The sequence below is a fragment of the Camelus ferus genome, chromosome 6 (genome assembly GCF_009834535.1).
Source record: "Camelus ferus isolate YT-003-E chromosome 6, BCGSAC_Cfer_1.0, whole genome shotgun sequence".
Lineage (NCBI taxonomy): Eukaryota > Metazoa > Chordata > Mammalia > Artiodactyla > Camelidae > Camelus > Camelus ferus.
This window is the reverse complement of record NC_045701.1, coordinates 85,394,502-85,516,397: the sequence shown is the minus strand read 5'-3', so window position 1 is coordinate 85,516,397 and position 121,896 is coordinate 85,394,502. Positions and strand designations below refer to the sequence as shown.

At 42.8% G+C, this 121,896-nt stretch overlaps 1 protein-coding gene, 1 long non-coding RNA gene and 1 other non-coding gene across 9 annotated transcripts; 1 reads left to right on the top strand and 2 right to left on the bottom strand.

The window, feature by feature from the left end:
- Positions 1-3,919: 3,919 nt before the first annotated feature.
- On the bottom strand, positions 3,920-4,035 carry LOC116664613. Its single transcript, XR_004321131.1, has one exon. It is a non-coding gene; the product is annotated as a U5 spliceosomal RNA (small nuclear RNA).
- Positions 4,036-7,682: 3,647 nt separating this feature from the next.
- On the top strand, positions 7,683-76,572 carry DICER1 (dicer 1, ribonuclease III). Of its 7 annotated transcripts, XM_032482566.1 has the most exons (30): positions 7,683-7,985; positions 25,051-25,265; positions 27,438-27,502; positions 28,752-28,852; positions 32,490-32,678; positions 33,307-33,469; positions 34,425-34,555; positions 35,527-35,661; positions 36,110-36,270; positions 38,182-38,350; positions 39,670-40,142; positions 46,211-46,343; positions 47,597-47,839; positions 48,401-48,555; positions 51,103-51,235; positions 51,870-51,945; positions 52,621-52,760; positions 54,492-54,671; positions 55,103-55,316; positions 55,521-55,674; positions 56,813-56,995; positions 57,267-57,372; positions 57,836-58,011; positions 59,001-59,784; positions 62,913-63,068; positions 66,066-66,954; positions 68,608-68,876; positions 71,425-71,587; positions 71,679-71,754; positions 72,105-76,572. In XM_032482566.1, exons 5-30 carry the CDS (start codon positions 32,535-32,537, stop codon positions 72,268-72,270), a joined length of 5,772 nt encoding a protein of 1,923 aa, XP_032338457.1. In that variant the 5' UTR covers positions 7,683-7,985; positions 25,051-25,265; positions 27,438-27,502; positions 28,752-28,852; positions 32,490-32,534; the 3' UTR covers positions 72,271-76,572. The 7 variants fall into 7 exon arrangements, with proteins under 7 accessions (XP_032338457.1, XP_032338459.1, XP_032338460.1 ...); XM_032482568.1 differs by lacking the exon at positions 28,752-28,852; XM_032482569.1 differs by lacking the exons at positions 25,051-25,265; positions 28,752-28,852.
- LOC116664396 lies at positions 26,882-38,083 on the bottom strand. The gene is made up of 3 exons (XR_004320915.1): positions 38,074-38,083; positions 32,695-32,699; positions 26,882-27,051 (listed from the first exon to the last, which is right to left on the bottom strand). It is a non-coding gene; the product is annotated as an uncharacterized LOC116664396 (long non-coding RNA).
- Positions 76,573-121,896: the final 45,324 nt, after the last annotated feature.

Here is a 121,896-nt window from a genome sequence, read left to right as displayed (position 1 = left end):
CAATACACACGTTCCTTTGTGTTCTGGGGCCTTTTTCCTTTCTCTCATCTCGAGCTCTCTGTTTGGGTCAATACTGGACTTCTCTCAGTTCCTTGAATGAGCCACATGGTTTTGCCTCTAGGTTTTGGGCGTCCTGTTCCTTCTACCTGGAACGCTCCCTAGCCTCCACCTGGCTACCAGTCCTTCAGTTCCCTGGTGCCCTTTTGTAGCCCCTCCCCACCCCTTTAGCCCCTGACAACCGCAGATTTCTTTCCCTGCAGTTTTGCCTTTTCCCGAATGTCATATAAATGCAACCCTACAGGATGTAACCTTTTGTGTCTGGCTTCTTTCACTTGGTATACTTTTGAGATTCAACAGCGTTTTTGCATAGAACAGTAGTTCATTTCTTTTTTATTGTTGCGTAAGATTTCATTCTCTGGATGAATCACGGTTTGTTTCCCTGTTCACCAACTGACAGACATTTGGGTCGTTTCCAGTGTTCAGCTAAATGAATAAAGTTGCTATAAAGTCACATACAGGTCTTTACACAGACATTTGTTTTCATTTCTTTAAGGTAAATATCTAGGAATGAGACTGCTAGGTTATATGGAAAGTATATATTTAACTTTATAAAAAAATTGCCAAACTGTTTTCCAAAGTGGTTATTTGCATTCTTGTCAGCAATGTATGAGAATTCTCATTGTGCTATAGTCTAGTCAGTCTTTTTAGCCATAAGGTCGGTTTTTCAGCCATTCTACTAGGTAGGCAATGTAGTATTAATTTTCTAGTGACTAAGGATGTTGAGGAACTTTTTATATGTTTTTGCTATCTGTATACTTTCACAGGTAATGCTTCTGTTCAAATCTTTTGCCCATTTTTTTAGTTGGGTTTTCTTTTTTAGTATTGAGTTGTAAGAGTTCTTTCTATATTCTGGATACAAGTAATTTATCTTATGTATATTTCAGAAATACCTTTCCCAGTGCATGCTTGTCATTCACTTTCTCAGCAGTGTCTTCCAAAGAGCAGAAGTTTAAAATTTTGAGAAGTCCAATTTATCAATTTAAAACATTTCCTGGTTCATAGGTTTTTTTTTTTTTTCCTATCAAAGAAACCTTTGTCTAACCCAAGGTTACAGAGATTTTTCTCCCATGGTTTCTTCTAGAAGTCTCATACTTTTAGGTTTTACATCTAAGACAATGATCCGTTTGAGTTCCCCCTCCCTCCTCCTCCTCTCCCCTCCCCTCTCCGCCTCCTTTTTCTTCACCTTTCAATGTCTAATTGTCCAGCATTATTTGCTAAAAAGACTGTTCTTTTTCCATTGACCTGCCTTGCTATCTTTGGCAAAAATCAATTGACCATATATGCATGGATTTTTTTCATTGTTCTGTTATTTTCCATTGATCTGGATGCTTGTCCTTACCTCAGCACCATACTGTCTTGATTCCTGTAGCTTCATAGTAAGCCCTGAAGTTGGGTAGTCACATCCTCCAACTTGTCAACTTGTAAATGTATACCAAAAAAAAAAAAAAGGCCTTATCGGATTTTGATTGAAATCTATAGATCAATTTGGGTGGAACTGACATTTTTATAATCCTGAGTCTTTGTTCCATGAATGTGGTATCTCTATTTATTTAGGTCTTCATTACTTTCTCTCATTAATGTTTTATACTTCTCAATGTAAAACTCTTGTGCATATTTTGTTAGATTTATCCCCAAATACCTTATGTGTTTGATGCCGTCGTGATATTTTAAAATATGAATTTCCAATTATTTATTGTTGTCATATAGAAATATAAATGATTTTTGCTTATTAACCTGGTATCTAGTGATGTTGGTGAACTCATATATTAGTTCTAGAAGATCTTTTGCAAATTCGTACAGTTTTACTTCTTTTTCTAGCTTTTATTTTTCATTTTTTATTTTAAATAATGCCAAACTTAAAAGATAAAATAAAATTGAGATGGTTAATTTTGTGTGTTAACTAGACTGGCCCAGGGATGCCCAGATAGCTGGTAAAACATTATTTTTGGGTGTGTCTGTGAGGTTGTTTGTGGAAAAGTTTAGCATTTAATTCAGTAGACTGAGTAAGGCGATCCACTGCCCTCACCAATGTGGACAGACATTATCCAAACTGTTGGGGGCCCAAATGGAACAAAAAAGGCAAAGGGCAAATTCTCTCCCTTTTCTTGAGGTGGAACATCCATCTTCTCCTGCCCTTGGACATTGGGCCTTCAGACTCTGTGACAAACAGCCCCTTGGTTCTCAGGTCTTTGGACTCAGACTGAATTATACCCCTAGCTTTCCTGGTTCTCCAGCTTCAGGCAGCAGACTGTGGGAGTTTTCCACCTCTATAACTGCATTATGGAGCCAGTTCCTATAACAAATCTCCTTTTTTGTCTGGCTGGCTATCTATCTATCTATCCATCCATCCATCCATCCATCCATCCTTCTCTGTCCTATTGGTTCTGTTTCGCTGAACCCTGCCTAACATATAAGTACAAAGAGCTCTCACATGCCCTTCACAGAGACTTCATTCTCTTTTCACCAGCTGTGCCAATATATTTCAGGGCAAAAGGAGCCAAACCAGGATTACAAGTACTTACTTGTCATGTATCTTCAGTTTCCTTCATTCTAAACCTGTTTTTTAGTCCTTCTTTGAGCTTCATAATCTAAAATTTTTGAAGATTATAGGTCAGTCATTTTGTAAACTCTCTCTCAATTTGGGTTTGTCTGATGTTTCCTATTAAGATTCAAGTAAGCATTTTTGGCAGAAATATTAGAGAAGTGATGCTAAAGCACCAGGTGTTGCTTTGTCCCATCCCTTGTGACATTAATGATCAGAGGCAAATCTGGGTGGCCTTGGAGGCTCACTTCCTTCCCTTTTTTTATAGCAGAGGTGAGAGCTGGCTGAGCTGCACTGAGCGGGCCTGTGGAGAGACAGGAGCTTGGGCAAAGCTGTTCCCAGGACCCTCTGAGCAGGCCTTTGCCCTTGGTATGCTTATTTCCTAGCACTGTACATGGCGCTTCCCTTGATGTATTTCTTACTATCTAGAGACACTAGGAACTCCCTCACCCTGGTTAACATATACATAAATAGTAGTGCAGTGTCGGGGTGGGACACACGTTCTGTCTGGGGCTCTGGTTCTGTTTGTGTATTGGATGCTGGCTCAAGCCTGCTTCATCTTGCTGGAGCTGTGGCCTGGAAACTTGACTATGGTGCACACACAATAGCTACACCTGGCCCATGCTGTGTAATAAGGAAAAGTTCAGGGGACGGTGTGCACTCTGCCACTTGTCTGCATGTAAGTTTCCTCCAACAAACCCCATGTTATATCTGTACCATGTGGCACTAGTGGTGTGTGTCTGTGACCCTTTGCACAGTTAACTTTGAATACTTGAGTAAGGTGGTGTCTGCTAGATTCTCTTTCATAAAGTTCTCATTTATTTTTTATTTATTTTAAAAAAATTTATTATTTTTTTACTGAAGTACCATCAGTTACAATGTGTCAATTTCTGGTGTCCAGCACAATGTCCCAGTCATGCATATACATACATATATTTGTTTTCACATTTTTTTCATTAAAGGTAATTACAAGACATTGAATATAGTTCCTTGTACTATACAGCAGAAACTTAAAAAAAAAATCTATTTTCATATATAGTGGCTAACACCCGTAAATCTCAAACTCCCATATTTATCCGTTCCCACCCCCTCTCCCCAGTAATTACTTATAAGATTGTTTACTACGTCTGTAAGTCTGTTTATGTTTTGTAGATGAGTTCATAGTGTCCTCTTTTTTTCTTTACTTTTTTTGGAGGGGGGACTTTATTTATCTTATTTATTTTTAGAGGAGGTGCCCAGGATTGAACCCAGGGCTTTGTGCGTGCGGAGCACGTGCAATACCCTCCCCCAACTTTCTTTTTTAAAACATTCATAAGTAGCCTTGCCAAAACAAGGCCTCAAAAAATTGGTTTAAGACTCAGAGTTGTTTCTCTCAATGGAGATCTTCAGTAAAAGGCAAAAGATTTATATGACCTGAAGAGAAATCAGAGTATCAAGTTCTCATTTTTTAAATAAGAATTTTGTGGGGAGATGCTTTGAACCTATGTAAACATCTCATTCTTTGTCCCACTTTTACCCACTAGATTTAGCAAACACTGATATTTCTTATCTGATGATTGCCAAATGGTGATTTTCCTTTTAAAATTTTTAATTTTTTTGTTTTTTGCGGGGGAGGTAATGAGGTTTATTTATTTACTTATTTTAATAGAGGTACCAGGGATTGAACCCAGGACCTCATGCGTACTAAGCAGGTACTCTGCCACTGGGCAATGCCCTCCTCTGCAAACGGTGATTTTTCTAAGTCCATTATTTCTTCTAAGTTTATTAGTTGCATTCTACTCTAAGCAGGAGTTGTCTTTTCCTCCATTTACTTATTCATCTAAAAACTATCAGTGTGGACTCATGGATTCTATTTCATTCCATGGGATAGAATCTCTCACTATCCTAATTTATTTTGATGCTCAAATTGTCCCATGTTTGACCCATGGGAGCTCCTTCAAGCTGGTTGCTTTGTTCTTTTCAAATGTCTCCATCATTCCTTGAACATTTTCATACTTTGTAGCACAGTAGGGTATTCCAGGCTTATCTATATAATACTTTCCCATTTACATTTATTTTTAGATCTATATATATTGAAAAACTTGGAATTCACATCAATACTTCCAGTTCCAATCCAATCACTCAAGCCTTCTTGCTATTCCCCTTTCTGTATTTTAACCCCCTTTTCCAATAGTGAGAAATCTGGTGCCCATTATCCTTAACACAGTTTTTCTTTGTGTAGTCCCCTGTACGTGATTAGTCACCTGACTTTGCAGGACTGCCTCTCCACCTTCCTTGTTTGGGCTCTGACCTTCACATTGAGCTGACTTCCTAGCTGAATATGGGGGTGGCTATAGTCCCTTGTGTAGATGGAAAAGCAGAGAGAACCAGTCAGCAGAGGAAGATGCACAGCCGGAGCAGACACACAGAGAATAATCACAGAAGGACAGAGAGAGATAACTTTTGGGCTCCTGGAAGCTTTCCAACACCTGGTTCTAGTCTTTTGCTGAGATGTAGTCTTTCCTAAGATTTTCTAAGATGTAGTGTTTTTCTAGTCTTTTGTTAAGATGCTCTGGGCTTTTGTGAGACATTCCTACATTGTTATGAAGAATTCATCCCTTTTGGTTAAGCTACTTCTGGTTGGTTTCCGTTACTTGCAAACAGAGAGTCTTAAACAAAGGTATATTTATATCCTGGCTTCTTCTACAAAAAAAATAAAACAAATTGTGGAAATAATCAGGGCAAAGGGAAAATAAAAATTAGCCCATAGAAAATGCATACCACATGGTTACTGCTGCTTAACATGGGCTGAAATATTAGCTCTAAGATTTCTAGTGATCCAAACAAAGTGTGAAACACTATCCCTTACAAGATTTTACATCTCCAGATTTAAAACAAACCAGCAACTGGAGCATGAATAGATAGACCACCGGAACAAAATACAGAGTCTAGAAGTGAACTCTCCAACAAATGACCAACAAATGGCAAACTGTGTAGTTATGTGGAGAAAAAAATATTTGGATTCGTATCTCACCCCATATACTGAATCAATTCCAAGTGGATCAATGTTTAACTGTAAAAGATTGGATATCTACATTTCCATCGATAGGGAACTGATTAAATAAATTATGAGCACATCTCTGCAATAAAATATTATAAGGATTGAAAAAAGTGAAGAGCTCTGTATATATTGCTATTGACATATATTCTTGATATGTTAATTTAAAAAAACAAGGTATAGTAAATGTGTAAGCACACTGCCATTTTTTTTTTCAAATGAGGAATGTCTTGGCGTGTATTGCATAAAAAAATTCTCTAAGAGAATGAGCAAGAAACAGTGGTTCCCAATTTGGAACATGGAGACAGAGGTAGGGGAGAGATTCTTTTTACTCTATACCTTTTTATGCTTTCTGGTGAATGAACCATATGCATGTACTATTTATTCTAAAAATTCCAAAAAATTGATAAAAATCAGACAAACCTGCTGATGGCGAAGCTCAGCTAGTCTTGAGTAGATTGAGAGGACAGCAGGAGGGGATGAAAATTTTACCTGCTCACAAATTTCCACTGCTAGTGAACCCCAGGGCCCATTCCCACCCTGAGAGGCCATCCTTCTCATAAAGGATTATCTCCAAAAAGCCTCCGCTTATATTACTGGGGAGGTCTGTTGCCCGCAGTGCAGTGTAAGTGTTCGATATATAAAAAATGTTCTTTTTGTAGAGGTCTGCTAAGAGCATTCTTACTACTTCCTAATTTTGCCCATGATCATTCTACGTTTATGTGAAACTTCTAGCCAATTCACAGTAAATACATGATCAAAATTTGACCACTGTAGTGACTGAATACACCAGCCCCGGAGCCAGAACGCCTGGGTTCAAATGTCAGTTATTCACTTATTAGCAGCTTACTTGCTGGAGGTTACGAATTTTCTTCATCGGTTCAAGTGGGGGGCAGTTACAGCATGTGCCTCACAGGGTACACATAAAAATCACAGCTCACAACAGCCTGGTCCAATAGCAACAGAATGCTGGCCACGTAAGACATTAAACACTTTCTAGTACTTACATTAAAAAAATAAAAACAAATGAAACCACTGTTTATCCCGATACGTCAAAAATATTATCACTTCAACACATAATCAACATAATAAACATGAGAGAGCCGCTTTACATCTTTTTTTGGTAAAAAAAACACACACATCTGAGCTCCAGCCATCACAGCTCAATTAGGACTAGCCATATTTTAAGTGCGCAGTAGCCACACGGGGCTGGCGGCTGCTGGATGGAACAGCGTGGCCCTAGACAAAGTCTAGCACCTAGTAGGTGCTAAGTGCTAACTCTTCGGGGCAGAAGCGTGGTTGCTGTTACCCTACCTCGTCTGGAGTAAATCAGTCTATCAGGTAGTCTTCTGGAAAATATGCCTACATTGTAGGACAAATTAATAGGATTTTCTTTCAGCCAATCACTTATTCGACCCCCATATTTTAATTCACAGCTACTAGACACACAGTTCCAACCTTATGCAAATGAACAATTTACATAAATAGGGCCGGTATCCCCATCTTATTTTGTGATTATCCCAATTTCCGGGGTGGGGGGGGGAGGAGAGGGGTTGTCTCCCCAAATGCGGAGGGCCTTACACCACTAATGCGGGGGGCAAGCAGACGAGTGGGAAGGTCCTTTAAAAAGGGCAGGGGGTTGGTAAAAGCAGCGCCGAGCCGTCCGGAGAACAATTACGGCCGTGGGGAAGGGCCACGTTTAAAGGCCGAAATTCCAGAAGGGGCAACAATGGAGGCGGGCGAATCCCGGGAGCCAGCAGATTTGGCCAAGCCGAGCGAGCGTCCGCAAGCCCGGCGCGCGGGCCCCGAAGGGCGGCGAAGGAGCCTGGCCGCAGGCGGAGGAACGTCCGGGTCCCGTCCGGGCTCTGGGCCGCAAACGCCGCCAGGGCCTCCGACGCCCGCGTCCACTGTCTCCCGGCTCCTGAGTGGCTGGGGGGCCGGGATTAACCTTTCACCGCCGCGCTCTGTCCAATCACAGGCTCGCTCTCATGCCGGCGCGGGGCGAGCCGAGCGTGGGGGCGCGGAGGGGCGGTGCGGGCACCGGTGGGATTCTCCAAGCGGCTGTGCGCTGTTGCCGCGGGCCGTGCGCGGGCTGCGGGCGAGCCGGGCGCTGCGCAGTCTCCGCAGGCGCCGGCGGGAGGGGTCGAGGCAGAGGCGCGGCGCGGCGCGGCGCAGGCTGCTCCAGGCCCAGGTGAATGGAGTAACCTGACAGCGGGGACGAGGCGACGGCAGGCGGGAGGAAATGGCGGCGGCGGCGCCGGGCAGCACCGAGAGGCCTGGGCTGTGACGCGCGCGCCGGAGCGGGGTCCGATGGTTCTCGAAGGCCCGCGGCGCCCCGTGCTGCAGGTGAGGCGGGCTCCCGCGGAGCCGCTTTGTGTCCGGGGCGGGGAGCGGCCCCGCCCGGCCCCGCGCCCGCCTCTGCGCGGAGGCCCGCGTGGGCGCCCGGGCCCAGGGCCCGCAGGTGGGGAGACCCGCGCGGGGCGATGGCGCGGCCTCGCCGGGTCCCAAGCGGCGCGGCCTGCGGGGCCGGCGTCCGCCTCGCCGTGCTCTGCGCCTCCCCGACCCTGGCGCGCCTCCCAAGTCAGCGCTTCGGAGGGACTTTGTGCGGTCGCCCTGGCACCGGATGGGGACGCGGGCGCCTCCGCACCCGGAGTGGAGCGGGTCCTCGCCGCTTGCTCCGGCCCCTGAAGAGCAGGGATTTGACAGGTCCGGTTACGCACACGACGGTGGTGCAGAATTAGCGGCGGCGTCTCGGGAGCATCCTCGGGACCCCGCGTGGTGGCGGTGGCTGCGCTGGGCCTCGTCTGTGGACACTTTCGAGAGGGGCGGGAGGGGAGGAAGCCGGGCCGCCCGTGTTGGCAGGAAAGCGAGAGCCTTCGGGGCGCGCCCGGCGAGGATTGTTCGTGTTTATTGGCAGGTGACCAGATCTGGGTCCCCAGGGATGGGTGGCCGAGGCCATCTTTTCGCCCCTCCTCTCCAATGTTTTTGTGCCACAACGCCTGGAGCCTGCAAAGGAGGCTTCTTAAGGGGTTTTAATCTTTGGAAAATCAGTGTACGTTTCAGGTTAGCACATGAGATTTTTTTTTTTTTTGTAGCTTTTCCAGAAAAGCTGAGCTGCCCCAGGGCTATGCCTGCAGCACAGAGCAAACAGACCACTTAATGTATCTTTAATAGCCCGAAGATTTGCAAAAACAGAGACGAGTCCTTGCTTATGCAGTGTTCAGTTAGTGCTTTTGTGAAGAAAGTCGTGCTTAAAGGGACACGGTACCGACCCATATGATCAGTCTAAGTATTGTGATTGTCACAGTTTAAAAACATTCATCTAATTTAAAAGTATTACTTTGAAGTCTCCGCTTCTTGAGGTGCTTCGGTCTTTGACTTTTCTGAGTCTTCACAGTCCTGATTTCCAGTTGTCTTCGGGTTGCTTGTTTTCAAGTGCAGCACACTCTGTGAGTGGAAAAGGGCACAAATTAGGAGTTAAGGAAATTGGAAAAAAAATTTTTTTAATGTGCTTTAATACAAGATTAACTGGATTGAAAATGTATTGGCATAAACTTTAAATTTACTAAATAAAAATACCCATCTTAACCAAGAACTCCAATAATTTAGTAGGGGATGAAGGATGATACGGATTCTGAATGAGGTTGTTAGTGAATAGTAATTTTAGTATTAATATCTTTGGGAAATAGGTTCTGGAATAATCAGTTTATTTTGCAAAGTGTCTTTAAAGCTGGCTAGCACCTACCTGTGGCATATATTGTATATAATATATGCTACATATACATAGACACATATATAATTATTTCACAACTTAATTTAGGACATATTTTATAAAATGTTACAGATTAGAAACACTACAAAGATTGCTTTTAATATGGTCACTATGAACATTTAATGGCAGTGTTGGTTAATGGATTTATTCAAGGCATCAAAATTCTGTTTTAAGGAAAGATGTACACATTTAATTTGGGAAGAAAAGACTTTCTTTTCCTGAAATTACTTCTTACACTGAAAGGTTAAGTTTTGGCTCCTGGATTATCTCTGTGGCTCTGTGTCTGAGTTATACAGTGAGGTGGTTTTCCCATTGCTGAATTTGATTGTCTTGGTTTTAGACGACATTTTATTTTGATGTGGCTCATGATTCTTATCTAATAGTAATTTTGTGGTGTTACATAGTGGGTAGTACTTTTACTGTAGTCCTGCTTTCGAGAAAGGATGGCTTCTATGGCATTGAGATATTTGTTCCCTGCCACTGTCTGACATACGAGATGCTTGTTTTGTTTGAGAAAGTAGTTATTTCATAGACATTCTCTCACTTGTGACCTTAACATCCTGTGGTCATAACTTGTGGGAAAGGAGCAAAGGGAAACATTTACTAGTAAGAAGTGCCCTGAGACAGACTTAGTATTGTCTTACTTTACATGCAAGGAAGCTAAGACTCAGAGAGTGATGGATGAATATAGAAGTGGCAGAGCCAGGCTTGAATCTTGGTTTGATTTCAAAGTCTTCCCATGTGTGCTCTTTTCGTTGTGCTGCATTGCTGTTCCAGATGGATTTTAGGGGAGACACCTGCATGCCTTGCAGGTAATTCCTTAGTTAATACTTGTTGAATGAATGAAACTCCGTCTGACCTTAATGTTCAGGTGACTTTTGATTATCTGAATAATTAAGATTCCCCCCCCCCTTTTTTGTGGTAAACAAATATACCAGTGTAGTCTTTTTTTAAGTGTACAATTTTATGGCATCAAATATATTCACATTGTTTTGCTACCATCACCACCATCCATCTCCAGAACTTTTTCATCTTCCTCAACTGAAACTCTTTACCCATTAAACACTAACTCCCCTTCCACCCTCCTCCCAGACCCAGGGAACCAGCATTCTATTTTCTGTCTCTGAATCTGCTACTCTTGGACCCTTACTTAAGTAGAATCATACAACGTTTGTCCTATTATGACTGGCTTATTTAATTGAGCATAGCATCTTCCAGATTCATTCATACTGTGGCATGTATCAGAATTTCCTTCCTTTTTAAGGCTGAATGATATTTCACTGTATATGTATGCACCACATTTTGCTTATCCATTGATCCCTCGTTGGACACTTGGGTTTCTCGTACCTTTTGTGAATAATGTTGCTATGAACATAGGTGTACAAATATCTGTTTGAGTCCCAGCTGTCACTTATTTTGGGTATATACTCGGAAGTGGTCAGATTGTTCCTTGATTGTGAGAACACTAGACTCAGAATTTATTGCAATATGGGTTTTTCTCAGGGTTGCTCCAATTATACTTTCCTACCAATAGGAACTATTTGTTAATAGAAGACTTTAATCTTCTTGAGGCCCAAGATTTACTTGTTTTTATGATCTCGGTTCCTACCAGTGTTTGGCAGGTGACCGAATTCATTCATTTGATCCATCATGGGGCCATGTTGTGCTCTGTTGGATGCCAGACGATGGTACTGGCCAGGTCCGTGTTTAGTTTGGAGCCAGGCGATTCCTCCTAGTGGTCTGTATTTTGGAGTTCAAGAATTCAGCTCATTCTCAAAGCTCAATAGATGTTCATGTTTTACCATTTGTCTACTTTGAGAAAAGATTTGAGATGGTCTTATAGTAATAGACAGGTGTTTGAGAGGACTGTGAAAATAATGGTGGGGGCTGAGGGGTAGAATGTGCTGGAGCTGGAGGGAATTCGATCAGATGCTTGGGCAAGGATAATTAGCATCTTCAGGAAACTAAAGTTTTTTTTTTTTTTTTTTAATATTAGAGCAAAAGAGGAAGCAGGACGAATTATAGTTGGCATTGATTAATGAAAGGAAGTATACCAATTAATCAGGAGAAGCAGACTTTTCTCCTGTATGAAGAATAAGCGTTTGAATTCTTATGTAAAATGACATTAACAATGTATGGAGAAAACGTTTTACATCTTACAAATGTTAGAGAAGTATTTTTCACCTGCCATTTTAAAGAAGCTGGAGAAGGCCTCAGGCATAATGGAAAAGCTTTAGCAGTGTAGGCGTACATCGTTCTGGTGCTGTGATTCATTAGAGCTTAGTTGATTTATCTTTCAGATGATGTCCCTCGTATATCAGTTGTCTCATTCAGGCCTTTGGCAGATGCTGAATAACAGTCCATTCACAGATGTACTCTTTTCAGCGTAGGATAGGCAGCCAGGAGTTTCCAAGTGTTCTCTGCTGGTCTTCAGGATTGTGTGCTGGTCTAAAAAGTGGGGCTGCTCGTAGGGTGGTCTACGCACAGTGAATGAATACAGAGGGAAAAGCATTGGTTTTGAGGTCTAGCCGATGAAATTGAAATTTTCAGTTGTGTAGGAAGGCCTTTGTTAAAAGAAATTTTGAGTACAAAATGAGTTTCCTGTTTATCTAAAATAGTCGATGAATTGATGGTTCTCTTGTAAAATGCAAAGTTGCTGTCCATTTCAAATAGGTAACCAAGCAGATGCCACAGGAAAACATTGTCTGAGGATGTCACTAAGACTTACTAGAAATAAGACATGAAAGACTTAAATTCTGGCCTTACTGTTCTGATTTTTTGAAGCTCATAGTGACACTAAATGTCCTGCTGTGTTAAGGTTTACAGAATGATAAGGATAGTAAGGATGAATAGGACATACGGAGGGTGCTCAGATTTGTTGAGTGAATAAATTAATTTATATTACATATTGAAGGACTTAGAAGCTAACACAATTTTATGGAAAACAATGTTGCTTGTATATTAAGGCTTTTAAAAAGATCATTACTGTTCTGATTTTGGACAAATCATGCTGCCTGGTTCATTAGTGAGATACATATGATTAGGGGCATAGAAATATTGTGGACAGAGAGAAGTGTTAGAATTTCATAGAAGAAAATTGCTATAAAAGGGGGAGTTTTACTGGTATTGCAGGCTTTCTCATTGCTAAGACTGGCTAACCCTGATAGTTGTGGTGGTTCTTTTTTAGGTGACAGCTCGATGTATGCAATAAAGTAGGAATTTAGAAAACACACTTGGAAATTCTTTTGGGGATTAGATCATGTCAGCAGACTAGTTCAGAATTTTAAAAATAATATACTTAAAGCACTCAGATAACGAGAGAAGGAGCTCAGTTTTTAAGAACTGAGCTTTGAAATGTTGCAGAAAGGTTCTTAGATTAAAGAGTTAGATCAGTAACCCTATTTGAAGGGAGAAGAGAAAGACAGGAGACTTATCTAATACTTTGAGCTATTTTGAAATTCCGGAATTTCTGTTTCCTTCTATCGGTGACAGCCTTGGAGGCAGATTTAACGTGATGAATCCAAAGCCTTGAATGGCCTCTCTTACACATCCTGCTGCACCACCGTCACTCATGGGGATTTCTGATTAGTGGTGCTTTAAGCTTTTTCCATTTTGCAAAATTAATTATTAATATTTTATCAAAGCATTGTAGGGATGTTTAAGAGCAAGTCTTTGGTGTCAGAGAGATCAGGGTTCAAATTCTGATTCCTCCAGCTTATAACTGAGGAACACAGGGTGTCTGGTAACCTTTCTGAGTCAGCTTCCTCCTCTGAAAACTGGTCCTAGGTTCTACTTCTTGAGGTTATGAAGAAAAATATGAGTTTCTTAAACTCTTTGCCCAGTTCTGGCACATAACTACCATTTGATAAAAGTTAGGTGATGTTATTTTGCTTCTAATATGTATGTTAGAGGAAATTTGGTGTATTCTTAATGTGATTTGATTATATTGTGATTCCCCCTGAAATTATGAATTTTGAGATGCTTGTTCAGCTTTATAATGGAAGATGAAAAAGAAAAGGGCTGAAAGCAAGCAGTGTTTCACAGACAAGTATCCTGTATTGAGGGTCGTCTGTACCAGATCATGTGGTTCAGCTGTCTTAGTTGGATTTCTGTAATAGTGATACCAAGCATAATAGTTCCTTAAATATTGCTAACTTTCCCTAAGTAACCATCATTCTTCTGTATGGATGAATAAATGCATCATCCTTGAATCTGTATTTTGAACCGGCATAAACTTCTTATATATGTGTCATACGTACTGATGTAGCCCAGTGGTTCTTATTCTTTGGAGACTCCTGATTTGATGAAAGATATGAATCTTATCCCCAGAAAAATGTGCATGTACATATTCATAATTTTATATACAACTGTGGGAGGTACAGGGACCCTTGCTGAATGCCATCGATAGATGCTGACTTAGGCTATATCGACATAAAGGCAAGTAATAGGTTAAGGAACAGCAGAATATCAGATAGTTGAAGCAGACATGATTGGGGGAACCGAATGAACGGTGCACAATAATGAGTGGTTAAGACACCTGTGTTCTAGTTGGCATTACTTCTGAATAACTAGCTGGGTGTTAAGAGCAGGTCATTCTCACCTTTCTAGACTTAGTTTTATTTTTCTCACTTTTAAAATGAGAACATTTATAATTTCCAAGATTCCTTAGAGTCTGTAATCTTTGAAACACCCAAATTATTCATGGATTTCCCCATTTCAAGCTGAGGATCTAAACTAATGAGACCTGGAAAAGAGAGAGTGCATTTGTTGAGCGTTAAGATCTGTATGTAGTGATTATAAGGAAGTGAGTGATGGATTCGGGAGCTGTTCTGAGCAGGAAATGTAAGACGAAAACCATGGGAAGTAAAGCTCGGAAAGTGGGTGAAGTCAGATTGTGCCCTGAAGGGATGGCGACGTCTTTCAGAGAAGGTTGAGGCTTTTCATCATCTATCTCTGCAACTAGTACAACTTGTAAGTGATTGTTAATGAATGAGAGAGTCTGGTAGGAGCTGTTTAAAGTTTTTGGTTTGATCAATGTGATGAAGAGCAAGTAACCCATCAAGAGGCATCTGGGACTATTAAAGAGGAAAAAGGTGTCTAATAGGCACCCTCGTATTTTAATTTTTAAAACTTGTTATATTTTGCATATAATACTGTACTAGGATTATCTGTCTTTTTTCAGGGTCTTGTATATTGTATAGCTGAACATTAGAAAGAAAAAAAACCCCTGATTTTTAAATCTTTATATGTGCTTGTTACATATAATAAACACAGGGAATTTATTTACCTAAGAGCAAACATAATTTTGGTGTTTTGAGAAAAATGCAGAATTTTGTTGATTAGAAATATATGAACAAATAATAGAACAACCTAAATTAGGCATTTAAATGCAATATGTAAATTACACTGGAGTTAAGGCAAGCTGTAATTTCCAAACACTGTTAGTACTTAAAAAGAGTAATTCTTTATTGCTTATGTAATATGTGGATTTTAGTTTCCAACCCTTCTTCAATAAAACATGTGAAATGAAACATTGTCAAAGGTCCTTTTTTGGGGGATAATTTATAAAAAAAGGTTTTCATTGACATATGATAGAATTCTGAAGGAGAATATTATTATTATTTTATAATCAGTCTTTGTAAACCTCTAGCTTTTTTGTTGCTGAACATTAGGAGAATTCTGGGAAGTTTTTATTGACATATGAGTTGGGTCCATATTTTGGCCAAGAGTTGGGAACTAAATACTTCTCTTGAGGCCTCTTTAGCATGCACATGCTAACACACGTGCGCGTGGGTGCACATGCATACGTACGCACACACGTGCAGTGCGTACACTCATATGTACATATATACATGTGTGAAATCTGTGTCTTGTCTCAGCAGAGCTCTGGCAGGATGCTTACCTGTGCTATCTACCAAGTGAAGAAGAGGTTACATGGTACATTGTGGTTTCTATAATATTAATTTATCTAGTTTATTTCACTATGTCTGAACCCTCTTTATAATAATAATCTCTCTTAAGGTAGCACTTATTCATTTCACTAGAGAAATAAGTTATTATGTAGTGTTTGTGTCAAGCAGTAAAATGCTCCTAGTCTTCAGCTAAATGTAATAAAGATATGGGAAAAAATGGTGAATATATAGTCTGTTATTGTATATTTATTGAGCACCTATGTTCCTAGACTAGAAAGGCCCAGAGAACTATCCATGGACAGGGCTGATTTCAGTTGCTAAGACTTTACAGCTAAAGCAATTGTAAAGTGTTTATGCAGATTCAGTTAAGAATAAAATATTCATTGTGCATCTGTTAATCTTAAAAAGGGTCCATTCTTTTTCAGCATAAATCAGTGGAAGTAGACACCGTCTTTGAGACCATAGTGTATGGTGTATTGTGGAAATAAAAGTTTGGATTCAGACAAAATTTTAAGTAGAATTTCACCTCTCCCATTTATTAGTCAAATGGCCTTGGGCAAGATATTTCAAATCCATGTAGAATGGAGATGATACTTAGTGTTGTTTTGAGGATTAAGCCAGATGATAGACTAAAAGTACTCACTAAAGGTAAATTTTTTCCCTTTCCTTCTTTCTCTGGGAGCTTTTTATATTTTGTACTTACCATGGTAAATGAAGAATTTTTACACATTGTATTAAGGATTGTTTACTTCTCTTTAAAATAAAATAAACTTTAAATGAAATCGATTTCCACTGATATGCAGGAAAGTGCATAAATTACAAGGGTTCGCAAAGTTAACATGCCTGCAACCAGTGCCCAGGTCAAGGAATATGTATAACCAGTATTTTATAACCTTTTCTCAATGTCCTCTCCCGGGCACACCCACCCCTGCAACCAGCACCCCCTAACCAAAAGAGTAAATGCCATACTGACTTAATTAGTTTTCCTGATTTTTAATTTTATATAATGGAAATCACAAGTATGGTTTTGTGTTCTTTCACTTAACATTTTAAGTTTGTAAGATTCATTCTATGTTGCATCATCTAGTTACGGTGTTTTATTATGTGAATATGTCGGTATTTACTGGCCTGTTATATCGTGGATGGACGTTTGGCTTGTTTTCAGTTTTGGCTGTTAGGCGAAGTGCAGTTCTGAGCATTCTTGTGCATGTCTGTTGGAGAATATATGTCCGTATTTCAGGTGTGCGCACACTGAGGGATGGAGTTAACTTGGGTTATTGAGTATGTGTGTATTCAGCTGTAGCAGATACTTCAGTGTACAATTCTACCAGCAGTGTGTGAAAGTTCACTAAGCTCTGCCTTTTCCCCCTCACTTGACGTTGTCTTTCTTCTTCATTTTAACTATTCTGTTGTGTGTGGTAGTAGCTCCTGGTGGTTTAGTTTGCATTAGTCTAATTGCTGATGAAGTTCATCGACCATTTTGATACCTGGTTCTGTGAAGGCCTTTGCCTGCTCTGTGTTTGCTTGTCTGCCTTTTTCTTATAGCTTTGTAGGAGATGATTATATATCTCCTATTCTGGTTTACCTTTCATTCTCTTAATCAGTTCATTTAATAATAATAAGTTCTTAATTTTAATGTAATCCAGTGTATTAATTTTTTCCCTTTATGATTAGTGCTTTTTACATCTTGTCTAAGAAATGTTTGCTCACCCCAAGGACATGAAACTTTTCTGTTTTTTCCTAATAACTTTATTGTTTTACTTTGTACATTTAGATCTATATCCAGCAGGCATTAATTTTTGTATATGATGTGAGGCAGAATTCAAGATTCATTTTCCTACCTGGATATATAATTAACCTAGCTTTTATTTGAAAAGACCATCATTTTTCCCTGTTGTGCTACAGTATAATTTTTGACATTAGTTAAGTAACTTTATATGTGGTTCTGTTTTTATATTCTGTTCTGTTGCAGTCTAGTCTTGTGCCAGTATCCACACTGTCTTAATTATTGTAGCTTAAGTCTATCTTAATAAACTGATTGATTTTTAAATATTAAGCCATCCTTGCATTCCCATGATAAACCACAACTGATCATGATGCATTATCCTTTTTATGTATTTCTGGATTCAGTTTGCTAATACTGTATTTTTACTTTTTTTTTTCTCTGAGAGATAGTTCTATAATTTTGCTTTCCTATGATGTCCTTCTCAGGTTTTGATGTCCTGGAAAGAGTTAGGAAGTGTTTCCTCTTATTTCTGTACTGAAGAGTTTGTTTTTAAGATTGGGATTATTTAAATGTTTAGAAGAATTTTCTGGTGGAGACATCTGGGCTTGGAGTAAATAAATAATCAGTTTTTAATAACCCAGTTTCTCTAAAAGCTATAGGCTTTCTCACATTTTCTGTTTCTTTATATGTTAATTTTGGTAAATTGTGTTTTTCAAGGAGTTTGTCCATTTCATCTGAAATATTATTAGAGTGGCCCCAAGAAATAATCGATATTAGAAGTAAAAATAACCAGGTAACTGTGCTCTACTTGGAAAAATTATAACTTTTTAAAAGAGTCATTAAATAATTTAATATAAAAATACTCTTTGTTATGGTGTATGGAAGACGTGGACAGATTTTAATGTACCACCTAAGTTAGGTTTTTTATACCATTAGAATTTAGGCACAAGTATGATTTATATGGGCAAAGTTCACTGAAAACTAATGATACTCAAAAGTTGTTGGTTGGTATGTGAAATCTGTAATTAGATTGGAAGCTAAATGTTTCATCTTTGACCAAAAGATTTATCACTCTGGATAAATTTGACTAATGAATTATAATTGGACATATTCTTTGTTCTTTGAAAGTTTTTTTTCTTTTAATTGAAGTACAGTCAGTTACATGTATCAGTTTCTGGTGTGCAGCACAATGTCCCAGTCCCAAATATACACACATATACCCATTTTCACATTTTTTTCCGTTAAAGTTTATTATAAGATATTGAGCATAGGAAAGATTGATTCTAAGTGATAGTAAAAATAAAAATAGGTAGTTAAGGTATGAAATAGTAGTGTCTTAAAAACATTCTGAAAAAAAAAAAAAAACATTCTGGGAGGGGGACAATCAGTATTCACATGGCCTCTCCCTAAGGGCTGCCTATTAGTGGTGAGAATTGTCAGCCTTTCTTCATTTACCCAAATAGATCCTGTGCGTGCCTGGTACCTGGATTGGCTCTGGATATATGGATTTACTGTCTTTTAATGGAAACTATTGACTTTATGAAAAAGTGACTCTGGAGCTGAGACCTGAAGATTGAGGAGCAGATGGCCAGGGGATGGTGTGTGCAAAGGCTCTGAGGTAGGAAAGAGCCAGGTGGAGGTACTCAGGTCCTTGTGACTAGCGGGAGGTGGTGGAGTTACACAGCCACAGTTAGGGAGAGGGACTAACTAGGGTCATACATAGTGAGTGTTTTAGAATTTATCCTAAGTGCAAAGGGAATCCGTTGGAGGTTTTGAGCTCTCTTGCTGTATTTTTTGATTCGTCACATTTTTCATACCCTGAGTCACCTGGAGCTTTGCGCTTCATTAGTACTCTTCTTTTGTTTTTAATCACTTTGTTTTTTTTTCTGGGACTGATGCTTGTTGGTCGTCCTTGGCAAGAGATTGAGTTTGGCAAATGACGGATACTTCTTATGTTCTTACTGTTGTATGCTGTGTGTCAGTCACACTGTCCATTTGCCATGCAATCAATAGGACCCTTAGAGATGTCAGACTTTATCTCTACAATAATGGGTAAGCAGATATTGAGAATTCTGAAATACGTATTCCGTGTCCTGGTGGCTTTGTTCACGTTCAGACAGTACAGGATTAAAAACACACTAGCTTGCAGGATAACAGTAGCTGCCAATTTTGTCCTTTGGTCCAGTATGGGTACCTCCCTGTTTTTTAAGGAGGGCTATAAATATTCTGAAAGATGAGAGCAGTTGTAGTTTGCTGTAGTTGTACTTGCTTCTCTTCCCCTTCGTTGTAGTCCCAAGATCTGTTAACCAGGGAGCGTAGTCTAACTGCCTTCTAGGAGAAGCTCTCCGAGAGTCTTCAGCGTGACTCCTGCAGTCTCTCACCTCCTGTCTCCAATACGTGCATTCTTTTCTCCACACCGAACATCTTAGCTATTTGTTAGTGATTTGCATATCTGACTTAGCTAATGAATTAAATTTACATGTTGTGGATTATGTAGGGGAGGAAGAGAAGCCAAGGGACTGGCCTCCATGTAGGGCTCAGTATAGAAATGAGGTTGAGGCTGAGGGGTGAGGTAGTTTGCCCAAGGTCTTGAGCTAACAAAGGGGTGAGTTTGGAGCCTGTTTTCTCTCCTCTTTTGTCTGGATTCTTTCTATAATATATGTAGTTCGAGTTTAATTGTAACATAATTGAGCAAAATAAGAGTTGTTACCTGTGGAGACTGCCTTTGTTCTGATGATGTTTCCCTTTCTTGGAATATTTCCCGAATTCCTGTAATGGAGGTTGTGTGTGGGGTGTTGGGTTTTTTGGGTTTTTTTTCCAATTGTGTTTTAGCAGTAGCAGATCTTCATTTTTCTTTTTAAATTAATTGAATTTTGGAAAAGCCGAAGGTTCCCTTGATAGCAAAGTGTGGATCTCCAAGTGGAAACGTGCTGCAGGCAGCAAGGATGGCAAACTGGAGCCAGAGAGAGGGTGACCTTGACTCTTGTGCTTCCGTGGCTGGAGCAGGTGGTGGATGGTTCCTGGGAAAAGGGGTTGCAGTGCAGCAACAGGCACAGTCCCAGGCAGAGCAGCATGGGTAGAGGCAGTGACTGCAACCAGGAAGAGGAGTGCGCCCTCTCGAGGAAAGAATAAAGTTCAGGAGTCTCTTTGTTGCATTTAGAAGTTCTTGTCTAGGGGCCTTGGATAGAGTTGTTCTTCCGCTGAGATTAAAATACGTGAGAACCCTTGGTGTATGCTGAGAATGAAAAGGCCCACAGGACCAGACTGTAATCCCTTTAAAGCTGTATGTAAGGTCCTTTATGATCTCACTCCTGCTTATCTTACCAGTTTCATTGTCTGGGGTTCTCCTGTGGGACAGGTGCTGCCGCACACTGCTTGTAATTCCCTCAACTTGACTTGCCAGGTTTCCGTTTGAAATGCTCCTTGGCATGCTGTCTCCTCACCCCATGGTGTCCTGTGGTATCTACTCCCTAACTAGTGCTGTTACTACACGCTCTTCAGAACTGAACTCAAGTTATCATGCTCTCCAGAATCCAGGTTTGCAGTAGGGATGTCATGCTTAATACTTGTTGAATGAATGAACAAATAATTTAAGGAGCAAGAGGTAAAACAAGAGTTTTTTAAGTGGGGAAAATCACTTTAAATATTACTTCTTATACTACTCTGAAATAAACTTGGGTGTGTTCCATTTTTCTGTGTTCTGCTGGTAGCCAAACATGTATCAGTATTTGGCAGAGCTTTGTTTTTAACTTTTATGTTTTAAAATACTTTTCAAACTAATGAGTTGTAGGACTACTATAAAGAATTCCCTTATTGTTAACTACATTTACCAGTAGTTATTTTGCCACATTTGCATTCTCTGTCTTTCTGCATTTTGTTTTTCCTGAACCTTTTGAGAATAAGTTGCAGGCATTATGCCCTTTACCACTAAGTATTCGAGGCATATTTTCTAAGAACAAGAACATTCTCTTACATAAATACAGCATAGTTATCAAATTCAGGGGATTTAATATTGATAATGATGTTTAAGTTTCACCGCTGTCCCTCAGGGGAGGGGAAAAAACCCTCAACCTTTCCATCTGTGCTCTTAGGTTCAGTTGATGGGGCCTGTGAGTTAAAGGACAGATTAACAGGAGAAAAGGTTTATTTTTCAGGTACACAGGTGATGCACAGGAAGAAGTGGAAACTCAAAGTGGTTAGATTTGAGAGCTTATAAATTGTGGAGGAGTGACAAGACAAAGGAAAAGGAGCTTGGGCTTCTAGGGGTGATACATTGTAGGAAGGTTCATACATGAGGGCAGCTAATGGAAGATAAGTGTTATCTTAGTAAGGTTTGTTTATGCATATACCGATGGGGTCTCCAGAGATAGGAATCATCTCCTCTTTGTGGTCCTGGAGTGGGGCGGGGAAATCCTTCACAAAGGGGAATTCGTGCCCTGCTTTTATGCAGACCTGGGGGGCAGAGAATTCCTCTTGTGTCTACTGTTTCTCTGTTGCCTTCAGTTCAAAAACAATCTTTATGCCAAAATGGCATGTTTTGAGGTGGCATATTCTGATCCTCCTTCATCCCAGTAATGTTTGTTAATAGCAGTTTTCCTTCGTCAACCAGGAATGTGTGTTGCATTTAGCTGTCATGTCTCTTTGCTCTTCCAGTCTGGAATAGTTTCTCAGCTTTTTGTGATAATGCCACTTTTGAAGAGCACAAGCCAGATATGTAAAATGCATCTCAGATTTGGTTTTCCTCATGATTATCTTCAGGTTTTGCACTTCTGACATGAATGTACTTCCTTTGTCAGTTCATCACATTCGGAGGTGCATGTTGTCAGTTTGTCCCAATATTGGTAATGTTAACTTTGTCTCTTGAGTTAAGGTGGTATTTGTCAGATTTTTCCAGTGTAAAAATACCAGTTTTCATTTGAATTAGTAGGTAATCTGTGGCAGAATGACTGAGACCTTCACCCAACAGTTTCAGCATCCATTAATGATTCTTGTCTTCATTACTGATGTGATGGTTAAAAATGGTGATTTTTCTGTCATTTTTTTCTACATTTGTAGGTTGACATTGAATAGTTTTATCTAGATTTTAAAACTAATAAAGTACAATTTCCAAAATGAAAAATTAATGAGAAGTATTATTTGAATCTTTGGGTTTTCCCAGTTAAACTTGTAACTTTAGAACTTTAAATTGTTGCTGAAACATTTTCTGGGTTAGTATCAGATCAGACTGCATTAAAGTGGAAGAGAATTTTGTAGGTTGGGAGTTACCCAAAAAGGACTAGGGTGGGAGGATGGGTATATTTGGATGATGTCAGAATCATTGTCTGACTTGATGCCTCTCCAGCTTTATTAATAGTTTCAGGTCAGCCCTGAGGGGACAAGGATAGAGGTTTTAAACTTGTTAAAATAATTTGGATTGTTCAAAGTCTTTTAAAAGTAGGAAGTATCTAAATCGAATTTATGTGCCCTACAAAAAGATACATGTTCATTTAAGGTTAGATCAATAAGGTTTATTCTCAGTGTAGAATTAATTAATGAAAATGTATTATGGATGTTTCCAGCTTTCCTTGAATTCTCTGTAAGTCAGGATATGAGGCTATCTTTCTTTTCAAAGATCTTAAAATTTTGTTGGGGAGAGGGGGGAGGTGGGAATAGCAATAGCAATAGCAATACCATGTCACACGGAGCAGAAGATGTGATTAAGCCCTGATTGGAGTGGTGTGGAAAGCACCCCTGTGCTGGATGAGAGGAGAGTCACATGGTAGAGGTTCTGTAGGGAAGCTTGGGGGCGGGGAGAGGGCCTGGGGGCTCCAGGAGCAGAAGCTCACCTGGGGAGGCTGTGAGTTTACAGGGAGAGCAGAGAGCTGGGGTGGTCACAGAGCTGTGATGGGGGCTTTGCCTCTTGCCTGGAACTTTTAATTTGTTTGCTTCCTGACCCAACATTGATTAAGCATCCCTCATACTCAGCAGTTTCTGAGGCTCATTTTGTCTCAGCACTGACTTTTCTTTACTATTACGTTGTTCACGTTACAGTGTCGTAAAGCAGCTTGACATAGAAAATTGTGGCCTCTTTCTCCTCATGGATGTTCTTAGGTGGTGTAAGAGTTAAATAAAATTCTAGCACTTGTTGAACAATATGTCTGTTGAGTAAACTACAGAAACTTGGAATCAAACATAAACCTGAAAATCTCACCTTGAAAGCTAGTGATGTATTAAATATTTACCTCTCTTAAAACTGCAAAGTAAAGGTCATAATAGGTAACTTGAAGGGAAGGGGTGAGTATCTTTGCCATCTTGATGTGTTGGAATGTTGTCTTTTTAAGAAATACACCAAGTAAGTGGGCCATTGGCTGGCAGCCTAGAGATACTTTCTATATGGAGATTTTGGTGGATGGAATTTGTTAAAATGGTATTTGACCTGTATTCAACTTCAATTTTGGACAAATCTAATTTCAGGCATAATTATGTTGAAATGTAAACAATATGTTTATGTTACAGATTTTAGAGAAACCCAGAAATTTGCTTCATAGAGTAGTGCAAGAATAGGCAGCTAGTGAATTTGTGGTTTAAGTTATAGAAACGGAGGTGAATATTACCACATTTAATAGCTTAAGAAGGGAATTTTTTCCCCAATACTTAACAGAATCGTATATCTTTATTGTCTTCATCCTCAGCTTGAGAGTTTAATTCTGAAAGTAATAATGTGTTCAAATTGTGGGGAATTTTAACATGCAGAAAAATTTTAAGGAAAGAGAAATGACTAATGGTGGTAATGTCATCCTCAGTTTTGAGGTGAATTATCTTTCCCTCCATTCCTCCTTTTCTCCCTTCTTTTTTTCCTTTAACCTGAGGACACAGTCCAGTCTTCTGTAAATAAAAATGTTCTCTTTTTTTCATTGAATCCCATAACACAAGCATTTTTTTTAGTTATAAACTGTCATCATTTTTAATGGCTCAGTTGAAGGGCATCATGTGATGTGAACCATCCATGGGTCACCAAACCATTCCCTCATTCATTGTTAGACATTTAGAGGTTTTCTGGGAGCCGGGAGGGGTATTTTTTGCTGTTATAAATGGTAATGCTGAAGGGAACATTTCTGAATGTAGTTTGTGTTAATGTTGTAGGCTAGATTAAGATGCAAGGATTTCTAATTAATAATGACAGGTATGACAATTAAAAGTAAAAATGGAAAATTTTCTCTTCTGTTGTGTATTTAACTTTCTAAAGACTAAAAATTCCAGTGTTTAAATTCTTGAAATTATTATCCCTTTTCTCTTTGATCTGTCAGTCTTTGGTTTGACCTTAGTCTTTTGTAATCTGTAGTTACAAAATAATAGTTGATAAATCCTTGAAATATTTATTTTATGTACCATGGATGTTTTGGATATTTCCTATCTTCTTGCTTTCTCTTGAATTTTATATTTTCAAAATTTGTCTATTTGTTGATGACAATGATTACTTGCCCAGCTGTGTACCATTTCATTGCCTAAGAAACACTTAAGTGATGTTTTCAGTAATGTCTAGGAAGCCAAATAGAAGTAGCATGTAGTATTTTTTGGTTTTGCTTTTAAAAAGAACTAGTAGACAAAAAGCTATTTTATTTTATTTTATTTTATATTATGTACCATGTTTTGTGATTTAAATTTGTTTGATTTTCATTCCACTGTAAATTCATAATGACTAGGTAGTTTGGAATTTGTGGTTTTTTTAGGTTCATCTAGTTAAAAATACTGTATAAAATTTTGTATAATACTTTAACTTTGTATGAGAATACGTTTTTCATACTGAATTTGGGAATTAATAAAACATTTTAGGTTCTTTAAGAAGTTCCTTAAAGTCTTTAAGAATTACTCAAGAATAGTGGTTCTAGATAGAGATGGTAGTGTGGTTTCTTAAAAATTACCATTTATTGAACATTTTCTGTGCAGGCACTTTTTCTCTACCAAGGTTAATGTGCATAATCTTATTTAATCCCCATAATAGTCAGGTGTTCTATTTTACAGGCAAGGAAACAACCTTAGAGAGAGGTAGTGGAGTCTGATAAACCTTGGTCTTCCTGACACTGGACTCTGCTGGCATTCAGATGATTTTAGATGAAAGATAAAAGAAAGAAAGAAAAGACTGCTTTCTGCATCCCCAGTGGCCTTACCCAGTGTCCCTCCCACACCAGAGGGCCTCCGTGAGGAGGGAGTGACTGTGTATGCCAGAGTGCTCAGAGGTGAGAACGCGGACTTGACTGTGAATTAGCTTAAAAGAGCTGACACTTTCTCCTCTAACTTTCATTTAGAAAAAGGAGGGTGGGAGTTACTGTAGACAACTTGGATCCTTCCTGTGTGCAGATTCCTTTTTATATATGGAGGTGTTTCCCACGTAGGCTCTATCTTTATTTTAAAAACTGCTCTCTTGAGCATAGTTGGGCAGCATATTTTAGAATTTCTCTAGTGTTTAAGTTTCAAGAAACGGAATTTTGTTATTTGGCATGAAAACTATTTGAGAATTGGACTTTTTTTTTAAGTTAATGTTGGGGAAATATAATTAAAAACAAAATTTCCTGCTAACCCAGAAAAACTCTCCAAAAAAGTGGAAGGGGAGAAAGCAGTTTCATTGAGGAAACATTAATCCAGAATGTGATGTGCACCTCAGGCTATCCCACTAAAGAGATTGCAAAGACAGACAGAAATCTTACTATTTTGTATAGCTGAGTGGTTGCAAGATTTGACATCAGTGTTTTCAAGATAAAATTGCTAATTTTCTCATGTCTTTATGACTAGGGGTAGGTTTTGCGATTTGGAGCCAGCTGACAAATTAGACCATCCTAGGAAACTGGGAGATTCTCGGTGATTCTTGGTGATTACATATCTTAAGAAACCATTCCTGAGAAGTGAGACTGGCTGGAGGCTTCTTTAGCTTTTAGAAAGATTCAACTACATTTGACAAGGAGCGAAAAAGAAGTTCTGAAAAAAGGGAGGGGGAAGGAGTCTCCTCCCTTTATTTTCAAATGGGAGAATTAAGCCACTTATTTTTAATTTACCTTTACATCAACAACCACTTGTAAGCCTGTTACAGTGTATCCTTGGCCAAGGATGCTCTTAGCATTTAGGCTTGGTCGGAGTTTAAGTGAATGTCTTGGATCTCAATAGCATTTTTGTTAGGGACTAAAAGCTCTTCAAACATTTTTTAGTTTTTATCTGTTAGCTTACAGAAGTACTTTTGACAGTGTTTTAATGTCACAATGTGAATACTGTGTGTGTGTGTGTTTCTTTTGTTTACTATGGGACTTCATGGTGGTTATGCATTTGGGGCTCCATAAGAGTAGAAATGAAATCTAGATAGTAATGTTTGTAAAGTTAATAATGTCAGAATTTGTGACACATAATGAGTTGAGTTGGAAGTTTTCTGTTACTGGTTTTGAAAGTACGCACCACGAAGCTCTAGGTGCCTTTAGATCTCAGCCTAGAGGAGTTAGCTGTCAGTTGTTACAAGCCTTTGTCTGAAAGGGTTCAACCATATACTGGATTTAGATGCTAATTAGGTTAAGTTTGTTGGTTTATACTAAAACTTGACTGAGCGTCTGGTATGTGGCATGTCTTTTTCAGAGTTATCTTAAAGGGGCCTATCAAACATAAGTTTGCATGTCTGTTATTTAAATCGTGGTCATCAGTTAAAATTAGAAAACTTGACCCATTGGCTCTAGTATGAACATAAAATAAGTTGGCATTGTACTTGGCATGTTAACTTTCTAATGTATCTCTGTACAGAATTGTCTAGGGAACTAATTTGGATAACTCAGCCATAAGTTTGTAATAATGGAGTTGCATTGAATTTTAAAGGATTATCAGTTTATTATTTTGGCTCCTGTGTTTCTCGAAAAGAGGTGAATGTGAATTGGAAAGACGTGTGACACTCGGGCCATGTTGCTGTATTGAATTTGCATTATGCTAGGGGGCTGTATAGAATGGAATTAAAAGTCAAAGCATGAGATAGTTTCAGAAAACACAAACTGACTCATTAGGAGAGGGGATTATTTGTTCGTGTAAAGCATGATACTGACCTTCTGTAGTCTTTTAAGTATTTTTATAGCCAGATTTTACTAGGGGAAAATGTAATTTTCCAAGAATATTCCAAGAATTCTCCCTTATGTCTAATTGGATTGTACTAACAACTTTGAAAATCTTTCAGTGGTACAGCACATAATTAATACTTAGTTTAATCGGCAGCCCTTTCATACATACACTGTTTTCTTGACTCCCGATAGATAAATATACATTATTTTATCAGAGATCTTATTCTGTAAGTTAAATATGAAAATTTTGTCAAGTAGGAAATTTCTTAAAGTTGTTTTTTAAAAATGAGTTGTATGTTCTAAAATATTCTCTCTGATTGCTTTTAGGTTACCTAGGGTATGAATTAATACAGACTTGGAAACTGAAAGAACTTAGAATCAGCATTTTTGAGGTAAATATGTACATACTGAAGAAGTGTTAAGGTTTCCCCATTCTGCTTTGTTAACTTATTAGCAAAATCAATTTGTGTGTGAAATGAGGAAGTTTAACCTCCACACGAATGTGCTTTTTAAAAAACCACTGCAGACTAGGCTAGACTAGACTGGGCAGAAACAAGCGAAAAGAAAAGGTTGCCAGTTTGGTTTTCCTGCGCTTGCGGTAAAAGAGGCGTTGCAGTTAATCTGCATGAATGAGATCTGATGTCTAAGAAAATCAACCTTTACTGATTAAACTGAACTTTTCATCTTAGTATTTTTCATCTCAATACTTAATGATTCATTAGTTTTTTTTTTTTTTTAAGTAATGGTAGATTTATTTAGAGAGAGACATTCTTAGACAGAGAACAGGCCGTTTTAGAAGGCAAGAGAAAGGCCACGAGGCGTGGGGGTTGGGTGCTTAGTGTAAAGTAAAAGTAGTTACGTGCTCCTTAGAGTGCGGGCCGTCTCACTCAGAAGGGAGAGCAGCCTTCCTTAGTTTTTTTTTTTAAATTGAGGTATAGTCAGTGTACAATGTTGTGTCAATTTCCCTTCCTTAGTTTTTGATTTATAATCTCTTTTAGGATTATTTAAGACCACCCCTAAAAATAAATTTCTCCCAAACATTAACATTGTTGAACTGTGTTCCTGAATTCTTTTATTCACAAATGAATTTTATAAAAGTTTATAGTTAGATTTCATTGTTCTTTGCATTTGTGTTTTTAATTTCATTTGAGAAATTGAAGTTGCTGATAGATTTCATACGTGTAGTGAAGACTTACTGCCATCTGATTTGGATTTCTCAGCCAAGTACCTCTTCTGGTGTCCTCCTCTAGTCCTTTTGCATATGTGAATTTAGGAAATAACACGTATCTATCCTTGTACTTATTTATATCATTTCCTAGTCATTGTCTTTAGAATTTTTGTGCTTCGTTTGATTTCCTTGTATTCCTTTTGAAATCTTTCCTTGAACTTACCTCTAACATTTTCTTCCCCCCAGACTTCTGAGAATTAGGCATGCTATTGTTACAGCTCATTCTCTTGTTCTTTGTTTTAGAATAAGACTTAGTATCCTAAAATAACCCAAATGTCTTTTGTTTAAATTTTAATACAAAATAATGGCCTTTTATTCAACTTTTCATATCAATAGGGCTTTCTTGTAGATGTGTTTACATTCGGTTTAAGTACAGGAATCTTAAACTTGGCTGTTTTTGCATTTATTTTTAGAGCAGAAGCTTGAGTATGCTGTGATTTTCCAATAAACTGCTATCACAATGTCAAAATGCAATTCAGACAACAGCAACACAGAGATCTCAAACATTAAGACGGTAAATCTGTGGTTTGTCCTGTGTGGAAAGAGGAAGAGAGTTTATTCATGTGTTTCACTAAGTTACTTCTAAATGACTCACATGTGGAAGCTCTGAAACCACCTCACTGACTTCATGAGTGTAAATTATTTGACCAGAAATTTAAAATCTGTGATTGAAGAATAGTCACGTGTATTACTCTCTCCGCTCTGAGCCATTAACCGTAGTCAGTTAATCTGTGAAACTAGAAACTTACTTACCAGCAGGGATTCAGAACTTTCCATTAAGGCTAAGTTAAGGGGACAAGATCTGTTTAACATGCCAAAGAAGGTAAAAATTGGCGTAATTAGAGATTTTTCTGTTTTCACACTATTGGATTGCCTGTTCAGTTTTTTAGTGTTGCATTTGCTTTCCCTAAATATAGAAAGTATATTACTGAGGCCAGCAACTGTGTACTAAATGAGTGAAAATTAATTTTAAATATTGTGACCTCGTGGAAATATAATGGGGAGGGTTTGGTTGCCATCCTCCATTTCCTCGCAGATTCTCTCTCCTGCATCCGCCCTTTAGGGTGAGTAGGAGTGGGGTGGGTGTGGACTTCCAAACCAAATAGAATTATCTTTTGAACTGTCTGTGATTCTCTTCTGTATGTTACTGGGTAGACATTCATGAATCTGATTCAGTTCGTCAGATGTTTATTTAAATGTATATGTGGTACATCGTACCTGGAAATTTAGGTGCCCCAGAGGATGAGACACACAGCCTGTTCTCAGGGAGCATCTGTGCCAGGGAAGGAGTAAGTTGTGTGTACGTGTCTCTGTGAATATATGCAGTGTGATATAAATTATGAAAGGCAAATAGAAGCTGTTTGAAGGTTTTCATGTCACTCACATGGACACTTTTCATCCTGCAAACCTACATTGTTTGTTTGCCACATCCGGGGTGTGAATGGCTCAGTAAAAGAAACTGCACGTAGATAACGCAGAGAGCGCGGGTGCAGCTGATAAAGCCGGTGGGGCGAAAGAGGGACGCGCGTATTCTTTGACCTCCTCTTACTCTTGCATCTTTTCTGTAAGTTTGAAATTATTTCCAAATAAAGAATTTTAAAAAGTAAATGAATACGTATGACCAGATAGACTAGGGTTTCCTTGAGCATAGGAGCTGTATGTCTCACACGTGTTTCTGTCACCTATGAGATAAGTGACTGCATTGAGTTGTCACATCTTTATAGTCTTTAATCTGGAACATTTTCATAGGTGTTCTTTGTGCTTTATAATTCTGCTATTTTTGAAGAATGTATCCCCCCCTTAAAAAAGTAGAACATTCTTTTATTTTTTAGACTATTCTAAAAATAGACTCTATTTTTTAAACTTTCTATATAAATAGCTTAATTATAATGAATTTAAAATATTTAAATATTTATAAATAAATAGACTATTTTTTAGACTATTCTAAAAAAAGAACTTTTTTTAAGGCTATATTACTAATATTATCTATATGAGAAGAAATGGTGACATGGGGACAGTGCTCAGGAGGAAGGTTCCTAGCTGTACGTGGTTTCTGGAGTTGGAGGAAGTGTGTTTGCAGATTTACATTGCTGCTCACCTTTTTTCCTTAAAATTTCCATCCACCACCAGAATTTAGGCTTATTTCCTGATCTCTTCCACCATGTCTTTATTTGGTCTTGGATTAGCATTTGGATTGGGTAAATAAAAAGTGAGGGGGTCAGGTTTGAGGATAATAATCCTTCCAGTGAGCATCCTGTAGTCGTGAAGAAGTACAGTTGTCTCTTAGCACCTGCCAGGATTGGTTCCAGGACTTTTGCGGATACCAAAATCAAGGATGCTCAAGTCCCTTGTATAAAACCACATAGTGCAGTTGACCCTCCATATCTGTGGATTTGTCCAACCGAGGACAGATTCGATCTGCCGATGTGGAACCTGTGGATATGGAGGGACTGTGGCGAGGCATCCCAGGAATGGTAGCCAGGTGGAAAGTGCCTGTAGAGCTCTGCCTTGGGCCTTCAACACGCCCTCCTGGGTTCTCAGGAAAGTAGGTGAAATAAACTTCCCACGTTGAGTTCTCTGCAGCTGTGTTGAGTAAAAAGCTTGAGGGATCAACCTGAGGGGTGTTTTTCCTGTGGGCCTGCGAAATTGAGAGACGTGAACGCTAACTGTAAAAAGGGTAAAAGGAATGGCTGTTGGGACTTTGGTTCAGTAGAGAACGAGCGCATTATTTCTCATGAAAAACATAGTTCCGTTTGATGCAGGGAAAAGAGTGACTTGGAAGATTTTCATAATGTACTCTGCACTGCTTTGTGTGCCATCTTCCTCCGAGAAGGGTAATGAGAGTGGTTGTGCTGTCTGGTCCACGGACACGCCTGCCTTGCTCAGCTCCTCGGCCCTGTACCACTTACTTGAGATCCTACTTGTTGAATTAGCTGGATATTGAATTCTTGCCAACTAAATTAATCTCTGAAATCAGAATTTGGTATTATGCCTGTACATAAAGGAGACTGTTCTTGCAACTTCTTGTTGGATTAGATGCAACAATTTAAGTCACTGTTGTACCATGGTTATAAATTTAACATGTCAGGAGATTCAGAGTTTTTGTTGTCAAGGAACAAAGAGCGAGGAGTCTTTCTTTCCAGTTTCAGAGAGTAATAACAATGAACACTCCAAAGCTGTACAAGGGAGAAAATTCCCTTCTACAGGCCAGGTCAGTTCTGCTGACAGTCAGGAAAGCTGATGGTGAACTTTTACATTGAGATTTGAAAGCATAACCCTCTAGCTGCAGGTTAGGAATTTTAAGAAGATTGAATTTTTATTTTCTGATTCTACAGAATCAAATTTTGGGGGAAGGAGTATGTGAAATATAGACGAGTGCTTGGATACCATGAAATAACTTTTATTTCACAGAATGGTGTTGCTTTGTTTTACTTTATCTAAACTATGCATAATTTTAAAGATACATATTTCAGTAGTTGATCAGCTGTGCAATTGTGTTGTCGATTGAGAAATGACCATCTGTGTTTACTGTCCTTTGATAAAATGACCAAATGTTGGCAGACATTTGACTCTTTCTTGTATGCAGGCACAATGTGAAGTGCCTTCCATACAGTGTTCTCATTTTTTTGTAAATAAAAGCATCATAGAATTTACAATGTTTGAAATGCATTTATGTTTGTACATATATACGTATATGTTTTAAGAGGCGTCATGCATATCTTCTTTTAAAGATACATTATGGACATAGTTCTATGTCAGTTAATACAGATATGTATTTTCTTAATGGATTCAAAGTATTCCATTTTAAGGCTCGATCATAATTTACTTAGCTAATTGTTTTATTGATACACTTTAAGGTTATTTCTTGTTCTTAAGTAATAATGCAGCAGTAAGTACTCATGTATTTATATCTTTGTGTAGCTGCCTAACTCTTTTAGACAAGTTTCTAGGTGTAGTATTGCTGGGTTGGAGAGCATAGAATGCTTGACTTTTAAAATGATCCTCTTAGATCAAGAAAAAGCTAAAACAATTATAGGAAGAGTTTGAAAAGGCCCAAAGGAATGATATTCTGATGTTTCTCTTGTTTCTGTGCTTTCTTTTGTTTTTAACCCTGCATGGTTGTGTAATGGTATTCTTTTTCCCTTTTGTAGTAAGCTGTGCTAGGACAAAAATGCAATGAAAGAAACACTGGATGAATGAAAAGCCCTGCTTTGCAACCCCTCAGCATGGCAGGCCTGCAGCTCATGACCCCTGCTTCCTCACCAATGGGTCCTTTCTTTGGACTGCCATGGCAACAAGAAGCAATTCATGATAACATTTATACGCCAAGAAAATATCAGGTACTAATGAGAACACTAATACTGGAGCATTTTCACTAAAATGGAATAAATTAGCATATAGTTGACACAACTTATATAAAATTCCTTTACCTTTTTAAGCTTTCCTCTTCTGATTAATTTTCTCATTCCAAATACTTTTGTTCTTAATAGTCCTTTTCTAACATCTGCTGGGTAATTGATTTGATAGTTTTATTAGTGAAGTTTCTTATTTTTTTCCCTGTGAAAACCTCACTTGTCCTTAATACCTATTTGGGTGTGTCTGTCCTCGTGATCTGGGTAGGAATTGAGATTGGTTTGAACAACCATGGACTGACAGAACCACAACTATAGTCATTTTAGTTGGTCATATTATTCTAGAGAAGTGTTCTGTCCTTGTGAAAATCATTCTTAAAGAAATTGTAAATGCCATTTCAGCATGTTTACACAGCCCAGCTGTGTGTAACTGTCATTTTAACATCTCTGATTATTATTATATAAAGATTGAGAAAGTATATTTTTGAAAGGGCAGATTTATTGGAGGAAGATTTTAGAAAACAGTGAAACTTCCTGAATTAAAACAAAATCCAGTTTTCTAAATTTTGTACATAGGTAAGAAGTGTGTAATCTTTTTTTCCCACTGTATCTCTAGGTTGAACTGCTTGAAGCAGCTCTGGACCATAATACCATAGTCTGCTTAAACACTGGCTCAGGGAAGACGTTCATCGCAGTGCTGCTCACTAAAGAGCTGTCCTATCAGATCAGGGGAGACTTCAACAGAAATGGCAAAAGGACGGTGTTCTTGGTCAACTCTGGTAATAAAAAATTATTTTATCAAATTGTGTGGAGGAAATTGGATGAGATTTATGGTTAAGCAGATTTTCTCCATGGGTATTAAGTTAAATTCTTGAAAGTGTAGAGAGTTGGACGAATAATGTGCTTGATGAAGCTCTGATAGCAGAAATATCATTATGTCTTATTTCTTTATAGTATATCTTAATGTTAGTTATTTTATTTCACAGGTGTTAAACTTCAGCTTTTTTCCTTAAATGTAATTGCATTTAATTCTGATTCTGCATTTCTTTTGAATGGATTGCTTTTGAGATATAATCTAAGTTACTAGTTATTTTTGTTTTTGATATTTTAGCTTCACAAAGTGTATCAAAAGGTGCTTGATTATGAAAGAGTTGACTGACTTATAATTTTGCTATGCCAGTTGTAGAAAGAAAGATGCTTCTTAAAAGTTAGATATTCAATAAGAGTTTAAAATACTGGTTTTTATGTGTTTGGGGTTATATATTAAAATAAAAAGTATAAAATGTCAACATAAACTACTAGGGTACTATTATAATCATGTCGCTCCTTTTTTTTTTAGATTGTCTCAGCATGTGATGTTCTTCATGTGCTTTGAATACAAGTTGTCTAACTTATTTCTTGATGATATAATCTGATTTTATTGAAGAAAACAGGAGGGTGGATCTGGAGTAGTTGCCATTACAGCCTAGAAATTATATTCTTAGGTTGGGGAAAGTTAATTTTAAAGAAGGAAGGTGGTGTCAGGCTCTGAGTGAATAGCAGAAGGCAGGGGAATGAGTCTAATATAGATGCTTTGGAGGATAAATATGATTTTAAATTGGCTGTCTAAAAAGTTGGTGGTTAGGTGTAATATCTAATAATAAGAATTTCCTTAACTGTTTAATCATTAATAGTCCAGAGAGCCATTTAGGGAAGATTTCTCATATTTACATGGAGTATTATATTTGTGACCAGCAAACCAGGTTGCTCAACAAGTGTCAGCTGTCAGAACTCACTCAGATCTCAAGGTTGGGGAATACTCAAACCTAGAAGTAAATGCATCTTGGACAAAAGAGAAATGGAACCAAGAGTTTACTAAGCACCAGGTAAGACTTGGAGAGAAATCTCACTTAATAAACCCCTACAAGCCCGTGGCTTCTAAGATAACCTGTAGGCTTAGTTGTCTCAATTAGGTTTGAAAACTCTGCTTTCCTGTATTTTGTCAGCCGGCAAACCAGCCCTGACACATTTTCTCACTATAAGTCTCATCCTAAAGGCAAATAAATGACTAACTTGCGTTGCTCTTACTCCGTAGAAAAGAAACAACCTTGCAATATGATTTATTTGCTTAAAAAACACAAATTCTAATACCTATTTCCATCGTAGAAATACTTTGCTTTCAGAAAACTTACTGAGTTAAATGTCTTGAAACTGGAGACATTTGTTGGTTGAGATCTTAGTGTCTTTGATGGATACTTCTAACTTAGACATTCCATGCAGCCAGCTTGTGTTGAGGGCCTTTTGTGTGTTGGTGTTGGTAGATTTGAAGTGGTTAAGAGATGAGTGCTAATCAACCTTAAGTAGTCCACAGTCTGCTAGTGTGTCTTACATACTGGGTTAAGTCCTTATGAGCAAAGTACTTAAAATCCACAGAATGATAAGCTGTAAAAAGAACTAAGTAGTCTGTGTCTTATTCCAGAAAACCTTGTCCGTTCGATGGGGGAAAAAAAAGGAAAAAACAGTGTGAATTATTTTGTGATCTGATAAAGCTGACAGGTCTCTTCAAATTATGACTGTAGGAACCTGAAAACCTGAAGTAGATTTAATAGATTTATCATGAAAACATGGTCTCCATTATCAAGATTTTTTTTTTTATTGTCTCTTTCCATGTTTTCCTAATTTTACGTTTTGGTTCCCAAGTATGAGCTTCCATACATTGAGAAGTTTTGTTTTAACTTTTACTGATGAATTTCTTAATCTTCACGAAAAATACAGTGGTTCCATAATCTGATTTCATAGAAGTTTGTCTAGGCAGGTGGATGCCATGTGTTGTTTACTGATACTAATCTTATTTTAGGTTCTTGTTATGACTTGCTTTGTCGCCTTGAATGTTTTGAAAAATGGTTACTTATCACTGTCAGACATTAACCTTTTGGTATTTGATGAGTGTCATCTTGCAATCCTCGACCACCCCTACCGAGAAATTATGAAGGTAAGTTTTTAGATTTCTTATCACTTTTAATAATACAGGTCAAATTACTGAGTATAAACAGTGTTTTTAATATATCAGAAGCAATATCAGTTACTAGTTTTGGGAACTTGGTTCCAGTGTATGAATGAATGAATATTAAATCAATGTTCAGTTAAATCTATAATCTATAATATCAAACTAATTAATTTATAACAAATCTTAATCTATAATAAAAATTTAACATAATATAAATCAATATATGATCTATCATAAATGAACTGCGTAATCTGTCATAGCATATTTCAGTGTTCCTTTTTGATAAGTAGATCATTTAAACAAGCTACAGTAATTCTATAAATAATCTTTTTAGTATTCATTAGGTTTTTTGGACGCATCTCATTATGATACTGTCTCTTTTGCTGGAGCCTTGCAAAATGAATTTACTGTCAGTATCTTTTGTTAACATTAGCTCTGTGAAAATTGTCCATCATGTCCACGTATTTTGGGACTAACTGCTTCCATTTTAAATGGGAAATGTGATCCAGAGGAATTGGAAGAAAAGATTCAGAAACTGGAGAAAATTCTTAAGAGTAATGCTGAAACTGCAACTGACTTGGTGGTCTTAGACAGGTATGCATTTAGGATTGACTTGGCTTTTGTGAGACTAGCTGTAACAGTTTTAAGCCTTCAGTATCATAGTGCCTTGCAGATAGTATCTGTTTAAGTGAACAATGGCTGTTAGAAGGAAACGAGGAAGAATAAGCATTCTTTGTCAGGACAGTCGCCTTCGAATGCAAGAATCTAACATTATTTCCACAGAGAGTAGCAGACGGAGGTGTTTCTGCCCTAAGAGGGAATATTGTGTGAGTGTGGGTCCATCCTGTTTGCTTGATCTTGCCAGAGACTGGGAACTCAGACAGGAAATCAGTGTCCTCTTCTGTCAGTGTGTGCAAGTTGTTGCTCTCACCTAAATGTCCTACCTGTTGCTTTGAAAAACCATTAATTTATTTACCGAATTGTGTGTTTTATAGTATGCTTTAAAATAATGGGAAGCATCCTCTGGTTTTGAAAATTGGTGTGAATTTCTGAGATGTTTATGATTTCTAGGTTTGTCTCTTTTTGAGGAGACAGCAGTTCTGAGTTTCATTAAAATGTGCATACACAATCTTTTTGATCTAAGTTGGTGGAAGGGAGTCTATGTAAATTAGATTTTTAAATAAGTATAATTAATTCAATTAATATTAAAATATCCTTATATCCTTATGAGATATAGGCTTTAACAAGGTTAAAGATTACCAAGTAGTGGTTCTTGGAACAGTTACAATAGAGAAGACTTATTTTTCAGATTGTGAAGTTAAATCACACATGGGTTTTGAATACTGGCTTTACTCACTGTAAGGCATGCAACTTCAAGTGAGTCATTTATGGTCCCCAAACCTGAGAAATGGCATTAGCAGTGGTTTCAGGGGATTCTTTGATCACTTACATTGACACATGTAAATGCACCTGTCATTTAGTGGGAATTTGGAGAGTTCTCTGTAGAATAAGAAGAAAAGGTAACTTAAATTCATGGAACTTAGGAATCCAAATGTGATACAAATAGAAATCTTATGGCCTTTAAGACATGTTGTTTGTAATCTCCCTGAGCTAGAACGATCTATGATGTGGAATTAAAAGGCTATACTTTTGCTTTTATCTGACCTGACTTAGATTGATAGCCCTGTCATACTTAAAGTCTTCAGAAGTAGGGGTGTTAGAACATGTAGGTAAAACTGGTAAGTGATCCATTGAGTTTGGCATTACCTAGTTCTGTAATGTGACTCTTATAAATTCTGCTTGAAAATAATGAAAACTATGGTACTTAAATACCTTTATTGTATTTCTTCTCATTAACTATTATATGTGCTTTTAGAATTTTATGTGTTGTTCTGGTTGTCATTTTATGAAAGGCATGAAAAAGCCAAGGAACGATATTGAAATTGAAATTTGGGGAGCTTTCCTTATGAGGACATGTTAAAAATACATTAAAAATAAAATTGACATTTGTAAATGATAGAAGTTTCAAATAATAAAGAAATGGATAAATTTAATAATACTTTGTATTTTCTCCCTATGATTCCCACCCCCCCCCCACCCCGTCCCCTCGTTTCTGCTTCTGAGACGTAATTATTGTTGAATTTCTTAAGTATTGTGACTAACATTGTTTCTCATTCTGGCTGATGCCTAAGGGGACAAAAGATGAAAGGCTAAACTAAACTTAAAAACAAAACAAAAAACCTGGGATAATAATGATATCACATAATTCTTTGATGACTAGCCTTAACATATTTATTCCTCAAAACCTAACAGGCAAACATAGTACAGATAACAGTGAGCAAGTACCACATTAGGAAGGCTTGTTGTGAGCCTGCCTGTTATTCCAAGTAGTTATACAACTGATAATAGAAAGTTTCTTTTTTTTTTGGTTCAGTTATATAGATGGATTGTAATACTATGGTGCATTTATTGTGGTATTGACAACTTTTATTTCTGGTGTTAAAGATATACTTCTCAGCCATGTGAGATTGTGGTGGACTGTGGACCATTTACTGACAGAAGTGGGCTTTACGAAAGACTGCTGATGGAATTAGAAGAAGCACTTAATTTTATCAATGACTGTAACATATCTGTACATTCAAAAGAAAGAGATTCTACTTTAATTTCTAAGCAGGTAAGTATATGCAAAGTAATGATAAGGAATATGATAAAAGGTTTCTATTTTTAATATTGAAATGAAAATATACTTCTATTGAGGCTGTTTTCTGTACATTTAAAGTTTAAGGCCTTACATTCTTATCTCTGAACATTTTTCATTGAATATATCATATTGGGTTGAGGTTACTTTTACCTGACAAACATTTATATTAAGTATAGCCCTCCCTGGTTTAAGTAGGTGTCATCATTATTTAAGTATAAGAAGTTGAGTCCAGTTTTTTTTTCTTAGTTAGATGAATTAGTTCCTGCTTAAACCCTTGGGCTAAATGAATCTCTTGCTGTTTCTTTGTATGCAACTGGATATGAGCCCAGCATCCCTGAGTAGTGCAGCTTTGAGAAGTGATTCCTCAGGACAGTAGTCCTCAAAGTGTGGAGCCCAGACGAGCAGTATCGGCATCCCTCTCGAACTTCTTAGGCAGACAGATGACGGGCCCCACCCTTGACCTGCTGAATCCAAAGCTCAGGGGGTGGGAGCGCAGTGTTTGAGATTTGACAAGCCCTCCGTTATCCTGATGCCATTAATACTTGAGAATCATCGTCCAAGTTCTTTGCAACCAGTTGTGAATGTTAACACTGTCTTGAATCTAAGTCTTAATTTCTTTTCTGCTGATTTTTTCTGGAACAGCAGTGCCCAGACTCTTCATAGCCCTTGAATTCTCATTAAGTTCATGTTCAACCTAGTATGTTTTTTACTTGCCTGTGAAACTGACAGTTCCTCAGTTGTAGCCTCACTATGGATTTACATTCTGCTCTGAGCTGGGCTTCTAAGATGTGGCACTCTGGGTATAGATACAGTTCAAGGAAAATTGTCTTGCTCTTCTTTGATACCTAAAATAAAATTCCATACTCTGCTACATACGCGTATACACACACACACACACACACACACACACACACACACATACATGTACTATGCTACATAATTCCTTGCGTATTTAGCTGGAAGTAAATGACTCAGTTGTACTTCTAACTACTTAGAGATCTAAAATTAAGTTTTATTAGCCTTATACAGTTTCATCTTTTAATTTCTGTTATTTGATTATTTTTGCTGGAGAAAACAAAAGGATGGTGCTGGGCATATATATGAAAAAGTAGAGTTTGAAACAATTACTGGCCCCTCCCTCCAACCTTGGGAAATTAATCTCAGTGTTTATATTAGTGAGGGAGATTTATTTTCAAGGGGCAGATTGAAGACAGCTTGAGTCCCAGTTAAACTCCATATGAAAATGCTACATGATTATTGTTTAATGTTTGGGTCTTCACAATTTTTTGTAGATTCTATCGGACTGTCGAGCGGTATTGGTAGTTCTGGGACCCTGGTGTGCAGATAAAGTGGCTGGGATGATGGTGAGAGAACTACAGAAGTATATCAAACACGAGCAGGAGGAGCTGCACAGGAAATTCCTATTGTTTACAGACACTTTCCTAAGGAAAATACATGCACTGTGTGAAGAGCACTTCTCACCTGCCTCACTTGACCTGAAATTTGTAACTCCTAAGGTCATAAAACTGCTTGAAATCTTACGCAAATATAAGCCATATGAGCGACAGCAGTTTGAAAGCGTTGAGTGGTACAATAACAGGAACCAGGATAATTACGTGTCTTGGAGTGATTCTGAGGATGATGAGGAGGATGAAGAAATTGAAGAAAAAGAGAAACCAGAGACAAATTTTCCCTCTCCATTTACCAATATTTTATGTGGGATTATTTTTGTGGAAAGAAGATACACAGCAGTCGTCTTAAACAGGTAAATCTCTAAGATTACTTTTTTTCCGTAGTTGAACAGGCAGCTTTTTGTTTTGTGAAGTGGTACATGGTAACAGCTTTGAGAGCTTGCGGAAGGCTTGTGTAAGTCCTCACTTGGCTCCATCGTACCTCGTGTTTAGGCTGCACTGGGATTGACACAGGGGGTGCTTACATATACAATGGCGTTCCCAAAAGGCGAGGTTTGATATGACTGCAATTTTTCTCATAAAGGATGCTCATCTGCTCTAATCCATCTAAAACGGAGACCTCAAGTATAGAAAAATTGTTACATTAAAGTAAAGCCTTCCTTGTTTTGTATTCAGTTGTTAGACTCAATTCAGATATTTATTAATCTGTGACTCTGACACGTTAGGCGTTGTGTTAAGCATTTCACACCAAGCCCTCTCCTTCAGGTAAGCTTGGGAGAAATTTTATCCGGGTATTGCTGTGGCTCATTTTCCTATGTAGCTTTTTTTCCTTAACAAGTATTGATTCAAGATTGCACGTTTGCAGTGAAGTTTATAACAACTGAATTTGAAATTTGGATTGATTCATAGACTACCTATTAAAATTTTCTGAATCAAAAGAGAACAAAAATGTTAGGGAGGAATTTGGAGAGTGTTGGCAAAGGTGACAGTGAATGCCAGTTGAGTTGTGGATTCCCGCCCTACACTCTTCAGCACAAGTGTATTTTTCCTGAATATATACCCAGCCAGGGAGCTTCACTTCAAATTTGTGTCAGGTGGTCACTTAACATTTGGTTCTTTTGATTTGTGGATAGATGCCCTGTTACTTAGAAGGGCCAAAAAAGAGTGTCCTTATTTTGTACTTGAATCTGCTTTTCTACAAGATCCATTAATTGGCCAGAGTTGATCCCTGAGAGCTTTTTCTGCAAGTATTGATCTCTGAGGAGAAATTAAGCTTTGTTTCCTGAGGTAATTTGGGATTTTTTTTTTTTTTTAACTGCTTCTGACTGTTTTGGGGCTTGGAGAACGTACTTGAGTAACGAGAAATTGGACTCTGGGGTAGTCATCTGGCGGTGTTCAGCCTGGTGATTTTCATAGTCATTGGGCTTGATCCTTATGATGACTACGAAGTAAAATAACTTTAGGTGGTGAATTACCCTGGAATCAAAAGTTTAAAGTTGGAAAGGGACTCCACTGACTATCTAATCCAACCCACTTATTTTTATAAAAAAAAAAAAAGAAAGGGCCTCAAGAGGAAAGTGATTTGCTCTGAGTTAAATTGCCAGTCAGTGGCAGAGACAATTCTAGAATCGTGATATTCTACCTCTTGGTTTCCAGTTCTTTGTGTAATCACAATGCCCTCGGGTATCACAGAACACCGAAAACCAGCGCTTTACGGTGGGAGGACTGCCAGGAGACAGACCAGGGGAGCAGGGCTGGTGGGGTTACTTCTTAGCATGGGGGAAAGGCATTTCAGGGATCAGAAAAGTTTAATACTGGCACAGCTCTAAGCCTAGTTATAGACGTACTCCCTGTCCCCGTATAGGATGGTTTAAGAATTAAACGAGTTTTCTGGGGCTTGGGGAGAAGAAGTGGGGGTTTATTTTCTCCTTTCCCCCTTTGTGTTTTTAAATGGAGAGAGATGCCAGTTTTCACTACAGGAATATTAGCCTGGAAGGGTTCATCAGAAGTCAATGTTACTTCCTACTGACTTTGAGGATCAGGTTAATTGTGATCAACTTTCATAAAATGTGGCTGGAATTTAATGTTGGATGATGAATCAAGAGTGGTTTGAGGGTTGACTTTATGGGCAGCTAATTAAATATACAATAGAGGTCTTGTTCCAGTAAGCTTTTTAATAAGCTTAGAAAAACTTCCTGAAATCCAGATTCTTTCCTCCCAACAGTTTAAGGGGAGGAGAAACCCTTCTTCAGTGAACAGTTTCATGAGAGCACAAGCTATTGTAATATATGAGCAGTTTTCTCCTCTCCTGATTAAAAAATTAATCGCAGCTCCTTCTGTATATTAATGTAGTGCATATAGTCTTAGGTTTATGGTTTTTCTTTTGCCTTTATAAGGCTTTATCATTTATAATTTGCCTTTACACATTTAAAAAAATTTCACAACACTCCATGAGGGAGGAAGGTAGATATTTTTGCTAGATTATATATAGATGAGGGAGAGAACACTTGGTTTGGGACCCCCCAAAACAGCACAGATAGCAAGTTGGCAGAAAGTGACTTCCTCTCTCCGAGTCTCGAGCCCTTTTCTCTGTGTAATGTACTAGTCATGTGTGACTTTTGGCATTGGACAAACCTGGATTCACAGCCTCCCTCTACCCCCACCCCTTTATTTTCCCACTTTTTGTTTACAGAAAAGTTGCAAAAACAGCACTGAGTTCCCCTGTACCCCTCTGCAAGTTTCCCCCTCTTACACGAGTGATATCTTACCTCATCAGAGTATGTTTGTTGCAACCAAGAAACTAACATTGGTGTATTACTGTTAATTAAACTCTGCTTACTTGAATTTTACCACTTTTCCCATTATTGGCCTCTTTTGAAGCCAAGGTGTACTAGAGTTCATTTGGTTGCTATGTCTCCCTAATTGCCTTTGGTTTGTTATAGCTTCTTCTTTTTTTTTTTATTGAGTTATAGCCATTTTACAATGTTGTGTCAAATTCCAGCGTAGAGCACAATTTTTCAGTTATACATGAACATACATATATTCATTGTCACATTTTTTTTTTTCTCTGTAGCTACCACAAGATCTTGTATGTATTTCCCGTGCTATACTGTTACAGCTTAGAAAAACACCACAGAGATGAAGGGCCCCTTTTACACTTCATCTCAGGGGGACTCATGGTCAACGGGAACCATCACTGGTGATGGTAAACTTCATCACACGATTATGATAGTGTTTGCCAGTTTTCTCCACTGTAAAGTGCTGCTTTTTCTCTTTTCTTACTTTATTCTTTGGAAGCAAGTCACCAAATCTAGTTTATCTTGGGGAAGGAGGGTATAGGCTTCATTCCTGGAGAAGGGCTTGTCTCTGTATGTTACTGGAATTCCTCTGTAAGGAAGACTTAGTCTCTCTCATCTTATTTATCTGTTTCTATTTGCTGAATCATGTTCTTTTATCACTATGAACTCATGCTTGCTTATTTTATACTTTGGTGGTGATCTGATCCTAGGTTATTTTCTTTGAACGAGTTGTCCCACCTTGGGCCGTTGGGGGCTCTTTGAGGTCGGCCCCTGTCCTTTGACAGGCCCTCAGCCCTTTGCTTTCTGAGCCCTCCCTTCCTTCCTGGTACTACGAGGTGTTCCGGGCTCTTCCTGTGTTTTCCTTGCTCAGCCTTAGAAGCCATTTCTCCAAGGAGCCCTGGTTCCTTTTGTTTTTACTCACCTTTTAGATGTATATCTTGTGAGAGTTATTTAACTTTTTAAAGCCTTAGCATCTTCACCTGTAAAATAGTAATAATACCTCCCTGTCTTCTGGGTTGCTTATGGAAATGGCGGTCCTCTCGCCCGACACTCAGCAGGCGCCGATTCCTTAGGGTCTGTGCACACACTTGGGGGATAGTGTCAGTACGTCGCAACTAGCAGAGGTGGTTTTTTTGGTAGGGTCATAGAGGGATTACACTTGCTTGTCTCACATGGGCAAGAAAATACACGTAGTAAGGGTACTAGTGAAGGTATTGCTGATAACGTATTTCAGTACCTGGCAGCCATTTCAAATGATCTGTTTATATTTTGGTTTTTTTTTTTTCCCCTTAAGGTCTGTAAATTAGCCCATTTAGTCAAATCATACTTTTCAGTAGTTCCTCTGCTAGTTTTCTGAATCTAGCATTCACATTTCCTGTTTTGGGTCACGCTGTTTCCGTTGTAATTGGGGAGGCTGTGTGCACACACACAATGCGACCTATGGGCCCGTGCCAGCTGCAGTGAGTAAAGTGCAGAGGTTGAGGGTAAACATCTAGAAACTCCTGGTTTTAACAGTAAGTGCTGTCTGCTGAGTGTAATACAACTGGCGTTTGAATTTTAATGCTTTTTAAGTTTCATTTTCTTAGTAGTTTTCATGGAACTTTACAAAAATACTGGTTTCTGGTGAATTTGAAATTAGGAAAAATAAATAACCAGTTTTTTTTTGCTATGGATTGTTTTAGAAGCTCTGAGCACTAGAGGACAGCATACTTTATTGACAGCTTGCTTGTGGAACAACTCATATAACCTCAGCTTAAATTTAAAAGAAACAAACAAGACTTTAGTCATATCAATTCTGTGAAATCTCTAGGCGGTGTGTGTGACTCAGTTACAGGCTCCCTGACGACAGTAGACCTTGTTTTGTTTCTCTGGAAGCCTGTAGCTTTGTCTATGGGGACTCCTTAAATTTGTCCAGTAGAGAAATTTTTTTTCTTTAAACATTATCAGCATAGGTATGTAGAGTTTAATTATTTGCTTACAAGAGGTTTTGTTTATTAATGTCTTCTGCCTGCAGTATTGATGACCATTTCAATAAGGAGAAATAAATTTATTACTGTTAGTGCTTCCGTTTCTCAGCTAATTGAAATCTACCAGATTTATCATTTTGGGCAAATTAAAATACATTCTTTGCCTAATTGGGAGTGACCCGAAATTAATTTTTTTTACCCCTATTACATTTGAATTGATACTTATTTACATAAACTAAAATTTGGAAGTACGTATTATTTCTAAGATAATTTCACATTTTAGATTTTGGGGCATGCTATTTGTTTGCATGCAATACTGCTTTTTGTTACTGACGCCTTAAGTTTATAATGACTAAACAAAGCTTGGAACGTATTAAGGAAGTTTCTGATTCTGAACACCTTATGTACTTGAACTCTCAGAACACACTCTCAAACTAACCTAGACATGCAAATGTTTTACTGACTTGGAGGCAGAAAGATATTCTAGATGGCCACTCAAGGTTTCTTCCAGGACTTTGATATTAGTCTGTTTTACGTATTTATAAAAAAGAAAGAAAGAAAAGGATGGTTTGACTTAAAAATGCAGTTTCCTATTAGGAATTTATACTATGTTGTATGACTTCTGAAGAACCATATGGAACCACTTACGTCAGGTGTGGAACCATTTATCCTGTGTGCTGAGTTTCTGAATGTGGGTATTTCCAAAATAGCTGTAATGGCAACACTAACTGTTAACCTCCTGTGCCCGTGTAACGTGATCTCGACCTGAGCTCTTTGCCTTGGCTTAGCTAGAGGGCCCGCTCGAGGTGACTAGCGTTCTGGGTTAATGCAGAGATGCAGGCAGGAAGGGGACAAGCTCAGGAGGCTGTTCTCTTTCTTGACGGGACAGGATGGGATGGGAAGTCTTATGCAAAAGATTCCGAAGTCTTTTGTGCAGAACTGTGGTCAGTGGCCCGGGTCTGTGGAGGTGTTGGAATGGAGATGCCTGTCAGTGGATGGAGGCACTCCTTTCCCTAGAGCTCTGCTTCCAGCGTACAGGGTGTTGGGGTAAGACTAAAAGAAAGAATTGAGCTTCTTTTCATGCACCACTGGAACTATCTTACTACCTGTAGAGGAGAATGAAATTTCCTTTACTGTAAAAATTCTCCCTTTGATGTGCGGGTGTTGGTGCTCACTCTGTGTAAGCTTGGCTGTAGAGACAAGGGCATGACCGCTGCCACAAGCTGTGTGTGCACTTAGGAGAGCGCACCGAGCCTTCACAGAGTGTGTGTGGCTTTTTCATTATAAGTCCTGGCCTAAAGCCAAGATATATGAAGAACCTATGTTTCTCTCTGCCTAATGCTGTCTCCTCCTGGGCCACATTTCAATGAAGGTCATCACTGCCAAATTAGAAAGTTTGAGGTACTGTGACCATTTCATTCATTAGTGTAAATCAGCTCCGTATTTGGTGTTATAAGTATTTGATCCGCAGATGTATGCAGAGAAGAGTGGCAGTGATTTTTTTTTAAGCTAGTTGAGAAAAAATACCAAATCTATTTTGTTAGGTATATTGGCAAAAAATACGTATATTTCCATTTTAAGGGAGACCTTACAAACAAAAGTTTGAATTTTTTCCCTCAGCAATGCTTAACTTCCAAATGTGTATAATTTTCTTAGATTGATAAAGGAAGCTGGCAAACAAGATCCAGAGCTGGCTTACATCAGCAGCAACTTTATAACTGGACATGGCATTGGGAAGAATCAGCCTCGTAACAAACAGATGGAAGCGGAATTCAGAAAACAGGAAGAGGTAACTTAAGTTAAAACAATTGTACAGAAACAATTTTCAGAACATATACAGACTTTGCCCATAGGAACTCCCCCCTTTTTTTATCTCCTCCCGACTTCTTTGTAACACAGGATACTTGTTCATACAGAGACTAGCGTCTCCTGTGAGGTAGCTGCAGAGTGATCCATATGTTCAGAATTAGAATAGCTGTCTGGGAAATCAGTTTTGTGTCTTAATTGCCATCAACCGTTTCGTGTTCCTTTATCAGGCTGATGGCACACAACTATGTTCCGTAGAAAAAGAAAGCTTGTGTGAACTTAACTGTTGACTCTGTATGACTCTGAAGCAACAAACTGAAATATTTTCCTGGAAAGTGTTTTGTTTTCCATTTAAAGTCCTGCCTTGGTTGAATACTTTAAAGATAACAATACATTTGAAAGGTTTTGGTTCACTTTTTTTTCAGGCTTTTTAAGGTTTTGATGTAGAAAATGGCATTATAAAGATGCAGAAGCTTAATACAGTGTTCTGGCTTGTAAATAAAAACTTTTTGCTTCAAACTTGTTATTTAACTTAAAAGTAGCAGAATAACTCATGTTGATGTCATTTTCTACATGATAGCTTCTTGATAATATTCTAAGTTAGGGGAGTCCGATAGCCAGACTGACAGATCTGTCTAAAACCCAACTGACTTTCTTATTTAACTTATTCTGGATTGGGAAATTATGTTACCTTAAATCTAGTGAAGAAAGTTTTCACTTTATTTTTCAGTCAGTTCTGATCTCTTAAAATTGAAAGTATCCCAAGATGCCAGAAAATAAGTAATGCTTTGCTTGTAATTTTTAATTTTAGGGATTTTAGTGAAAGAGTTTTGACATCTTTGGAGGGATGTTGGCAGTCTCACAGACATGAGTTACCATTATGGCAGAATGTCAGCAGGATTCCAGAAGTGGGTTCCTTTAGTCATTTTTTTGGTTATTAGAGAAGCCAGCCCCTTCAACCTGAAGGCTGTGATTTGTCCATGGGTGCTTCTGTAAAGTAGAAAGGCACTTTGATTTTTGAAGCCATAGTCAGTTGTAAATGTCATTAAATCAGAGTTTCGTTGCCCATTTGTTCATGTGTCTCAAGTTTTATGCAATGTTGTCATCTTCTTTAGCTTGGCCTTAGTTTAAGCATGCTCAGAGTATTGTCAGAAATGACAGTTGTCACTTAATTTTACTACATTGTTTTCTCTGGATAATCTCTTATAATTGCTTTGCTTGGTGGGTTTTTTTCAGGTACTTAGGAAATTTCGAGCACATGAAACCAACCTGCTTATTGCAACAAGTATTGTGGAAGAGGGTGTTGATATACCAAAATGCAACTTGGTAGTTCGTTTTGATTTGCCCACAGAGTATCGATCCTATGTTCAATCTAAGGGAAGAGCAAGGGCACCAATCTCTAATTATGTCATGTTAGCAGATACAGACAAAATAAAAAGTTTTGAAGAAGACCTTAAAACATACAAAGCTATTGAAAAGGTAAGATCTGAAGATTCATATGGAATCTTTATTTTTATATGTATAGAGATGGATAAGAATAGTTTTATCTACAGAGAATAGTCTCAACAGGGATGGGTAGGGTGTACAATAGAAGCAAATTGGGAATAATTACAAAGAGCGATATTTTACAGTCAAATAGTGGTGAAAATGGTCCTATGGATTATTGAGGAAGAATGCCTGGCAAGTCTGCTGTCAGTGTGGTCAGTGTGGTGTAACAGTCGATTGAGTTGTGGAGTGATTGGATGTGACGACAGAGCGTCTATACTCATGAAGGACGCGCGCGCGCGCGCGTGTGTGTATAGGTAGGTAGGACAGTACGTTACACTGTAAACCTTGTTACCTGTGTGATGAATGTCTCCATGTGACTGGAGCTGGGGATGACGTGTTGGGGAAGTTCTCGGCAGTGGGTAACTACGGAGGTTGAAGTGTGTTTTGAGAGTGATGTTTCATGTCAAGTGAACTTTTTCTGTAGGCACAGAGGCAGAAAACTAATGACAAGGCTTTTGTTTTCATCATCAGTTCTGTTTTTAAATCGTTCAGATCTTGAGAAACAAATGTTCCAAGTCAGTTGACACTGGTGAGACTGACATCGAGCCTGTGGTGGACGACGATGACGTTTTCCCGCCGTACGTGCTGAGGCCCGATGACGGGGGTCCACGGGTCACAATCAACACGGCCATTGGACACATTAATAGGTATGGCGTCGAATCACTTGCATGAAAAACCCATGAGTACTGCAAGATTTAAGTCTAAACCTGTAAGTTTTGTGTTGTTTACCTTTTGCAAACAATCACCAATCTTTCCACTTATGGCTTGTGATATCTTGGTGAGAGAAAGAAAAGAAGTTAGTTTTTTCCATTTGTTGTTCTTTTTTGTCAGAAGGCAAAAGCAGTATTGTGCAGTAAGGAATGCTTGGCTCCCCCCCGGCAAGGCTGACACAGTGAAGGCGAGCTTATTTTAGTCAGACTGAAGCTACTTTTGCTGTGCCCACTTTTTTTTTGAAATCTTGAAACTTGTTTTGTACCATGAATGTTGGGGAGTGTTGACTTTTCTATTAGCAGTGTTGGAAGATTATGATAAAATAGCTTTTTTTTTTAGTATGTTCTATTATACTTCGTTGTCTTGGGTTGGTAATGACATTTATTGCCAAGAACTAAGAAAAGCAGATATGTAGCTAGATCGTGCATCAGGATAAACTTCATGTAGAGGCAAAATAAAGGAGCAGCAAACATAAGATTTTCTTTTTAATGTCTAATTATGAAATAATTTTAAACTTTAAAATACTGCAAGAATACTACAAAGAACCCCCATTATCCTCCACCCAGAGAGACCTGTTTTACGAGAATATTCTCTGGAGGGAAAGGGTTCAATCCAGGATCATGGGCTGCACCCATTTTTCTCATCTCTCTAGTCTCCTTCAACCTGGAACCATCCTTCAGGTTTCCTTGACTTTAATTACTTTGACACTTTGGAATATGACAGGCCAGGCATTTTGTAATCTGTCTCTCAGTTTGGGTTTCTTTGATATTTTCTCCCCATTAGACAGGTATGTGTTTTTGGTCAACATATCAGGGAAGCAATGAGTTCCCCTCATTCCGTCTAACTGGGTGACTCAAGTGTTGATTTGTTCTCTTACAATGGTGGTGACTTTGATCACTTACATAAGGTCTGCCAGCTTTCTCTGCTGTAAAGTTACCTTTTCCTCCTTTATAGTTAGTGAATATTTCATGGGGAGATACTTTGAGATTATGTAAAAATGTATTCCTTTTCTCAATTTCACCCATCAGTACTCATGGATATTTCTTGCATGAATTGACTATTTCTATGATGTTTGCAAAATGGTGAATTTTCTAATTCCATTATTTTTTCTGCATTTACTGCCATTTTACTGTAAGGAAGAGTTTTCTCTTTTCTTCATTTATTTGTTCCTTTTGTTTTTTTTTATCCAGTGTGAACTAATGGACTCCTGTTTTACTCAGTGGGTTATGATCTTTTACTATCATTTATTATTTATTTTGATGTTAAAATTGTCTAAAAATTGGCCAGTAGGGACCCCTTCAGTTTAGCTTCTATGTCTTTCTGACATGTCGTTATTCTTTGAACATTTCCTTATTTTAGGGCACACCAAGAGGTTCTAGACTCACATTTTCCTTGCCCCAGCCTAGATACTGCCTATTTCTCCAAAAGGTCCTGATTCCTTTTAGTAGAGAATGAGTTGTGTTTAGAAACCAAGATCTGCACGCTAAGTGTGTTCGCTGCCCCTGGAATATTACTGCTACCAATATTATTGTCTTGAGCAGACAGAGCTAGAAAATAAATTCATGTGTAATCACATACACACATACATTTATATTTATTTCTGTATCTGACTACCTGTCTGTTACCTCCAATTTTAATATGACATTAGAGGGTTTATTCTTGCTTTTCTCTTTCCCATCTTTGTTCCTGGCTTTTTTAATAGTGAGAAGTCTAATTCCCATTGCCCTCAAAATAATGACTTTAATGTTCAGTCTCCCTGTGTGTAGCCAGTCTCCCTGTCTGCAGGGTCGCCATGTTTAGCTGCCCTGTTGCAGAGGACCTGACCTCGCAGGGCCACTGCCCATTCCATTGCCCCCCTTAGGTGCGTCCTGGGCCTGATGGAATTGCCTTCTGTCCCAGCACCCTCCCTGCTCCGGCCCCAGCTCCCTCTAGGCTGGCTTCTTGCCCTCCTTGCTGCACTCTCCTTGTGCTGCTGCTGGGTGGGATTCTTGTTCTGCTGCCCGCCTTTGTACGAATACTGGGCCCCCGCATCTGGTGCCTTCCTTGCACAGGCCCCAGTAGTTGTTGGCAAAGGTAAGATCATTAAGGAACAAACTTAACAGATTCAGAACAATACTTTCTGCCCTGTCCAGTTCTAGCACTAGACATGCATGGCTATCTCTATTCACATTTCAATTTGAATGAAAATAAGTGAAATAGAGAATTTAGTTCCCTAGCTGCCCTTGCCACATTTCAGGTGCTCAGTGGCTGCCCTACTGGACAACGCAGACACAGAACATCATTGCAGAGAGAGCTGTTAGAGCACGCTGTTCATCTTACTGAGAGTTTGAAGCAGTGAAGCTCAAACTGCACATATAAATAGCAGTCCAGTAGAGGGGAAGAGGGACGTAAAAATCAAACTTTGGAATATAAATGTTAGGACAGATTTTTTTCTTCTATTTCTCAGTTGTAGATTCAGCATCAGAATTTCTTTTTCTTCACAGATACTGTGCTAGATTACCAAGTGATCCATTTACTCATCTGGCTCCTAAATGTAGAACCCGAGAATTGCCTGATGGTACATTTTATTCAACCCTTTATCTGCCAATTAACTCACCTCTTCGAGCCTCCATTGTTGTAAGTTTAGAAAAAGAAATGATTGTGCCTTTGAAGTATATCATTAATGGATTTTTTTCAGCTTCTCTGAGGCTATGCAAATTATAGGTAAATTTGGCTTTAAATCTACTTTAAAAAGTAGATTTATAAATATCTGTCGTGGTCAACTACATGTTCAGGTCTTCAGTGGACTGTGTAACTTAGAGACTCAGAGTTAGCCCAGATGGCCTCTGAAGTCTCGCTGTGGTACGCGTCTCTGACAGAGTCACTCAGCTGTGGCTTAGATGCTCACAGTGATGCACAATTCAGTAAATAGAGTTGGGCTGCTCTAGTTATTTTGTCGTTGACTTAAAAATTTGCTGTTGTGTAACTGCTACGCTCGGTCTCACTACTGATATATTAAATTCTTACTGAAATTTAACTTCATCAAAATTGTAAAATCTTAATTATAACTTATTAAAGTTTTACTGGGCAGGATTTTTAAAGATGGCTATTCAGATATGGAGATGATGATTTTTTTTTAAAACTTGCTGACATTTTTCAAAAGGAAGAACTTTGTTCTGGTAAAATTCAACTTTAAGGGATAGAGGTTTAATGATAACATAGCTCCCTGCGTACACAATGGAAACTTTTCTTTTGTTGTTGTTACTTCCAGGGTCCCCCAATGAGCTGTATACGACTGGCTGAAAGAGTTGTAGCTCTCATTTGCTGTGAAAAACTGCACAAAATTGGTAAGAGTATTTGAAGAGCACATGCAAACGAAAATAAAATTAAAACCACTGTAAAACAAAAGCACATCAAGGACTTCATGGGTCTCTAAGGCTTTTCAGGCTGTGGACTTGTTGCTCTTGGTGTGCTTGGGTGAAGGTAGATGTAAGTGCGACGTAACTTGAAGATAAGAACTGATGAAAAAACAAAGATGTGGGGGCTCTTTGTTTTCCACAGCTGAGCTGCTACCAGCTGAGTGTACTTGCTCCCTGTCCTGACCCCCTTTAAATATGTAAACATGTACAGGTCTTCTAGTGACTACAGTCATGAACATTTGTGTTTTAATGTTTTGGCCTCTCAAATTAATCTATATTGGTGTACAGACTAAAACTTTTTTTAAATGGGAAGACTCACTTTCCAGTGGGATTTGTAAAGTGATGATATGTGTTATTTCCCCCTGTGGGTGTTCTTATTTTTGAGTCTTAGAACAGACTTTGTAATTCTGATCGATATATGAATGCCAGAATGGACTTTGCCTTAAGTATCACGTCTGATGATTTTTGTATTATCAAAAGCACAGATGTTTTAGTTTTCGTTACTTTTCCAGTTGCTTCCTAACATAGTATTGTTCTGGATTATTCACTAATTAATTAGACAAAATTCAGATTGTTAATTTGCGTTCTCTTTAAATTTCCTAGGTGAACTGGATGACCATTTGATGCCAGTTGGGAAAGAGACTGTTAAATACGAAGAAGAGCTTGATTTACATGATGAAGAAGAAACCAGTGTTCCAGGAAGACCAGGTTCCACAAAACGAAGACAGTGCTACCCAAAAGCAGTTAGTATTGGTTAGAACCGAATAAAAATCTAGCCTTTCCGACCTTTTATTTCTTGTTATATCAAGTCCACATGTCTTTGCTTGGCTTCCCAAGCCCTGTATTTCCTCCCACCCCGTGGTCCTCAGCTCATTTCCGCCATCCACAGCTTCTCTCAGATCAGCCCCTTCATTTTCACACGTACACTGTGTACTCTTCACTTTGGATGTTGCTTTGGTTTTTTCCTCGGGGTTTTTGGACTCGTCTATCACGTTCTATCCAGAATGAGTTTATTTCATTTAAAGAGACTTTCTTTGTTTCATTCACTTTAGCGGTAAGATTCCTACTTTATGTTTCACCCAGGGCTGAGAGCGCTTGTATGATCAAATAGGCAAGTGCCTGTTCAAGGTGAGGGCCACTCCAGCACGTGCGGGCACGAGGACTGTCAGCAGTCACAATCAGTCATTTCATCATATTGGGTCTAGTGGGGTCTGCGACATCCTGGGGGGACTCATGACTTCTAGCTGTAGTTGTATCGGGCTGGAGTACTTATTTTTAAAATATTTAATTTAAGTAATATTTTTAACCTATAAAAAACAGAAGCAAAAGCAGAATTTTGCTGTGTACTCATCTTAGCCTAAATGTATAATTCTTTTGTTTATTTTTGTAGTTTTATTGAATTTTGACTTTAAAAAAGTTTACACCCAGCTAAACATTTTCAAGATTCAAACTCCTGTTGGTTTTTCAAAACTCATGAATTAAGTTTTACCCAATGTTCTGAGATGCTTGTTTCCTTCATATCCAATTTCCCTGCTCTAACATTTACCCTGGAGATTACCGGACTGGTTTTCATCTGACAGATGTTGTCACTAATAAGTGTTTAGAGAAGCATAGTACTGCCTTGCATCCTGCTTAATTAACAGGTGCATTTCTGTGTTGCCTGATATTTTGTTAACTAGAACTATCCCTTAGCCAGCATTTCTGTGCCTCGTAAGTGGAGACATAGTTGTTTATGTTATTGAGCCTCAGAAGCGGCAAGACTGTTGGGTGCGGTTTTATGAATACCGGAAGCTTAGAAACAATCTTAGATTAATTAAATCATAGTTTGCTCATTTAAGGAAATAGTCATTAAAAATGGTACTGATTTGTATTGACCCTGAGAGATACTCTCATTGTAGTAACTGGAGGTAAAAATCAGGTTATCACACAATCTTTGCTTTGTGATTCTGTTTGTAATGAAAAATATGTATGCATATACGTTTATATACATGAATTCTGGAATGTATACATTTATTCCAGAAAAAGTCTGGAACATGATACGGTATATCACAATGTTAATGAAGGTTATATCTTTGAGTTTCAGGATTATATGAGACTTTTAAAGATTTGGCTACCTTTATTTTCTGATGTTCTAACAGTGAGTAAAGACTAAGAAACCCAAGGAAGAAAACAGTGTTCTCTAGTCAAAAGGAAGATTGCATAAATAGAATTTTTTTAAAAGACCCTCCAGTGTTGGATTGTTTTATATAATTTTATATAGTCAGCCTCACAGGGACCATCTTGCAGCCCAGACGCGAGAAGTGCCAACTCTCTGTTGGGGTTAAGTAATTAGGAGGGCTCCTGCCTTAGGTATTTTCTTATTTTTTTCTCATCCGCTTTCAGTAAAGCCTGGAATAAGTTTATTTTCTTGCCAACACCTGGAAAAGAGGTTAATACATTTGAGCTTGATGCTTAATTTTTCTTTTTGCTCCTAGATTCCAGAATGTTTGAGGGATAGCTACCCCAAACCTGATCAGCCCTGTTACCTGTATGTGATAGGAATGGTTCTAACGACCCCTTTACCTGATGAACTCAACTTCAGAAGGCGGAAGCTCTATCCCCCTGAGGATACCACAAGATGCTTTGGAATCCTGACAGCCAAACCCATACCTCAGGTAGACATTTCATAGTGACTGTTCAATTTAAACCATCTTTATTTTTTTTCTTTAAAATAAAAGCTACTTAAAAGTAACTATCCTCAGAATATTTAATATTTTAAGGGGAGTAAGAGATACAAACTATTAGGTATAAAATAAGCTACAAGGATATATTGTACAACATGAGGAATATAGCCAATATTTTACAATAACTATAAATGGAGCATAACTTTTAAACATTGTGAATCATACTGTACGCCTGTAAACTATAAAATATTGTACAGCAACTGTACTTCAATAAAAAAGAACTCCCCCCCCCCAAATTTTAAAATTGAGGTGACTCTTCTGTTTCCCTGAAAGGAAGCATCACCCCTCCTCTGAATTGTAATGTTTATGATGGACCGAAACGTCTGCTAACCTTGCGCTGCCTGTTTTTTTATCTTGCTAAGATTCCGCACTTTCCTGTGTACACACGCTCTGGAGAGGTTACCATATCTATTGAGCTGAAGAAGTCTGGTTTCACATTATCCCTGCAAATGCTCGAGTTGATTACAAGACTTCACCAGTATATATTCTCACATATTCTTCGGCTTGAAAAACCTGCACTAGAATTTAAACCCACAGACGCTGATTCAGCATACTGTGTTCTACCTCTTAATGTTGGTAAGAAGGACCCAGATTCTAAAGTGTTCATGTATACTAGCTAAAAAAATGAAAGTTCTACTTCACAATGTGCTTATTGTAGATACGACAGAAATCTCTTTGATAATTCTAAATTAGGCACGTAAAATGAATATGTAGCTTAAGTAAGGATTTTATCTGTATCATTATATTTTAACTAGCTAAAGAGTCTTTTTCTTCCCTAAGTTAATGACTCCAGCACTTTGGACATTGACTTTAAATTCATGGAAGATATTGAGAAATCTGAAGCTCGCATAGGCATTCCCAGTACAAAGTATTCAAAAGAAACACCCTTTGTTTTCAAATTAGAAGATTACCAAGATGCAGTTATCATTCCAAGGTAAGGTTTTAAGTGGAAAGCAAAGGGGCGGTGATACTTTGTTTCAGGAGATTCACTTGTTCACACGGGGGATGTTACTAATAGAAAATTGAGATGTCTTCATGGTGGGCCTGTTCTTTCCAGTTTACTTACTTAAAAAAATCCGAAAACACTGTTGGTGAAGGGATTTTACTTTGTGAATGTCAGACCATCTAAATAGTGTTGCTGCATTAGCACAGATGATAATACGATTCCTTAACCACAAGACAGCAGGATTGCAAAGAAGAGAAGTATTCTGAGAAACCCTGTGGTTTCCTTTCCTCTGGTTTGACCAGTGTGTACCGGCATGCAGTGACCACTACAATAAGGATCCAGAATATTTTCCTCACCAAAAATAAACAGTAGTGTCGACGGGCTTTCTCTTTACACCTCCATCCTTTTAATCCACAAAGTCTTACAGAATTTGATCATAAGTAATAGTCTATTAAACTGTTGTAAGGAGTAGTGTTATTAAGTGTAATGAAAACAGTAAATTATAATGCTTTGTTTCTTTTTTGTAAAAATTTAGGGGATGGAGTTTTTGAGCGATAAATTAATCACAAATTAAATATTGCACTTTTCAAAGAATTAGAGTACTGGTTGTAATTCAGTCTTTTTTTTTTTTTTTCTTTTTCTTTTTGTACCTCAAAGCCATATTTTAAATGTTAGATAACAGCAAACTATCAACATTATCAATGGTGCAGTAACACATTTTATGTAGCACGTGTCTTACATGTTTGGGATTGGTAATATACAAATATTTAATGGTTGTTTGCATGTTGAAAGTTGTCTCTACTATTTATATTGATGAAATTAAGAGATATTTAAAGGTGCCATTGAGCTTTCATGTGTTATCAAAGTTAAGATACTGAGAACAAGAACAGTAGCAAAGTAGGGGAAATGGTGGCGAGTCAGTTTTTACCTGATTTAAGTGTAGTTCTTGTTTTAAGTCCACTTGGAATGTATGGTTTTAAAATTGAAGTTTCATTACTGTTATTTGTTTTTAATCTTTTGAACTCTTACTTTAAAATGATGATTTTTGTTGCCATGTTAGAAACAGTTGTGTTTAGAGAATAGTTGATTTCAACCAAAAAGTCACTGATTGTTTTTCTTTTCTTAGATACCGCAATTTTGACCAGCCTCATCGATTTTATGTAGCTGATGTGTACACAGATCTTACTCCACTGAGTAAATTTCCTTCCCCTGAGTATGAAACTTTTGCAGAATATTATAAAACAAAGTATAACCTTGACCTGACCAATCTCAACCAGCCGCTGCTGGATGTGGACCACACATCTTCAAGGTGAGGAGCTTTAGAAATGATATTTTGATTTTTCTTGAGGCATTATTTCCAGAGGTCAGTAGGCAGATGTGGAGGTTCATGGTCCCCACTGCCCACCTGGAGACTCTGAACTCAGGAGGTCCTTTGCACACAGAATTGCCCAGAGTGTGGCCCAGGGGTCTGCAGTTTAAATGAGCTTTTCAGGTGGTTTGTAGGCACACAAGTTGTAGAAGCAGTATGAGAATGCACTTGTTTTTGTTTGTTTGATAAAATTATTTTGAAATTTTTACAGACTTAACCTTTTGACACCTCGCCATTTGAATCAGAAGGGGAAAGCTCTTCCTCTAAGCAGTGCCGAGAAGAGGAAAGCCAAGTGGGAAAGCCTGCAGAATAAGCAGGTAGTGAGCTCACTGTCACTGGAATAACTTAATGTTTTGAAGGATTAATTTGAATTTTATATTGTCAGGTGAATTGAGTGACTTCTGAGATTTTTGGAATTTGCCCAACCCTTAGGTTTTGTTTTGTTTTGTTTTGTTTTAATTAATACAACTATTGACTTTCGCTTGAATGCCTTTTTGGCAAATATGAGAGATTTGGCTTTTATACTTTGGTATACTTTTGGTCCTCTGGTAGTAGCTATATCATGAAATCATGCTTATAAATCCTAGGATAAATCCCATTGTCCTTAAAGAATTATTTAAAAAAATATTTTAACAAATAAGAATTTGCTAGTGTTTATGATTTTTGTCTTTATTTGTTAGTGAAATTGGTCTTAAGTTTTGTTTCTTTGTTCTCTTGTGTGTTTGCTTTCTATTTGTCTGTCCACAATTTATATTTATCCACATTTTTCCTTACTCAAAGATACTGGTTCCAGAACTCTGTGCTATACATCCAATCCCAGCATCACTGTGGAGAAAAGCAGTTTGTCTCCCCAGCATACTTTATCGCCTTCACTGCCTTTTGACCGCAGAGGAGCTAAGAGCCCAGACGGCCAGCGACGCTGGCGTGGGAGTCAGATCACTTCCCGTGGATTTTAGGTACGCCAGTGCTGTGGGCCAGAAAGAACACGGCTCATGGAATCCTATTTGCAGAAGAACTGAGTTTACATTTTAATTTTATGTAAAATAATTTTTTAAAGATTAGAAAGAAAACGTGGGTAATTAATACATGAAATAAATGCATTATTTGACTCCTAAGTGAAAATAGGTATGTTGTTGGGTCATTGAGGCTTATGGTCTTGGCAAGTTACCGAGGGAGAGGAGAGCCTAAATTCAAAAATAATCATTCCTCCTTCAGGGATGGCAGTTAAAGTGAAAATGAAAACAGTTATTTGTTACTGTACTGACATTTTAAGACTCTTCCTCTTTTATAAAATCAAATGTATATTAAAGAGCAGTTGCCTCAGTGTGTCCTTTGTCTTCATTATTTCCTTAATACTAGTAAAGTGTCTGCATTCTAAGGGAAATTACTGGTTTAATCACTCATTTTGGTTATCCAGTTGGCAAGACCAGGATGGTTCAGGGATTGAGGAACTTGAAAATGTAATAGTAGTAATCACAACTACGTTTACTGAGTACTTACTACAGTGTCAAACACTGGTTTAAATGCTGTAGCCTGTGTTAGATCATTTAATCACTAGGACAGTCCTGTGAGGTAGGAATTATTGTCAGTTCCTCTTGCAGGCCTGGAGGCTAAGTGCAGAGAGGTGAAGTAAATTGCCCCAAGTTACCCAGCTAGTTAGCTGGCTGGCCTGGGTTCCAGGTCCCATGGGCCGCCCCTGGACTTTGTGATCTAACCACTGTACTGCGTGCACTGGGGTGGGGATTACAGTGGGGCAGTGGCCCATGTCCGCGTTATAATTTACATCGTGCAGAATTCCAGGAATGTTGATTTCTGCCTTGGAAACTTAACTTGTCTTCTAAAGTAAGAATATATTTATAGGAATCTGATTTTTATTCAAATTGCTCTTGCTCCAAGCCTAGCCCCTTCGAAGGATCTGACGAAAAGTTATAAAATGTCTTTGCAGATACCCTAACTTAGACTTCGGGTGGAAAAAATCTATCGACAGCAAATCTTTCATCTCAATTGCTAACTCCTCTTCAGCTGAAAATGATAATTACTGTAAGCATAGCACAATTGTAGTCCCTGAAAATGCTGCACATCAAGGTGCTAATAGAGCCTCCTCTCTAGAAAATCATGACCAAATGTCTGTGAACTGCAGAGCGATATTCAGTGAGTCACCTGGTAAGCTCCATATTGAAGTTTCAACAGATCTTACAGCAATTAATGGTCTTTCTTACAATAAAAATCTTGCCAATGGCAGTTATGATTTAGCTAACAGAGACTTTTGCCAAGGAAATCATCTGAATTACTACAAGCAGGAAATACCTGTACAACCAGCTACCTCATATCCCATTCAGAATTTATACAATTATGAGAACCAGCCCGAGCCCAGCGATGAATGTGCTCTACTGAGTAATAGATACCTTGATGGAAACGCTAACAAATCTACCTCAGATGGAAGTCCCGCGATGGCCGCGATGCCCGGTACTGCAGAGGCTGGTAAGGCGCTCCCGGACAGGACGGATTCTGAGCAGAGCCCTTCTCCTGGGTACTCCTCGAGGACTCTGGGCCCAAACCCTGGACTTATCCTTCAGGCTTTGACCCTTTCAAATGCTAGTGATGGATTTAACCTGGAGCGGCTTGAAATGCTTGGTGACTCCTTTTTAAAGCATGCCATCACCACGTATCTGTTTTGCACTTACCCTGATGCTCACGAGGGCCGCCTGTCATATATGAGAAGCAAAAAGGTAAGAAAGCATTTTTTTTATTTTGAGCAGTTAGAGGAATTACTCAGTGTGCCTAGAAGTGGTTTGCAGTGCTGGATAACTTCAGAGGAGAGGGAAGTGTTGCCCACAGGGATTGCCTGTGGCGTGACCCGTGCAGCTCGAGCTCCTGGCACAGCCACGGGAGCCCCATGAGTCTGTGTGTCACTGTTGCCGCACTCGGGTCTGGGCGGTGGCAGGGCTGCGTGTGCCCTGCTGAGTGATGGAGATCCAGCCCAGTACAGTGAGTTGTGAGTGCGTGCCAACCCGATCCTGAAGGGCTGTGAAGAGAGAGGCAGCTCGCGCTGTAGCTTAGTTTAGCAGGACGCTGACGAGGAGGGCGCTGGCGCTGTGCGCCAGCCGTGCCAGGGCAGATGAGGCGCAGGGCTGTCACGGAGGAGCTTGTCTTGGGGGTTTCAGGAAGTCGTCCCTCCCCCAGCCCAGTGACCTCTGTGTGAGGAGAGCGATGCTGGAGCCCTGGGGGAACAGCGCCCCCCACCCCCGAAGGAAGGCGGTGCGCTGCAATTCAGTGTGGAGTTCAGACTCAGGGAGGGAAAGTAATGGAGATACAATGTTTGAACAACGATAAAAGCAGTGTCACAAGGCGTCACCTTGTACCTGCTTGACAGGTGACACACGGCGTCGCTGCCCTCAGGAAGCACTCGGGGGCAGGACTAGCACTGTGACCGGGGAGGGGGCGTTAATGCAAGAGGTGCGTTTACAGTGTGTAAACAGCGACCAGATGGCCGTGTGTCAGCACTCAGTGAGGAGCTGGCAGCCGTCACAAGTGTCGAAACACCCGAGAAAAGACTTAGAAAGGCAGTTGGGCTGAAGCTGTGCTGTGGAGGATCCTCAGCGCTCAGCTGAAGAGTTTGCGCGTATTTTGATGTCGTGGGCACTTGAGTGTTGAGGGCACTTTTTGTGTGCGGGACTGTAAGTATTAATCAAGTGGTGGTTTTAAATGACCTTTCTGGTAGCAGAGTGCAGCGTGAGTTGACAAACAAAACCAAACCCAGCTGAGTGATCGCTTGGGCCTTTGAAGAAGGCTAATAAGCTTAAGCAGAAAATGAGATCGCGCTGAGTCCTGGCAGTGAGGAGAGCCCTGAGGTGCATGATGTTTCAGGGGAGATGATAATTATAGCCGACACTGAGTGTTTACTCCAGCCAGACTCTACCTTCATCACCTTACATATACGTTAATTACCGAATTTAATTCTGGAGACTTTTATTACTTCTTTTATTATTTTATTTATAATTATTTTATTCTCCCCATGTTGTAACTGGGGATACTGAGGCAGGAGAGGCTAACTTGTCCAAGTACACGACAAAGCCTGGGCAGCCTGGCTTTGGAGACCTTGCTCTTTGACTGTTCCGCTGACCTCCTCCGATGGTCTCTGTACACTAGGCACCACACTGAGCATTCCACAGACCCTCTCTCATCTGATCTTTTCGCCGAGCCCCTGAGGGGTAGACGACACGTCTCCACTGTGCACACAAGAAGACACCTGCCTGGAGAGTTTAACTGCCTTGCGTGGTCGTCTGCCAGTCGGGGACAGGCCAGGACTGTGGCTGCGGCTGGTCCGTGCCCCTCCCGCTCGCCCTGTTGCCATAGAAGCTGGGGCGTGGGCAGGGGCTGGGGCCGAGATGGGCAGATACGCAGGACTCGGAGTTAGGGTGAGGGTTTTTAGACCTCATGGAATAGGAAGTGGAATGTTCAGGGATGTGTTCAGATAATTAAGGACTTAGACTCAGTTTAGGGGAGTAGTCTAAGAGTGGAAATTGAAGCTCTGAGAACAAGTGAGATTTCCCAGGGGTGGTTCGGCGGAAGCAAGTATCAGAGGTTAAGAATGAGTATAAAGTAATAGCATACTCTTAGGTAAGAAGGAAGTTATTTTCTTTTCTGAAAGTTCGTCCGTGCATCTGCTCAGAAAGCGTGGAGTCCTTACTTGCTGCGGAAACCATCAGCACCCCGTCCGCCCGGTGCTGAAGGCCCTTGCAGCGCGCCCACCTCCTCGGCCTGTCCTCCCGGGCTGCGCCCGCTGTGGACCCACGCGCACCCGGCCCTTGCTCCTTCTCCTGCCCCTTTTCTAGGTACCGAGTCCTGCCTGTCCCACGTTGTGCCTCACAAGTCCTTAGCTCTTTCTCCCTTTTCCCTCCTGCTGACCATTTCTGTTGACTCTGAATGTGATTTCCATCCCTGTCAAGTTCCCGTTGCACTTTATCTAAACTCTTGTTGGCATGTGTGGTGGTGTGTTCTCATGGTGTGGAAGAGGAAACAAGCAGTTTTGTAAGCTATGTAGGCGGCGTGGGAAAGCACCTGGGCGCATGTTGAGCAGTGTGGGTGCATCCCCCCAGCATGCGGTCTCCAGGGGCTGCTCCTCTGGCTTGCCGCCTGACTGCTGTCTCTCCACGTGGGTGCTTGCTCGGTGGTGGTGGGCTACATGGAAGAAGGGCTCATGAAGTGCTTGAATAAAAAGGAACTCATAGAAGATGAAAATGAGATTGACAGTTCTAGACCTTGGTTTCCAAGTAAGAACTAGATAGAAATACAATGATTCGAGTAAATGGAGGCGGTGGAGACCTTAGGAAAAACAGACCAGAGGGCAGACGGTAAAGCTGTTTTATTGATGTAAATACACATGGGATTGTTCTTTATTACCTTTTGCCCTATTTTTAAATCATTGAACAAAATACCTTGAGATGCCATCCAAAACAAAGGAATAATATCTGAGAAAGCACTGCGGTTGAAATAGTATTTATGGCTTAGGCGCTAGGAATATAAAGTTATTTTAGCTCTGTTCAGTGCCACTTCTCGATTTGTAGCTGGAGTGTGTGGTATTTTCTCCTTTTATGTTTTTGAGGATGTTGTTAATGCTGGGCTGATGTGGCTTCTTTTCTGTTTTGATAGTCCCAATTAGCAGTTTGCATTTTATATATCAGATTACATGAGAATTTAATATTTCCTGTCATGAACAGGTAGAAAAACTATATAATCTGTAGAATTGATGACCAGATATAGAATATGAAGACTGTTTAGCTAAAATATGTTAATGCCGTACAGATTTCAGCAGTGGTCACTTACGGATGTGTCTTACACGTTTTTTATGCCGAAGGTCAGCAACTGTAATCTGTATCGGCTTGGAAAAAAGAAGGGGTTGCCCAGCCGCATGGTGGTGTCAATATTTGATCCCCCTGTGAATTGGCTTCCTCCTGGCTATGTCGTAAATCAAGACAAAAGTAACACAGATAAATGGGAAAAAGATGAAATGGTAAGTTTTTGGTAACTGGAAAGATTGTCTTTTGGTGACGGGAGGGATTCTGTTCTGTTAATTTTTTGTTTCTTTTCCCGAGTGTGTTTATAATAGAGTAGAAATTTGATGTATTAAATTAATAAACACTGTCTTTTCATTGAATTTAGAGCAGTATTGTCATTTTGATAAAGGGCAATTTCTATTATCTTTTCCATAGGCAAAGGAGTATCTGATATTATAACTCAAAAAAAAAAAAAAAAGCAAAACCCCGTAATATTTCACTTGGCTGTTACGTATGACAATTTATCATAGATCCTTAGCTGTGTTCAGTGGAATGACTTTTCAGTGACTTATGAGCTCCAGTCTGTCTGTGAAATAATTAACTTCAGTGAAATCTTGCTTTTGCAGCTCAGGGTTTTCTCAGAACTATTTCTCCTCTTGTGACCTTAACAAAAAAAAATACAAAAAGGTCGTAGATTTCTGGAAATAGTTTAAATCTTGCCAGTGACTTAAAGGAAGTCTCCAAATGTTAGCAACCGCTCCTTCATTTTGTCTTGTCCCTAAGGCCACCAGAGGGCACCTCAGAGGGCTTCGGAGCCCTAGAGCTGGGAGAGCGGTCTGTCCGCGTGGTTGGCCGGGAGGCCATCTCTCAGGCAGTTTCACTTTTCAGACGCTCATTTTGCATTAATAATAAACTGGCTCATTGTGACTTCATTCTTACTTAAAGCCAACAGTGAGAATACCGTTTCTCTCATAGGCTGTGTTTTTAAATATGGGTTGGTTTTTTTTTTTTCTTCTTTCTGATATGTGTATCTTAGATGATCTGTTGTAAGTATTTCCAGGTAGCGTGCAACTGCGACTGTTTTGATTCTTTCCTATTCATTGAGTGTATTTTTAACTCATGCAGTATTTGGCTTTTTATAGAAATTGAACTTATCTGGAAAAGCATTAAGAGACTATTTCAATGCAAACTGGGTTAGTAAAATTACATTGCTTATTAATTTAGAAATAGAGGAAAATGTACAGATTTTGAGAAGTTTAGAGAAAACATTACATTTCTACAAAAAACATTTTGGTAACAATTATCTTGCCTTGTAAATAAATACTGTTTCATATTGTCATTGATGCTTTAAAAAATTTAGCATAAAGGTGACGTTAGCATGTCCTTTTAATTAAAAAAACTTTTTAAGATACAGCACAAAGTTCTTATTTTATTTTCCTTAACATTTCAAAAGACTTGGCACTTTGGTTCTTAGAATACATTAAAATACTCTTCATATTTTCATTTAATAATTTATACTTCTTGACATAGACCATTACATGATATTGGAACACATGTGCTTGACCCATTCCTCTTCTAATTGCCTTACTCCTCAGCAAGTAGGTTTAAGGTAGTGGTAACTCAGGTAGAAAGTTAACTTGAACTGTAAGAGAAAAGGGTTTTATCCTGACGTGTTTTTTTAAGAGTTTGAAGTGCTCTTGGAAACCATTTAGTGAGGTAGAATCCCACTGTTTTGCAGATAAAGAAACCGAAACCCAGAGGCATTAAAAGAACTTTGCCCAAGATCACACAGCTTCTTTGTTGATAAAACCCAGTCCTTTTTTTGCATTTTGCCTATGGTAGCATTACTTAAGAATTTTTTTTTAATTAAAAATATTCAGTCTTTTTTTTTTTTTTTTCATTGAAATTTGGTCTTTTTTTCTTAAGGACCAAATAATAGCCAAAAACATCTCCTTTCACCTTAGGAAAGTATAGGGTTTTTATTAGGACATAGTTCCTAGAGGTCTACCGTTGTAGTTTCTTTTGGTGGTCTTCCTTATTCTTGAAAATGTTTTATAAGCTTTTTTTAATTAAAAGCAACGTAAAGATAAATAGTGGTATATAAATGGTTTGGTTCGCTGCACTTCTTTTCAAGCAAATACACTGTTTGTATCTCTCTTGAGTCTGGCTTAAAGCGAGAATATTTGCAGTATCTAAAAAATGCTCGACAAAGAATTTGGAAACCTTTTTGTCAGAATACTCTGCAGAATTGTCACTATCGAAATTGAAGCACACCTTCCCACCTTTCCCCCTAAGTAAAGTCTTGTTTACTTTTTTTTTTATAGCACAACAGAAACTTAGCATTTTTCTAGCATTGCAAAAAAGTTCTATCGTTACTGAGTCCTGGCCCATTATTAAGGTTGTCATTCACAAATAAGCTTTTGCCAAAGAAATTGGAATTAGCGAAGATCTTCTGACAGAAATTGGATTGTTGTGTTTCATGTTAGTCTAAATTTTCTTCTATTTTTGTCAGTTATACTATAATCCGTTACCATGATTACTATAGCTCAGTGGAAGGGAAAAGCATAATTTCTCAAATTCATAGCTCAGTTCAGTGATCACTTTTAGTTTCCAAGCAAAGCAATTTAGTTTTACGTTGTAGCAAATGTGCTTTGATTTGAAGTGGAAATAGGGACAAAAACTTTATGGTAAAACCCTTTTGTACATTTTGAATGTTACAAAGAAAATAACTTTATCTGTTTGATATTATACTCTTACTTAATTGCAATAATAATGCTTTTTCTACAGATGGAATTTAATTTTACTAATTTGAAAATCTTTTAAAAACATTTCAAAACTTCGTCAGTACAATTGAAGATCTCTGTGATCGGCACATGAGTGCTTTCATTGTGTATCCTGCCAGAGTTAGAATTCTTAGCTGAAGTTTTGCCTTGTGGACATTAATTTTAAACTTTATATCCATGTATAAAATCCTTAACTTAAAGCTTCATACTGGATAAAGGTCATTTTATAACTTAGAAAATGAACATTCAAAGAACATGTTTTACTTTGTTTATATGATTAAATAACTTATTTTATGTTAATTGAAAACAAATGGCCATGATTTTAAAGTTGCCTTTTAGTATTTGTGGTTGTCATTTGAAATTATCCATAACCCTGGCTTTTATTGAGTCTCAAACCCTTTTAAAAACAGCAGCTATGTCTCCCCTCCTTCCCCATTCCCTCTTTTCCAGACAAAAGACTGCATGTTGGCTAATGGCAAACTGGACGATGACTTTGAGGAGGAGGAAGAAGAGGAGGAGGACCTGATGTGGAGGGCTCCCAAGGAGGACGCCGACTATGAGGACGATTTCCTGGAGTATGATCAGGAGCATATCAAGTTCATAGACAACATGTTAATGGGATCAGGAGCTTTTGTAAAGAAAATTTCTCTTTCTCCTTTTTCAACCACTGATTCTGCATATGAATGGAAAATGCCCAAAAAATCCTCCTTAGGTAGTATGCCATTTTCATCGGATTTTGAGGACTTTGACTATAGCTCTTGGGATGCAATGTGCTATCTGGATCCTAGCAAAGCTGTTGAAGAGGATGACTTTGTGGTGGGGTTCTGGAATCCATCAGAAGAGAACTGTGGTGTCGACACAGGGAAGCAGTCCATTTCTTACGACCTGCACACTGAGCAGTGCATCGCCGACAAGAGCATCGCCGACTGCGTGGAGGCCCTGCTGGGCTGCTACTTGACCAGCTGCGGTGAGCGGGCAGCGCAGCTCTTCCTCTGCTCGCTGGGGCTGCGGGTGCTCCCGGCGATTGAGAGGGCTGGTCGGGAGAAGGCCGTGTGCCCAAGCGGGGAGCATCTCACCAGCCAACAAAGGAGCCTTTCAGGGAGCAGGGCTGCCGCCCCTGGAGCTGGCTCCCGCTCTGCTGCGTGGAAGGACCTGGAGTACGGGTGTTTGAAGATCCCCCCGAGGTGCATGTTTGATCACCCAGATGCAGACAGAACACTGAACCACCTCATATCAGGTTTTGAAAATTTTGAAAAGAAAATCAACTACAGATTCAAGAATAAGGCTTACCTTCTGCAGGCTTTTACACATGCCTCCTACCACTACAACACCATTACTGGTAAGGAGCCCCAGACCAAGCTTCACTGCTCTGAAATGAGACCTGGTGTTAGCAGAAAGCTTTGGGCCTTGTACGGAGACCGGTCTGTGCATGTACAGACTGAGTGCTTAACATGCTTGGGGGGTGGTTAGAAGAAGGTGAAAGAAACCTTTGTTTTCCTCGTCTTTCTGGGAGCCAAGCTGTCCTACCTGCTCATGTATCTGTCTCTTTATATGCAACACAGTTAGGCTGGAGCCGTAGTGTGTTAGTGTGTTGGTGTGTTGCCGTTTTATCCCGCTGCAATGTCTTTCTGATGCCTGGTCACTGCTGCTTTTGATTCTTGATAATTTATTCATACATTGTGGGTGTATTTTCACATCTTTTTATTGTTCTTCCTGAACAAAAAGGCCCTGCTCTTAGGTCTTTTTAAATCTAAAGATGAATAGATTGAAAGAAACCATTTCACAGGAAGGCCTGGCTGCCCTTGCTCTGACTCTGCTGCATCTGCTTTGCTCCATGCTTTTTCCCTCCTTTACTTCACCAGACTCCCAGTCCATTAGACTAGAAGGGAGAATAGGGACCTAAAACCAAAATCAGCTTCACGTTGTGAAACACAGCTAAAGTCTGTATGTTTTTTTCTGTGTCAGAGCAGTAAGTGCTTGAATCCAGAATGCCAAGGCCAAGTATAAGGTTCGTGTAAGGAAAACAATGTACGAAAAGATGATCAGACAAATGTAAAACCAAAAGTGAAAAATTATCTGACTCTGGGCTAGAAAGACTCTGGTGAAACTAAAACCTGTTTTTCTTTGTGGGGAAGCACGGAGGCCTGGTTTTCTACCACACTCGACTGGAAGGAGGCCTGGGTTCTAGTCTGTCTCAGCCCTGCCTTTGAACTCATCGGGTGCCCTGAGCCCGGTCACTTTATCTGTTCCTGCCAAAGGTTCCTCAGTTGAATGGCTTCTTTTCAGTCTCTCTGGGGAAATGGAGGTGCTGATCAGCACTGATAACTTTTCACAGTTTGGCATGGACCATTTTTGCCTAAGATCTTTGCTTACCTCCACGACTCTCCTTTCTCAGTCTTCTGGTTTGTGTCAGACTCAGCATTTTTAATTCAAGTTGAGAAGAGGGTCTACTTGTACTAACTGCATCTTGTGTAACACGTACAGCCCAGGAGTGGTGAGGCCTGCTGTCACCCACGCACATCCAGAGCGTGAGCAGGCCGTGCGCAGCGGTGGCAGCAGAGCGTGGGGCGCCTGGCAGCTGTGTGTGCAGGGCCTGCCTCTGCCCGGGGCTGATGTGTGATGGAGGATCTGGAGCGATGCCCCAGCACCTGCCGGGCCAGCACAGGGCCAGAGGGAGAGTCTTCAGTGATAATGGTATCACTTGAGCAGTGCTTTTCCCTTAACAAGCATTCGTCTCTTGGCCACTTGAAGATTTTATGACCCCAATTTGTGTATAAGAAAATGTGCTTACTTTGCCATTAGAATTTAATTTCCAGAGGCTTCAGTGTGATGTGTCAGATACTTTTGTCGCTGACGTGTACGTGTGAAAGTGAGCCGTGGGAGAAGGCTTTTAAATGGACCCGAGGATCAGTCCTTTGTACAAATTGTTATTTGGAGATCGTGTCAGGTGTTTTTGCCGGAGCTTACGGCTCCACTTTGGGTCTTCCCTCAGATTGTTACCAGCGCTTGGAGTTCCTGGGAGATGCAATTTTGGACTACCTCATAACCAAGCACCTTTACGAAGACCCACGGCAGCATTCCCCAGGGGTCCTGACTGACCTGCGCTCTGCGCTGGTCAACAACACCATCTTCGCGTCGCTGGCTGTGAAGTATGACTACCACAAGTACTTTAAGGCAGTTTCTCCTGAGCTCTTCCACGTCATCGATGATTTTGTGCAGTTTCAGCTTGAGAAGAACGAGATGCAGGGAATGGATTCAGAGGTTAGTGCCTTTTTAAAATATGTTGCATTTGGTGTTTAAAATAAGCCTTCTGACCAGGGTTCTCAACATAGCTGTCTGAGGAGCCAGCCGAAGGCCAGGCCTGTGGTCCCCAGCATGCTCTGCCTTCTCTGGGAGGTTGACTGGATCGCAGTCTTCAGGCAGGCCTTTTACACTTGACTGCTCGCACTGTGGTCATCCTGGTGATGAGGAGGAGCCACGGGCTTTCAGCCATCTCACCGTTCCCAGTCCTCGATTTGGACTTCCTGGATGTGGGCACGCCAGAGAGGTGCACCCCCCCCCCCCCGAGAAAGCCCTGCATGGCTGAGGGTTGATTCTGTCTTTCTTTGTGTTTAAAACAGATCAGAAATATTTGCCCATGTCTCAGGTAAGCATCACAAATTTATATTCTGCTTCTACTTGAAATGGGAAAATCTCACTTAAAAACCAGACTTCTAAATTTTTAAGCGCTGAAACTTTGAGGCTTCTACTGTAAGTTCAGCCAAAGGTTCTTTGGTGATGGAGCTAATTCTGATGTGTTTGTGAACTATTTTGAAGTTTTGTAGGAAAGGATTTTGTTGAGATCTTTCCAATCTCCTCTAATCCTTTGCTAACATCCCTCCACATACCTGGGTACCCAGGAGAGCACTCTCATTTCTTACTCTTCTCATTCTCATTCCTTTGTTTATCTTCTTTTTGTGGATTTCTTATGCGAAGTCAGGGAATTCATTCATAACTCTGGTAGCCATTTTAATTATTCTTTCTTTAATTTGTACCTTCAGGGTTTTTAATCGCACAAACCGTTGTTAGGGAGAAGAGCCTTTTCTTGGCTTTCCGTGAGAGAAATGAAGAGTCAGGCTTTTGAGGTGTGGCCCCAGGGCAGGGTGGAGGATGTGTTGAAGGAAAATCAGCGGGCAGCGCTATGACTCTCCCCTTCACCCTTGCACACTCTTCCACGATTCGTGGTCTGCTTTGGAGCATGGCTTGCAGTGAGACCAGGAATTAGAGCCATCTCGTATGTATTCAGTATTATTTCTAGTCTCATTCTGTAGGAATATTTAAGCTAGAATTTGAGGAATTAGCTAAAACTAAAGTTCTCTTTTGATGACAGTTGGACATGCTGGTTTTGTTAGTTTTTGTTCATTCTTTTCCTTCCCATTGTTTATATAAACATACATATAGAAGTTATAAAAACTGATTTCGAATGCCATGGTCTGGCTTCTCTAACTTACTGTATGATCTTAAGAAAGTCTCTCCACCTCTCTGGGCCTCAGTTTCCTCATTTGTAAAAGGAGAGAATTAAACTTGATAAGTTTTAAAATTCTCATTTGCAACAGTAAGTGTCTTGTTTTTCCAGGAGTCGGCATTATAAGTCTATTACATAGAACTTTGGCTGAACAACCTATTTAGAAATTACTCCCCCTCTTCTTTTTCTCTTTTACAAGTAATTTGTGTGTATATTAGAATATACAAATAAGCAAAAGGAAGATTAAAGTTATATAAATATACTTCAGAAATAACCAAAATTAATATTTGCACTGTTCTATTGCTAATGTATATAAGGCATAAACATAAAGTGGAATTATATTACGCACAGTGTACCATACTCTGTTCTTTTCACTTATTATATTACGGATGACTTTCCATAGTAATTATTAATTGTGATTATGACTTTCAGTAGCTGCTTGCTAGTGAATATATGTGTGTATAAATCTATACGTTTATATATATACATGTAATGTAATGTATATAAACGGTCCTGTGATGAATGTATTTAAACAGTCCTTTGTGGCTGGATAGCCAAGGAATTTTAGTTAGAGTTTTTAATAAATATGGATGTGGTAAATATACTTGAATATCCAGTTACCTCCTTAAGATAAATTCCTAGGGATGGAATTGCCACATCAAAGAGTTACGAACATTTAAAAGGCATTTGATACATATGTAAGTTTTTATTCTGTTAATTTGAGTACCTACCAGTGTGTCAGGTGCTCTATTGGGAACATTTATTAAGTGGTTTAATACAAGGGGAGCTTGGAGGAAAGTTTCTTCCAAATAGAATTTCCCTGCTGCAGGGGCAGCAGTTCATGCTCCTCAAGGCAGTGTCCATGCTTGCCCACGCTGCACTCATTAGCATTCCGCGCACTGCCTGCCAAGCCGCTAGGGGGTGGAATGGTTTTAATGTGCAGTTCTTGGATCATGAGTGAATTTGAAAAGTTTTTTCATAAATTTATTGACTATTTCCAGTGTGAGTTACAGTTGTGTTTGTTTTTCTTTGCAAGTGATCTTTTTCCCTTTGATGACTATAGAATACTAAATTGGGAGGGGGCCTTTTTTCTTTCTTTTTTTCCTTAAGTGTGAAAACCTTTTTAAGATAAGATGAGATTCGTGAAGAACCAATTACAGTGTGGTAGGCATGCCATAAATGTTTGATGTTGTTACTCTTGTTAAATTTGTGGTCACAGTCATGTACAAGAGAAGAAGCCCATCTCTCTGGGCTGCCTTTAAAAATGGCCTTGTTGCTGACCAGTCACTTTTCTCTCCGTAATAGCTTAGGAGATCCGAGGAGGATGAAGAGAAAGAAGAGGATATCGAAGTCCCGAAAGCCATGGGGGACATCTTTGAGTCGCTGGCTGGCGCCATTTACATGGATAGTGGGATGTCACTGGAGATGGTTTGGCAGGTGTACTATCCTATGATGCGGCCGCTAATAGGTACTGCAGGCCCCCCTTCGAGAGAAGCAACATCAAAATGAAAAACAACTTTAAGGATATTATTCCCATTATTCTTTCATTTTGATTACAGAAAAATTTTCTGCAAATGTGCCCCGTTCCCCTGTGCGAGAATTGCTTGAAATGGAACCAGAAACCGCCAAATTTAGGTGAGCAAAAACTGCATGGAAAAAAAATGAATGTACTGAAAAACAAGGTGGAAAGTTCTCGAAGATGCCATAAATTAATGATTTTGAAAGTTTTTATCCTGGGACATGCTTCTGTACCGTTGCCATCTGTAGTCTGATTGACGTCTCTTTGTTTTTGTAAAGCAGTGCCGCATTAGGGGAGGAGCGGCAGCCCCGTCTGTCGGTGGTGTGCAGCCAGCCGCGGTGCACGCTTCCTCCGTGCGCTCAGCCTGTGCGTGGGCCTCTCGGGCCGCGGGCGCCTGCTCCGTGCTGATTGACAGTCATAATAAATACTTCTGACTTCTAATTCAAGCTGTTTGGCCTTTTTACAGCCCGGCTGAGAGAACTTACGATGGCAAGGTCAGAGTCACCGTGGAAGTAGTAGGAAAGGGGAAATTCAAAGGCGTTGGCCGGAGTTACAGGATTGCCAAATCTGCAGCAGCACGAAGAGCCCTAAGAAGCCTCAAAGCTAATCAACCTCAGGTTCCCAACAGCTGAAACCCCTTTTTAACATTTGAAAAAAAAAGCAGAATTAAGGTGGAAAATATTTAAGTTGAAAAGGATGATTAAAAACTGGTAGTGAGTGGAATGAATTGAAGGCAGAATTTAAAGTTTGTTTGGTAACAAGATAGATTACAGAATAAAACATTTAACGTATGTATAAAAATCTTGGAACTAATTGTAGTTTTAGTTTTTTGCGCAAACACAATCTTGTCTTCTTTCCTCACTTCTGCTTTGTTTAAATCACAAGAGTGCTTTAATGACGACATTTAGCAAGTGTTCAAAATAATTATTGACAGCTTTTGTTTTGTTTTGTTGTTTTAGTTTAATTTCTGTCGGCTTTGCTTAGTGTTAGGAGGCCAAGGAGCTTAAACCTCAGACAGCCCCTGGAGTTCTGTAGCGTCCTCTCGGCATCTGTCAGGTGGCGTGCCATCGCGGGGCCTGCGTCGTTGACGAGCCTGCAGAGTGATGCGGTTTGCGAGAGGAGAAGTGTGCCAGTTTTGTCTGTCTTTCCACATTGTGTCGTGTAAGGTGATGCTCCCCGGTCGCGCCTGCACATGATGGTAAGGGACAGGTTTTGAATCAACATTGGCTGGCATGTTGGCAGATCACATTTTAGTTTTCTCATGCCTTATAGTCTTGCATAAAAAAAGGTTCTTGCCTTAAAACCCTCATGAATATTCTTTCACTTCTGATCTCTTTGGAACAAACTGTTTTACATTCCCTTCATTTTGTTGTTACGCATTAGACCTTGAGACAGCGTGATACTTCAAACTCACTGGTAAAGTTGTAACTTAACGTATTACGGGATTAAATTAGAATTTCTGTCATATGTGTACTGAAGACATTTTAAAAACCAGTATCTGTAGTCTATGGATTTTTTAAAATAACCATAGTAAAAATAATCTTTGGCCTAAATACCCAATTTTACTAAAAACCTCCTGCTAGGTAGTTCCTCTGAGGGAAATTGTGGCAAATAATTTTGCCCTGTAGGCTGTTGCTCTAACAAAATAAACTTTAGACATATCATACCTAAAATATGCTGCAGATTTTATAATGGATTGGTTACTTATTTAAAAAAGCAAAACAGAGCACCTTACCCTTACTTCTCACATACGTTTCTTACTGAACTTTTCACAATGTTGCATGCGTGTTTCACCTACCAAAGCTGTGCTGTTAATGCCATGAAAGTTAAACGTTTGCGATAAACTGCCGTAATTTTGATACGTCTGTGATTTAGGCCATTAATTTAGATAAACTAGCTCATTGTTTCCATCTTTGGAAAAGGAAGAAAAAAAGACATTTTTAGGCATTTGCCTAAGTTTCTTTGATTAGACTTGTAGGCACTCTTCACTTAAATACCTCAGTTCTTCTTTTCTTTTGCATGCATTTTTTTCCCCTGTTTGGTGCTATGTTTATGTATTATGCTTGAAATTTTAATTTTTTTTTTTTGCACTGTAACTATAATACCTCTTAATTTACCTTTTTAAAAGCTGTGGGTCAGTCCTGCACTCACACCAACATACCAGTAGAGATTTGCTGCAATTTGCCCCGTTAATTATGCTTGAAATTTAAGAAAGCTGAGCAGAGGTGTCTAATATTTTCCAGCACATCATTCTGAACGTGATGTTTCATGTAATGCTGCATTTATGTTTTAAATTGCGGTCGAATACTGTACTTGTAGCTTTGTCTGCACCACCCACCCCAGAGAAGCACCTCTGCGTGTGTGCACACAGAAACTGTCAGCTCCGCTTTCTAAGCAGACCGGAGCGTAGGGGATGCTAAGCTTCTCCAATGTGATTGATTGTCTCCAATCTTAAACTTAAATGGGGATCTAAATTCTTAAATGACTTTTAGAGCAAATTAATTTGGGAGGACTTGTTTTTAAAATATTTCATTCTGATTTGGAACCTTAGATTTCTATTTGATTTTTTTAAGAAACCTCAATAGAAGATCTCCTGGCAATTTAAAACCAAGCAATTCTTGAATTATATAACTGTAAATGTGTACAGTTAACAAGTAAGGCTGGATATGAATTTTGCTTGTGAGGGTGACTTGCGATAAAGTCGTATCACAAGTCTCTTGATGATTTATAAACTACCTGATGCCAGGAGCTTGGGGCCCTTGCGTTGCGGCTGATGCGCTAGTCCCGGTGTTAAGGGTTTCTCTGGCCTCCTGGCACCAAAATCAGATTGTTTCACAGTTACAGTTCCCGTTGGGAGAAAAATGCCTCAATATATTTTGTAACCTTAAGAAGAGTATTTTTTGTTAATACTAAAAAGTTCGGACTTGGATATGATTAGGTCATAGTCTCAGGGGTTCAAATTTCCTGCTACCATTCAAAACGTTTTATCCACAGCAAACTTCAGCTATTTTATTTTACTTTAGTTTTCCGTTGGAGGACAAGAGCTGATTTTCATTTGTGATTCACACTTTGAAGCAATCTAGGATCCCCTGGTTACTGAGTTGAAAAACTATGAGTTAGACATACGAAATGGTTATGAACGCTTTTGTGCTGCTGATTTTTAATGCTGTAAACTTTTCCCCGGTTTAGCTTACCGAAATGTTTCGCATCCATTAATTGAGGGAAAAAAAAAAATCACTCTACGTTGCCCCACTTTACCACCCTGTCTGTCACCTTTCTATTCCTGTGACTGCAATGTGAGACCGAGCGAGATCGGGTGCGCCGTGGTGGGAGGTGGGACCGCGCTGCGGGGAGCGCTGGCCAGGCGCGTCTTGAGGAAGCAGCTGCAGAAATTCCTCACGGTGACTGTGTGGAGGTTAGTTGGCATGAACCTTCATTGTAAATGTGTTTAATTCCTTTTATAATATCCTTTCAGCAGTCCTGACTATGCTGCGTTTTGTAATAGCTCCCCCCCTTCTGTTCATGTAGCACAGATAAGCATTGCACTTGGTACCATGCTTTACCTCATTTCAAGGAAAATATGCTTAATTGAGAGGAAAAAATGTGGTTTGGCCTCGCTGCTGTTTTGATTTACCGAATTTGAAAAAGATAATTATAATGCCTGCAACGTGTCATATACTTGCACAACTTCAATAGGTCATTTTTGTCTGTGGCATTTTTACTGTTTGTGAAAGTATGACAAAGATTTGTTAACTGAACTCTTAATTATGTTTTAAAGATGTTTGTTACATTTTTTCTCTTTTCTTTTACGTTATGTGAAGTGATTAAATTTAGAATGACCTCTAACACTCCTGTAATTATCTCTTAAAATACTAATATTTTTACTTTCTTAAAAGTAGCTTGCCCTCAGAAAGATTCAAATTACCCTGCCTAAATAGCAAGAGACTTGAGGCTCCTTTGGTTCTGTTGGTTCAGTTTGTAAATACAATTATTCACCCTGCAGTCGGCTCTTTTAGTCATTACCTGACATCAGACGGTGACTGCAGAGTGTGGCGACTGATCGAAGTCCAGACCTACCACAGTTCAGCCTTAAAGGCTCAGTTGATTTAAAACTCTCTATCTTGCTCTGTTAGGGTATCTAATCCTTTTACACAAAGTTTAAGCCACCAAACTGAGACCTTGATATCTTCATTTAAACTGCATCTGAGATTCTGTTAGAGCCCTGAACCAGTTTGTGTTAGCTTCGGAAGAGAGACTCATGTCTTGTTTATTACCTATATGGTTATTTTAATTACATTTAAATAGGTATATTTTTTCAACCACTGATTATGTTTCAGGAACTTAATTATTTCCAAATAAATTTCTTTATTTTATATTGTACATGAAAAGTTTCTAAGATATGTTTAAGACCAAGAATATTGAAATGATTTTAAAAGTCGTTGGAGACGCCGGCAGCAATATCTAGGGAATTTGCATTGCGACTATTGTATTTTCCACTAGCAGTGAAAATGATCTTTTGAAACTAACTTGTAAATATATTTTAATCATTGTTTTTCTTTCTCTAGTCCATTTTTATTTGGACATCAACCACAATTTAAATTTTATAGATGCACTCAGAATTCACTGCAGCAGCAGGTTATATAGCAAAAATGCAAAGGTGAACAGGAAGTAAAATTCCTGGCTTTTCTGCTGTAAATAGAGTGAAGGAAAAATGACTAAAATCAAGTAAAACTAACACTCATAATTTGATTGACAGTAAAAGATTTACCATCACATGCTGCAGCTGTTTCTAAGGAACATGATGTAATTCATTCAGTCCAGTAATCATGCTGCAGAAATTTGCAGTCTGCACCTTATGGGTCACAATTACCTTTAGTCGTTTTTTTGTAATAATTGTAGCCAAGTAAATCTCCAATAAAGTTATGGTCTGTTCACTCTGTGTCCTTTTGTCTTTTCTTTTCTTGTTTTGGCTCAAGTGGATAATTACACTGAAATAGTTGCAGCAGACATTATCTTTAAAAGGTTTTAATTTCCATGATCACCTGGAAGTGCGTACTTGAATGTGATAAAACGTTGTTTACCAAGTTCTGCTTCCCATCTACTGGTAGAGTTATCTACTAACAATTGCCTTTTTCTTTTCAAGATTCAAAAAATACCAGTGTGTTTTTCTGAAATTCTGCCACATTGACTGATGGGTTCCAGGTCCTGGATTATTTATGATACATTTGGCACATTCCTTAAGTGAGTTTGGTTATCCTGGAGTCAAGTGAACAGAATGTTCAGCTCCTAGCTTTTTAGGACACTTCCAATATTGTTGGGAAAGAATTCCATTATTTCAAGCCTTGACATAACCTTTTTGTAACTCGGCAAATTAAGCACTAAAAACAAAAGGGAATGACTTGGCTGTAGGAACAAGCTGGTAAGTACAAGTTCCTCAGAATGAGAACAAAATTTCGTTATCCTTTGTGAGAATTTGATCTCTTCCTTTTCCCTCCTTCTGACTTCTGCAAACTAAAGGAGAAAAAGTAGACATGTTTTAATCCTGAGGAATTCGGTGAAGCGCTCCGTGCTTGCTGGCCTTGGTGCTACTGCCCAGGATTCACTGGGTAGTTGAGGCCTGAGGTGCACAGCTCCTCCTGCCCCGCGACCCTCCCCTCTCGAGGCCGCAACCGTGAACGCAGGCTGGCCAAGCCGACCCGCGTGCGGATCGGGAGGTGCGGAAGGAGAATCCAGATGGCAGCAAACTGCTTCCTTCCTGCAGGTGCACAAGCATACGATGTGTGTGTCGACGGAATGGCACGTGCTGTTCGCAGCCCTCTCAGTTGTAACTGAGTTGTGATCCCTGCAGGGTGGAGGCGCACCCACGGGGCACGAGCAGGCCCGAGCGGGCTCCTGACCTGTCTGCGAGGCAGTGTCAGCAACTCCTAGATCTGTTTTTCCCTCTCTTCTCTTTTTGTGATAAATTATATGTAGAACTCCCCATTAGCCATTTTTCAGTGTGGCATTTACTGGCATGGGGACATCCACGTTGCTGTGCAGCTGCCACCACCGTCTAGTTCCAGAACTCCACTCCATCCCAGATGGAACCTGTCCCGTTGGACACTGCCCCCTGTCTCTTCCGTCCCCCAGGCCTGCCCCGCCATGTCTGCTCTCTGCCTCTGAATGTGACTCTTCCGGGTACTTCATAGAAATAGCGGGATGAGACCATACGTGTCCTTTGGCATCTGGCTTGCTCATTCAGCTCCAGCCATGTTGTAGCACGTGTCAGGATTTCCCTTGTTTAAGGCCGAGTAATGTTTCATCGTAGGTAAATTGGCCACGTTTTGTTTCTCCATTCTTCTGTGGCTGGACGTTTCTGTTGCTTCCACTTTCTGGCTACTGTGAATATTGCTTCTGTGAACATTGGTGCACTTACACCTGAGTCTCTGCTTTCAGTTCTTCAGCCTGTGTACCCAGAGGTGGGGTTGCCGGGTGATACGGTGATTCCACGCTTGGGTTTCGAGGAGCTGACGTACCGTCCTCCACTACCTGTGCTGCACAGGGATTCCCAGTCTCCACACCCTCATCCAGAGTGGTTTCCATTTGTTTTGATGATAGCTGTCTCAGTGGGTGTGAGGTGGTATCTTAACTGAGTTTGTGCTTAGTGGCTGCTTGTTCTGTTTGGAGACGTGTCTGTTCGAGGCCTTTGCCCACCCAGGTTTTTAGTTGTGGACTTTTAGGAGTCCGTTTTGTATCCTGGATGTTAAACCTTTATCACATTTGTGATTTACAAATATATTTTCCCATTCTCTGGTCGCCTTTTCACTTCCTTAAATTCTCTCTTGAAAAAAATCTGAATTGCAAAACCCCTCAGCCTCAAGGATTTCAGATGAGGGCTCTTGGACCTGTAATGGCTATGGTTCATTGAACACGTACTAGGCGCCTTATCTGAACTAAACGTTTCAGACATTTCACGCCATTGACTCCTCACCAGAGTTACAGAGACGGCTGCTTTGGAGGGAGGCAGAGAAGAGCGATTCACGTTGAGAGCTGGAGTCGGAATGCCCGGTTTCCGGCACTGTGTGACTCCGGGCAAGTTACTAAACCTCTCTGAGCATCACGGCCTTGCCTCTGCCATGAGGAAAGAGTCATTCGGGTTCAGTGAGAGTTCGTGTGAGATGCTGGGCACAGTGCCCCACATGTCGTATGCCTGTAGTAAATGCTTATAGTTCCTGCAGCCCCTTTTGACAGGTGGGAAAAGCGAGGCCTAGAGAAGGGAAGTAACTTGCCTGAGCTCACAGTATGAGTCAGGGCTGGGCCTTGAACCCACATCGACCTAAATCAAAAGGAGTGTTTAACCCTCATTCAGTCATTTATGTGGGTCTTTTGAGATAAAGGTGGAATTAAAATATGTGACCGTATGTATGTGTGCGTCAGGTTTCTCATGTTGAGAAGAAAGCCGGATGGTGACTTAACCAGTGTGCGTGGCAGTTGCAGGCTTTGTGTCTTTGTTGAGCGTGTAACCCCAGTAGCTCCTGAGGAGAAGATTCGTGGTCTTGGTTAGAGAGCTGGAGTCGGAACCCACCATGACTCTGTTACCCGGCTCGCGTTGGTCTGAAGACCTGGGATGGCCCCAGCTGAGCATGAGGCCGCTGGGCTTGGTAAGAGAGGCCGCTGGTTCCCCGTTTCGAGTAACACTCTTCCTGGTCCAACAAGAAGCAAGCATTTACCGTAACCTCTTTGCTTTTCTCCCTCCTGCTTTTGCATTCGCTATATTTTGAAAAGAAAGGAAAGCCCTTTTGCCACAGGAAAGCCACTCCTGTTGTGCGGTAAGGTGTCATCAGATCAGGACCAAACTAGAGGTGAGTGAAGCTAGCCTTCCGTCCCTCGCGGCTGAAGCGTCTGTGGCCTGCAGAGGGAAGGCGGTGTGTCCCGCTCTGGGGACCTCCTCCCGCTGTGTCTTGCTCGGGCACAGGGTGTGGTGGTTGGTGTGTGCGTGACCATGAATCTAGGTAGGGAGTTAGTAGGTGGTGAAGCAGTGCTGTTTGTATCTTGAGAATTTTTTCTGACATTTTTAGGGAGTAATTTTTGACGAGCTGCTTACTAATGTTGAGTCTTCCTGTTACGGAGGATTTTTTTGTTCTGATCATTGCCTTTCATTGGTAAGACTCCCCTACTTGGCTGTCAGTGCCTGAACTTGCCTTTGAGATGGAGGCTTGAGTAGAGTCCAGGAATGTTCATAGGTGTCATGTGGCAAAAAAAAAGTTCCCTGGGTAACTGAGTTTGGGCAGGTTACAGGTTAAACACAATTAAACAGCGTTCTTTACAGGACTTCTCAGGTCCTTTATTATGCCCTCTGCAATGGGGCTGCATTTCCCAAACTTACTTGACCACAGACGCCTTCACAGTAGATCTTAGGTGCCAGCACCCTGAGCAATGCACTTTAAGACGTGCCCTGCCAAGGGCACACGGGCATTTGGTGAACTATGTCTCTCAGGGCACCCCAGAACCCAGCCTGGAGTCTCTCAGCCAGCGGGCCCAAGATCATGCTTGAAGGTGACAAGCAGCCCCTGCGGCTGGTGAACTAGAAGGGACCCTAAGGAGTCTAATCACTGGGTCACTTTGGCTCCCAGTCATAGGCGAGTCCGGGTCCTGTGGTTCTGGCTACACTTGACTTGCAAATTGCAGTCGTGAAATAAAACTCCCATTGAGTGTGTTTTTTGTTAGTACGAATTTTGCATGTCCAGCCCTTGGAATAAAGTGCTGAATCAGTCCTCTTAAGCCAAAATTCCCCAGGTATTGGTCCCTGACTGTCCCCAAGCAGGACCCGTTTCAGGCCGTTCACCTCCCCCCCGAGGGCTGCGTCTCAGCCATCTCTGGCTGATGGACATCGTCTCCCGATAACCCCAGGTCTGCAGCTTTTAGGGAGGCCTTTCTGTGTGCTGTTGAGTCTGCCTGAAACTATCCTGGCCCTCTCCCTGCCTCCACCTTTGCTCATCCAATGCTACCCTTCCCTGCACCCTGCCCCCCAGGACATCTCCCCATCCCTGGCCCCTCCCTCAGCCCAGGAACCCCCCGCAGGCTCCTGCCCTTCTCAGCGCACCTCGGCCCGTTGCCCCGTCTCTCCACACGTCTGTGAGCTACTGGAACAAGAGGACTGTGTCCTAACCACCACCAGCACTCTGGGTCCCAGATGCTGCTGGACCACAGGAGAGCCTCAGTCCATGGTGCTGTCACCTCAGTGCTGTCCGCCCTCTGTCTGCAGGTGGTAATATTCTTCTGGAGACAGAGTGCAGGGTCGGGAGGGAGGGTGGTGAGGGGGCAGCAGAGTAGAATGAGGAAAATCCTTGCTTTGTACAGTGTCTCCATCACAAGGAATGGGACCTGGGTCCTCATGAATAACGTGCCGTGGTCTCGGGTGAAGGGTGAGTCTCCTGGCCAGTGTGACACAGTTGGTTCATGTTGCGCTGATAACCCAGAAAGAAAATGCCTGGAAGAGCCTATACTTTTCCTGAAGATTCACTTTGAATGGACACAATGAATCTTGTAGCTGATCCTTTTCCCCTTTTTGCTTTGACTACTAGGCAACTCAGAGCCAGACTTCCACCAGGCTCATCTGTTCACATAAGTATTTGGGGCTCCGTGGGTGTGCGGCACTCTTCCAGGCACTGAGGGCACAGGGGTGAGGAGCAGACCATCCTCGCCCTCATCACAGGCAGTCATAGCCCTGTGAAGTCCCGGGGGGAAGACAGACCACAGCCAAACCACAGGTGGTTACTTTCTGGGAATAAAACCCTGTGTTTGTAGTAGTCGTTTCTCATTTCCCTTTGCCCTCATTCCCCTGACTCTCCATCCTATCCTGTTACAGCATCTCTCCAGTCACGGCCACAGATCTTGGGGATGAGACGGGCTGTAACCAGCATGTCGATGCTCCCTGGTCCAGAGTCTGTGCATCAAGCAGCTACTACGTATTTGACGTGAAGCTGATCTCACTGAGTTAGGTGGTTCTTGAGAAGGCAGGTAGCACAATATAGTCACAGCTTTGACCTTGGCACTGGTTTTGCTGAGAGGTCTCAGTGAGCTGGCCTGTTAAATGGGTACAGCCGCAGTCCACCCACTGCTTTGTGACGACAAGCAAGGCGACAGCCAGCGTTGTGCCCTCAGGGTTCTCCCATCCAGAGCCCAGGCTCACATGTGGGCGGACACAGTGGGGCACAAGTTGCTTTTATGGGAAAGTGTGTTTGAGCTTTAAGGTCTTTTAAGAGCCGTAAGGCCACTTTGGGTTTTGTTTAGTGGTTAGTTATTTTTACTTATATTTACCTATTTTGGAATAAAGGGCTGAATCAGTTCTCTTAACAAGCCAGAATTCCATCTTGAGGTTATGTTTATAAATAGAAAATCTAGACTTTCCAGAACTAAAGCTCACTAAAACCAATTTTGTTGACAAAGGGGAGGTACCCTAACTAGTGGTCTGAGCATTTCTAGGCATCTGGAATTCCTGAGTCCCAGACACGCCCCAAGGGCAATCCAGCTTTAACCCTCCTGTACCAGGGATGCTGGAAGGAGCCTGCATTACGGCCTCTGTCTCCTCTGTACAGCAAAGGAGCTGGCCCACCGGATCTAACAGTCAGTAACCCTAAAGTCACAAAACTTTAACTTGTGAATGCAGAAGTAAGAGATTTAAATCACGACCGGTCAAGACCATAAATTTCTAGAAGCCGAGGTCGTGTTCTTGTTCTTTTCCTCGACTCATCAGCTACACGCTCACCCATGAAAATTTCTTTAATTGAAGTAGGGTTGATTTACAGTGTTGTGTTAGTTTCTGGCATGTAGCACAGTGATTCAGTCATACTTCCCCTCCACGAATATTGATTCTCCATCCGCTATGTTCAAGCCTCATCCAGGCTCCACGGAGTCAATGGGATTTGGTCAGACAGACAGATCTGTCACATTCATGGACGCTAGATTCCAGTGGGATGGGAGTGGGAGCAGAGACCGATCTTTAAGAAATCTGATAGTTTTGGAGAAGACTTGCTAGGAAGACAGTAAAAACAAGGTAATGTAATGGAGTGGTAGGCGGAGTGGTGTGGCTAAAGTTACACAGTAGTGAAAGCTAACGTTTATTGAGTGCTAACTCTTACAAGCACTTCCCCTGTATTTCGTATAAGAATAGATGCCACTGCCAGTCCCACTTTGCAGATGAGTAAAGATCTGCAGGGGTGCTGCAGACATCCCTGAAAACGAGTAAAACACAGACCCTGCATTCATGGCTCAGACTATGGTGGGGACAAGTGTGTGCAACCAGCTAATTTCAGTCCAGTGTCCCCTCTGACAAAGGGCTGACCAGGGCACCGTGGAAGACAGCTGGAGGAGCAACGGAACATTTACAGAGGGGGTGATACTTGAGCGAGGTTTTGAGGGATGAACAGAAGCTCGCACAGAATGTCTCTCTATCGTGCCTATGGTCCATCTACAGTCTCTTTAATAGACCACATAGTTCTTTGGGATGATGGGTCCAGGGAGGCTTCTGAGATGTGGGTTGTATTATTTGGCCATATCATAAAGCTCTGAATGTTTTTGAGAAATTATTTAAGCTAAGTAATCACTATAAATCTTCAAAATTAACTCACACATTTTAACCCAGATTTACAATTTCAATGTGGATAATGACATCCCTGCAAACATTCTGAGAGCAGGCTATATTTTTCTGGGCCGTGGTTTTAAACCTGTACTTCCTTAAGCAAATCGCTTCTCCTCACAGTGTCTCAGGTTCCTCAAATATGAGATGGGGGTTCAGCCAAACCAGTGAACCTCATTCTGAAATCAAAATGTCTAGGATGAGGCCCAGGCATGTGCATTTTTTAAAAAAAAATTGCCCATATGACCCTAAGGGGTAGCCTAGGTGAGGGAGCACGGGAGTGGAAGCAGGGTCTCCCACTGTGTGCGGCAGAAGGCTGGTGAGGCTCCTGCTCCCTGCCTGGGCCAGAGCCACTCCAATTTTATCAGTTCCATTTACTGAGCTTTCTTATAACACTATGTGGGAAGAAAGGGTTCTACTGCCAAAAACTCATGCTTGAAAACCACTGGGCCAGAGGCCTACTAGGACCCTCTGACTCTGCATCTGTGGTTCTCTGTGGGGTTTCCCCCTGAGGGCTGGATCTTGGTACCATTTCTGCACTCTGTAAAGCAGCTGCCTTCTTTCTCAGGTCTGGCTACCTTTCCTTGATAGGTGAGTTAATCCCCAAGTGTGGCAGCAGCAGCATTACAATGAGCGTTTTGATTACCTCGTTATGAATTACGGTGGCCTGCCCTGGTGAAGGGTCGAAGGTATTTGAGATCCTTTGGGATCAAATGCGAGATATTACTAAAACAAGACTCCATTTAATAGGTGATAAATCTTGATATTGTAAGTTTAATATAGTTTGATGGTTGTAAATCCAGTGAATCTACTGTAGGAATTTGGTGTGTGTTGCATTTATGAAATATTTAGTCAGGTGCTTTCAGAGGTATGATTTTCTCATAAGGTACTAATTTGGGGGGAGCTTAACAAGAAAATTTCATATTGGTGTCAAGTCTGCTGCTGTTGGCGGGCCTTTGAAATGAAAAAGAGAAGGTATTACAGCCTTCTTATTTTTTTGTATTATAAGAAACCTCTTAGATAATATTCATTGGGTTTTTGTATATTTCAGAATATATTTAGGATAAGAAAATGGCTGAATAAGAGCAACTTAAAAGTAAGCTTATATTTGATGTTTAGACTGTAAATAGGAGGAAGGAATACACATATGAGGTTGAAATACAGCCACAACGTGGATGTTGTGGCAGGTCTACCAGGAGGCCCTGGGTTCATTACTAGCCACGCATATTTGTTTTTTATTGCTGCATAACGTAACCACGCATTTCATGGGTCAAAACAACATGCAATTCTCATCAGTTTCTGTGGGTCAGAAGTCTGGGCACAGCTTAACTGGGTTCTCTGCTCAGGTCTCATGAGGCTGAGGCCTCATCTGGTCTCAGGATGCTTCCAGACTCACGTGGTTGTTGGCAAAACTCATTTCCTGGTGGATGCAGGGCCCCAGGAAGAAGCAGCTTGCTTCTTCAAGGCCAGCTGGAGAATTCTGCCACTTCAGTCTCTCTTTTCAGGGAAGACTCAGACCCTCTTTTAAAGGGTCTCATCCACTTAGGTCAGGACCACCAATGATGTCAACTGACTCAAAGTCAACTGATTAGGGACCTTAATTACATCTGCAAATCCTTTCATCTTTGCTGTGTAATAATACCTAACCATGACACTGACTTCCCATCATAGTCCCAGGTCTCGCCCACGCTCAAGACGAGGGTGTTACACAAGGCGCGTACACTGAAGTGTGGGAATCCTGGGGGCATCTTAGAATTCTGCCTGCCACACCACAGATGTGACCTTAGACAAGTGTCTTAACCTCTTTAGCTTTCCTTTTGATGTACTGTCGGGGGCGGGGAATCACAATTCCTACCTGTCTTGGAGGGACGTAGTCAGCTTCAATGAGATGGTGTGTAGGAATCTGGAGGTAAGCTGGGCAGCCCCTGGTGTGGTGTGCTGCGTGCCATGGCAGGCAGAGTGCTTAAGCGGAAGAATACGATGTGGGAGTATGACCTGTTTCGGGCTGCAGGTAACGCTGAATACGCTGAGTGGATGTAAGCATGAAGACACCGTGGACAAATCTTCAGTTCCCTATCATTTGATCAATGACCTGAATGGGCACTGAAATTGCTTAGAGTTCACTTTTCAAAGCAGTTACCTTTCCAAATCCCCATACTCTTAATAATGGCCACTGACATCTTTTTTAGATTAAGAATGGCTGCGGTGTCCAATTGTTTACTTTGACTCCCTAATCTCCTCCCAACCATTCATCAGGCTCAGAAAGATACTGTGATCAGCAACTCTGCCATTTGCCATATGAGTGCCATTCAGTGGGACACGTTTCCCCCTCCCTCCCACCTACCTACCCTCTGACTCCCAGTGCCCCTCCCCCAAATAGTCCCCATGGATCACTTTCCATTTCCCAACTAATGCAGAACCCAATGGGAGACAGACAGGGACAGACACATTTTTACACAGTTGCTGCAGGTCACTGGTAAGTTATTGGTCAAATAATATTTGGAGCACAGATAACTGTTTTGCCATTGGAACCCAAGGCGCACTCTGTACGGCCGTAATTACAAACACAGGGAAATAGAGGGAAAATCCATCTTATTTAAAAGTGTTTTAGTGTCAGCAAACACACTGCGATGCCATTAAGAAAGTTTTTGTTAAGGACACGCTCGACTTGAGGTTTTTAATTTGTTTGAAGTATTTTGCTAAAACAGAATTATGTTGGAGTTTACATAAAAGTAGAGAATGACATGAAAAGTTTTAACTTAAGCAGCAAAATATAAAGGCTAATCTTATTTAAAAGTAATATGTATGTCTTGATTGAGTGCCCAGATACGCTCAACTGGGACTTTTTAGTGGAGTCGGGTCTAAGCAGTTACACTGAGTTATACCGGGAAGGTTTTCCTGGGCTTATATTGCCAGACCTGAAATACTCTTGTGGCTGCATTTAATAAAGAAACGAAAGTCTTGAGTAAGGGGATATGATTTTTTATGACAGAAGGAATGCAAATAACTTTTAGTCTCATTGCCTTGACCGGGTTTGGTTTGATTTGATGGAGTTTAATAATGACTTATAACCTGTGCTGACAATATGCAGGCCCGCACAACGTCATTTAACTCATTTATTCTGCTTGCTGTAAAAACAAAGAGATGGCAAATAAATATATGGAACGTTCATTGTTTGTCAGAGGGCCCAAGCCAAGAGTTTTCAGTGACCTTTTAAAATATGGTCCCAGGCTAGTACTAAAATGTCTGTCACTCAACACACACACTTGCATGCTTTGGCCTTTTAACCCATGCATCTTGTGTTTTTCTCTTTCAAATGGGTGTATGAATTTCCAATCAGCTGCAGCGACGTAGGCTTTTGCATTGGAGGATTACTGTAAATTGCAGCCTGACAATTACAATACGCAGGGCACCGGCGAGTTATTAATGGGCTCGCCTACTGATGGCCTTTCAGCGCAGCCTCGGACCTGCTGAGCCTCAGCCTAATTAGATCCAGGGCTAGAGGCCCCTGCGGATGAGGCGAGTGGGGACGGGGCTCCCCGAGACCCCGCCTCCTGCAGAGGAAGATATCAATTGATTATGGATGGCTCCTGTCCGCCATGTAAGGTCTCTAATTCACCTCCTCCTTAATGACTTGTATTGGCTTAAGGACCTGGGCCTGATTTGACAGCGTCAAGCTCAGCTGACAAAGGCCAGCAGGTGACTTTAATTGAGGACTTCTCTTGCAAGAGATTTTATGCAAGACAGAGCAACAGTTCAACAGACACAAAAGAGGCCTGTGAAAAAAAAAAAAAAGGAAAAAAAAGTCTGCAGCAGCTGTGGAGGGAGACCGGGACCAGACCTGGAGGTAGCTACTTGACTTGCGTTTAGTTTACACTTTTTTCACCCCTCCAGTGGTGGGATGAGGAAAGGAGACCCCCTTGCCTACCCCCCTGCCCCTGGAAACTCTGCAGCCGTCTCTCCTCTCTTGGGTTTCAATATTTATCTTTAGGGATGAATTATGTCCAGGCATAAATTATGTTTGACACATCTTCATGCTGGGGGAAAAAATTAAATTTTTCACTGCTCTGAAAAACATTCCCCAGAACACATCACGCTCAGAGTGCGTCCTGAAAGAACTCAGCGTGCTGTTTAGTTTTACAAAATTAAATGGACGGCCTGTCTGAAGCGTCGGAAGGGTGGAGGATAATGATCAGTGAGTGAATGAAAGGAAAAAAAAAAAGAGTTGATAGGATCGCAGACTTGGAGCCCCGGGAAAGGCGGAGAGGAGGAGGGCTATGCTGGCTCCAGCCAGAAAAAGCTCCTCGTGGTAGAAGGCTCTTTTGGAGACACGGTGGTTTTTTGGAGAGTTGAGCCAGCTATCAGCGTCCAGCTGGTTGCACAGCCGGTGTCTGCTGGGGGTCTCTGATGTGGCTGCCTTCTTGGACACTATACGGACAGTCCGTCTGTTTCAGCCCCCTAGGAAATCCCAGTCAGCCGAGTATCCTGTCCTTCGCCTCACCCAGCTTCTTACCAGCATCTGCATGTGCTGAGTATTCTCATGCCTCCACCCTTTGCCTGTGCTCCTTTCTGTGCCTGAATTTCCTTTCCTCCTCCCTCCTTCTTCATTTTGCCAACTCCTATTCACCCTTCAAGACATAGTGGTCACCTGCTCCAGGAAGCTTTCCAGCTCCTCCCTTGCCCTCCCGTCAGAGCATCCTGACCCCCGGGCCTGTGCTCTCCTCCACTGGGCTGTGTTGCCTCCTGCAAAGGGGGAAGGAGAAATTTGTACATCCGACTGACCAGCCAGAACACAATTTGCACCCCAAGGGTTCCTAAGGGAGGTACCAAAGGAGTCCCAAAATTAGAGAGGGGAGTTATGGATTCTGGGGAAGATGGTAGAGGCAGAACTTGGTAGGGAGGTGGACGCTGAGGCTGGGCAGGACTCTGGGGCAGGGGTGGGAGCGAGTGTTCCAGGTAGAGCTCAGACTGGGGAAGTCAACTGGGCACCAGTGCCAGATGATTTAAGGGCTGGGAATGTTGCCCAGGAGGACTCCTAATTTGGAATGACGATGTGATAAAGAAAACTCCAGAATCCAATGAGCCTAATAGCCTAGCTTGGTCCATATGTTAAGAACAGGTTGGCAAATGACCCCAAACAAGCAAACCCATACACTCCAGCCTCCCAACACACAGCCACGGTCAGGGCCTCAACCTCCCGGCCTCTGCTCTGCAGAACAGCCTCCTCTCTCCACCTGACTGGCTCCATCCATCCAGCTCTCATGGAAGCCCTCACTTGCCCCCAACTAGGATGCCTTCCTGGCTTCCTCCTCTTGGTAGAACTATTTCTTGGGTACGCCTGCCATTCACATCTATCACATGTTATTGGTCTTACTCTTTGCATTCCCGGCTTCCCTGTGAGCCGGTTGACGGCAGATTCATCTCTATATCACCCAGCGCAGCCGCAGTCTGTTGTTGAATGAATGTGAAAGCAAAATGGAGGGGCTGATCCCAAAGAGTTCCCTTCAGCCACAAATTTGGGAAGTTAAGTTGCTTGATTAAAAAAAATTAAAACTTGGAACAGTTCAATGATTATTTGTCAGTGGGGATCTTTATTAGGTACCAAATAAGCATAGTAATCAAGGTTACCTTATTTGGTTGGTGAGCATCTACTGTGCAATGGACCCTATGGGGGTGGTGGCTCCTGCCACAGAGATGACACCGGTCCAGTTGGGGAGGTGACGCAGTGAAAAGAAACCCACACCTGGACCAGGGAGATGGAGGTGATGAAGATGAAAGTAGATGGAGATCGAGGAGAAATAGAGATGGTGGTGATGGAAATAGAGAAGGAATGGACATGGAGAATGGATGGAGACAGGTGATAGGGGCAGATAGAGATGGAGGTGGATGGAGATGGTGGATGGATGGAGAAGGGGGTGATGGAGATGGAGGAGAGCGGAGATAGGGTGGGTGATGGCTGTGGGGTGATGGAGATGGGGATGGATTGAGGTGCAGGGGATTAAGATGAGAACATCCTAGATCTCGTCTCAGAGGAAGGAGAAGGTGAGGATTCTGAGCCATCGTCATCCCTGATGCCGGGGATGGGGTAGTCTGAGCTCCTGTAGTGCAAGGACCATTACAAAATCATCTTTGTCTCCCTCAGTATCTAGTCCAGAGCTCAGAACTGGAAGTTTTCAGTACCTATTTACTGAATGTAGGAACAAATGTTGAATGAGCAGAGTGGATCTCAAATCTACATGTCAGCCCTGACGTTAAGCTCTGGCCTGATCTTCGCAGCACCTACCCGGCTTCCCCCAAACCCAGCCTGTGCCCGGATAGCCCGTTGTTCCCTCTGCTTTTCTTTGCCAAGTTGGTGGACCTGCTTCTCTCCATCTCCAGAAACATCAGGCCGCCTTCTGCTCCTGTCCTCACCTCTCCTTGGAAGTGCCTCTCCTCCCACTTCCTCTGTGACCATTGCTAGGCTCTGCCCTTCCCCCAGGCCCCCCTGCACCTTGCTTACAGTTCCTAAGTGGCAGCCCCGTCTTCAGCCTTCGTCGCCTGCCATCCCTGTCCCATGCAGCTGGCAGGATTTTTGGACAAACCAAGCTCAGATCATGCTCAGCCCTCCTCTCTTCTCCATGCCCCATCCCTGTCCCCCTGCCCTCCTGGCTCACTCATTAGCTGACCCACTGCTGCTGTCCTCTGGCTCCATCCTTCCTCCTTCACCTCATCTCTATCCACCCACCTTCACGTGGGCCACTCTGGACTGGACCCCTTTGCTGGATGATCTGGGGAAGCTGCTTCCCCTCCAACCCTTGGTTCTTGCGTCTCTGTGATGTGTGGGTTGGTTAGAGTGAATGGTCAGAGATGGAGGTGATGTGACATGATGGAGAGACGCAGACAGGGCTGGGTTTGAACCCAGACTGTGCCACTCAGCCGCTGCCTGACCTCCCCACACAAACGTGACCCGGACTGCACCTTAGCAGGAGTTCTAGTGCTCAGCCCAGGGCCCGGTGCCGCATGTGTGAGATCAGCGTGCCTGTTCCTACTGGAGTCACATCTGTGTCTGGAAGACGACTGCATCCCTTTCCATCATCCCCAAGTGAGGAAGGGCGCTGCTCTTGGCTGCACCTCCACTTACTTTGGGGCCACCTTGCATTCCTTTTTCTGAAAGGGTGCCGCCCTTGGGAGCCATGAACACCAGAGCCGTCCAGAGGTGCCAGGAGGGGCTGGGGATGGATTGCTGGACCGAGACACAGTGTGGTCAGTTGTTCCAGGACTGAGTTGGTCCCCTGATGTCATCATCACTTTGGCCTCCCCTCCTTGCATCTGCGCACTGGAAGCCTCATTAGGCTGCCTCCGGGAAGGCAGCCTGGCCGGCCTGTCGGACCCGCGCTGCCCAGCATAAGCTCAGGCCTTGGCTGGGCCCCTTACCCTGGACTCATGTGAGTCCCCTGGGCAGCTTGAAGTCATCTGTCCTTTCGCTCATCACTCTGGGGAGGGGAGCGGAGCCGCCTTCCTCCCTGCTGGGAGGCTCCTGGGGGAGGGTTTATGAATTTCCTTCTCCTTCCAAAGACACAGCTCTGATGGATGTGTATTTTTCTGGCCAAATCCAGCTGAAGTTGGACCCCACGTTTCAAAGTGTCAGGCTGCACAGAGCAAGGCTGGGAGGATGGAGGGTGGGGAGGAGGACGTGGCGAGGGCAGTGGGTGGGAAGAGGAGGGGCTGGAGGTTTCTGCACTCGGGAGCTGGCCCAGGAGGGCACAGCCTGGAGGGTGGCCCCGCCGGTGCGGCTGTCCCTGCAGAGATCAGGGCACTGATGCCTCCGTGTGTGAACCCGTTGGACCTCGTGCAGGGAGGCTCCAGTGAGAGGCGTCCAGAAAAAGGAAAGGCGTGTAGGAGAGCTGGCAGCTGAAACCCTAATCCAGTGGGGCGGGGAGATGTGGCCCAGATTTTAGGGGCTGGGGGCTGTGATGACTGTCTCCTCTGCCCTCTTCTGGGAATGCCCAGACTAGAGGCCTCCCCTACCACCATGCTCTTGGAATCCTGCAACGTGAGAACCATATGGGGTTTCAGATCTTCCAGCGTAATCCTTCCTCCCTTCCCTTCGGACCACTTCTAAACAAGGAGACTGAGGTGCAGAGAGGGGAGTGGCTGGTCCCGTGGCCCTGCCCACCTGGCTGCAGAGCTGAGGCAGCTGCTTGTCTGGGACCCTTCACTCTATCCCACCCGCTACTTTCTTCATTTCCATCCCCAGCCCCCATCCTCCGTGTTTCATATATTTCTTCCCCAGGATCCTTCTGTTTCAGTATCCCCTAAGCAAAGGGAAGAAGTAGAGACAGAAGGGATTTGAAAAGAAGTATGTACATGAGAAATAACTGGGCAGAGGGTAGGAGAACTGGAGGGAAGCTCTTAGATGTGAGGCAGAGACCACCTCCTGGTGCAGGGGAGGGATGATGGGGAGGAAGAGGTGGGGTGAGACCTGCAGAAAGAGAGAGGGGCTAAAATGGGGGAAAGAGGGTCCCCACGGAGGGAGTCTGTAGACCCAAGATCATGGTGGCTAAGGTGCCCTAAATCCTTTTGGGAATAATGTTGGTATAAATAAACAAATAAATGATGGTGATGATGGTGGTAATGGTGGTGGTTGTGGTGATGAAAATGGTTATGACGATAATGATGATGATGACTGAGATTATGGTGATGACGTGGTGGTGACGGAGGTGATGATGGTAATGGTGGTGATGGTGGTGGTGGTGATGCTAATGCGGTATTAACTCCCTGTATAAACTTGGGTAAGTCCTTTATCTTCACGGGGCCTCAGTTTCTCCACTTATCAAACAAACAGGTTAAACTTCAGCCTCTTTCTTCCTCTGAGATTCTGGGATCCAAAGAAAAATGTAGGAAAATCTTCTCAGAAAGAAAGAAAAGGGGTTGGGGGAAAACAAGCAAGTTGGAGCCAAGCAAACAGAAACAGAGAAGAAACATTTGTGCTGCAGTCATGACACAAAAGAGCCACCTCTCCTGAAAGCCTCTCTCCTCCCTGGACTGGGAAGGCCGTCCCTGCACTCCTGGGAGATGAAGAGTTGCTCCCGCTGAAAATGGAAGTGGGTTAACAGCACAGCCCCGGCGTGCATACAGCACCTGATTCCCCAGCCCCGAACGTCCTCACCTGCTAATTACATCTACCAGGCCCGCCTCCACCGGGAGTTTGGCTTGACACAGTCATCGCCCCACCCCCCCAAGGGTCTGGAGCAAATCATTAAAATATCAGGTTTCCTGCCCCTGGGGGATGAGTAGGTGCTAAAAAGAGGCCAAGCTGGATTTGTCAAAAACCAATCAGCTCTCACACACCAAATATCCCCACTTGGTGCGAGCAACCAGTCTGGGGTTTAGGGGCATGAGGGCCAGTGGGAGGCGGGGCAGAGGGGGCTCTGGGAAAGCACTTAACCTCAAGGCAGGCACCAATCCGCTGTCCTCCGGGCCAGACAGAGCCACGCGGAGCCAGGGAAGGGCTCAACTGTCTTGCAGGATGAAGGCACACCTACAAGTTCAGTTCTCCACCAACTGTGGAAGTTTTTGAAGCCTCAGGGTCAGCTTTGCCTCCTACAAGGTCAAACGGGCCGTTGCTCTGGTGGAACTTTTCAAGCTACAAAGCGTTTAAAAAAAGTGCGATCCATTTACACACCTCTCCAATCAAGAAGGTCGTCTTACAGAGAAAGACAAATGCTGTATGATATCACTTGTATGGGGAATGTAAAAAAAGAAACACAACAAACTAGTGAATATAACATAAAAGCAGCAGACTCACAGATGTGGGGAGCAAACTGGTGGGGGGGCAGGGGCAACACAGGGGTGGGGGAGAAGGTTATTATGGGATTATACGAAATCATGTGTGTGAAACTTCTGAAAATTGTAAAGCACTATAGAATTTAAAGAATCTTTCATTCAATTTAAAACAAAAGTCATCTTAGACAAGCACTCTCTATCAGCCCCAGGGAGCCTCTGGGAGCCCAACACTCCCCCTCGGCCACCTTGTACTTTTTTATCCAAATTCTCCCTCGACCACTGTGACCACACTTAATCGTCTATACCGGCTCCTCCCCTGCCCGACCTGAACGTCGGGGCTCCTCAGGCTCTGCCTGGGGCTCTGTTCTCCCCGCCTCTGCCCTCCCCTCGTTCTCTCTGGGTGACCCTCTCTACTCTTATGGTCATGATTACTCTCAGTGCCAAGGGCTCCCCAGGTCTGAGTCTCCAGTCCGACTTCCACACCCGTTGATCCATCCATCTCCTGGACCCTCCCCTTGGATGGTCCTCAACGTCGGCTCATGAAGAACCCATGATCTTCCCAGTCCCTCCAAAGCCACTCCTCCTCCTGTGCTTCCTGTCTTACTAAATGGCCCCACTGCCCATCTAACTGCCCCAATTGGACACCTGGGTGTCATGTCCCTTCCTCCTCCTCCCCAACCCAGTGAGCCCCAGTCCTGCCAGTTCTTCTGCTAGAGCTCTTGGCTGTGGTCGTCTTTCTGAGCCCAGCCAGGGCACATGTCTTGGCGGCCTCCCCGCTGCTCTCCCGCCCCCAGTTCAGTCTGTGATCCCTTCTCTGCTCAGTCACCACGATGATCTTTCCGATTTCACTTCCCTCCCCTCCCAGGAGACCTCTGGTCCTTGGAGGCTGTTTCCTGCACAAGATACGTAGGGGAGCCCCTCTGTAGCCTGCACGCCATATGGCCTGGCTACCGAAGGGCCAGCTCCCAGGGCTTTTCGCCTACTCACCAACCCAGGTCTAAGCAGGTCCGTCGCCTCAAGCCCTAGGTCTCCTTTCCCTCGTCTGTGGACTGGGGATCATACGTGCCTAATGCACAGACGGGTGTGAGGTTCACAGGAGATGAGGCAGGTCCAGTTTCCACAAACATCTTGTCACAGGTATCTTGGAGTGTGTGTGTGTGTGTGTGTGTATGTGTGTTTAGCAGTGTGCAAGGGAGTCCAAAGAGATGCAGAATAAAATGACGCACTTTTTAATGGTATCTCTTTTGCTCAATTCTTGGGTCCCTATATATGTACTTTTTCCAAATATCTTTATGTTAAAATAAAATAATGGATTTATTGTGAAATCAAAAACCAAGTGTGCATCCCTGTAAAGAGTAACGTGGGTTCTAGCAGATGCTGCTGGTGCCCTGCCCAGATCTCCTCTCCTTTAATACTTCAGGTCTTACCACTCCTTTCCTAAATGTGGGCACCGGCATTTCCCTGGGTGCAGAAGCTCATTCCGCCTGCCCCCATGCAGGCCAGAGGACCGGGAGATGAGCAGTCTCTGGAGGTGGCCTCAGCTGATGAGCGACAGGCACGGGAGTGTCAATACCGCAGCTCCTAGGCTCACGGCGGTGGTGGGGAGGGAGCTGGGTGGCTTAGAGGCTTGCGGGCTACACTGGTCTCAGAGCCCCCAGTAAGACTAGGGGGCAGTTGCCCACAGTGATAAAGGGCCTAGCCACACACCCCTTCTCGGCTGCCTTGGCTTCCCTGTCTCCTCTCCCCACCCCCTCCTGGCGTGTCTTGGAATCCTTCCTCCCCACCAACCCTCTGCGCTGCCTCCTGATCTGAGTCTGCTCCTGGGAGAATGAAACTAAGACCTGGGACACTTACCAACAGCAGCAGCAAGAAAACCAGAGGAACAACAGTAAGAGTAGCTGCCCGTTAGCCTGCTTGCTGCATTTCACTCATCGTCTTCCCTTCATCTCTCGTTTCCCTGCTGTACGTACTGTTTACAGACAAGGATGCTGAGACGGAGGTCACATGCTTGCCCGAGGCCTCACCGCCAGTGAGAACAGAGCTGGGATCCCAGATCCTGGAGAATCAGAGCCCATGCTCCAACCTCCAGGCAAGCGGTCCCTTTGACCGATGCCCTTGGTGGAACCATCCAGAAGCATGGTGCCATAGAAAACGCTGGTGGACTGTAATCCAGGAGGTCTCCATGTGAGTGCATGGCATGCCCGCAGCTTGCCAGGAGTCCTACAAGCCCAGAAAATCTCTAGGCCCTTCGCCCCGTCCCGCCGCTCTTTTTGAAACCCTGCCTTTCTAGCTGATCTCTCTCTTCCCCACTTGATAAAGGTCTGGGGCACAAGAACCACTCCACCGTCTTCTCAACTTGTTGGAAGGAAACCCCAGCACAAGGGCGGATACCCGTGGCCCTCCAGGAGGTGAGGCCAGCTCCACTGGGCTGGATGGAATTTTTTTAATGGAAAGCTCGAAATTCAGATTTCCATATGAAATGTCCTTACTTTAAAATATTTTGGGGGTGGGTATAGCTCAGTGGTAGAGCGCATGCTTAGCATGCACAAGGTCCTTTGTTCAATCCTCAGTACCTCCATTAAAATGAAATGAAATGAAATGAAATGAAATAAATAGCACAAAATAAAACATTGGCCACTATCTAAAAACACTTAAAATCCACCCTTAGAAGCCCAATTAACCCCACCTGGGGGCTGAATTTTGCCCAGAGGCCATCAGCTAGTGACCCTGGCTGAAAAGTGCCACCAGCCCCCAAGCTACAAGGGGAAACGGGCATCCACCTTTCCGATGGGAAACCTAGGCCCCCCCACCTCCATCACGGAGAAGGGAGGGAGCTGCCCCGAGGCCAGTCACCACAGGGGAGGGAGCCTTTTCGCTGGTGTACCCGACGTGGGCTGGACGGGACCTCCCCATGCAGCCTGGGACACCAAGGCCTGCAGCTCAAGGAGGGCCCCGAGTTCCCACCATGTAGACAATGTCTGAACCAGAGGGGAACCCACTGCTCCCGGCCTCCTTGGTGGCGTCTCCACTGCTGGTTTGGCCCCGGCAGGGCCGTAGGAGGTGCCCTGGTTTGGGCGGCCTCTGTGGGCACCCCCTCACTGGCCTCTGTGGGTGGCTCTGGCCCTTGGTGAGTGTTCAGGGGCTGAGGCTGTGTATTTGGCTGACAGCTTGCCAAAACCCTGGTGAGGGCTGAGCCACCAGGCTTGAGAAAGACTATGGCTATTTATTTAAAATCTTACAAATAGTTTACAGCCAATGGAGCAGAGTTTACAGGCCAGGACTTCACTGCCGGGCAGCCTGAGAGGCTGCGGGGAGGGCAGACACCTAGCAGGTCCCCACACTTTAGGTAATTGCTTGCTAGTGGGGCCTCCTGACTGGAAGGCACTAGGGGGCCCTGGCTCCCGCCTGGCTTGACACACTCTCTGGGCTTCCCCCACTGTGGTGGGTTGAATTGTGTCCCCTCAAAGAGACGTGATGAAGTCCTAACATCAGATTCCAGATGACGGGGCCTTATTTGGAAGCAGGATTTTGCAGATGTAATTGAGTTAGGACAAGGTCACGCTGAAGCAGAATGGACCCTAAGTCCAATGACTGGGGTTCTTACGAGAAGGCCACACCAAGGCACGGAGACACACAGGGAGGAGAAGGCAGGCGAAGATGGAGAGATTGGAGTTGCACTGTCGCAAGCCCAGGACTGGCGCGGATGGCTTGGAGCACCAGAAGACGGAGAGAGCAAGGAAGAACTCTTCCCTCGGCCCTTCAGAGACGGCCTGGCACAGCTGACACCTTGACTTTGAACTTCTGGCCTCCTGAACTGTGAGAGAAGACATTTCTGCTGTTTGGCCAAGAGGACGTGGTCCTGAGCCTATAAATGACGATCTCCTGGGACTCCCAGGGGGATAGCTGAGTCTCTCCTGGAGCAGGGAGAAGACGAGGTCTGCAGATGGGATGGAGACAGGTGAGAGGAGAGCTGTATCTGCGCTCCTGCACCTGTGCTCCTGGTCCTCCCAGGCGTGGGGCCGGCAAGTGGGCGACTCAGCCAGGCAGGGTTTGCACAACCTTCGCTACTTGGTGTGGTCACTGTCCGACAGCAGCGGCCCGTTGGACTGTGGGTTCTCAGACTTGGCCCAGACCTCCCTCATGAGAAACTGCATTTTGCCACTATACCTGGTGACTCACAGGCATGTGGGGCTGGAGAAGCTCCGGGCTACGGACGGCAGCGGGTAGCAGGATGTCTGGACGTGCTTCTCCAGTGCCTCTGGGCTCTCCTGGGTTTTCCACAGGAGCTGGGGTGACTGAGCCAAACCAGGGTCTGCAAGGGCTGGTGTTGAGAAGAGAAGAGAAGATTCTGTACTTTGGGGGCCCCAAACTTGTCTTCCTTCACTGCTTCCACCCCAGTGCTCCAGCCAGAAACCTGGGCGTCACCCAGAATCCTCCCTTCTCTTGACCCTCCACCCGGCCTGGCCACCAAACCCCGGGGATTGCACCTCCTAAGTGAAGGAAGGAGGTCTGTCCTCTCTCCACCCCCATGGTCAGCCTCTCCTTCTTGCCTGGGTGACTCTAATGGACCCTAAATTTCTCCTGTCCCCTGCAGACCTGCCTCCTTGAAGCCACTCTCCACCTTACTGACAGAATGATGGTAAAATCTCTAGTTCTCACCAAGTCAGGCTCCTGCTTAACCCTCAGAGCCCCATCCCTTTGCCCCATCTTCACAGGAGGACCTAAATCCTTGCTGAGGCCTGGAGGCCTGGACTGAGTTGTCCCTCGTGCTGCTCTGCCCCCACCCCTTGCTCAGCGGCCACCAGCCTCCTCTCACCCGTCAGTGCACTCTGTGTGCCCCTTCCCCGTGCAGGGGGTTTACGCATGCAGGTTCTTCCTCCTGGGCACCCCCCATCTTCCCCTTGTTCAATTGCTACCTCATCCTTGAGACACCACCTCTTCAGGAGGCCTCCCTGACATTTGCGTCCTGCGCCCTTTGCTTCTCCCCATTGGCACTTGTCACAGTGCTGATTCTGGGGGTAGCACCGTGTGCACCAGCTGGAGGCTCACGTGGGTCAGGAAAGCAGAGGCCAGGTGCGCCTTCCTCCCTGCATCCCCGGGCCGGGCACAGTCACCGGGGCAGCCTCCCCTCTGGCCCCTGCCAGCCATCCCTCTCCAGGGGCGCCAGAATGGTTTTGCTGTAGGGCCAGCCTGATCGCACTGTGCCTGCACCCAGTTCCCTCGTAGAGCCCAAGGGGTGCTGAGTGGATAAATGAATGACTGAGTTACAAAGGAATCTATGCAGTCCTTAAGTGAAGGGAGCAAAACGTGCAATTTCAAAATACCGACAGAAACAATAAATAAGAGGAACTGTGTCAGCTTCTCCCTCATCATGTGTCAGCAGCGCAGCTCACCTCTGTGAAACAGTCATCGTCGTTGTAGTTTGTTAATTGTCTGTGTCGGGGCCTGGTTTAAATGTATGAAAGTGCAGGAACCTTCAGGATGGAGCTGGATGCGTTGGCAGCTGGGTAACCACCACCCAGACCCAGGTGTGGGATGTCTCCAGCCCCTTCTAGGCCCCCTCGTGCTGCTCCCAGCCCCTACCCGACACCAGAGGCAACTATTGCTCTAGCTTCTGTCACCCTGGGAGTTTCGTCTGTTCTTGAACTTCTCATAAATGGACTCACCCAGAGTGGGCTTCTCTGCTGGCCTCTCACACACCATGGATGTTTGAGATTCAGCATGTTGGGTTTGTGTGGGGCAGTTCATTATGTTTCAGTGCTGTGTAATATTCCATCATCTGGATCCATCACTTCTTGTGTGTCTGTCCCTGACATCTTACAGAGGGTGGGACATAGAGGCATTTATGGCATGTCTGTGGTTGCACATTTAATAAAATGGTGATGCTGGGAAATCTGTTTTCTGTCGAGACTTGTGCTTAACCCTCACCTTCCTGCCACATTTCTTGACAAAGTAGGTTGATTGGGAAACAGTCATTTAAGGTAGGGCAGAGGTGTCCCAAGAGCAGACAGAGGGAAGGAAGCTTGAACCCTGGACATGATGACCTTGGGAACAGCAGACCACCTCCCCAAACTGCATATTCTCCTGTACAAACAGTGATGGGACTGGCCTCCTTCAAGAATCAGTGTGTGGAAACTCTAATGCAAAAAAAAAATGCACTCCAATATTCAAAGCAGCACTATTTGCAAAAGCCAAGACATGGAATCAACCTAAGTGTCCATTGACAGATGATGGGATTAAAGCAAATGTATAGATTCAATGGAAATACTACTCAGCCATAAAAAAGAACAAAAAATAATGCCATTTGCAGCAACATGGATGGACCTAGAGATGATCATATGAAGTCAGACAGAAAAAGACAAGTATCATGTGATATCACTTATATGTGGAATTTTAAAAATAACCTCTGATTTACAAAACAGAAACAGACTCCCAGACATAGAAAACCAACTTACGGTTACCAAAGGAAAGGGGAATGGGTAGGGAGGGATAAATTAGGAGTTTGGGATTAACATTTATAAAGTAGATAAACAGCAAGGACCTACTGTATAGCACAGGGACTATATTCAATATCTTGTAATAACCTATAATGGGAAAGAGTCTGAAGAAGAATATATGTGTATAACTGAATCACTTTGCTGTATCCCTGAAACACTGTAAGTCAACCACACTTCAATTTAAAAAAAAAGAATAAAAAGGAATCAGTGTGTGTTCAGTAAGTTCTATCAAATCTCTGAAGAAACGAAGGTGCAGATGCAGTCTTGCTGTGTGATCTTGGGCAGGTCCCCTTCCTGCTCTGGGCTTTGTCACCATCTCTGAGAAACCAGGGGTGGGCTCTTCCCCAGGGTCCCGGCCGCCCTCAGGCTATGAGGCTCTGTGCCTGGTGGCCTCTCGGGAGACCTGGTCGGTGACCTGGTCTGAGATTCCACTGCTCAGTCGGGAGGGGTGGGGGGCACACTGGGGACCGGCGAGTGCCACGTTTGTTTGACTTGAGTCCATCCCCTGGTGTCCGCAAATTCACTTTTGTTTATTTTCCTGAGAAGCTAAACAGGCCGGTGAGACTGAGCAGTCCACTCCAGACCTGCGTTTTCGCTGTAAAAATATTTTTGCGGGTCAGAAAATTGCACCAAAATGTTTTCACAGGCAAAACGCTGCTGTGTGCTGCTTGGCCCTGTGGCTGGGTGCCTGCAGGGGCTGGGGCTTTGCATGTGCCTCGTGGGGGACACATTTCAATAATAATAATAACAACAAACATGTATGTAGCCCTTACTCTCTGTCTGGGGGTTTGCCCAGTGAGTTCTGGTGTGATGTTTCCACCCTCACCCCTCCCTCTGTGATCAGTGTGATTGTCATCAGTCCCATTTTGCAGATGAAGGAAATGAGGCCCAGAGAGTTTGAGCGACTTCACTAAGGTCACACAGCCTCCAAGGAGCAGAGCCAGGGTTAGAAACCATGTCTGTTGACCTCAGAGGCTACATTCTTACCCAACGTGGTCCACCTCTGAGGCCTTAATTCACACTTGGGACAAACCCTGGGTTCTTCTAGCAACATTTTTTTTGTGTCATTATGGTTTCCAGCAGTTTTCTAGGATGAAGTTACCTGTAAAAGTTTCATAAACTTCAACCTTGCTGCCAATCTAGTGAAAGCCAGAACATTCTATGTGTAGAAGATGATTAGAGCCAGAGAGGCCTTGAAGATCACCTCCTATAATCTGAACCTGGAGCTGGGGCTCCCAGCGACAGTGGGGGCAGGACAGCCGGAGTGGCCTGTCCGAGGGACAGCTCACAACTGGGTCAGTGACATCTTCAGGTGGCAGCTTTCAGAGGAGTCATTCAAGCCCGGGACATGTGTCATGTGTGGGGGCTCAGCCACTTTGGGATGAAGGAGAGTGCCTTGGCCATCAGCCCTTTTTCTGTGTCCAGTGTCCATCTGCCCCTCAGCCATGTAATCCCTGCAAGTAATGTCGTGATGCCAAGAAGCTTACATCACTGCTCTCACCGTTGTCCCTGTGCCCAGCACGCAGCCCTGGGCCGGGCACAGAGGTCTCTGTAAACAATTTTTAAACAAAACTGTATCATATTTAGGACCATTTAGTCCAGGATGACAGTCCTCTAAATGGGCTGGATATGACTGGCCCTCACGTCAGCCTGGACATAAAGGTGGATTTTATACATGAAACATTTTCTTTTAGAAATCAGAAGAGCTGCCCAATCCTCATGTCCTGGGCTTTGTGCTGGACCTTGAGAGCCCATGGTGTCGTGGGGGAAATGCACCCGACAGGCCACAGCCCAGGGGGTGGTGCTCAACCAGAGGAGGGGTAACAAACCTTGTCACTCTTTCCTTCTGCCTACAAACCTATAGTGAATGAAAAGAAGATGGCTCCTGAAAAAATAGCAGTGTGGTGCACAGGGAAAAGGACTCCAGTGCAGCTCAGGAAGGGCTTTGTGCTGGTCAGTTCTCTCCAGTGGACTTGGTGGTAAGCTCTAGTCACTGATTTTCATCCATTCATCCATCCATGCCTTTTATCCTCTTGCCTGCAGTCCATCCAAGCATCCAACCATCCATGCATCCATCTAAGCATCCATCTGTTCACCCACTCACCCACCCATTCACCCACCCATCCTTCCATCCATCCATCCACCCAACTATCTTTCTTCCATACATCTACCCTTCCACCTACCCAACCCTCCATTTGCCCCTCAAGCATACACTGAGAGCCCAATCTATATCAAGCTCTTTGTTGGAATCCTGACATTCAAAAGATGAATATGGGATCCTTTCCACTGAGAGACTCCCAGGGTAGTCAGGGAAGCTCAACCCTTCAAATGGACCACTGCTGGACAAGGGCTGAGGGGGTCTCTGCATGGTCAAGGCGGGGCAAGGCGGTCATGAAGGGCCTTCCAACTTAGACATTCTCTGGTTCAAGAACCACTTTAGTGACTTCCCTCATGTTTCGACCTCAACCACAATTACTCAAAGTGCACACTTGTCTGTTCAACCCCAGTTGTGTGTACATGGCCTCTTGGGCGGCCAGCTCTGGGGATGCAGCCAGACCATGTCCTGTTCGCATGGAATTTACACCCTCGTGGGGACGACAGTCAATGAAGAAATATGCATCAGACGATGATAAATCCTACGTGGAAACGTGCAGTCCGGGAAGAGGATGGAGAGATCTGGGCGGGGCGGGGCCGGAGCTGGGGGATGGGTTGTTACTTAGATAGAACGGTCGGGGAGGGGCTCTCTGACAAAGGTGCATTTCTGCAGATGCCTGCAGGCAGGGAGGGCCTCTGGGAAAAATGTGCAGGGCGTGCAGCAAAGGCAAAGGCCTTGAGGTGGAACAGGCTTGGAGTGTTCCAGAAAGAACCAGGAGGCCAGTGTGAGGAGAAGAGTGTTAGCAAGTGGTGGATGGTGGGGGGGGGGGGGTGGAGGCCAGAGGCATCCGGAGCTGGAGCCCAGGAGCCGCTGGGCCACCCTGAGGTCATCTCAGTCCAGGTGAGTGAGTGCCTGGAGTGTCAGGATCTAATCTGCATATTAAAAGGGTCCCAAAGCCCCAAAGGGCTGCTAAGTGGAAAAGAGACTGTAAAGCAAAAATAGAAGCAGAGTCAGTGGAAAGAGATGTGCTGGCCTAAGGAAGCTGAGTCAGAGAGAGGGAGAGATTAGATGCCTCCCTCCGGGTGTTGGAGCCAGAGGACGGGGCCACCAGCCAAGGGCTGCGGGCGGCCTCTAGGGGCTGGAGAAGGCCCAACAGTGGATTCTCCCTCCAGCCTCCAGCACGAACCAGCCCTGCTTACACCTTGGTTTGAACCCTGTGAGGCCCGTCTTGGACTTCTGACCTCCAGGACTACAGAAGAATAAATAGTTATTTTTAAAAATTGACTTAAATATTTTTAATATTAAAAAATATTTCAAAACACAACCTGACACACTGTATATATGCATTTTAAAATGTCAATATTCATAATAAAAGACACAAATGAAAGCAACAACAACAGTGTGTATTATGTTAAATCATGGAGGTCATGCTAATTTGTGACGGCAGCAGCAAGGAACACATGCGCAGACAGGCTTCCCCCGAGGCCTGTCTCCTGGGCTTGTAGACGGCTGTCTCTGTCCTGTGTCTTCTCCTGGTCTTTCCTCTGTGTGTGTCCGTGTCCTCTTCTTGCAAGACACCAGTCAGACTGGACTAGGACCCACCCAGATGGCCTCATTTTGACTTAATCACCTCTTTAAAGGCCCTGTCTCCAAATACAGTCACACTTAGAGGTGATGGGGAGTGGGGCTTCAACATAGGAAATTGTGGGGGGCACAGTTCAGCCCATCACCCCTTGTAGGGTACAGGCTTTTCCGCACTTACTTACTGGGAAACTCTCCAAGTGGCAAATGAACTTGACCCAGGCTCAAAGCCAAAGCATCCCTTGCCACCAACCCGCGCTGCCTGGAAAGCAGAGTGTCTCCACTCCCCGCTGCTGCGTCCCGTCCCCACAGGCTCACCCCATCAGCGACGGGGGGCCTGGTGCCTAAGGGGCCCGGCCCTGCCGCCCGAGCTCACACCACGTCTTGGGTCGTCCCCGTGGCGGTGGCCTTGGTGTAATCAAACACTCCTGAGTCAGATGTCAGAATTCACAGTCCTCCACATGGCAGAAACAGAGTCTAAGTCACATGCCAGTGAAAGGATATTGCCTCTTAAATAGGTCCTGACAGCTGTGGAAAATATTCTGCCCGGACAGAATCCTCACATACGACAGACGTTAATTCTGAAAGAACGCCTGGACCGGTCCTCCGGATCGTTTGTAAGATTTTATTTTATTATGGATTGGATGTATTGAAGTAAGACTATAATCTCATTGTGCTCTGACCTCTGTTTTTATAGCTCAGTATAAACAGCAGTTACCGTGTTAGATGGAGAGATGTTTACAGATGGAGAAATAAAAACACGCCGATTTACTGTGTTGCAGAAACCTGAAACCAGCCCGCAGCGGAGCCTGGGTTTTGTACGTCAGGGGCCTGGTCCTGATGGGAGCAGACAGCTTTGATGGGCAGGAACTCAGGGCAGGGCTTCGACTGTGGGCTCCTTTCTGTGGGACGACCCAAGCTCAGGGCTCCAAAGTGTCAAGTCTTTGCCACCAACATCCCTCTAAAGGCTCCGAGATGCAGGCCATTTGGATCCCCCGGTTGGACAGGAAGGCTTACCAGCCGAGAGGGTTTGGTTTCTGTTCTGTGTGCGTTGCTTCCCAGGTGCAGAGACTGTGAGGAGAGAGGACACGGTTATCAGAGCTGGGCTGACCTGGGGTTGATCCTGGCTCTGTGTTTCATGATTCTGTGACCTTGAGCTTAAACACTCCGAGCCTGGGTTTTCCCCTCTGGAACGTGGGAGCGAGAACACCTGTCTCACAGGTTCTTGTGAGGAATGATGGAGATGACAGACAGAAGGTGCTGGGCACGCAAGAAAGTTCCTTTTCTTTGCCCTCCCCTTTCCTTGTAAATCCTATCACATTTTCGTTAGGGAGGGTTGGACGGTTCCTGGTGAGTGGCCATCTCATGGAGGCTGTGGGCCACTTGGCTCCCCAAAGGAGGTGCCTCCCTCTTTGTTCCTTTCTTCCTGACTCACCATGCATGGAAGGCCTGCTGGGGACACGTGCAAGGAGAAAACAAGAAAGAGAAAGATGGGCTGTCGGGAGTGGGGACCAAGGAAGGTTTAACAGGGAAGTCAGCCGCTAAGGGAAAACCCAAACCGTTTTCCACATTAAAGTCCATGTATGTCCTTGGGAGAAGAGGACACCAGGCAGGGGGAGCAGCAGAGGCAAAGGCTGGGAGGCAGGGGCAGGCAGGGGTGGAGTGAGGGGACAGTGATGGGGATGCGGTCAAGGACATGGTGGGGTCAGACGAGGTCCGGTGTCTAGGTGTGTGTGGCCTGGTCACAGAAATGATGCTGCCGTCCACCCGCTGGCCGCCAGGGTCCTGGTGTCTCTCAATGGCAAGCCCTGGAGGAGTTGGGGGTGCTATGAACTGCATGTTTGTACATTGAATCCCTAACCCCCGGTGTGATGGTGTTAGGAGCTGGGGCCTTTGAGAGGTGATTAGGTTTCAATGAGCTCAGGAGGGTGCTAACCCAGGATGGGGTTAGCATCCTTTTAAGAAGAGACACCAGAGCTCTTTCTCTCTGCTCACACACAGAGGTCCCGCGAGCACACAATGAGGAGATGGCCTCCTCCAAGCCAGGCGCCAAAGAGACCAGCACCTTCGTCTTGAACTTCCAGCCTCCAGAGCTGTGTGAAATAAATGTCTAAGCCACCCAGTCTGGGGTGTTTCTGACGTCAGCCAGGGCTGACCAAGGCAGGGGGATCCCCACGTCAAATCCTGGCTCAGACAGGGGCGTCATTTAGTTGGGTCAAAGGCTCGCCCCACAATTGTTAGAGATCACCCACCCATTGGGTAACTGTTAGAATGGCTTGTGGGGCCATTTCTACTGTAGTGACTCCATCTGGTTTGTTTCCATACCCTCACACATATATTAGAATAAATTAAATACTTAAAAAAGTTGTATTTATATATTGATTAACGTTCCAATTTATACTACCATAGTATTTGACAAAACAATTATCCTGTCTGTGTGAGGGTGGCATATGTCACCTCTAGGTTTGCTGTCAATTCTAACTTTCACTAGTTTTCTCCTCCCTCTGTGTGTCTCAAGTCCCAAGCACCAACGTTCTAAATGTCACCCTATCCCCCTCAGTGCTCACCACACCAGCTCACTGGGTTCTTTGAGTCTCAGGCAGGGTCCTCTGTCTCCTCTTTGCCACCTTCCATTGGCCGCTTCCCCCAACGGAGACTCCCTCAGTGTTCCCGCTTTCGTGTAACGAGAGTGTACTCTGCACACGTCTACTTGAGTTGCTGGGGAGACAGCCGTGAACGAGGCAAAGACCCGACCTCATGGGGTTGATGCTAGAGGATGAGAGACAGAAGTGTGACGTGCACTCCATGCCCAGGGACAGAGAGCACAAGGGGGAAGATGGAGCTGGGCGAGGGGATGGGGCTTGGGCCGGCAGCTTTCAAGGGGAGCCCCTCTAAAAAGGCTTCCTTCCTGCTGATGTGAAGGGCTTCCTGGGTCCCCTGTCCTGGGTGGTTTGTGATTATTTCTTATCCCAGATCAGGGCATTTTAGGTACAATAAAAAGTTTGTGGGGACTATGGAAAACAGTACAGAGATTCCTTTAAAAACTAAAAATAGAGTTGCCATATGATCTAGCAATCCCACTCCTGGGCATATATCCAGAGAAAATTCTAATTTGAAAAGATACACGCACCCCGATATTCATAGCAGCAGTATTTACAGTAGCCAAGACATGGAAACAACCTAAATGACCACTGACAGATGAGTGGATAAAGAAGTAGTGTGTATATATATACACAAGGAATACTACTCAGCCATAAAAAAGAATAAAATGATGCCATTTGCAGCAACAGGGATGGACCGCGAGGTTATCATACTACGCAAGTAAATCAAACAGAGAGAGACAGATATCATATGATACCACTTATTTGTGAAATCTAAAAAAATGACACAAATGAACTTATTTACAAAACAGAAACAGACTCACAGACGTAGAAAACTAACTTATGGTTACTGAAGGAGAAAGGGGTGGGGAGAGATAAATTAGGAGTTTGGGATTTGCAGATACAAGTTACTATATATAAAACAGATAAACAACAAGGTCCTACTGTATCGTGCAGGGAAGTATATTCAATATCTTGTAATAACCTATAACGAAAACGAATATGAAAGATATAAATAGAGATATATCTACATATATGAAAAATTTAAATGTTTAACAGAAGCACTATACTGTCCTCCAGAAGCTAAAACAACATTGTAAATCAACGAGCATTCAAAAAAGGTCTGTCGGGAGAGAGGAGAGCTGGAAGGACTCACACCTTTTACACAGAGCTTTTGGTTTATTCTCTTTTCTAGGGCTTCGTGTGGGCCCCTGTGAGGGCAGGGCAGGTGAAGACACTGTACCCAGGGGGGCCATCAGTGACTCTGCAAGTTCGGGCATTAGCTTAGCAGGGAGGCAGCAGAGCCGTCGCGTCCAGGCAGGTGCCATCTCGGGTGGCTGGGCTTGGCGCAGTGTGTGTGGGGAGCCTGGTGCGGGTCACCTCTGCCCGTCCGCTTCAGTCTTCCCGTCGGCGTGTGCCTGCCCACCCCCTCAAGGGTGGCGCCGGAGAAGAGAAGGGGAATTATGGTTCTCCTCAAATAGCCAATGGCCTGGAACTCAAGGGGAGGCACAGACCAGTCCTGAGTGGCTCTATGCAGCGTTGGACGTTGCAGCTCAATGCAAAGAGCCTATTTGAATGAGGAGCACCGTCCCGGAGGGAAAGGCCCCTCTCCGGAGCTCCCGGCGCAGGAGGTGTGGGGCCGAGATGGAAGGAAGATGGGCTGTTGGAGGAGGTGAGCAGACTCCACCATCCGGCAAGGATCCAGACTCCCCGTCCTCCTTGATTTGAGTGTCCGTGATTCTAGGGCAGTGGTTCTCCACTAGGGGCGATTTTACCCCCCAAGGGGACATTTGGCAAAGTCTGGAGACATTTTTGGTCATCACACCATTGTGGGGAGGGGCTTTGCTCCTGGTATCTAGGGGATAGAAGCCAGGGGTGCTGCTGGACATCCTACAGCCCTCACTGCAGCTCCGCCCCTCTACAAACCATGATCTGGCTCCCAGTGTCCACAGGGCCAAGCCTGAGAAACCCCGACAGGTAGACGTTTAGTTCTGAGGAGGACCTCAGATGTCAGGGCACTTTGAAGATGGGGAAGCTGAGGCCCAGGGAGGGAAAGGGGCTTCTGGAGGGTCACGTGGTGAATGAGGGGCAGAGCCAAAGCTAGGACCCCGCTGGTCCTCATCCAGTGCCCATTCCCTTCCCCCAGGCCTGCTCAGTTACCCGGTTCAGCCCGGAGACCCCTGTCTGGGCCAGCGCTTTGCCTGTATACGTGAGTGCTCAGTCTAGACAGGGGTTAAGGCAACACGGAGCCCACAGCCTTGTGTTGGTGTAGACACAGCCCCTGCTCTCTGTGTGGCCGCAAGCCGGGCACTTACTTTTACTTTTTCGCTCTCCGCCACCAGAATCTGGACTGAGCTCAAACCAGACATGTCATCTCTTCCCCGAGCCACAGACCCAAGCAGACCTCTGTATGCATATATCTTACGGTGTAAGGACTGGAAAGGATTTAACAAAAGCCAGTGGCTTTTCTGCCTGTGGCCTGTGACATGGTGGATAGAGAAAAAGATTGACTTCTTTGGAACAAAGCAGTTCAATTAAAGACTCCTTATTCCTTGATTTTTGGGGATGGGTTTACAAGGAAGCTTTCCAGTGTGGGGTTTGCTTGTGGTCCTCTCCCCAGATGCTGCTTCTGAAACATAGAGGCAGGGGTCCGGGTGTCAGCAACAAATGATCAGAGGAGCACTTTCCCTTACTGTACCTCAGATCACACTGGGAACAGAAGTGCAAAATCCAGTGCAAAAATGAGACAGTGAGTAGGTGCAACTGATGGCTGTGTTACCCAACCACTCTGGTTGGTGGGCTGAGGGGTCCAGTCCCTTCCTCCTGCGGGAGCCTGCAGGGCTAGTCCTTGGCTCTGGTTTGTCTGCAAGTTCCCGGCTGGGAGGCAGTCACCTGGGGCAGCTGTCACCTGGTGTCCCAGGGAAGGAGATGGGGGGGAAGATGGGTAAGGAGAGTCTGAGGTTGGAGTGCCACGTAAATTCTATCTTTAAATATTTTAACCTATTTTACTCTTTATTTGGAAAGAATTGTAGACTCACAAGAAGTTGCAAACATAGTACCAAGAGGTCCGGTGGCCCCTGCTCCCAGCTTCTGCCAGTGGTGACAACTTCTGTGACTGCAGTGCGTGACCAAAACCAGTACGTTGTCCGGCACGATGCCATGACCCAGACTGCAGGTTTTGCTTGCATTACACCGGTTTTTGCATGTGTTCGTGTCATTTTATTTTTTTGTCTGTCCTTGTGTAGCGTTCTATGCCATTTGATCCCACGTGTAGGTTCATGACCACGACCGTGATCATGATGTAGACCGTGCTTCAAAAAACTCTCTCCTGCTTCCCCAAGATAGTGACCCCGCCTTCCCTGTGCCTGATTCCGTGTCCCTCTCATCTTTTCCGCACCTCTCTAAGTTGGTCACATCGAGGGGGTCACAGGAATGGAGCCGTATGGTGTATAACCCTTTGAGACTGGCTTTTTTCACTCTACATAACATCCAGGGGATCCATTCAAGGTTTTTTTTTTGTTTGTTTGTTTGTTTTATTATTACTGAGGAATAGTCCATAGTGTGGATGTACCATAGTTTGTGTCATCGAATCCCATCTAAATTGCCAAGTCTGCTCAATTGGTGGTGGCACCTAAGACGTGGTGACAAGAAATGACTGAGCCGTGTCCCAGTCAGCAGAGGACACACCTTGGGGATGGGCAGCATGATTCCTACTCGCTAATCCACACATTCACTCAGCACATTTATTTGGCACTGACTCTGTGGAGTGTCACAACTCAACGGTGAATGAGAGACCCAGTTCCAGACATCCGTGAGCTTGTGACTCAGTGGAGGAGACCGCATTTAATACAAAAACAGGAAAATAGGTGGCTGTCACTTGTGATAAGGGCTTTAAGGAAAAGAGCCGGGTTCTGGGTGCGGAGATAATTTCAGGTACTGTGAATGCATCAGTCTCTTCTGAGCAAGATGAAGAGGAGCCGGTTCACAGAGGGGAATGGCATTTCAGGCCCAGGAACGGCATGTGCGAAGCTCAGAGGCTGGAAAGAAGTGCACACTTTGGAAGAATGGACGGAAGGCAGAAGCACGGCAGCATGATCCTGGGGTCGGAGGTCAGGTTGCGCTGGCTCACGTGGGTCCTCATAGGTGGAACATTTTATCTCCAGGGCAAGGGGAGCATTTAAGCAGAAGAGACATATTGTGAGGTTTGTGTCTGACAAAGACCGTGCTGGCTGCGGTGTGGATATTGGGCCACGGCGGGTGAGCATGGAAGCTGGGAAACTCCTTGGGATGTCGTGGTGGCTTCCTGTGACTGTGACCATGACCATGGGGGTCTGGTCTAAGCTTTTGGCAGTGGAAATGAAGAGAAGTGGACAGACTGGAGAGCTTGCTGATCAGAGGTGGAACTGTGTGATCCGCGTGCCGAGGAAGCTCAGGGCCTGCTGCTGTCTGGGGCTGGTTGATACCACCCTGGGCTTCAGGTTACTGGGGAAGGGCCACACGAGGTGACAGGGAGGGCAGGCAGGCTCTGGGGAGAGTGGCTGAGTTCAGATTCCGGCTCCTACTTTTGCTGGCAGCCTGTGTTTGAAGTGACTTAGCTTCACCCAGCCTTTATTTCCCCAGCAGAACGGGTGTAGTCACCCCCTACGGGAGCTGTGGCAAGGACCAAACGGGATGCCCCGAGCGTGGCGCCCGGCGCGGCCACCGATGCAGCAGAACCTCCGTGAGCTGCAGTCACCTTCTCAGCTCCCCCGACTGAGGGCAGGGGCTGGGTCTTGTTGCGCCCGGTCACACCAGCATCCAGCAAGTGCCTGCCGCAGGCGGGGCTCAGCAAAGGCTTGTTAATTTTTTTCTTTTCCTTGAATTTCCTCGAGAGTCTTCTCATCTGGGTGCACCTGGGCAGCGCCGGGGGGCTGTGGGGTGTGGGGTCCAGTGCAGGAGGCTCAGGGGACGGACTGGACTGCCCCGGATCCTTTGATGTGTTTCTTTTTTAGGGCGTGTGATTCATACTACACGTTGGCCATTGGAGCTATAAAGAGCATCCTCCAGGAAACGGATTGGAAACGAAGACCCTGCAGGTCCAGAGGGCCAGCCAGCTACCATATTTCCTTCATTTGAAATGGATGAGCTTTCTCTTTTCTCCTAGTTTCCAGCGTTTTTGAAGTCAGGATACATCTTGCATCTGTGTGCGTTGTGGGGCTCCGCTGCCCCCACCAAACTCTTGTTAAATCTTTCAGTTGATGGTATTTTATATCGAGGAAATCTGGCTGTGCTTGGCTTCCTGGCCCCACCACCCCTTCCCTGTGATGTATTAAGTCACTGTGAATTAGGCTGGACGAGCCAGACAGATCCTGTCTGAAGGTTTTCAGAGTCCCTCGGCGGTCTCACTTTGCTGTCCAAAGCTTCTGCAAGTAGATGGAGATATTTTATTATTTGGTAGCCGATAACTTCCTCAGCATGGTCTCCTGGGGGTTATTACTGGTGAACTCAGAGACATTTGCTTCGCGTCAGATTTTACCCTCTGACAACCAAAGCGTTCAAGGAGAGAAATCCCCACCAGTGACGAGTGTGCCGCAGGGAAGGTGTAGAGGTGAGGCGCCGGTTACCGGGCCGGCAGAGGGAACTAACTCCCTCAGATCCTGTCTCCTGGCAGTGGGCAGTCATGGCAGGGCTTTAATGGGCAGTGCAGGGTCCAGATGACCTCGGAGAGAGTCGGCACCCAGTTCAGCAAGTGCACGAGCTGCTGTGTGGGTGTTGGGGCGTGTGGAATGGAAGGGAGGTGGAGGGAGAAACCCTTTGGGCTCTGGGTGCACTAGGCTCGGGGTGGGTGGAGCCACTGACCCTGCAGCCTCTGGTCCCCTGCGCTGCTCCAGGTTAGTGATGTTGGACACCTGGGCATGAGTGGTTCCGACTGTGGACACGGCTGTCTGTGAGGCTGGCCCTCCTGGTCTCAGTTCTGTGATTTGGGGACACACTGGACCTGCTCTGCCTCTTCCCAAAGGACAGCCCTTCAGAGAGTGGGCCATGCCAGACAAGGGTCTGAGTCCGAGGCTGTCACTCTGCATGCATTTCTACTGATGGGTGGAGGACCCCAGGGCCCATGTCACAGGGGAGGTGCTGGTGCTGTGGGGCCCCTCAGGACAGGGAAGCAGCCCTAGAACCTCTTGCTGTGTTGTCTGCATGTTATGATCGGCTCATGGCCACACATCCCGTGAGGACCTGAGGGGCACATTCCTCTCTTCCTCTGTCCCAGGCAGAGCTGGGGCTGCTCCAGCGCCAGGGGTTTGCTGTGAGTGCAAAGGAGACAGAACCAACCAGCGTAGAGGTTTGCAGACGGTGGGCCCTGGAGCCTGGGGTCTGAGGGGTGGCTCCCGGCAGCTGGGAGGGTGCTGGGAGCAGACAGGGCGGAGCTCGGGCTCCCGAGTGCTCCCCTCCCCAACCCAGAGCAACCCATTTCCATCTGTTTTAAATATTGTGTGCTTGGTGAGGTGACCTTCTGAAGGAGGTTGGAAGCCCAACTTGCAGGCCACCACAGCCCACGTGTTTGGGACCTCAGCCTCGAAGTTATTTACTGATCTGCCTCTGGGCTTCATCCTGTTTCTCCTGTTCTGTTTCCCTTTGGATGACTTCTTCACATCATTTGTATGTTACATTTTCTGTGCCTTCTCATGCTGCTCCAAATCCTTTTTGGTTTTGAGCCAGGCTGGATAAATTGACTGACTGACAGTGTTTACCCCTGTCTCCTCTGTGTCACTCTCATCTTAGAGTCCAGGTCCAGGGCTATAAGAAGCAGGTCGTGGGGTCCTGAGACCACCGCCCCAGTATCCCTCAACCCTTCCATGCACTGCCATGCGGCCCGTCACTGGTGGAGCCCCGCTGCCTGCAGAGCTGAGATGACTAGCTCACTGGTGCACCCTTCCTGCCCTGCTCTGCTCCTCTGTCCCTTACTTATTCTTCCTGGGACAACCTCCAAATAAACAACTGGGCTCAAGTCCTGGTCTCAGGGTCTGCTTTTGGGGAATGCAATGGAGACATTTGGGGGATAAAAAGAGCGTCTCAAGAGGTTAGCACCATACCTGGCACGTTAGTTAGTACCTCATGAATATGGGCCATTGTGGTTATGTCATCATCCCTGTCACATCATCAGCACTGTCGCTGTCACCGTCTCGTGATCATCAAAGTCATGTCTTCTCTTTAGGAGAAGCCTGCCTAATTAATGAGGAGAGATTTCCCCCACACACCCCTGCTCCCCTGCACAGAACTGGCAGTGGGCACCTGGGACACTTGCGTTCCAGATCAGCTGCCCATCAGATGTCCCAGGATCTTGTCCCTGGTCCTGACACCTGCCAGGGGCCCTGCTATAGCTGCTCTTTCTGCTTTTCCGACTTTGAACTGTAAGGTAGAGTCTCGAGTGTCACCCTTGGAGCAAGGCCAGGGAAGTCCGCCCCTCCCTGTGGGCCTGGCAATCCCCACCAGCCGCATTCCAGTGGGAAGATTCAGTGATTTGCAGAAGGCAGTCATTTTCTGGGCCCAGATGGCTGCACTTCCCACCCCAATCCCTCCCCAAACAAGATGCATGTCCCTCCTGCTCCATGGTCCAGTGATTAAAGCAAACATATTCAAAGCAACGAGTTGTGCCAAATCAAAGGAAGACGAAGAATGCATAAAACCCCAGCAGTTTAAGTTTCATATTGGAATATCAAAGGAATATTGAAATATAGGAATATCAAATACCAATTCGTTATTTTTTTTAATGTTTTGCATTTACAGACTCAATTTCAATGGGATAAAGCCTGCTCTCTTTAAGAGGCTCCCATATAATACAGACTTCATTGGTTTTAAAGGAAACAGATTGGAAACCTGGGGCACAGACAGGTTTTCTTTTTCCCTTTCTTGCACAGCTGTGAAGGGGCTATGTGCAAGGAGAGCCAGAGATATTTGCTGATTTATTAGTCAAGTCATCAAGGCTTCACGGAGGAGCTCTTGGGAGCCCAGTGCCACACTGGGTGCTGGGGAGACACAGAGAAATGGAGAAGGTGGTATGTTATGGTTCTTGCCTTCGAGGAATCTCAGTCTTTCTTCTAAAGTAGGATCCACTTTTATCATATTAGTCAGAGTTTTCTAGAGAAACAGACCAATAAATAAGACATATGTGTGTCTTTAAGTGTGTGTGCATGTGTGCACATGTGCACGTGTGTGTATCTCTTTCTCTTTCTCGTCTTTGCTGTGAAATTTATTTTAAGAAATTGGCTCATGTGATTGTGGGGATTGATAAGTCCAAAATCTGCAAGTCTGGCCAGCAAGCTGGAAATTCCAGCAGGCATTGATATTGTGGTTTTTGAGTCCAAAGGCACTCCAGAGGCAGAATTCCTCCCCCTTAGGAAATCTGTCCTTGCACTAATTTCTTCAACTGATTGGATGAGGCCCACCTGCATCATGGAGTGTAATCTGCTTTACTTAAAGTCTACTGATTTAAAAGTTAATCTTTACTTAAAGCCTACTTATTTAAGGATTAATAACATCTAAAAATATCTTCACATCAACATCAAGACTGATGTTTGACTAAAGAGTTGGGCACCATAGCTTAGCCAAATTGATGCATAAAATTAACCATCACACTCATCAAATGACCTAAAAGGAGTATAAAATCCAGTGGTGAATTTGCCTGGTTGTCAGACTCCTCCAATGTGTCCAGCATTGTTCCAAGTACTGGAGAATAAGTGGGAAATAGGGTGTCAGGTCTCAGACATTCTGCTGGTGGAAACCTGATGATAAGAAAGTGAACAGATGTATGAATGAGACAAGTTCAGGGAGTCAGAGGGGCCATGGAGAAAATGGACCAGGACAGTATGATGGACAGAAGTGGCATGCAGCTCTGGGTGGAGGGAGAGTAACTTTGATAGAATGGATGGTCACTTCTTCGGGGAGGTGACATCTCAGCTGAGATCTGAGGAGCCAGAAGCAGCCAGTGATGTGACAGGTGGAGGGAAGGGTGTTCTTGGCAGAAGGAACAGCAAGTGCAAAGCCCTGATGTGGGAAACAGTCTGGCATATTCTGAGATCAGAAAGAAAGCTTGTGTGGCCAGAATGAGGAGAGAAGAGACACATCATGACGTTAGAGGGATAGACGGTAGTTGGAACATTCTGGAATTGGGAGGCCATTGAAAATTGATGGGAAGCCTTTCAAACGTGATAAGCAAGTGAGTGACATGACCTGATTTGGTTTTTGAGAGTCACTCTTGCTGCTGGTAGAGAATGGGTGTAGGGGAATAAGGGTGCAAATGCAGAGCCCAGTTATGAGGCTGCTGCAAAAATTCATGGGAGGGGAAATGGCTTCTGGAATGGCAGCATGAGAGCCCTGCAAACCCTCTCCCCTGTGAAATAACCATAACTGGTGAAAACTACAAAACATGACCAATAATGTCTCTGGAAATTAGTCTAAGGGCATACAGCAAAGAAAGAAAAATGTTTTAAAGAAAATTTATCAAATTTGTGATAATGGATGTACAATCCACCCCCTCCTCTCTGCTCCCAGCTTAGCTGGCAGAAGCACTATTCTGGGTGAGTATAGCCAGGAGCACAGGATTGAATCCTTGTGTCCTAGCTCCCAGTGAGGCCAAGGCAACTCCTCAGGAGGGGCAGGCCACTAGCAGCACGCATCTCCCCAGTTCTGTGCTGCAGAGGCTCTATTCTAGGCATGAGTGGCTAAGAATTCTGGGGCTTTCCCTCCATTTGTAGGGCACGAGCTCTCCCCCAGGTGACGCAGGCCAAGATTACTGGGACTTCAGTCACCAGCTTGCTCATAGGTGGAAGTTACACTAGCAGAAGACCAACAAGAAATTAAAAGGCTTGAACAGCATTACAAAGCAACTAGATTTAACAAACATCCATAAAACACTTTACCCAACAATAATAGAATACACAGTCTTACTAGCGCCCATAGACTAGTCTCTAGAATAGATCCTATTCTAGGACATAAAACAAGTTTCAATGAATTTTTAAATGGTTGAAATAATACCAAGTTAGTTCTCCAACCATGACAGAATGGTATTAGAATCAATAACACAAGGAAATTAGGGAAATTCATAAAATGTAGAAATTAGACAGCATATTCCTAAATAACCAATGAGTCAAAGAATAAATCACAAAGGAAATTAGAAAATACCCTGAGATTAATGAAAATGAAGATGCAATTTACTAAAACATAAGGATGCAGCTAGAGTGCGCTTAGATGGAATTTTATAGGGTAAATGTCTATATCAAAAAAAGAAAGATTTTAAATCGATAACCTAATCTTCCATCTTAAGACACCTGGAAAAGAAAAGCAAACTAAACCTGAAACAAGAAGAAGGAAGAAAATAATAAATATTAGAGAGGAAATAAATGAAACAGACAATAGAGTAACAATAGAAAAACATCAATTGGGTATTTGAAACAATCAACAAAATTGACAAATCTTTAGCTAGACTTACCAAAAAAAAGAAGAAGAGTCAAATCACTGAAATCAGGAATGAAAAGAGGAACACTACAACCAACCTTCACAGAAATAAAAAGAACAACAAGGGAGAACTATGAATAACTATGCCAACAAATTTGATCACTTTGGTGAAATGGACAGATTCCAAGAAACATTCTATCAAAAATGAGTCATGAAGAAATAGGAAATCTGAATAGACCTATAACAGGTAAAGAGATTGAATTAGTAATTTAAAAACTTCTCACAAAGAAAAATTCAGGCTTGAATGGTAAATTCTACCAGAGTCTTAAAGAACTGACATCAATTCCTCACAAAGTCTTCTCTAAAAAGGAGGGAACACTTCCCAACTCATTCTATGAGGGCAGTACTAATTTGATATCAAACTAAACACAGATATTACAAGGAAACTATAGATCAATATCTCTTATAAATATGCAAAATCCTCAACAAAATAATAGCTAACCAAGTCTAGTAATAAATAAAAAGGTTTGTAGACTCTGACCATGTGGGATTTATCCTAGGAATACAAAGTTGTTTCAACATCCAAAATCAATTAGCATCATATCAATGGAATAAGGACAAAAACCTACATGAATATCTCAGTAAGTGTAGAAAAATCGACAAAATCCAATAATGTTACATGATAAAAACGCTCAACAAACCAGAAGTAGAAAGGAACTTCCTTAACCTGACAAAAAATCTATGAAAATCCCACAGTTAACATCATACTTCATGGTGAAAGACTAACTATTTCCTCCCCAAGATCAGGACTAGGACAGGGATATCTGCTCTTGCCAATTCTATCTACTATTATCCTGCCAGGGCAATTAGGCAAGAAAATGAAATAAAAATCATCCAGATTAGAAAGAAGAAGTAAAGCTATCTGATATTTGTAAATGACATGATCTTGTACATAAAAATCCTAACTAATCCTCTGAAAATTTATTAAGACTCTTTGACAAGTCCAGTCACATTGCAAGGTAAAAGATCAATATACAAAAATCAATTGTATTTCTATATATCATCAGTGAATATGAAATCAGAAAATGAAATTAAGAGAACAATTTCATTTACAATAGCATCAAGAAGAATAAAATGTTTAGGGAGAAGTCTAAGAAAAAAGTGTAAAATGTATGCTCTGAAAAGCACAAAACATTGTTGAAGAAGTTAAAAAAGACTCAGATAAAAGGGAAAGCATCCCATGTTTGTGGATCAGAGGGCTTAATATTATTAAGATGACAACACTACACAAATTGAGCTATGGATTCCATAAAATTTCTATCAAAATCCCACCTGGTGTTTTTTCAGAAATTGGCAAACTGTCCCTAAAATCCACATTGAAATTCAAGGAATCCCCAAATAGCCAAAACAATCCTGAAAAAGAAGTACAAAGTTGAAAGGTTAACACTTCTCAATTTGAAAACTTACTAAAAAGCTACAGCAATCAGGATCATGTGGCATTGGCATAAGGATAGATATATTGAAAAATGGAATAGAATTGAGAGTCCAGAAATAAAATCTCAAATAGACAGTCAATTGATTGTCAACAAGGATACCAAGGCAGTTCAATGGGAAAGAATAGTGTCTTCAGTGAAAAGTGCTGGGACAGCTTGAAATTCACATGCAAAAGAATGAAGTCAGGCCCCTACCTCCATATACAAAAATTAACTCACACTGGATCAACGACTTAAATGCAAGAGCTAAAACTATAAAACTCTTAGAAGAAAATATAGGAATAAATTATTGTGAACTTGGATTTGTCAAAGCTTTCTTAGATATAATACCAAAAGCACAAATGACCTAAGAAAAAACAAGATAAATTAGACCTCATCAAAATTAAAATATTTTATGCTTCAAAGGATAAAAAATAAAAAGACAACCCACAGAATGAGGTTGCAAATCAGATTTGACAAAGCTCTTGTATCTACAAACTCTCATAACTCAATAATTTATTTAAAAAACAAAGAACTCAGTTAAAAAGTGGGCCAAGAATTTAAATAAATATGTCTCCAAAGAAGATATACAAATAGCTGATAAGTACAGGAAAATATGCCCAACATCATTCATCCTCAGGGAAATGCAAATCAAAACCATAGTGAAGATCCTGCCTCACGCCTACGAGAAGGGAGCACTCGTACATTGCTGGGAAGACTATGCAATAGTGCAGCTGCTTTGAAAAACAATCTGGTAGTTCTTCAAATGGTTAAAGAGTTACCAGGCAACCTAGCAGTTCCACTCTTAGGCATAAACCCAAGAGAAGTAAAAACATACATCCACACAAAAATCTGTAGGTGAATGTTCATTGCAGCTTTATTTCGTAAGTCAAAAGGTGGAAATAACCCAAATGTCCATCAACTAATGAATGAACAAAATAGAGTCTGTCCATGTAGTGGAATGTTATTAATAGCACTAAAAAGGAAGGAAGTGCTGACGTAAGGTACAACCTGGATGAACCTTGGAAACACCGTGCTATATGAAAGAAGCCAGTCACAAAAGACCTCATACTGTATGATTCCATTTATATGAAATGTCCAGAACAAGCAACTCTATAGGGACAGAAGACAATTCATGGTTGCCTGGAGCTGGTGGTGGTGGATGGGGAGTGACTGCTGACGGGTAGGGGGTTTCTGTTTTGAATGATGACAATGTTCTAAAATTACATAGTGGTGATGCTCATACACTGAAAGTCACTGAATGATACACTTTAAATGGATGCAACGTAAATTACATCTCAATAAAGCTGCTTAACAAAATTCCAGGGCAGAGATGAGGGTGGTCTGGACCACAGTTGTGGGAAGAAGACAGTTGAGACAAATATTTCCAAGAGTTTGCTGATGGGTTGGATGGAGGTGGTAAGGGGAAGTCTGAGGTTTTGGCCTGAAAAATAAGGGCCGTGTACTGAGGTGGGAGAAGATGAAGTAGCACCAGTTTTGAGGAGGAAACCTAGGAGTTCTGTTTGGACGTGTTTGAGGGGCTTAAAAGACATCCTGGTGTAATCCGTGGTGATGCTACACAGGCACATGTGTCACTGTCCCGTTTATTAAATGCTCTCTGGTCACACTGTTACACTTTCACCACAGCCCAGGAGGAACAGTGTTGCTCTTCCTTTCATTCTATAAATGAGGAAACCAAGGCTTGGAAAGCTTGAGGTACTTGGTGTAAGGGGCACTTCTTAAAGGGACCCCATCCTGGATGAAAACTGTAAAGGAACCTGTTTCTTGATGCATCACTGAGCAGCTGAATTCACAAACCCAGTGGCCACCCTACAGGGGCCTCTTTTGGATGAGAAAATCCATTATCTTTATTGGTGAAGCCATTTTGAGTGGTAGTATCTATTTTTGTAGCTGGAAGCATCCTGACCAACACAAGCATTCCCTGAAGTGTGTATCAATACTGTTGCATAGGTTACTCTCCATACCAACCAGGGCTTTTCCTGTTCCTTGGGACAAAACTCAATCCTGAGTCTGGGGAACAGATGGCTTCAGGCATGGCTGGATCCCAAAACCCTGACCATGTTGTAGTTTTCAGCTTGAAGGCCCACTGGTAGCTGATCCTATCAGGCCAGTAACTCTGACAAAAAGAGGACTTCTTCACAAAAGGAGCCAGCAGAGAATTTCCAAGGGGGACCCTTTCAGGCCAGGTCTGAATCACCTATTCACTTTGCGATGAGGATAATGGGAAAGTTTCAGACTCAGCCCCTTCAGAACACTATGGAAATGAGAAGAATCTGTTGTTGGAAGAGGAAAAGGATGCTGGGTAAGCAAAAACAACAGATGCCCGCTGTGCCTGCCGCAAAAGGGCTTTGTGGTCCTTAAGTTTGGGAAATGCTACATATTACATCTCCCTCTTAGAAGTGCTCATGGCCCCTTGGCATAGTAAAGGCTCTGAGAAGTCCTGCAGAAAAGGATAAAAATTCTTTAAAAGTGTAACCCAGCATTTAATAAACACTTCCATTTTGTTGTGTTTTGAAGCCGACTAATCAGCTTCCTATAAACTGCAGTCTTGGAGTGCTGGGCTGCACAACACTGTTTCCAGACACGGTGGGCCCGCAGCTGCGAGTCCTTCAAGGTTGTCGAGCAGGAAGAGGAAATATGAAGGTCCTAGGATGGAGGGTGACACTGTGAACATGAAAAGTCAGCTCACAGGACTCTGTGGAATAGCTGTGACATGGTTTGGACACAGTTTGCTTGTTCCCCAGGGCTGCCCACCATCCACCAACGTATGTGGCTGGAGCAGGGACAACCCACCATGGTACTTGAAAGGTGTTCTCATGGAATTGCCAGAATACTGAAGCAGGGCCCCCTCAAGCCCAGATGGTCTGGGATGCACAACCTGGGTTAATAAAATGATTAGGAGTTTAGACTAGTCCTCTTGGAGTCACTGGGGTTTGTACATGTTCACAAGTTCAAGACAAAATGCATGTATGTGTATGTTTCAGATTTGCTTTATGAAGATGGAAAAAGCATTGCGCTGGTTGTAACTTCGTAAGGCTGGGAGATCAGCCTCCAGATCCACATCTTGAGATAAAACGGGGCAATTACTGAGGCAGGCCATCTGCTGGAACGGCTTCAGACGAAGCCCCAGCAGCCATAATTGAGGACTCCGACAGAACAGAGATGTTCCAAGAATGTTCCCAACCACCACGATTGCATCAGCCCTCTCTCAGGGAGCCTGGACAGAGGCTTCCAACCATGGGTGGCTGCCCCCTACTCCACCCCGTAGACAGCAGCTCAGGATTCCTGGGGCTGTGCCTGTGGGCCCTCACTTGAGTCTCTGTTCCACTCGATGGCTGCCAGCCCAGTCCACCTTTGTCCAGAGGAAGGGAGAGGCTGGGCTCCAGGACTGCTCAGACCTCCAAAGCCAAAAGAGAGGAGAGAGGACTCCAAAAGCAGGCTGGGTGGAGCTAACGGGAATCCAGGTTTACCCCTGAGGACTGGAGGCCCCTTCGCCCTCCGGACCCTGGGCTTTCTTCCCAAGGACTTTTATGGTCCTATGTCCTCCTTGTCAGGGAGAAGACGTCTTCAGACAGGCAGAGAGACATTGTCTTTCCGTCTTCACTGCAGAAAGGTCGTTGACCAGGGAACAAGCTGCAAGGGCCAGTAGGAAGCCACCTTCTTCAGGGAAGCATTGTCATGTCCCCCAAGTCACTATGTCAGCTGGGACTCCATGCCTCTAAAAAGCCACAAGGACCAGTCTAAGGTATCCTTCCATGTTCTGAGTGGACTCAGTGCCCCCTATGAATTCCAGGGGGTTCCAGGGGGTTCCAGTGGGCTGTGCTCCCACGGTGCTTTCAATCCCAGAGCTGCTGCCTTGACTGCGTTGGGACCTAGTTTAGAGATTGTCTCTTTTCTGTATATGCCCCTGGCTCCCTGTGGGCCTCAGCCCCTTTTCTTTATTTAAACACACACACACACACACACACACACAGTCCTAAGTCCTTTGATTAGGTGTCAGATTTTATTGGGTCAGATTTTGCTTATGTAATAAAGAGCTTAAACTTCTTTCTTGTTTATAAGAGCCGTTGTCTTTCTCTCCTCTACTTCTCAGGGACAAAACACCAGTCCATTTCCTTATGTAGAGTCTTTTTTTTTCATCCTTTCCATCTGCCTTTTCTTTTCCGACCTGATCTG

Bases quoted from the DNA above. Each gene is read 5' to 3' on its own strand.
- DICER1 (XM_032482567.1), top strand. From the start codon at position 32,535: ATGAAAAGCCCTGCTTTGCAACCCCTCAGCATGGCAGGCCTGCAGCTC. The intron at 48,556-51,102 runs GTATGGCGTCGA...TTTTCTTCACAG, and splicing joins GCCATTGGACACATTAATAG to ATACTGTGCTAGATTACCAA. The intron at 58,012-59,000 runs GTACGCCAGTGC...ATGTCTTTGCAG, and splicing joins TCACTTCCCGTGGATTTTAG to ATACCCTAACTTAGACTTCG.